Below are 144,179 nucleotides of genomic sequence, written 5' to 3' on the forward strand. Positions count from 1 at the left end.
ATATATCTGAATATACTTCGATGACTTTCCAAGTTTCCTTTTGTGATTTTTTTTCTGTTCATCCTCCACCCACTTTTCTAATGGGATTTACCTCTAATTTTCTATTTATGTTTAGAAAATAACCATCTATCAGCTATAGGTACAACTAACAACTTCTCAATCTCTTCATTGAAATGTTTAATTTTAGTATAGATTAATCCATAGAGCAGTGACCATGGGAATTTTACTTTGCAATCTTTCCAACCCAAAGTCATGAACGTAGCACCTTTATTTTCTTACTTGCTACGCCTTACATTTAGAATAATTTATATTTAAAGTCTGCATTTATATGTGCTGCCAAAAGTTGTCATCCTATATTTCATAGGAATCAATTCATTTCATCTTAATTGTCAAATAACAAACACTCATATATATTTCATAGATTTTTAAACTCTCTTTATGAAACTTTGAATGAGAATGCTCTATTGGTGAAATTATTAAGGCCACTCCATGTAGTTAAAAGGAGATTTATTTAATGGCGTAACTTACAAATAAGGGATAGGTAGGTCGCGGGGTCTGGGGAAGGTGTATCGCAGTCCAGCGGTGTTCTCTGGAGCTCTGCTTGGCCCACCTCCACCGTCCAGGGTCCCAGAACCGAGCAAGCGCTGGCCCATCCAGATCTCGGGTCTCCAGGTGCCTCCCTTGGCCCCGCCTTGTAGGCGTGACAGTTGCCGAAGTCTCAATGGGGGTTGGAACTTCCAGATCAAAGCTGGAATGGCTACCCACTACAATGCTCCCCCCACCTCATAGGTTCATATGCTTGAATGCATACTCCTGGTTAATGGAACTGTTTGGAAAGCACTATGAGGTGTTGCCTTGTTGGAGGAAGTGTGTCACTGGAATTTGACTTTGAGGTTTTAAAGGCCCTAGCCAGGCCCAGTCTCTTTCTCTCTCTCTCCCTGCATCTTGCCATTCTGGTGTAATTTTTCAGCTCCTGCTCCTGCCTGCCTGTCTGCCTGCCTTCCCACCTGCCTGCCCTCCTGCCTGCCTGCTTGCCCACCACACTCTCTCCCGGGAAGAGCGTGAATTAATCCTCAGAAACTGTGAGGAAGCCCCAATTAAATTAGTTCTTTTAAAAAGTGCCTTAGTCATGGTATTTTCACACAAATAGAACATTTGTATTTTTACACAAATAGAACAGTAACTAAAAATATGTTTAAGCTTTTCTTTTTATTCTTTAATTTTTATGATTTGATACATTTTCTAATTCATTTGATGAACAGTGACTTTTTAAATACCTTCTTAGTTTTTAGTGTGAGTGTGCTTAAAGAAGAAGTTGATTCTGTTCTATGACCTTGTAGGACCGGGTGGCAACCCTCTTTAGACCGGGTGGCAACCCTCTTTAGCTAATAGGATATCTCCCTGACCTCCATGTTTTTTAAACATTTGAGGAAATTGATAGATATATGGGTGGGTGGATAGATATAGTAACTGTTGACTTTTATAACTTAACTTCTGCATATACTCTTTCCTTAATGGATATAATTGTTATACCCATTTCAGAGTACCAAAAAATATCAAATAATATAATTTATAGAGTATATTGAATATAGCTTAAAACATAAAGAAAGCCTAATAAAAGTCACTTGTCTTATCATCACTGTAATTATTACTGATTATTTTATCACTAACATTATTCTTAGGTAATTTGTAAAGGTAACTAATGTTTTTTAATAAAAATTTCTTAATAAAAAACTGGTGTTTTATAACAACTAAACACACAATTTCAATCTGAAATTCCAGATGAATTTTAAAGCAATTTAAAGAACACCATAGCAAATGTTTTCTACTAAAATGAGTGCTTTTCGTTGGAAGATACAATATTAAAAAAAAAAAAGCGTACAGAGCTTATTAAGCTAGGACTCTGACTTGAACCTTTTAAATGAATAAAGGCCTGGAAGAAGATAAAGTTCTAGGCAGAACTCCACACAGGGAACATAGGGGCAGCTAGAATAACAAATTTTAATGTGCTATCTTTACATACCATCTGCTGATCCAATCAACCTCATCTATTTTCTATTGTTCAAATCAAGGATAACTTCAGAAGAATGAATTAAAACCTGGAGATATATTTAAAATGAATATGTCTAGGCTCTATCTCAGAGTTACTAAAACTGAATTTCTGAGACTAATGCTCAAGATATTATATTGTGTGGATCTTTTAAATCATATTGTTGTCATAAGAATTGATGACAAAAGAGAGAATTAAATAATGGAGTTTCTTTTTCAACGATTTTATCCAATTGTTTTTGCTCCATTCACTTTTTCACATACAAAATACTTAATACAAATACTTCTACAACAAATTTAACCCTGACCTCACTATGGAGTACTATTTGGTGAGTCATATAAAGACATCTCATACAAGAGAGTTTGACTACCTATGTAACAGTGCTGCCCTACAGAACATGGGCTAGCAGCTAGAAGACATTTTTTATAGAAGCCAAGAAGATTTTATAGCTCATATACAGCCCAGTATTGTCCTACTGGCAAAGTATGCTCCCGGTTGTGCAGTAACTCCTAGATAGCACAGACTACTTCTAAGAGTGACTGACTCCCAGCAACAGTGTCTTGTATATGTCTCATAGTGATTCACAGTTAACTACTGTGCGACAATCAGTTTGGCATCATAGCAAAAAGTTTAATGTATCATAGATCCTTACTAAAATGATAGGATTGTATTTGTTTATGACCATTTATAGACAGAAGCAAATATTTAACTTCTAATGTGAGACTTCCTCTGTTACCTAAATCATTTTAAATATGTGGTTATTGTGCTTTCATAAAATATATTTGCTTTAATTCAGCATATTTACATAGCATTTAGTAAGATAGCAATTTTAGCATTCCCCCTTGAGTCTAAACTTATAGACATATGAAGTCTGGTCTCTGTCCTTTTTCAAGTTATAACAAGTCACAGTACACCATTCTTTATGATATGTTAAAATTACATAATCCCAAATAACTCTTTCATATAGTACAGGAATATAATCATACAATTCAAACCTACTAGCATGTTTTAGCTCACTAGTTCAGCAAATAAACTGGGTGTTATAAAGATTTGGACTTATAGGCACACCTTAATGAAGTGTGACTACAAAGATTGCTATTTTCTGGCTAATTTCATGGCCAAAATGTAAAATTTTAAAAATGTTTTTAAAATTTGAAAAATACTGTATATAGTTCATGGACACATTTTTCTTAATGCTTTAGAACTCTTTTCAGAATGGAGGTTAAAATAGAGGAGGAAGATGATAGAATATTTTTGTATGTGTTTTAATAAAAGGACAGAAGAAAAGATCAGTTTATTATGAGACTTATGAAGACCAAAGAGTATAATAAAAATGATAATGTACTTTATTTTTGGTCAGATTATTATGTTTTTCTGTTTGAGCTAATTTTTCCAGAGTTCAAATTAATCACAATTTACTTATTTCTGTGAAACTGGAAATTTCTTGTAACTTACTAGGAAAAAATACTAATTGGATGGAAAATTGACAGGTAAATACATAGAAACTTTATATTTCTTGTACTTCATTACAAATATAAAGACCAATCACAGAACTATCTACTATTATATTTAAATTTCTATTCTTAGATACATTTCAAGGAATACTATAAGGAAAATAAAGACAAAAATAATATTTCCAACTTTGCTTCTTGGTTTATTTCAAACATTAGTGTCTTCTAAGTGCATTTATATTGCAAATGACAAGAATTCACTCTTTATTGTAGGCATGTAATATTCTTTTGTGCATCTGTAACCACATTTTCTAAATGCATTTATCCAACTCTAGACACTTTTATCAAACAGATATAGTGGCATATATTAATGAGCTACACTTTATTTTTACAATGTATATATTCAAAAGATCATTTATCATATGATAAATACATCTAATTTGTATTCTGGTTTTAAAATTGTTTGATTAATTAGTTAATTTAAGACACTGTCAACATTTTCTCTAAGTGAACAAATGTTAAAAATGAACCACTGAGATAATAATGAAAGTGGATGTTAATAATTGCTACACACAATGCTCACTAGCAAATGTATGAGTCATTACCTTGAGTATAGAAGTAGTATAGAAGTAGTATAGTATAGAAATAGTATAGAGGATTTTTTAAAGTATATATAATAAAAGTATAAAAAATATAAAAAATAAAAAAATAAAAATATAAAAAATTAAAAAAATTCAAATTTGGAATGGAAGGCTTCGGCTACCTAACTGTCAACAATTTAGACTTTATGAAAACATACATATTTATGCCTATTTCTTTTTAATTCAGAAAACCAGTTAGTAATACAATAACAGATCCTTACAAAATGGCAAAATGGTTCAAAGATTTAGTCCTCAGTTTTTGCTAATTTAATTATATAGTATTAATAAGTACAGGGAGCTAAGAATGAACAGGCAATATAGGGAAAAGAAACAAAGACTTCATTTGACAGAATCTCATTTCTCTCTGCATTCCACAAATGGAACTCTATGCATCTAAAAAAAGTCTGTGATCTTAGTATCTCTTTTTGAACTATACACTCAAAGGCAGAACAAAGTGTGTGTTTCATGTGCCAATAAAGTTCTCACTTGAAATGAGGTCCTCTGCTCTAAACGAGCCTCTGTTCTTCACCTCTTTCAAGAGAGAAGCAAATAAAGTTCATAGTTGAATTCCCTATTGCAGTGTTAGAATCCCAGGTCATTTTGTCCAAGAAAATAATTGGCAAAAATAAAAGCAAAAACATAAAAGAGAGAACAAAATTATAGAAGTATGATATAGTTCTAAAGAATCAACATGATCTGAAATCTTAATTTATCTGATTAATGCTGAAATCATTCTCAGTCACATGGGTGATTGTGCAATGTAAATGAAATTTAGATTTTTGTTTTTAAATCCTTTAGGCAATTCTTTTTACAGAGTGTGGAATAAAAATATAAAATTAATTTTTTCTTTTTACTTTTTGAGGGTATTTAGACAGTCTAAATTTCAAGACAACTTCCACAGATAAACTCTTACTCTGTGATTTCTGTCTAGAAAGGAAGCAGAAGAAGGGACAAGAAAATCACAGCCTTAAGACAGGAATTTGAAATCTTATAGAGTGGAATGCAGCAAAGTTTCTATATTCTTTTCTTGAACATATATTTAGTAATTTGTATAACAGGTTGTTGAGGGCAATTAAAACCAAAGAAATAAAATGCTAATTAATCTAGAAAATACTTTTAGAATTTTAAAATAAATTAGATAATCACAATTTGAAACTTTTTCTTCGCAATTGGCAATGAGGCAGTAACTTTTAACATACTACCAGTTATGTAGTTATTAAAATAACTATGGAAATTAAACAAACCTGAGTTTCAAGTACTATCTTGAAGAAAATGCTTCTTGAATGAAAACTAGACTTCCTTTGTGCACATCCCCAGTAATCTATTTAGCACATGTAATAAAATCCAGTGAATCAGAGTTGACGACCTAACATACCTTGGAAGAAGCAGAATTACAAATAGTATGCAAAGGCTAGAAGCTGTTGCTCCAAATTGCACTTCTGTAAAATGTGATAATGCAGACCCTTTTATTTTCTGACATCCATTAAATAAAAGAAAGTTCCCCCAAGTGAGAGGTGCCTGCCAACAAAATATGCCCCAAACAGTGCTACATTCTCCGGTGCCTTTTCTGCTGGGTCAGGGTCCATATGGGAATAACCTAAAAATGGCTTCCATGAATCTTTTCCTTTGTTCACATTTTGCAAATCTTGTTCTGTTTGATCTTTTTCTGTCTTGGTTCAATGAAGTTATTTGATAGGTCTGCAATTTGTTCTTACAGGAATATCTAAAGGTGTCGTCTATGTACTTTTGTCATAATGTCCCAGAATCTGTCACCTAAAATAGACGAACAGCAGTTGGCTTCCCTGACTGTGGAGCTCACTTCGCATTCTGTCTCAAGAAAAGTTGAAATGATAATACATAAGAGGATGTTTTGTAGTTCCCAGGGAAATTAAGATAAATTAGTGGTGATGTTGAGAAGAGGTTACAGCTACTACTATACTCCATAAACACAAAGGTTAATTCCAGATAAGATGTAGTTATATTTCTCATACGCTGGAAGAAAAAAATTGACTGTTTACTCATAATAAATAAGTCATATTAATGAGGCAAAATTTGGGAAATGGAAACAAATTCTTTGAAATTCCTTGAGTTAGAAGCCTTAAACAGTTGATTTTTTTGTAGTGGTAGGCTATTTAGTTTTCCATTTATTCATTGTTTGCGCACACACTCACAACCATACGCCATGGAACATATGTGGAGTCAGACAACAGCTTGCATGGAGTCAGCTTTCGCCTTCCACCACTGGGTACCAGGGATGGAATTCAGGTCTTCTGGGTTGGCAACAAGTGTTTGCTCTTATACACTAAGCCATCTTCCTGCTCTTGTTTATCTATTTGTATCTAAGCATGGACTCACTAAGTTGCCTATGTCTGATGGTTCACAACCATTCCAGATACACAGAAGCCTGCACCCTTTTCTTGCCTCTGTTGACACCTGTCCCCATGTGTTTATACACACACACACACACACATACACACACACACACACACACACACACACACACAGACATACACACAAACACAAAGTAAAATAAAATAAATCTTCATTTTCAAAGTTACAACTTGAAACTTTCCAGTAGTAGGTTTCCATATGGTTTTTCATAAACTTTTCTTTAGAGTTAGCACTTTCTTCCACCTCCTATGTTTCCCCATACTTCTGTGCCCCTCCCTTCTTAATCCATTTCATGCCCCACTATTCACTTATCTACTTTATTTTGACTGCATTCAACTACCCACTTCCTTTAACATATTGCTCCTCACAAGGCTGCTCTACATTTCCTGGCTTCCACTTGTTCCCTAAGTAAAATTTACAAAACAAAAGATGTGAAGTTAGGTTCTGCACATTCAAGAGAACATGAGACTTTTACCATTCTGAACCCAGGTTACCTCAGTCAGTGTAATTTTTCCCAGTTTTATCCATTTATCTGCAAACTTCAACAGTTTGATTTGTATTTCTCGGTAACATTCCTTTGTGTATATATACCACATTTTTCTTATACATTCCTCTATTAGTGGATGAATAGATTTCATTTCCTGGCTGTGGATAACAGAACAGCAATGACTATGGATGTGAAAGTATCTCTGTAATAAGATAACAAGTCTTTGGGGCATATGTGAAGGAGTGGTATAGCTAGATCACATGGCAGCTTTACTTTACATAAGTATGATTTTTTAGGGAAAGGCATTTAAAATCCACTATTGACCCTTTTCAAGAATACAGTTTACTTATAAAAGCACAGATAACGAAAACAAAAATAGACAGGTGGAACTACATCAAAGTAAAAAACTTTAGCACATAAAAAGAAATAATCAGCTAATAAGGAGATCAGTTATAAAATGAGTGAAACATTGATAAACTGTATCCAACTGGATTTTAAAAACAAAACATACTGGGAATACAAATAACTCAAGAAAAATTAAAAATTCTGAGTTAAGTATCTATTGAGTGGCAAGCATACCTAATCAGTATATTTAGTTTTCATATATTCACATTTTACACATGAGAAAACTAACTTTTTAATAATGGATTCCAAATTTATGTTGCCATAATTTATAAATAAGGAATATGAAATAGATATACTAGTATAACTCATAAATTTTTGATTAAATATAATTTTTTTAGGCTAAGGAGGTAGTCCAGTAGGTAAAGTGCTTGCTGTACAAGTAAGGAATTGCCTTAAAATCCCCAACACCCATGTCAAACCCGAGCATGGCAGTCTGTGCCTGTAATCCCAGTACTGGGGAGGCGGAAACACGAGGAGATATTGAACCTTCTGGATCCAGCCTAGCAAATTAGTGAGCCCCAGGTTCAGTGAGAGACTGCTCCAAAAAATATGGTGGAAGGTGTTAGAGGAAGACACATGTTGATCTCTGACTGCCATAGGAAGAAGCATGTATTTGTGCAAATACACATGAAAGAATAGTATGTACTCCAAATTATGAAAATAAAAATGTAAGGATGAAAACTTAGAATCCTTAAAAGTATGATGGAAGTAGATGGAGAATCTGGATTCTGTTCTCACCCCTCCAGAGTAAGAGTTTTTGTATCTTGCTCTTGTTTGCTGTCTTCTATGGCTTCCTTGCTTTTCACAGTTGGGATTATTTGACACACATCTGCAGAATGCACTGTTAGTTGAGATCCTCATAAGAAAGCATCATTAGGTTGTGGTGGTATTGTGTTCCTCAAAATATTGTGTACCCTAATAAACTTATCTGGGGTCAGAGAACAGAAAAGCCACTAGATACTTAGGATAGGCAGTGGTAGCACACACCTTTAATCCTAGCATTCCAGAGGCAGAAATCCATCTGTTCAAGGATACAGCCAAGCATGGTGACTCACGCCTTTAATCCCAGAAAGTGAGCCTTTAATCCCAGGGAGTGATGGTAGAAGGCAGAAAGGTATATGAGGCGTGAGGATCAGAAACTAGAAGCATTTGTCTGGTTAAGCTTTCAGGCTTTCTAGCAGCAGTTCAGCTGAGATCCATTTGGATGAGGACTCAGAAGCTTCCAGTCTGAGGAAACAGGATCAGCTGAGAAGTTGGCCAGGTGAGGTTAGCTGTGGCTTGTTCTGTTCCTCTGATTTTCCAGAGTTCACCCCAATAACTGGCCTCGGGTTTGATTTTTATTAATAAGACCTTCTAAGATTCCTGCTACATTAGGTAGAGTCAAACGTGTACTTATTTCTCCAGAAAATCTATTATCTTTACTGTGTCCTAAGTGTCCCTTTCTATATGATCCACTGTTGGTTAATAGGTCAACTGCTCTGTCCTTAAGAATGCCTGTTGAGTGCTCTCCTACTTAGTAATTAAGTTCTTTCTTCCTCCTCACACACCAATGTGTTGCTTTGAATATTTTCACTTTGGATCTCTAATTTTTTAGTCTAACTGCAGAGACAAGATTTATATAAATCATGTTATACAGCAATTCTACGGCCAATTGCTTCAGACTCTGAGTTACAAATGCCTAGAGATGTTGCCATGGAGTTCTTCTTTATGTCTGTGACATGTGTTAGGCAAAGAATTACTAGGTTTAGTGTGTGTGCCCTGTGGTGTTACTGGTAAAGCATTTTCTGTTATCTAATAAAACCTACTTCTTTTTCTGGACTGTGCTTTTGCCTAACAGACTTCAATCTCCCAATACCAACCTCTGTTTCTGATCTTCACCCATTCTACTGCATCTAATAGATTGTTTTTCTACCACATATCAAATATCCCATCTTCTCCCAAAAAGTCACTATACTCCCAATGCTTAGGCTATGCTTTTCAGCTTCAAAGTTTGGCTCAAGGCTTTCAGAGTTGTAACACATATCACACAAAGTGTATGAGAGAGGGTTGAGGCATAAGGGTTGCTATATACTTACTAACACTCTGATTTTTAGAACCACATCCAAAAATGTATAGTTACTTCTCTATTGCTGTGAAAGAAACAGTTTCTTGGGGCTTACTTACAGTTTCAGAGGGTTTGTCCACTGCAACCATCGTGATGGGGGGTATGGCAGCAGGCAGGCAGGCATGGCTCTAGAAAGCAGCTGATTGATTACATATTGAAACAACAACCATGATGCAGAATGAGAGACAGCTAACTGGGAATGGCATAGGCTTTTGAAACTGCCAAGACCACCTCCTCAAGCATGACCACACCATCTAACCCTTCCCAAACAGTCCTACCAAATGGGAAAGAAACGTGCTAATTTATTAAGGGATTTTTAAGTAACTGTAAAAGAATCTTAAAATAAAAATATTTATATTAAATTATATTTTTTCTTTTTCATAGTCCACACAAATGTAGTTACTGTAGTCCCAGAAAACTATGTCATCTTGCTAGATATATTACTTTTATCTTTCAGATAACATGAGAATGTGTATTTTTCATTACATCATCATGAGACCTTATGTATTAGAGAAATTGATATATTAGAGAGCATGATGGTACGATTTTGTCAACTTAACACAAACCAAGATACAGCTGGAAAGAAGGAATCTCAACTGAGGAATTGCCTCCATCAGATTGACTTGTAGGTAAGAGTGTAGGCCCCCTTTTTTTTATTTGATTAATGATTGATGTGTGAGGGTCCTGCCCGCTGTGAGTGGTATCCCTGAGCAGGTGGTTCTAGGTTGAATAAGAAAGCAAGGGGAGTAAGTGGTGGAGAGCAAGCCAATCAGCAATGTTCCTCCAGTTTCCCCATGTTTCCTGCCTCTTCTGCTTATGAACCTGCCCAGGCTTTCCTTAGTGAAGAACTGTGATTGGGACCAGTAAGCTAAAGAGACCTTTTCTTACACAAGTTTCTTTTGGTTGTGATGTTTCTAACAGCAATAGGAAGCCAAATAAGACATATAATGGAGGAATTAATTCACATATTTAATGTTTAATATTTATTTAATTGACCTTCCTTCTAGCGTCATTGATTCCAACCTATCAATATTTTAATCTGTATTCTCAATTTAACTTCATATTCACTAATATATCCCTTAAACGAATCTAATTCACAAATCAGATTCAAAACAACTGAGTTTTCACTGAGCCTGCCTTAAGCATTCCTTCTTCATTATCATACCTACTTTACATACTATCACTAAAAATTCCTCAAATTCGAACTCAGTCATTTAGTATTTCTTGATTTATGTGGGCCATAGTGAAAATGTGATGAGTAGAATATATATTTTTCTCTCTCTCTCTCCTCTCTCTCTTTCTCTCTCTCTCTCTCCATATATATATATACACATATACTATATATAACACATATAATATTCTACTCCATAATTTATATATACACATATATAGAGAGAAAATATTCCACTACAAAATATATATTTGCTAAAGTATAAACACATGTGTGTTTTCTTGAAACATATATGGAACATTTAACTTGTACTCCTTAAGCACTGTGTTCTACATATTAAGATATTGTCTTGTCACGTGCCACATAATTATGAGTGTATTGGGTAATGATCAAAAATTACCCAAATTTCAAGTACTGAAACTAATTTGGACTTATCACTTCTCCCTCCTGTGCAACAACTCTGAGTATAAAATTAGAGTGTCGGCACTTAAATGACTCACTGTATGAGAGAGGGTTGGAGCACAGGAGTTATGTCCAATTAACTATCTGATTTGATATCCACATCCACTTCTGGTTTGTTGTGTTTCTAGCCATTCAATTAACTCAGGTTTATTTAAATTTGACAATAAGGATGAAAATATATTTTAATATTAGCAAAGAAGCAAGGAACATATTTTAAAATCATCTGGGAGTTATTAGAAGATTCTAATATGCTAGATAGAAACTTTAGATAACCATGTGGTTTTTGGATTTTAGTCTGTTTATATGATGTGTTATATTTATCCATTCATATGTTTCAAATCACCCCTGCATCTCTCTGATGAAGTCTACTTGACTATGATGGATGACTTTTTTGATGTACTTTTGGATTTTTGTTTCCAAGTATTTTATTGAGAATTTTGCCTTCTATGTTCATAGGACAGTTTGTTTCTAATTCTTAGTGTTTGCCAGATCTTTATGTGGCTCAAGTGTCTAGGTAACTGTGGACTCATAAAACAAATTGGGCAATGTTCTTTCTGTTTCTATTTTATGTAACAATTTGAGGAGTATTGCCATTAACCCTTCTTTAACAGTCTGGTAGAATTCTATGCTAAAACCATGTGACCCTGGGCATTTTTTTTATAGAATTATAATTAGTGTTTCTCTTTCACTAGGGGTTATGGTTGTGTTTAAATTGCTTATTTGATCTTGATTTAATTTTAGTAAGTGTTATTTATTGAGAAAACTCTCCATATTTTCAGAGTTTCAAGTTTGGTGCCAAGTAGGTATTCAAAGAACATTTTATGATTCAGTGGATTTCACTGTTGTCAATGGTTATGTCCCTGTTTTAATCTCTAATTTTGTTAATTAGGATATTCTCTCTCTTCCCTTTAATTAATTTGTATAAGAGTTTGTCAGTCTTATCTATTTTCTCAAGGAACCGACTCTATTTTCCTGACTTTTTAAATTTTTTGTTTGTTTATTGATTTCAGCCCTGGGTTTGTTTCTTGCCATCTACTCCTTTGGGGTGTGATTTCTTCTGTTTAGAAGCTTTAAATTTCCAGTATGAAATCTCTCCAATTTTTTTGTAGATATTAAGTGCTATGAATTTGTTTATTAGAATTGCTTTCATTGTATCCCACAATGTTTGAGTATGTTGTGCATTCATTTTCAATCAATTCAAGATTGTCTCAATTTATTTCTTAATTTCTGTCTTGACTAATTTCATTTCAGTAGAGAGTTGTTGAGTTTCCATGAGATGGTAAGCTTTCTGCTGTTTCTGGTAATGTTGATATCTAGACTTATTCCTTTATTGATCAAATAGAATGGAGGATGCTATTTCAATTTCCTTATATCTGTTTACACTTTCTCCTATCATTTCTTCAATTTCTAAGATCCTCTCTTCCATCTCTTCCATTCTGCTAGTGAAGCTTACCTCTGAGGTTCCTGTTTAAGTTTTTAGTTTTTATTTTCATTTCCAGAACTCCCTCAGTTTGGGTTTTCTTTAGTGATTATATTTCCACTTTAAGATCTTCAACTGTTTTATTCCTTTCCTTCCACTCTTTGCTTGTGTTTTTATAAATTTCATTGTGGAATTTATTCATTCTCTTTATCGACATCTATAATATTCAAAAAAGTTGTTTCAAGGTCTGTTTTTTTGAGCTTCAGCTACATTGGAATACTTAGAACCTGCTGTGGTAGGGTTACTGGGCTCTGGTGGAGACATACAGCCTTTCTGTTATTGATTGTGTCTCACGGTGCTTTCTAGACATCTGGATTTGTGATCATTGTAATTCTAGGATCTGATACCTGTTCTTGTCTTTTTTGGGTGGATGTTTTGTTTCTTGGTTTCTGTTACCCTCTCTGCTTCTTGTGTGGGGCGGCGGGAGGGTGGTGGTGGTGGTGGTGGTGATGTGGCTGTGTTTTACCTAGCTGGGGGTTCCTCTAGAATTCTGTTAGGTTAGGCCACTGGAGTTTCCCTTAAAATGTGTTTCTAGATATTGTTGACTGACACTTAGAAATGGAGATGGGATCCAGCTTGGAGAAAAATAAGATGTTATACTTGATTGCACCTAGACCCTGGCAATGAACACAGAGAATGAGAAAGAGACAACAGGTAGTTCTATAGAGCTGAGGATGCGACTAGAGGATCGTATACGGACTAGAGGCTGGTGAAGGAAGATTTGTAGCTTGTCTACTTGCTTTTTTGGCCTACTTGCTTCTCTGAAAGTTGTGGCTGGTAGGTTTCCAGGGAATGCCTATTGGGTTTGAGGAATGGGATAACAGGATAAATGATAAGGAAATTTGGAGTTTTGATGGTTTGAAAGAAAATGCTCCCCTAAAGGTGTAGCCCAGAATGTTAGAAGATCTTATTAATAAAAACAAACCCAGAGCCAGGTATTGGGGTGAACAATGAAATATCAGAGAGACAGAACAGGCCACAGGTAACCTCATTTTGCCAACTTCTCAACTGATCCTGTTTCCTCAAACTGGAAGCCTCTGTGTCCTCATCAGGAATGAATCTCAGCTGAACTGCTGCTAAAAGCCTAAAAGCTTAACCAGGCTCTAGTTCCTGGTCCTCAAGCCTTAAATACCTTTCTGCTTCCTGCAATCAATACCTGGGTTTAAAGGCATGTGTCATCATCCCTGGCTGTTTCCAGTGTGGCTTTGAATTCACAGAGATCCAGATGGATCCCTGCCTTCAAAATGCTAGGATTAAAGGTGTGTGTGCCACCATTTTCTGGCCTCTATATCTAGTGGCTGTTCTGTTCTCTGACCCCAGATAAGTTTATTAGGGTGCACAATATATTGGCGAACACAATATCATCACCTAAAGGGAGTGGTATTATTAAGATGTGTGGCTTTGTTGGAGTATTGTGGCCTTTTTTGAGGAAGTATGTCACTATGGGGTGGGATTTGAGGTCCCCTTTACTCAAGCTGTGCTCAGTGTGGTAAACAGTTCACTTCCTGTTGTCTATGGATCAAGATGTAGAACTTTCAGCTCCTTCTCTTGCATCATGTCTGCCTGATGCTGCTGTGCTTCCCACCATGTTGATTATGGACTAAACATGTGAAACTGTAAGCCAACCACAACTAAATGTTTTCATTTATAAGAGTTGCCATGGGCCGGGCGGTGGTGGCGCACGCCTTTAATCCCAGCACTCAGGAGGCAGAGCCAGGCGGATCTCTGTGAGTTTGAGGCCAGCCAGGTCTACAGAGTAAGTTTCAGGAAAGGCGCAAAGCTACACAGAGAAACCCTGTCTCGAAAAAAACAAAAACAAAAACAAAAACAAAAACAAAAAACCTCATTAAGACAGGGGAAAAGACTGATCTGTATGATCCACTGGAAATAGGAAGATAGGATGGGGAGGTTGAAGCAGATAGTGAGAGTAGGGCCTTTATGTAGAAACAAGGAGGGAGAGGTTAAGATCACCAGTTAGGCTACCTGCTTCCCTGCCTGGAGCAGCCTTTGCTTTCCCATGGAATGTCTGCTGGAGTTGGACTTTGCTATAAAGTGATGCATTGGAAGAAGGAAGTTTGGAGGGGAAGATCTTTGTGATCCACTGGAGTTGAAGCCTGGAACAAGAGGATGAGTGTGGAGGAAGTTTGGAAAAGAATTTGATCTGTGTGATTCACTGAAGATGGGGCCAGGGAAGAGGGGAGGCTGCAGCTAACAGTCAGCTTCAAAGCTGGGGAGGAGATTGAGGCAGGGGGAATGAATTTGGAGGAGAGGAGGGTGAGGTGGATGTTTGCAGTTAATGTACCTATTCCTTAGCCTGAGTGGTAAATATTGTTTCTTAATTAAGGGTTCCAAAACCTTTGCATCTTTGTGTATTTTTTTTTCTCTACTAGGTTGTATACTTTATATGAATAAAGAAAATTTTAACCAATTTTGCATTCTATAAGCTACACATATAATTGTTGATCAACATGAACTTACGGGTTTTAATTTTCTTACTGATATAAAACATCCCTGTGAATTGAATTGTATTATCTACTACTTTACAAAGCAGGTTGTTTTTTGTTTTTTTAATTTCACAAAGACAGCTTTATCAGAATAACTTATATAGTGTTACTCTCCTGGGATTATAAAGAACAGTAGTTATTTAGATGATGTGTACCTTCTAATAATATTTTCCAATCATTCTTGACATTATAATTTTCTTACTAATTTCCTGGAATGGCCAGAGATTTTTTTTTCCACATCTTCAACAGATTCTAATACTGAAAATTTGAATGATACAACTTAAATGGCTTTGTTATTAAACAGGTTGATATTCTTCTTAGGTTGACGTTTTGGACACTTTTTAATAATATATAAGATAACTATTATACTATCTGTGCTTATTTATTAAGTTAGTTGTTATTTCAATAATTATCCATTGCTTACTTTATTTAAAAGATTTGTTTGGACTTAAGAGCAGGCAAGGTGAGAGACAGAATTAGCTTACAGTCTCAGTATACTGTCATTTTGGTGGGGAAGATAATACATATGTCTACAAATGAATATGATAATTTCAAATAGTGGCAGATGATTGCAGAACAGAAACTAGAGTTTTTACCATGTTGTTATTGGACAAGGAAGTACTCTGATAGGCCTATGAGCTAAGAAATGGTTGACAAGGCTGGTCATGTGAGGATAGGTCAAGGGAGGATAAATGTGATGGGAAAACAGAAGAAGGTTAACAGAAGAGTGCAGTAACTTCAGTGATTAAGAGTTTTCATACAACACAGTTAAACTTCCAGAAGTAGCCAGTAGTACTAATATTTCTGTTTCATAGAAAAGCAATTTAAAACCAGATAATTTGTGTAACTTGGCCAAAATGCTTTTTTGTTTGTTTGTTTGAAAATGTGGGACTTTTGTTTCCAAATTCCCTAGATATCCCATTACAGAAGCCTACCTCAGTAATCCTCCGTTGTTTCCTGCACACCTCATTTTAAGGCACTAGTTCTCAACCTCCCAAAATGCTGTGACCTTTTAATACAGTTTCTCATATCATGGAGACCTCCCACCATAAAATTATTTTGGTTTCTACTTCACAACTGTAATTTTACTACTGTTAGGAATTGTAATGTAAATATCTGTGTTTTCCCAATGGTCTGAGGTGACCCCTGTGAAAGGGTCATTCAACCCTCAAAATGGTCACAAGCCACAAGTTAAGACCATTGTTAAGGACTATTTTATTCTCCCTTTATGGCATAATTGTTTCTGAAAATACTTCATCTCCAGATAAATCTTTTACTTATATTTATAGATTTTCCCTTGGCAAGTGTTTTAGTGCTAATTATCACAACCAACACATCGAAACTAGTTGGAATTTTCTAAGCTTTATTAAACTATAATTGATACATTTTGAATGTCCATATTTAATATGCACATCTTAATCGGGTTGGACACATCCACATATTCACAATGTGTCACCAAAGTAGAGATACTAAGCATATACACCACCCCTCTCACATGTCCTTGTACCATTCTTGTGTGCTTTAACTAAGTCTGTTAACTCCTATGCTGTAGACACCCTAGGTTTCATTTCATTTGACACAGGTTTATACTGTGTCAAACTGGAACAAACTGTCTAGTATTTTGTATGTAAAGGAATAAAATTATTAATTTCTCAAAAGGAAAAAAATAATGTATTTAATCAAACTAAAATGAAACAAAAATATAAGCAACCCCAGTTTGAAGTACAACATCCTTAAATGAATAAGCCATCCAGAAAGCATAGATGAAGAAACAAATTTATTCTAAACCTAAAGGAGATTTGAAACAGATGGAATCTTTAATGAGTAGGATGATAAAATCTAATCAAGTTTTACTAAACAAGATTGAGTGGTTAAAAAACTAGACTTGATTGTATATTGCTAGACTCTAGGGTTAGGCAAATTCTGGAGATGATTTGATTGAATTTATGGAAATACGATTTCCTAAGTTACTGGGGACTGTGATGTAGGGGTGATTTAATCAGAGTAAAAGGGCATTTTAGATGCCATGGACAACTCCAGAAATCACAGAAAACAAGCTGTTCCAACATTTAAAACTGCTGATACAGAGAATGCATAGGCATTTCCATACAACAAAGATAAAGCACTTCTTAAAACAACCATTGTTCCTGCCAATCTTATGAGAGCAGGTACATGAGAGATAAATCTTCCACTTATTGGTGCTTTACAGAAAAGAACTGTGATAAACAAAGCCTGCAGGGAAATTCTTACCTGAGAGCACCAGCATTTGTTTTCCTTGCTCTTGCCAAGCTCTGTGTTAATAAGATTTAACAGCATCACATAATCCTGTGAAAGTCGAAACAGTCTACTTGACCTTCTGTGAAAATACTCACAGCTATCTCTTGTAGAACGGGTCTTTGGTTCCAGAACTTAATTTTTGGTTTGTTTGATTGATTTGTTTTAGATGACACATAAATAAATATGCATGAATATATGTACATAACGAAAACTTATATTACATCCTTTTATCATATATCAATTACATATTATATAAGCATATACTTAGTAATATATATTATATACTAAATATTTACTTTTGTATACGTGTGTGTACATTAATAACGAATATGTGTACATGTACATAATGTATATGTGTTTATACTTACAATAAACTTTGGGTCTCGGATTAAAATTCAGGACTTAGGACAGTCATTCTCTACTCCCCTCCATTGCAGCAATTATTATCTACATTTTCAACAGCAAAAGAAGGGTTTGTAACTGTCAAATTAAATATTAGAAATTTTGACTTTAAGACACAAAGTTCTTTTTTCCTTAGAACTTCTTTATTTCACTTTATTGAAAATAGATTTTTTTTTCTTACATAATGTTCCAGTTACTCTTTCTCCTCCCTCTACTTCTCCCATTTCCACCCAACATCCCATCTCATCCATATTGGCTCCCTTTCTATCGCTCATTAGAAAACAAACGGGCTTCTTAGGGATAATGAAAAAACAAAGCATAATAAAATAAAACAAAATATAACACATCAAAGTTGGACAAAACAAGCAAACACAAAGAGAAGGCACAAGAAAGGCCCTCTAATTCACACACTCAAGGAATCCCATAAAAGCACTAAACCAGAAGCCATAAAATATACAATGGTATACATAAAATACACATAACACGAACAGAGAACCTGGTACAGACACATGCAGGCCCTGCTCATGCTGCCTCTGTCTCTGGGAGTTCATATGAGCTCTGATCATGTTGACTTAGAGGGTCTTGTTTTCTTGGTATCCTCTATGCATTCTGGCTCTTAGACTCTTAGGCTTCCCTAAGCCCTGAGGGGAGGGATTTTATAGAGACATTCTGTTTACAGCTGAATATTCTAAGGTTTCTCACCTTATGCATAATGACTGGTTGTGGGTCTCTGTATTTGTTCCAATCTACTGCAAGCAGAAGTTTCTCTGATGATGCCTGAACAAGGCACTGATCTATAGCATAGTACAATTATCACTAGGAGTCATTTTACTGCTTTTTCTTTAGACCAGTAGTATTTGATTGTGCCCTAAATCCCTGGATTATCTAGTCTTAGGTTCTTGGTCACTCGTGCACTGTCAACATGTGTTTTCCATCTCCTGGAGTGGCCTTAAGTCAAATCAGACACTGGTTGGTTATTCCTACAAGCTTTGTGCCACCATTACACTAGCATAAACTTGCAGGCAATACACCATGGTAGATCAAAGGGTTTGTGGCTGAATGGCTGCTGACGTTTCTTTTAGTAGTGTGCAAATTACATTCCTGTAGCACTAGCATGTAGGAGTAAAGACTTATGTAGGCCTCAGCTTAATTTCTCCATGCTCAAGGAGTTGTGTAGGTGTTTTCTTTAGCAATAGGGCTCTGCTGTTATTTTGTGGAGGGTAATGTGTAGACTTGGCTAAAACCTCTGTTGTTTGAGGATTCCTCTAGGACTACTTTGGTCAATAACACTATTTTATGTAAACCAGTCCCAGTACTGGAAGCATTCTTTGGCAACAAGAGATAGCATGTTGGGACTCTCTCTCCTCTATTATTTGATGATTTTATTTAGATCACCTTCGTACAAGTGTATGTTTTTAGAAGCTTCTACTGTATTATGTTTCCATACTACTCATTTATTTACCCTTAGCTTTAGCTGTCTATCCCAGTATTCTCTCCCTTATCCACTTCTCCTCCATCCCTTGCCACCTGAACTTCCCATTCCAGAGCCCCTCAATCCAACCCATCCATACTTATTGACTCTATTTCCTTTGCATAGGAGACCTATCTCTCCTCCCTAGTACCTTAGTATATACCTAACCACTGTGGTTCTATGGATTGTAGCTTGGTTATCATTTATTTAATAGTTAATGTCCACATATAAGCAAATACATAACATATTTTTGTCTGAGTCTGGGTTACCTCACTGTGGATTTTTTTTTTTTACTAGTTCTATCCATTTGTACAAATTTCATTTTTTAATGGCTGATACTCCACTGTGATAATGTACCACATATTCTTTGTCCATTGTTCTGTTGAAGTACATCTAGATTGTTTCCAATTATGATTTTTATGAAGAAAGTAACAATTAACATTATTGAGCAAGTATCTCTGTGGTAGGAGGAAGTTTACTTTGGGTTTATGCCCAAGAGTGCTATAATTGGATCTTGAGATAAATCTATCCCCATTTTCCCAAGGAACCACCACACTGATTTCCACAGTGGCTGTAAGTTTGCACTCCTACCAGCAATGGACAAGTGTTCCCCTTTCTCTAAATCCTCATCAGCATGAGCTACCACTTATTATATTGAGCTTAGCCACTCGGATAGGTATAAGATGAAATCTCAGAGTAGTTTTGATTTCTATTTCCCTTATGATTATGGATGTTGAACATCCTGAAAATGTTTCTCAATTAATTAAGTAACAAATTCTCCCCAAATGCTTGCCTAAAGGAGATTTCTACCAGGATCCAGAACAGAAGCTACAAGCAGCTAAGGATTCTAATCTGAGGGATATCAAATGAATCTAAGTACACTGAGTTCTTTAGTCCGCCTTATTCTTCTAAGTAAATTCTATCTACATAGCTTGTTTTATGTTCTCATACTTAGCCCCTTTCAGTTCCTTCTGTTCTTCTCTCATCTCTATCTAGTTTTTTCCATCTTCTTCATCCTCATCTTGATCTTCTCAATCAATTCCACAAGTGCTGTGAAGGAACCAGTATATATACACGAACAGTAATTCTTTGGCTTAAAGGTTTGAAGTTTTTAGGGATGCAGAAAGAGGTGATAAGGATCCACACATAAAGCAATAAGTGTCAGCTTCTAATTACAACCCAAATGGGGAATGACTAAAGGGGAGTCCTCTGGTAGGGTCAACTAAAAGCTAAGATCAATTAGGTAATCCCGGAACAGCACCTGGCTGAGGAGAAATTAAACTTAATTTGCACAAGAAAGAAGTTTGGCACCTATCACCTTCCTGGCCTGGAAGCCAATCTCCTTGGGTCAGTGGGAAGTAACTATCTTAACTCAGTAACTTAGCAAGTGGCTAAAACATCATCTCAGGAATGTGAGCAATAAATCTCTTAAGTAAGGGTCTTGTGTAAATGACCCAGGATGAAGGTAAGAAGTTGAGGATTTAATTGCTAGTGGTTATTTTCTCTATCTGTGGGTGAGATGAGCTAACGTTTTATCTATGTGCATTTTTGTCCTTGTGTTTTTGCTGAAATACTTTTGTCCAGAGAATGGCCCTGGCCAGATTTATGTTAATGAAAAAATAAACACAGCTGAGGACAGTTATCCATTTACCCCAAATGTATAGGGCAAGTTGTGCCCAGAATTGAGATGCAATCATGAGATTACATGAACATATAACATGGAAGTGCACAGTAAATGGGAAGATATGGCTGTTATTGCACAAGAAGTTTACAACAAGAGACAGCCAATTCATTCAAAGGGTAGTAATTTCATAATACCTTGTGTGATGGTTTCCTCTAACAGAACCCTTAGTTCTGATAGATTGACCTTCTGAACTCTAGTTGTCACTGCTGTATACTCCCATGGACTTTTGCTACCAGTAGCTCTCAATAATTGTCTTCTCTTTTGAGAATTCTTGGTTTACATATCTGCACCCCATTTACTAATTGGTTTATTGTTTTCTTGGTATCTAATTTTTTGAGTTCTTTATGTATTCTGTATTTGATTTTTTTTCTGTCAGCTTAGCAGCTGCACATGAATCTATTGATATTTTAATTATCATTTCAGCCCCACAATCACATTCTTAGCACTCAGGCTGTGGCCTGATGGGGCTTACAGTCAACCAGACTGCTATATATGATTAAATTAAGTCTCTGTTGTTCTATTTATCAATAAGACTCAGGAGTCAAAGGTTGGGGTAAAAACCTGCTAGCTCAGAGAGCTTAAGTAGTAACTAGCTAACCTTGCTTTTGGGCTGGAGACCCTGCAAGAGACTCATCTCTCTTCTTATCCCAGAACCAAAAGGAAGCACCAAACTCAAGTCTCTGCTCTTTCCTTCCTATGGGTCTTCTCTACCTAAATTTCTGGCTTCTCTTTGGCCAGTTCTGGTCTGCTAGTCACTGGAACTTCCCCCTGATTCAAGGTTTACCTTTATTGGCAGTCTTAAGGATATCAGAGTATGATCAAAATATCCTACAACAGGATATTAGGCTCCCATCAGGTTTGTGGTTGGTAAAACAATTTTCCTGTTCTGTAGGCTGCCACTTTGTCTGAATGGTGATGTCTTTTGCCTTACAGAAACTTTTCAATTTCATGAGGTCCCATTTACTAATTGTTACTAATTTTAGTGCCTGCAATAATGGTGTTCTGTTTAGAAAGTATTTTCCTGTGCCATTGAATTCAAGGCTATTTCCCATTAATTCTTCTGTGGGGTTCAATATATCTGATGTTATGTTAAGATATTTGATCCATTTGCAGTTGACTTTTTGGTAGGGTAATAAGTATAGGTCTATGTTGATCCTTCTACATGCAGCCATACAGTTTGACTAGCACCATTTCATGAAAAATCTCTTTTTTCCCTGTGGGTTTCTTCTTTATCAGAAATCAGATGTCCATAGATGTATGGGTTTATTCTGGGTCTTCAATTTGATTCTATTGATCAGTTTGTCTGATTTTCTGCAAATACCATGCTGTTTTTATTACTATATCTCTATGGTATAACATGAGCTCATTGGGAAATGGTGATTTCTCCAGCAGTTCTTTTATTGTTCAAGAGGCTGTAGCAGGTGCTCTGCTACAGAGCTGGGGATGATAACAAAGGAATGGACATGGAGGGGAGGAGGAAGAAGGGAAGATGTGCAGATATGCTATCTACTTCACTGGCTGGTGTATCACTTAGAACTTTTAAAGATCCAGGTAGTGTTGATTGTATTTGTTCAAGCTTTTTGGAGCTATTCTTCCCTCTTTCACTATTTAATCCTCATTCCTTCCCCAAATAAAAATGAGCAATATTTCTGTTATTCTTTGTGGTATTCCAAGATGTCTTACTCATTCCAAGGCAAAATATCTTAAAGTCATATTGGAGTAACCAATCCAATTTGAGAAGAAATTTTCTCATAATTGTAAAACTCACTCTATTTAACATCTTCCAGGTGAATGTTTAAGAATAATTCCCTACTCAGTCCTAAAAGGGATGTCTTCATAAAATATCTCTTCTAAAAGCTCAGGGAGTTATGTGGATATGACACAGAAAAACTGTGAGAATGAGGATCACATACTACCAAAGAAAAAGTGTTATCCATACACAACAGTACTAATGTGCACTTGAACTTACCAAGACTGGCAGCATGCACAAGGCCTGCAATTCCTCCAGCCAGGTGGGTTCCCAGTTCTGAGTGGGTGAGTAGACATAGGCTATCCTCCCTAGTTGTTAGTTTGGTCTGATTTGGCTTTTTTCTTTTTTAGTTGTTTTTTTGTTCATTTGTTTATTGTGTGTATATGTGTTTCTTGTGCTTTTTCTTTTCTATTATTATTATTATTATATTATTTTTTCATGTTTGTTTTATAAAGAGGGAGAGAAAGAAAGAACATGTAACTGAGAAAATGGGGAGGATCTTCTAGGAGCTATGGCAGGGAAACCTATGATCAGAATATATTGTATGAAATTTTTTCTAATACATTCCTAATAATTCTTATGAGCTTTTCTATATAGCATATCAACCTCCACCACCTAACAATCACTCACTATTGCACCCAATATAAAGTTATTTCTCTAGTAATTTCTATGATTTGATTATCTAGAACTGAGGTCATACTGTGAAATTGCTATCCATCTGTTTTAATCTATCCAATTTGACAATTCTACTAAATTTTAGCAAAGTCAATTTGTTTCACAGACTGACCTTCCCTAGAGTGTTCTTTTCCTTTCTTTCACACAAACCTGCATTTCTTGGGATAGCATCTTTTACTTTGGTCATCTCTAATTCTCACTAGTCCATTTCCCATTTTCAAAAAGAAAACTAGGTTATGAAGCTATATATGTTAGCATACTACAAACTTTCTGTACCAGAAATATCCACAACCCTTCTCCCATCCCCACAAATGACCAAACTTAAGAGTGTACTATGTTATCACAAGTTTTCTACCTAAGTCTTTCTTGTTCTTTTTCTGCTGTTTGTCCTAACCTTCCCCCATCCCTGTCAATCCATTTCATGAGCCTGATTTACCTTGCTCAGTTTTATAAAACAAGTGCAGTCTCCCTATAGGTCTTGTAAATCATTCAGAACTTCTTCAATTCCATGTTTACAATCTTTAACACTTCCTTCTCCAAACATACTGAGACAACCATCCGCTTACCACAATCCCCTTCTTCTGGAGTCTACTACAAAGATTGTAATTCATCTTTACAAACAATCCAAAATCTGAAATGAGCTTATCCATTCTTTAATGATAGATGCCTAAACTCTTCCTCTAGATGAGCAAGCTTATGCTGCTTACCACATTCAGCAACAGAGAGGTCAGTACTTTGTGAAATACTATGGTAAGTAGTTAATTTGCAATTGCAGAGACTGAAGTCCTAATTCACTTTTAAATTCAGCTATTGGTTTTGGTTCAAAATAAGGCACATTTATTCATTCTCTAAAAAACAAAATTAAACAAGCAAACAAGCAGAAAAAATCCAAGTTCTTCAAACACTTTAGGCAGGATTCTCTTTTTTCACTGCTTTTATCTAATTTTCTTTACATCTACTCCTGTTAAATGCATGATAATGTCAGTGATCCCATTTAAATAGAGCACAGAGGTATGAAGCAAATGAAATGTGTTTCAAACAGGAATTCTGGAAATGTGTTCACTCTCATGTCCTCGGTACACAGAATAGTATGGTCTACTACATACTGATAATCAATACATAAATATTAATTACATGAATAACATAAATGGGCTTATTTCCTATATGCCATACTTAATTCAGAATATAATAAATGACCAGAAAGAGGGCTTTTGTTTTTTATAATTGATTTATTATTAATATATTACATAACTTAACATTTACTAACTTTGTCTAGGCTGAATTTGCTTCATTATGAATTTATTTTATTTATGCCTTCACCTGTATTGTATTCAATTTAATTATGTTACTTATACCTAAGTTAGTTTTCAAAGTTTTACTGTTGCATTTAATTTTCTTACATAAAAGTCTTTTTGTTTAAAACCTTTTTGAATCATAATGCTATAACACAATGTATTAAGGTCTTTCTTTTAGCTTTATGCCAACCACCTGCTTGATTTAAATAATTTTCTGGGCATATAGCAAAAAGCATTGTGATTTATTTTGTCTGTATTCTATCATTTTGTTTAGAAACTTGGATAGAGTTTTCCTAACACATCTATGCTGTGGGATGTTCTGTATGGCAAATGTGTTGCTGATTAGTCAATAAATAAAACACTGATTGGCCATTGGCTAGGCAGGAAGTGTAGGCGGGACAAGGAGGAGAATAAAGCTGGGAAGTGGAAGGCTGAGTCAGAGAGACACTGCCAGCTGCCATGATGACAAACAGCATGTGAAGATGCCGGTAAGCCATGAGTCATGTGGCAAGGTATAGATTAATGGAAATGGATTAATTTAAGCTGTAAGAACAGTTAACAAGAAGCATGCCATGGTCATACAGATTGTAACCAATATAAGTCTCTGTGTTTACTTGGTCGGGTCTGAGTGTCTGTGGGACTGGCAGGTGAGAGAGATTTGTCCTGACTGTGGGCCAGGCAGGAAAACTCTAGCTACAAATGGCGTCCAACGTGGTGGCAAGAGTTTCCACCTAAAAACTGAGATAAAAGATTCTAAAACGGAGCTAAAAACAGTTCCTAATTGTCTCTCTCAAATGAGCGGCAGCTGCTGGTTTGAGCTACTGGTGGGTTCCTATCATGCGCGCTCAGCCTGCCATATGGCGGGAATGAGGCCTCTGCAAGTGGCACATTAAGCTGCATAGTGGATTTAGACTTTGCTAGTACAAAACAAAACAAAAAAAAAAGAGGTTTCTGGGCTACACGCTGCTTGGCTAAAAGCATAGACCCACGATAGCTCCCAGAGCTGGTGGGAAACGTAACACTGCCATGTTGGGAAGCTGAGGTGGGTGGAGCCAGCAGCCACAGCTGCTGCAGTTTAAAGCAGTAGATTCACAATAAGACAGATTCAGATGTAATAGTCTACAATATGTGTAAAAGATACGTAGGCTTAAAAGAGACAAAAAAGGTGATATATATGGTTATATACACAAATACACAGTTTTAAAAAATAAAGTCTTTAAAGAGACAGTAAAATTAATATAAAAAATAAGCCACATGAAGATGAATATTACACAGGGAATCTGGATTGTGTTGTCTTTAGGACTTTTAACTGCAGAAAAACATTTGATCGTAAAAGATGTTGAGTTAAACCAATATGTATATTTTAAAGATACCTTGACTTCAAAATTTGGATGTAAGGATATGTTGCTTTGGAAAGGAGACTCTGCTTTTGTTCCCACAGAAAGCCAAAGGCTATGGATTTGTTCCAGATTAAGATACATCAGGTTTGACCAGCCAAGACCCCCTGAAAGGTCTCCGATGACACCATGGCCCAGATGATTCAACATCCAGAATGGTTTCAAGGCAACTGGCTCAGACGATACAGCCTCACGGACTACTCCATGATCCTAAAATTTTCTTTGTGTCCCCATAAGATACAGCGCCCCCCTCCAGCAGGAAGTAGTAAGAGAAGCTACGCCCAAATTCCCAAATTATATGTAATTTTACTTTGTTAAGGTTAAAACCTTCCTTTTTGAAAAAAAAGAAAAAGAAAAGGAGAAGTGCTGTGGGGTGTTCTGTATGGCAAATGTGTTGCTGATTAGTCAATAAATAAAACACTGATTGGCCATTGGCTAGGCAGGAAGTGTAGGTGGGACAAGGAGGAGAATAAAGCTGGGAAGTGGAAGGCTGAGTGAGAGACACTGCTAGCCGCCACGATGACAAACAGCATGTGAAGATGCCGGTAAGCCATGGGCCACGTGGCAAGGTATAGATTAATGGAAATGGATTAATTTAAGCTGTAAGAACAGTTAGCAAGAAGCCTGCCTCGGCCATACAGTTTGAAAGCAACATAAGTCTCTGTGTTTACTTGGTCGGGTCTGAGAGGCTGTGGGACTGGCAGGTGAGAGAGATTTGTCCTGACTGTGGGCCAGGCAGGAAAACTCTAGCTACACATCTATTTACTACTCTGTCATCTTCCAGGAAATCTAATATTTTTAATAAGCTGCCATCTATGTCCTTATCAAATGCTAATTAAAATGTACTCATGCTATGCAATTTCACAATAAATAGCTACCCAATCCTTGATCCAAGAATTTATTCATTTAGTAACAATCTAATGAACACATACTGTGTAACAATCACTTTTGAACACAAAGTTATGTTTATAGAAGTGATTAAACTCATAATATATTGGTAGATATTGTTTAGTACTTGCAAGAAAAAAGGAATAACAGTGATATGAATTGACCACAGCCATACATACCTCAATAAGTGGCAACAGGGAAGATTCCTAAGGTAACCTTTGATAGGAAACCAAAATTCAAGGGGAGAAATATGGAAAACAACTGGGTGAGAGGGACAGACACTCAGACTTTGGGATTTCATTATTCTTGGCCAATTTAAAGAACATCAAGAGCAATAGTTCAACTGATTCACAGAAACACCAGGGCTAGAGAAATTAATCGTCCAGTACTTGCTTGATTGATATGAGTGAATGAGTCATTATTTATTCAAACAGTCACATTATTGCCTTGCTTATTTCCTTTCCTTTAATAAGCAGAGCAGACAAAGAAATAATGCCAAATGTGAGGCTGATTCCAGACATGCATTATGTCACATATTGCCTTGAACAATAACTTGGAGACCCAACCCCATTTTCACTTCCAATAAAACATAGGGATTATCCATCCAGCTGTCATTTCTAGTGTGTGTTGTTCTACCAACCTTTACTTTCACTGTTCTGCTAAACTTATATGCTATGTAATTTCCCTTGAGTCTTCTACATTGTTTGAATACCCTAAATGATTCGCTGAAATATTATTGGTAGTGACAATGCATGTATCTTGTCTACTACTTAAGATTCCACAATTTCCTACATGAGTCAAACGAAGAAAGTGCTATTCTCACAGCACCAGCTGTCTCATTCGAAAGCTTTATCACTTATTGATTCAATATCATTTATCCTAGTATTATATTTGTAGTTGCCGCCTTCTGCATTAATAAAGTTAATTTTCTGTAGTTGAGTATGGCTTTCAAGAAGCATAATCCTATGAGATTTACATTTAGAAATTTTCTTGGTTGACTTAAATTAGTTCTAATAAATTGAGTTACAACTTGATATATGCTGATTTCATAACGTGTGAAATAGAGATAATACTAAAATTTCTTGGTTGCACACTGATATACCTTAAATACTTCTCTTTCAATATTGTATGTACTTTAGCCTAAGCAGCTCTTCTATCCCTATAGACATTTTCTATGATGGGGCAAAGTTAAGCTTTAAAACACATCTTCATGCTCCTGTAATTACTTTTCATTACATCTTCCCCAATCTTAGCAGTGCCTGTTTACCTTCCCAGATAAATCTCAAGTATTCACTCCTCTGACACCTCTTTTAATTCTCTAGAGAATTGACTTTATTCTATTATTTCTATATTTTACACATCCCTAATATTATACACTCCTTATTTCCATATGACTACAGTATTGTTGAAATTTATAGTGAACATTCAGGTTTGTTTTATCTCAAAATAATTCTAGAGCAATAGTGTATATAAAAATAGATGTCTTTGTACAAATATATATGTATATGATATTGTGTGATGTAATATATGCATATATATGAAACCATATGACAGAGGCCTTATATGTGGTCCCTAACAAGAGTGAAACAATTTGGCAATACATTTAAGATGTCACGCTCTATCACTTTCACTCTGCACTACCAAGGGAATATTACTCATCGGTGACCTTCAGCTCCTCAGGCATTTGCATGGGGTCTTGCTCATTCTTATATCACAGCTCTGTGCTGAAATTAACTAAGTCCCTACATAACATCTGGTTACTTAAAACTTTAGACATTGCTCTCCCTCCTCTACATATAGAGTGTCCTCTTTATGTACCAGTATGTCTTGCACATGATAGATGCACACAGGCATCTACTACAGTACAGAGCACAGAGTAGTCACAGCATAGCAGAAAATGCACAGCTTACAAATGACACAAGGGCACATAAAATGCCACTTTTTATGAGTTAATCGCACCAAATCTTAGTAAAAGACAATTTGAAAATCCTAGACACACTTTTTGATATATAAAACTAGCAAATAATGACAGAACTCAACTTAGTTTTGTTTTTTGTTTCTTTTACTTATTTTTACCATTTTCCCATTTTATTCACTGTATTTTCCCTTTCCTTTTTTCTTTTCCTGTTATATACTGTTCATTTTATTGTATCTATCTGCCTGTGTATTTATCTTTTTATTTGTTTACTCATGTCAGGCATCAAATATAGAAGGATCTGTCACATGCATTAGACAATGACCTACCACTACAACCTCAGGCACATACACCACATGTTTACAATTGATATGTATGTATTTTAATTAAGCAATTGTCAGATGAGTAGAGTTAGGGAACTAGAATATGGAAGGAAGAAAATATAGTCAATTTATTATAATTTACTTATCATGGCCTCTAAGTATTTGGAAGAGCATAAATTTGTCTGACTTTTAATGAAATTCATGTTTGTTGTTTGAAATTTACAGTGCCACTCCATTGCCTCTAAGTCTAAATCTGTTACATTTTTTTCTACTATATACAGTATACTCCATACTCCTTTCAAAGAAAGCTTACCTGTGTTTCCATTCATTTGGCTATTTGTCCCTGTGCTTTATCCAACTTTGGTCTCAACAATTCTTGCTCATATAAACCCTCCTCTTTCTCACTAATTGGACTCCCAGAGCTCCACCCGGGGCCTAGCCATGGATCTCTGCATCCAGATCCCTCAGTCGTTGGATGGGGTTTCTAGCACGACAATTAGGGTGTTTGGCCATCCCATCACCAGAGTAGGTCAGTTCGGGCTGTCTCTCAACCATTGCCAGCAGTCTGTTGTGGGGGTATCTTTGTGGATTTCTGTGGGCCTCTCTAGCACTTTGCTTCTTCCTATTCTCATGTGGTCTTCATTTACCATGGTCTCCTATTCCTTGTTCTTCCTCTCTGCTGTTGATCCAATGGCTGAGGGGTCCCCAACTGGATCAGGCCCTCTGAATGGGTGAGACAGTTGATTGGCTTGATCTGTTTGGGAGGCATCCAGGCAGTGGGACTGCGTCCTGTGCTCATTGCATGAGTCCGCTGTTTGAAACCTGGGGCCTCTGCAGGGTCGCTTGGCTCGGCCTGGGAGGAGGGGACTGGACCTGCCTGAACTGAGTCTACCAGGTTGATCTCAGTCTGTGGGGAAGGCTTTGCCCTGGAGGAGGTGGGAATGGGGGGTGGGCTTGGGGAAGGTGAGAGGGGCGGGAGGGGGGAGAACAAAGGAATCTGTGGCTGATATATAGAACTGAACTGTATTGCAAAATAAAAAAAAAAAAAAGAAAGCTAACCTGTGATTACTTCTCAATAGTTGATCTATCCAGGCATGGAATGCACTATTCAAAAGAATAAAAAAGTGCATGGAACATAATTTAATATTTATTGATATTCCATATGGTACATTCATTTGACAAATTTGGACTGATTTCTCTCACTTAATAGTAATATAATTAAATATGCAAGTGAAGTTGAAAGCTTCTAGAATGAGTAATGAATGAATTAGTAAAGGAATGAATCTATTAATGACCATGAGAGCCTTTGATGTTGGGAAAGGGAGATCTAGATGAAACATAATCAAGAATGTAACCAATGATGCGTTCATCTTACCTTTATAGTCTAAATTCAAACTTTATGGTTTGGATACAATTACAAATTAATGATAATTTCGCCGGAGAAATCTGTATGAGTATGCTGTCAACTCAGCACAATGAATTAATTAAAAAACAAGAATGTGGTTACAAAAAACGTTAACCGTCTGAGTGAAAAAATGCTTTGCATGTCAAAGATTTTCATCAGAGACAATGAAATAAATACTATGTTAACTTTTATTCTCTGAGCAGATTGGTAGAAATAAATACATGCATAAAAATCAGAATGTCTTTTAAATGGTGTACAAAGAATCATTCAACTAAGTTTTAAGTCTTTGTCAACAGATATGCTGTCCTCTATTTTTTACTTGTAGTACAGAAATACTGCAGGTGACATTTTCAGTGAGACAAGCTACCAACGATAGAAATTTGAGGAACAAAGCCAGCCATGAGGAGGTATGAGATACACAAAAGGCACCAATGCATCTACAGAGAATGCATTGTAACAAGCACAGTGGGTGCTGTAATGTTCCACACAGATCCCATCAACCTTGGTTGCTGAAGGAACTACCTCTGAGCAAAATAATAATGCAAGTAAATTCAGTATTCAGTAGCATTATGTTTTCTTTTCTTTCTTTTTCTTCCTTCCTTTTTTTCCTTCCTTCCTTCCTTCCTTTCTTCTTTCTTTCTTTCTTTCTTTCTTTCTTTCTTTCTTTCTTTCTTTCTTTCTTTGCTAGTTTGTTTGTTTTTTGTTACAGGTTGCACACTGTACCCTAGGATAGCCTAGAACCTCTGAAGTCCTTTTTCCCACATTCTTGAATTCTGTGTTTACAGGCATGAACCATCATGACTTCAATAGCTTTTAACCCATCTTTTAATAGTTAATATCTCTTTACATCTGGATGCCCTCTTTGCAGACGTTAAATAAAATCCCAGTTTTTTATATCCCCATATTGAATTGTTCTTGTCTGACTCTTCACTTCAATGGGAAGGTAATCTCATTTTCTACTTTTATTATAGCTCAGCAATACTGTCTTCAGTTCCCTCCAGATTCTAGTGACCTTCTCTGTAACAGGCATCCTATAAAAAAAAAATGGATCTTAAGTTCTTGCATCAACTGAATCCCCCTGAGCCCTTGTTAAAACACATACCTTGGAGCCTCCTGAAAAGGTCTGATTCATTGGGGGCATTTCTAGCAGGCTCCCAGACAATGTTGACACTGCTAGTCTAGGGATCATTTCTGAAAAACACAGCTTTAAAACATTTACATGCTCATTCATGTTTAGTCACTAAGGGGTAATAGAACCACCCTGTAGTCAATGTAAAAGTAGATAAATACAATTTATTTTAATGACAGCATCTCTCAGCACACAGAGCATGTCCATTGAGTAATAGGTACTTAGTAGCATTTTATTGAACAAATGTGAATGCAAAATGGCAAAAACATAATACTTTCATTACCGTATGAGTGACAAGTCCAAAGAGTAATTTGAGAGGAAGTGAATGTCACCTGTCCTGTGTCAATCTCACTCAAATTAAAGAAAATTATAAGAGATTATAAATGGTGACAGCAGCAATGGTAATATTAACACATTCCATTTCCATAAGGAATATCTTGGAGGTTTTCAAGCATTTCTACAGCCTGAACACATTGGGCTTATAGTAAACACCACCTCCTGAGCTCCCGCATACTAGAGTAATGTCTAAGAGTGTGTGCACACAATATGTGTCCTAAGCTCATTGACTTCTACCAGCAGGGAAGGCTTTCTCAGGTGGTGTCCAACCAGAATGCTTTGCACTTACAGCCAACATTCAAACAACCCTGATGACCCTTTCCTGCTAGGGAAGGCTGTCATTTCTGGCTTACAGAAAGGCATTCTGTAGTGTACATATTAAGGCAAAACATACATTCTTAAAGGTGCAGTCCGCCAAAAAAGTCTGTTCAAACCAAATTAAAAATAGTGTAAGCAATTGAAAACCATGGATGGAGAAGATCTCACTTAAGAAAAAACAGATACAAAAGAACTCCTTAAAAATAGTTTGAGCTTTGAGATAAGGTTGTATCCATTCTATTTAAGCAGACATGAAAGAGTAAGAGTAGGGGAAGTATAACTGTGAAGCAACAAAAGAAAATGATTATAAAAGATTAGGTCCATTTGTTCTAAATGGCTGCATCATTTTGATTGATAAATATTTTATTTAAAAGCTGTGCATATTGACATAGCACCATGCTCTGTCAATGCGTACTACACTTCGTAATGATCAAATATTTACCTATGAGATGATAATGTGCATGGAATGGGAAACAAAGTGATTACATTCACTGTATAAAGAAAAATCCAACATTTTGAGATTTTTAAAACTACCATACAACACTGGATAAGAAGTCAAAGAAGACATTATATATTATGTAAGGATTTGTTCTGTAACAAAATATGTAGTGGGTAGCCATTCCAGCTTTGATCTGGAAGTTCCAACCTCCATTGAGGCTTCGGTAATGGTCACGCCTACAAGGCGGGGTGGAGAGAGGACCCTGAAGACCCGAGATCCAGATGCTCTGGCTCTCTTGGTTCCTGGACCCTGGATGCTGGAGATAGATTGAGCAGAGTTCTCCAGAGAACACCACCGGACTGTGCTACACCTTTCCCAGACCCTGTAGCCTATCCCTTCGCTTGTAAGTTACCCTACAAAATAAACCTCCCTTTTAACTACGTGGAGTGGCCTTAATAATTTTACCAATAAAAATGCATTTCTTTCTGGGTAGTTTGAACTACCCAGATTTCAGTCCTCAACTCTGATGCCTGTGATCTCACCAATCATATGCCCATTTCATAGATAACAATGGAAGTTGAGTCTTAGACCCTGTATTTGCATGCCAAACCAATGAACGTTCTACATCTACATTTGTCTTCTTTGGTTTTTCACAATTAAATCCTTAATAATTACTTAACCAAAAGTCACAGCATGATCTAGGGAGGTGACAACCCTACCCTACTGCAGTCAATTTAAACAAGTCTATTCATCCAGTAGCTTTACACTCTCGATGAGTTTTCAGAAAGTAGGTCCTGAAATATTCCTCCCTCTAGTCACATGCAAATTCATGGAACAGTGCCAACCTTAGAAGAAGGACATTGAATTACAAATAAAATCAATGTATCCTTTCACTAAAATTCAGAGGAGAATCTTACAGTGTACTGCTTATGTATTACAAGCATATAGAGGACTAATTTTAGATTAATGATCTCACTTTTTAGTATAGCTGATGCTTTTAACTCCAGTATTTTATTATAGCTCTCAGTATTTTAACTCAATATTAGTTTGAAAAACATATTTCTATTGATTTTCAAATACAATTAAAGATTGTATTGAAGCACTTTTAGAACTGAGTCACTGTCAATTGCGAAAGCAGACTAAATCATCTGAATCTTTTCTTTTATATTATTCTTCTCTCATACATTACCAACCAACTGCAGTTTTTCCCTCCTTTCACTCTTCTCATTCTCCTCCCCAACCTCCTCTCTCCCCCAGAGAAGAGCAGGCCTCCCAGGGATATAAATCAAACATGGAATAACAAGTTATAATAAGACCAGGCACAGCTTCTCATAACAAGGCTAGACAAGGCAATCTGATTGGAGGAAAAGGGTCCAAAGAGTAGGCAAAAGATTCAGAGGCATCCCCCACTCCCGCTGTTAGGAGGACCACAAGAACACCAAGCTACACAACTATAACATATATGCAGAGGATCTAGATCAGATCCATGCAGGCTCTGTTATTTTAACTTCAGTCATTGTGAGCCCCTGTGAACCCCTACGAGCCCTGCTTAGTTGATTCTGTAGGTTATGTTCTCCTGGTGTCCTTGACCCCTCTGGCTCCTACAGTTCTTCCTTCCCTTCTTCAGCAGGGTTCACTGAGCTCTGACTAGTGTTTGACTATGGGTCTCTGCATCTACTCCCACTCCTTCCTGGATGAAACCTCTCCGATGATGATTAGGCTAGGAACTTGTGTGTGAGTATAGCAGAATATCGTTAGAAATAATTTCATTGACTTTTTTTTTTAATTTGCCAGTTTTGTTAAGTCCTAGGTCTGTGAGCTATCCAGCTTTCAGTTCCTGATCATCCAGGCAGTGTCAGGCATGGGCTCTCTCACATGGTGTGAGCTTCAAGCTGAACCAGTCATTGGTCGGCCACTTGCACAAGTCCAGTACTACCATTATCCCAGCACATCTTGCAGGCAGGAAAAATTGTAGGTCAAAGTTTTTTGTGGGTTTAATTGGCCCCAAGTTGTATCAGCTATTGATGGCAACATTCTTAAGGGTGGCATATTTTTCCATAATTAAATTTTTTGGTGAATTATTATGATACTTTTGCCTCCATTTTGAAGGAGATTAATTTTTCTCTCTAGTTTAGTTACTAATAACACAGAGTCAGGTTCTCTGTCTCTTCCTAGTTATTTGATCTGTTCCGTGTGGACATCTGCTTTATATAAGCAGTCTCTATAACATCCTGTATATGGAATTTTGGATACAACTATTCACCTGATCCCCCACTGACTCCACAGTTCTTGTTGACTGCTTCAGACCTGCAACAGGAACCACATCTCAGTCACCACGTGACTGCACAGAACTCATATGTGATTGGTCTAAAATTTAGATCACTTAGACTCTAAATTGAGCCATTGGAGTTGGGGGAGAGGGATGAATATCATCAAAATAGAATGGAATTATCAAAGAATTAATAAAAATATTTTTAAAAGCCAGCTAATGTCATGAACATCAATTAAGATTTCTTTCAGCTACAGACTCACACATTCTCTCCTTTGCTCCCTCCCTGCTCATGGGTATACATGTTTCCAACTGCTTGCCTTTCTTGTGTGCCCTGAGTGGTGTGCTATCTGCTCTCAGTGGCATTTGTAAGTACTGAACTGCTGAATAGATGAGTTTTGTTTCATCTTCTCTGTGAAAACATACGTTTTAAAACATTCATACACTAATGATCAATTTAATATATAATTCTAGTTAGTTCCTAAAAGGGTATTTTAATTTAACAACCACACTAAACTAAACAGACTTTAGACAGTTTTTGTCATGGGAAGGAAGACTACACTGGAAAATAATAGAGAGCTACGTGAGAAAATACAACTACATGACCCCGATTTTAGTTCTCCTTACATTTCTACACTTGTTAAAATTCTTAGTATTTCATGTGCAGAGCAATTTAAATGCCTGTTTCTTTTTCTAAAGATATGTTTTCAGCTGAAACAAAATTATACCTCTTCTTCCCTCTCCTTTCTCTCTCTAGTCCCTCCCAGTTACCCTCCCTCTAAGACCTTCCTTATCCTATCCACATTCTCAAGTTGGTAACCTTTTCTTTTCTTTGATTACCATTGCACATACATACATGTGCACATACACACACACACACAAGCATACACATATATTTAATTGTTAACAAAAATTCCTTTAAATTCACAAGAGTTTCAAATGCATCCTTATAGTCTCAGTATACTCTGTGGAAAGATGCAAATATTTGTACTTACTGTAAGTGGCCTGATAAAAATACTTGCTAGATACCAGAAGTCTAATCTAGAGTGGAATATAAATAATTCATCACAGTTAATTATTCTATTTCTATAATTTAATGTTCAGATAATGAAATGAAAAAGAGCATTTTCATATCTTTTATTATGCATGAATCTTTTTTAATTTTAAAATTTACTTTGATAGCATTTCATTAGAACTATTACAAATATTTATCAACATTAAGTTAAATTTCTAGATCAATAGTATTCTAAAACATAATGTACTTTTAATTACTAATATCCACTTGTCCTCTCAAATGCATCATGGTCTGGATAGCAAATGATGCCTCCTCCTGAACTCATCTCATGTTTTTCATTCCTTTGCTTCTCAGCATCAACAGTGTTCTAACTGTGAATTTCCTTTGTTCTTTGTTTATCTGACAATCCCTATTCATGCGTTTAGGTGCAAGTTAAACCCTAGCAATGCACAGTTAATTAATTTCTAAATTAACTCTGTTTCTGTAATTCCTCTGTATTTCTGTATGACTATTATTCTCTGAAACAATCATATGTTTAACTTCATAATGAGCTGCCCTGTTGCAGATCTGTGAAAGCAATATATTGTGATATTCTTTCCCAATATCTTTCTCCTTTTGTCACATAGTCACTGCATAACAAACATTATCTCTATATAGGCAACAGGATAAGAGTATTTAATTCGTTATAAGCTACAAAATATACAGTGTAATGTCAAATTTATTTTAGTTAACAAAGGAAATAATATTGGATTATCCAATTCACGCTGTATTTAAATTCTAAAAATCTATGCTATAATATATCCACTAAAGTGGTTTCAAAAAGCATCACTCTATTTTGAGGGTGATGGCACATCTTTCTTCAATTGGCACACATACAAAGACACAGATGATATATGAACTCTGTGATAAAAAAATGTGAAATCCTCATATAAAAGTAAGTGAATAATGCCTTGATATCTCACGAATGACCTTTGAAAAGCAATGAGCAAATACAAAGCATGGGCATTTATATTTACGTAATGCCCATTTTGGTAGACTGTGAATTACTAAGCATCCGGCTTTGCATAAATCTAAAAGTTCAGTGAAAAATAATTTTAGCGAGGCATTCTAATTCTATTCCTCTCTCAGCAAGTGTAAGAGCGTGTCAAGGATGAACTAAGGACATTCCTCACTTCAACAGGAATCGAGGAATTAGGTAATTCAATGCTATTTCCTTTATTAACTGAGGAAATTATATTTATTTAATTATTTATTCATTCATTTCTTTATATATTGCAACGATGAGGAAGGAATCCAAGTCCTTACATGTGCTAGGCAAACCCTTTACTTTTAAGCTTTATCTCAATATTTTATTTTGAATTTTTACTCTTGTCTCTATGATTAATTTTGGATGGTTTGTGACCAATCCCTTTCCATCGACAAAAACTCTGATTACAGTTTCCTTTTGATACAGATGTCTGACCTTAGGAAAACTGTCCTAGGACAGTTTCCATAATTACAATAGCATTCATTTACTAAGAATAGCTCTTTATGCCGGGCGGTGGTGGTACACGCCTTTAATCCCAGCACTGAGGAGGCAGAGCCAGGAGGATCTCTGTGAGTTCGAGGTCAGCCTGGTCTACGGAGCTAGAGCCAGGCCAGGCACCGAAACTACACAGAGAAACTATGTCTCGGAAAAAAAAAAAATAGCTCTTTATGCTGAGGGATGATACGATGAATAGATGTGAGGCCCAGGAGTAAATTTTATATGTAGATGTCATTATTAAATTGACAGAGCTGACAAAGAGAAAAGAGAAACAAACAAACAAACAACATCAGAATTCAGTGTCCTCTTCAATCCATCCTGAAGACTGAAATCTCTGTGGATGTTAGGCATCACGTATTTTTAACTTGAATTTTTAATCAACAAGAGAAATTATCTCAATTGATTAGAAATTATAATTTATTCCCAGGTTATTTATCAGCCCCCAACCCTCTTATGGTAATGACTCCACAACCCAGGCTTTGGATTATATAAGACTGACGTTGGAGAAGCCGTAGCACCCCGAGCTCAGAGAATTGTGAGGGTAATTTAAAGTGCATTAAGAAGAGTGAGCCACCTATGAATTATTTGTCAAGGACTACAATAATTTACATGGAAGAGAGTCATGTGTCTAATGAGTCAAGTGTTCCTCTTGGGCAACATCGGCACCTGCAATGAGAACCATGATAGCACACAAACAGAAGGAAAATAAGATCCGTGCACTCTCATATCCTCTCCCCACTCTTTCCCATCCTCAATGGAGCCCATAGAGTACAAATGAAAAGGTTAAAGTTAGGACGTGTAAGTGGTATAAAAAAAATGTATTCAAATTAATCATTTTTAATATAAGATCAAAATCTATGTATTCAGGGAAAAATCAGATTTGTATGAGGTTTGTTCATTTTAAACTAAGTGGTATTTTATTCTGCCATACTCTGTGTGAATATAAGTAACTCCATTTCCCATTTAGATAATAAATTCACATTCACCTGCTTCCCCTTGAACTCAATGTCTGACATCAACAACATCTTCTGGGGCTTCATAAGTGTCTCTCACTCCTGAAGATGAAAACTCTCTTCCGGGCTCCTGTTGTTTTCATTTGCTTTCGAGGTGAGCCCTATTTCAGAAAGGCGGTCCAGACTTTGCTTGAGTATCCTCTTCCAAGAGTTTTTCAATTCTTGAGTCTGGATGGGAAGATAAACATTATCACAGTTTTGATCCTTAAGGAGAATTCACCAAAAATCGGTCAAAAATAACCATTACGAGAACATTTAAAATAGGGCTTTAAAATTTCTGGGACATGGGTGCTCTTAAGGACTGTGCTTTCAGCCAAGGCAGAGGTTTTCCTTTTTCTTTTTCTTTCTTTTTCTTTTCTTTTCTTTTTTTTTTTTTTTAACTTATCAAAGGCTTTCTCAACTTCTGTCTCCAGGATAGAACCAAAGATTATCACCACCACCCCTAAAAAACAAGTCATTAAAAGATTCCTAATGATATTTTGCTATACTCTTCTATACTCTGCCATACTCAGAGATCAGTTCCTAGCCCAACTGTCATCAGAGAGGTTGCAACCAGCAAGTGATGGGAACAGATGCAGAGACCATCAGCCAAACATCAGCCTGATCTATCCTGTGGAAGGGTGGGAGGAAGTTTTGTAGGAGCCAGAGGGGTCAAAGTTACCACAAGAACATGACCCACAGAATCAACTAAGCAGAGTGCATAGGAGACCACAGAGATTGAAGCAACAATCACAGACCCTATTTGGGTGTAAGTTAGATTTTCTGCATAGACTTTATTCTTGTATACATAGGTGTTCTTGTGGGATTCTTCAGTGAAAGTAGGTCTGTCTCTGACTCTTTTTTTTTTCCAGCTTTTGAGACTCTTTTTCTCCTACTTGGTTGTCTCATCCAGCCTTAATATGAGGGGAATGTACCCAATCTTAGCACAACTTGTTATGCTATGTTTGGTTAATATCCTTGGGAGGCTTGCCCTTTTCAGAAGGGAAATAGAGGAGGAGTGGATCTCAGGGAGATGGAAGGTAGAGGGAGTGACTGGGACAAGAGGAGGGGAGGGAAACTTTGGTTGGAATATATGAGAGAAGAATAAATAAAAAAGAAAAAATGAGTCAGTTACACTTATTCACACTGTTAAAAGTCTCACAAGAACACCAAGCTAAGAGCTATAATGCATATGCAAATGACCTGGAACAGACCATAATACATATTCAACAGGCAACAGGCTTTTTGCTATAGTCTCTGTGAGCTCTTGTGAGACCTGCTTAGTTGATTTGGTGGGCCATGTTCTCCTGGTGTCCTCCATCACCTCTAATTCCTACAATCTTTCCTCCCCCTCATTCATAGGGCTCCCTGATCTCTGATAGAGGGACCTGGGAACCTGATAGAAACCTATAATTTAGACTCTCTCTCTGTACAATGCCTGGCTGTGGGTCTCTGTAACTGCTCTGATCTGCTGCCTGAGGAAGCCTGTCTGATGGTGAGTAGACAAGGCACTAATCTATGAACACAGCTGAATATCATTAAGAATTATTTATTTATTTGTTAGTTAGTCAGTCAGGCATGTTTGGTTCTACCCTAGATCTCTGAATTATCCAGTCTCTAGTTCCTGGCCATCCAGACAGTGTAGGGCATGGGATACCTCTTGTGGGTGGGCCTCAAGTCAAACCAAACATTGGTTGGCCACTCCCACATGTTCTGGGCTGCCATTGCCCCAGACATCAGGAATTAATGGAATGGCAAATTGAAGGTCTACTCGGTGTGTAACCATTGGAAAAACTTCCATGTAATCTATGATTTTAAACAAATAATTTCAATTAACTTCTCCAGAATTCATTTCTTATGATCTTCAAAATGAATCTTCTACGTATTTTCAACTACTTGATACAACTAGGACATGCGTTTTGTATGTGTATTTTATGGAGGTGTTTTAAAAAGAAGAGAGGTAAAATTTGCTATGTATTTGGTGCACTTGAAAATCTGTTCAAAGCAATATCAAATCTTAGCATTTCACAAAGTTTGCTGCAAACCCGTGAGGGCACAACAAAAAGAAGTTCACTATTTTTAGATCTTAGAAAATCACCCTTAAAAGTGACTTCATTTAATGAAATACAACATTATTTTCAACTCCCTTTCATTCTATGACACTTAGTTTATTTTTGATTGAAGTTGCTATAGAAATGCTGTTCAAGCTCGACAGTAAGGTTGTGTTTTTCTTCTGTGTAGAACTAGAGCATGAAGCACACAGGGGGAGCATCCATTGTTCACAGTCCTACTATTGCCTTTTGAAGTTGGCTCTCTGGAAGTCACTGAAGGTAGCTGAATTGATTTCATCTATTGGACTTCACCTGGGAATAGTGGGTTACACTCCATGAACCTCTTTATCTTCAAAGAACACCCCATAATGAGAATAATGAAAATAAAAAGGACTTACTTTTATTTTCAACAAGAACTCTTGTGCTCACATTATATATTTACCCCTCACAAGGCCTCTATGAATTGGGAGATTTTAGTATCCCCATTGGTCAGAAATTGAACTCATGATCAGAAAGCTCCTCTAGATTTTGATCCAAGGCCTGAGGAGAAGGGAAGACTGTAGTTCTAAAACTCAGTCTTGCCACCTACTCAGGTTCCCTGCACTTCACACACAGCAAGGCAGCTGTGACACAGAGGTTTTGTGAACTTCTGTCTTACCATATCTGAGGAAGGGACAGAGACGTCATCTGAAAGTGCAGTGCTAGCACCTCGGTTGAAAGGGGACTCTTTCTTCAAGTCTATGTCAAAGCAAGCTCCTTATCTATATGCTATTGATCACTCCTAAAATATCCTGCTTATTTACTGTCAAATGCACACATAAAACACCAAAGCAAATAAAAGAATAAGACCATGGACATTATATAGTTGTTTTATACTTGTAGAAGAGATAAAATGTTTGGAGAGTCTCTCTCTTTCTCTCTCTCTCTCTCTGTCTCTCTGTCTCTCTCTCTCTCTGTCTCTCTCTCTGTCTCTCTCTGTCTCTGTCTCTGTCTCTCTCTGTCTCTCTCTGTCTCTGTCTCTCTCTCTGTCTCTGTCTCTCTCTCTCTCTAGGTGTGGGTGTAGATGTGTCTGTCTGTCTGTCTTTCTGTCTGTTCTCTTTCTCTCTCTGTCTCTACGTGTGTGTGTGTGTGTGTGTGTGTGTGTGTGTGTGTGTGTGTGTGTCTGTTTCTGTCTCTCTCCTTTTCCCTCTCTAGATAATCATCAAGCCAGGTTAGAGAAAACTACATATAAAATATGATGTATTATGTATTAACTGTGGCTAGAACATACTGAACAAGTTCAGTCTTTTTGAAATTTCTTTGTCTTTTTGTTGTTGTTGTTGTTGTTGTTTCCATAAAGACCTTTAAAATCAGCTGCATTTGGAACAAAGCCTGAAAGCCAACTTGGATGGAAAATATACACAATGTTCTTGTGATTTTTAATTTATTTTCTAAGCCAATAGCCAAACATGTCACATAAAAAGTCATTAGAAGATACCCAGAGGCAAATTTCTTACATTACTGTTGAAATACTCAGTGATTGCTACGAAAATCAAACCCTTATACATTTTAAAGGATTACATTAATGACTCCAAGGTAACACTCTATTAAACCTTTATTTCTCCCTTTAGAATACTTAGGAACCTGTAGATTAGTCACATTCATGTCTGGAAAATGCCTAGCTATGCAGGGATCCAATCCCCTCAATTTAGTCCATTAATAGGATTTAAATTGTAATTCCTTTGAATATTTTTGCTTTCAAGCATTTGTCTTGTACTATGTCTCTATAAACATTAGTTTTATATAACATACAGCAATTTTCATAAATGTGAAAATTTACTCTATCACTTACAACCTTAGCTATGTCTACTTACCATATGTTTTATAGAGCATTTTCTTCGCAGATTTTATTTTATGGGGTTCTACTAACTATCATTACCTACTGTGTAGATTTTTTTAACTAACTTTTCTAGCATTAATTCATGCCTTCACCTAAAATGTAACATGAAACAATAATAATTATGATGAAAAATAACAATAATAAATCTAATTTATGTTTAACTTACTTATTCCCTATTTCTCCAACATATATGCAAACATGCAAATGAGCACACATTTCTTAACACATATTTCTTTTCTGAGACTAGAAGATGATAGGTGCAAGAAATCAAATGTATTTCAATTATAATTCCTTGATTCATTCAAAAAAATCACATGTGTTTTTTTAATTAAGCAGAATTCTGTCATCAACAGGGCTACATAAAAAAAGCTGTATGTAGAGCATTTTTCCTTAGTGTATCAACTTCATTCCTGCTATAGTCAATAATAGTATGCAATGTCACATTACATTAGTTTCAGATATGGAAGTAAAAATAGTTTTGAAATATTCAATGCTCAGGTTTTTTCTGCTTAGTTGTATTTTTGGTCTTCCTTCTAGGTAATAATGATTGTTCAAAATGTTCCTGAAAACAAGTGGAATTAAATCCAAAGTACAACAGAAATTTAATTTTATTGATTCCTTTCAATCTCCTGCTGTTGATGTAATAAAATGAGTTTGAGTGAGTTTGTATGTTAAATGGTGGTTGTATCTCAATGCTTAGTACTAGAATATCAAGATTTATAGCCACTTTCAAAAATTCATATGTGAAATCCTAATCTCCAAGTGATAACATTAGAAGGTAAAGATGCTGAGAGGAAACCAAGTCATGAAGGCACAAATTCATCATGGCAATTAGTACTCCTAAAAAGTAATTTCATTGTATCGGCTGTCCCCCTTTATCATGTGAGTACACAAGGAGAAGTCATTGTTTATGAACTAAGAATAGAGTCCTAATCATTCTCCAAATGTCATAGTGCCTTGAACTTGGACTCCTAGCATCTAGAACTGTCCAATAACTTCTGAGGTTGAAAACCTACCAGTTTATAATTGCCTATAAGACTCTCAAAAGAATAAAGTAGAAAAAGAATTTTTGTTCTAAACACTAATTAGGCTTCAATTAATTCATCTAAGCACATATGGTATTTGGATTTTGTTGACATAAAACAATTGAATGTTTTTATTTAAAAGGTATTACAGATGTTATAATTTTGTTATTTTGCCATCCTTTCCTTCCTTTGTATACTGTTTTCCCTTGAAATTCTACCTGGTGCTCATTCTAAGTCACGTAAACTGAAAAGAGCTGACTTTTGAACTATCTCAAAATATTCTGTTTCCCAGTAATAACATATTTATTCATGTGTCTGGCATTGAAATAGTTTTCTGTTATGAAAGTGTGACAAACAAAGTTCAAATTTAAACTCTGGCTCTCTGGATTTTAAACAGATGACCACAGAGCTACCCTACATGGTTACCCATTCTCTGTTACCTTCAGTTTCTAGGATGTTGGGAATGACAGTATAGAGGTCTGGGCCTACTTGTCTATTCAGGCTTATGTCCCACCATTTCTCTGACACAGATGGTCCCATTTGTGAGCCCAAAGAAGATTTTTGGTCCTGGTCAAGTCTCCAGTCATACATGTTCTGTACACATAGAACCCATTCAAAGCTGGATATATTTGAAACATCCACTGGGGACTAGGCTTAACTGGTTAGCATTGAAGTAACAGGAGTAGGAGAGGTTCCTCACTGGCTGGTTTTTTTTTTTTTTTTTTTTTTTGTCTGTTGGATTCTGAGCTTCATATAACAACCACTTTTGTGCAAAATCATTTCCACCTTTGTAGTTTCCTTAAATAAATTGAGGGAGACCTTGAAAAAAATAATTCAGCTCATCGATATGAAGCGTAGTGTTTTTGTACATATTTGGCCACATAATGAACCTGAACTTCAGGAAAAAGTGGACACGTGGGCAACATTGACAAAAAAATCACAGGGAAAGGAAGCCAGAACTCCAATCAGTTTGCACCCAAAGGCTGCCTGTTAGTGGACTTAACTGAATGAGTCAATTAGCTAATGAGTTCCCGCAAATGCTCTCAGTTTGATGTCTCCTGTGTATATGCCAAAATATTTAAATGGACATAATTTTGTGTTCTCTGGGTTTTCACATTACAAAAGCAAAGTTTTAATTGTTTAAGCAAACGTGGCCTGGCTTCTGTCTCTTAGAAGCAAAACAAAACAACAACAAAAGAAAAAAATAAAGTACAGAAGGCACTTACTTTGGACTTTGAATGAGGTAATCCTAAATCTTCTAAGGAGATCATTTGTGGGCAAATTTAAATGTTTTATACATAGACAAGTAAGTAAAAGAGATGATAGGTAGACAGATGAATGGATAAGTAGATGACAGATAGACAGACAGACAGATACAGAGAGATAACCAGGTAAACAGATGATAGCTACAGATAGATAACAGACAGGCATATAGAAATATATAGATGGAGAGGCCGGCCCCCAGCTCCCATCTTGCCCCGGACTTCCCTTCTGGAGCTCAGAGAGAGAGAGAGAGAGAGAGAGAGAGAGAGAGAGAGAGAGAGAAGAGAGCTCCCATCCTGCCCCGGACTTCCCTTCTGGACAAGAGCTCCCATCCTGCCCCAGACTTCCAATTTGGACAAGAGAGCTCCCATCTGGACAAGAGAGAAAGACTCCCTGAATCTGTCAGCTCTGTCTGAACCAAGTGTGCAGATAAGGCCAAGAACGAACCACAAGAGATGGGCAGACGTCAAGGCAAAAACGCATACAACAAAATGAATAGCAATACAGCATCACCAGGCCCTAGCCCTCCTCCAACACCTAGACCTGAACATCGGAAATTGGAAGAAGCAGAAGAAAATAGCCTTATGAATGACATCATGAAGAAGTTAGAGGCTTGTGTAGAGGAAAAGACAAAAAAATGTGAAGAATGCTGTAAACAACTAGAGGAAAGGACAAACAAGTTAGAAGAAATCAATAAAGTCCTGGAAGAAAACAATAAAGTACTGAAAGAAAATCAAGAAAAATCAATGAATCAAATGAAGGAAACAGTCCAAGACCTGAAAAGGGAAATAGAAAAAATGAAGAAGACACAAACAGAGGGAATGCTGGAAATAGAAAATCTGAGAAAACGATTGGGAACTTCAGATGCAAGAATAATCAACAGAATGTAAGAGATGGAAGAGAGGATCTCTAGCATTGAAGATACAGTAGAAGAAATAGATTCATCAGTCAAAGAAAACACTAAAGCCAACAAAGTCATGAACCAAAATGTCCAAGAAATTTGGGACACCATGAAAAGACCAAACCTACGAATAATAGGGGTAGAGGAAGGAGAAAAATACCAACTCAAGGGCACAGAAAATATATTCAACAAGATCATAGAAGAAAACTTTCCCAACTTAAAGAAGGAAATGCCTATGAAGATACAAGAAGCCTATAGAACACCAAACAGACTAGACCCCCCAAAAAAGTCCCCTCGCCACATAATAATTAAACAATTAAACGTACAGAATAAAGAAAGAATATTAAGAGCAGCAAAGGAAAAAGGCCAAGTGACATATAAAGGCAAACCTATCAGAATAACACCCGATTTCTCAATGGAGACTTTGAAAGCCAGAAGGACCTGGATAGATGTAATGCAGACACTAAGAGACCATGGATGTCAGCCTAGACTAATATAGCCAGCAAAACTTTCAATCATCATAGATGGAGTGAACAAGACATTCCATGACAAAGCCAGATTTAAACAATATTTATCCACAAACCCAGCCCTACCGAAAGCACTAGAAGGAAAATTCCAACCTAAGGAAGTCAGATACACCCTCGAAAACACAGGCAATAGATAAAGCCACAGCAGTAAACCCCAATGAAGAAAAGTACACACACATCACCACCAAAAAATAACAGGAATGAACAATCACTGGACATTAATATCCCTCAATATCAATGGACTTAATTCACCTATAAAAAGACATAGGCTTACAGAATGGATACGAAAGCAGGACCCATCTTTCTGCTGCATACAAGAAACACATCTCAAATTCAAAGATAGACACTACCTAAAAATAAAAGGCTGGGAAAAGACTTTCCAATCAAACGGTCTTAAGAAACAAGCGGGTGTAGCCATCCTGATATCCAGCAAAATAGACTTCAAACTAAAATCAATCAAAAGAGATCAAGAAGGGCATTACATACTCATCACAGGAAAGATCCACCAAGATAAAGTCTCAATTCTGATCATTTATGCCCCAAACACAAGGGCACCCACATATATAAAAGAAACATTACTAAAGCTTAAATCACATATAAAACCCCACACATTAATAGTGGGAGACCTCAACACCCCACTTTCACCACTGGACAGATCTCCCAAATTGAAACTTAACAGAGAAATAAAGGACTTAATTGATGTCATGACCCAAATGGACTTAATCGATATCTACAGAACATTCTATCCTAACAAAAAAAGAATATACCTTCTTCTCAGCACCCCATGGAACCTTTTCTAAAATCAACCACATACTTGGCCACAAAACAAATCTAAACAGATACAAAACAATTGGAATAACCTCCTGTGTTCGATCAGACCACCATGGTCTAAAGTTGGATTTCAACAACAACAAAAACTACAGAAAACCTACAATCTCATGGAAACTGAATAATACCAATTGAATCATCAATGGGTTAAGGAAGAAATAAAGAAAGAAATTAAAGACTTCCTAGAGATCAACGAAAATGAAGACAGCACATATCCAAACCTATGGGACACTATGAAAGCAGTACTAAGAGGGAAATTCATAGCACTAAATGCCAACATAAATAAGCTGGAGCAATCTCACACTAGTGACTTAACAGCACACCTGAAAGCTATAGAACAAGAAGAAGCAAAGTCTCCCAGGAAAAATAGATGCCAGGAAATTATCAAACTGAGAGCTGAAATCAATAAAATAGAAACAAAGAGAACAATACAAAAAAATTAATGAAACAAAGAGTTGGTTCTTTGAGAAAATCAACAAGATAGACAAGCCCTTATCCAAACTAACCAAAAGACAGAGAGAGAGCATCCAAATCAACAAAATCAGAAATGAAAAGGAGGACATAACAACAGACATTGAGGAAATCCAGAGAATCATCAGGTCATACTTCAAAAACCTCTATTCCACAAAACTGGAAAACCTAAAAGAAATGGATAATTTTCTGGATAGGTACCACATACCTAAACTAAATCAAGACCAGATAAACTATTTAAATAGTCCAATAACCCCTAACGAAATAGAAACAGTCATTAAAAGTCTCCCAACCAAAAAAAGCCCAGGACCAGATGGTTTCAGTGCAGAATTCTACCAGATCTTCAAAGAAGAGTTAATACCAATACTCTCTAAATTGTTCCACACAATAGAAACAGAAGGAACATTACCAAACTCCTTCTATGAGGCTACAATTACCCTGATTCCTAAACCAAACAAGGATACAACAAAGAAAGAGAACTACAGACCGATCTCCCTCATGAACATTGATGCAAAAATACTCAATAAAATACTGGCAAACAGACTCCAAGAACACATCAAAACAATTATCCACCATGATCAAGTAGGATTCATTCCAGGGATGCAAGGATGGTTCAACATACGAAAGTCTGTCAATGTAATACACCATATAAATAAACTCAAAGAAAAAAACCACATGATCATCTCACTAGATGCTGAAAAGGCATTTGACAAAATCCAACACCCCTTCATGATAAAGGTCTTGGAGCGATCAGGAATACAGGGAACATACCTAAACATAATAAAGATAATAAAGGCAATTTACAGCAAGCCAACAGCCAACATCAAATTAAATGGAGAGAAACTCAAAGCAATTCCACTAAAATCAGGAACGAGGCAAGGCTGTCCGCTCTCCCCACACTTATTCAATATAGTACTTGAAGTTCTAGCCAGAGCAATAAGACAACATAAGGAGATTAAGGGGATACAAATTGGAAAGGAAGAAGTCAAGCTTTCCCTATTTGCAGATGACATGATAGTATACTTGAGCAACCCCAAAGATTCCACCAAGGAACTGATACAGCTTATAAACACCTTCAGCAACATAGCAGGATACAAGATCAACTCAAAAAAATCAGTAGCCCTCCTGTATACAATAGACAAAGAAGCGGAGAAGGAAATCAGAGATACATCACCCTTTACTATAACCACAAATGACATAAAATACCTTGGGGTAACACTAACCAAGCAAGTGAAAGACCTATATGACAAGAACTTTAAGTCCCTGAAAAAAGAAATTGAAGAAGGTGTCAGAAAATGGAAAGCTCTCCCATGCTCATGGATAGGCAGAACTAACATAGTACAAATGGCAATCTTACCAAAAGCAATCTACAGATTTAATGCAATCCCCATCAAAATACCAACACAATTTTTCACAGACCTGGAAAGAATAATACTTAACTTCATATGGAAAAACAAAAAACCCAGGATAGCCAAAAGAATCCTGTACTATAACACAACCTCTGGAGGCATCACGATCCCTGACTTCAAGCTGTACTATAGAGCTACAGTAATAAAAACAGCTTGGTACTGGCATAAAAACCGACATGTGGACCAATGGAATCAAATTGAAGACCCTGACATTAATCCGCACACCTATGAACATACAATTTTTGACAAAGAAGCCAAAAGTGCACAATGGAAAAAAGAAAGCATCTTCAACAAATGGTGCTGGCAAAACTGGATATCAACATGTAGAAGGCTGCAAATAGATCCATATCTATCACCGTGCACAAAACTTAAGTCCAAGTAGATCAAGGACCTCAACATAAATCCACCTACTCTGAACCTGCTAGAAGAGAAGGTAGGAAGTAGTCTTGAACGCATTGGCATAGGAGGCCACTTCCTAAATAGAACACCAGTAGCACAGACACTGAGAGAAACTGCTGTGGGATGGTCTGTATGTCAAGTGTGTTGCTGATTGGTCAGTAAATAAATCACTGATTGGCCATTGGCTAGGCAGGAAGTATAGGCGGGACAAAGAGAAGAATTCTGGGAAGTGGAAGGCTGAGTGAGAGAGACACTGCCAGCCGCCATCAGGACAAGGAAGATGTAAAGTACCAGTAAGCCACAAGCCATGTGGCAAGGTGTAGATTAATGGAAATGGATTAATTTAAGATATAAGAACAGTTAGCAAGAAGCCTGCCACGGCCATACAGTTTGTAACCAATATAAGTCTATGTGTTTACTTGGTCGGGTCTGAGAAGCTGTGGGACTGGCGGGTGAGAGAGATTTGCCCTGACTGTGGGCCAGGCAGGAAAACTCTAGCTACAAGAAACAATCAATCAATGGGACCTCTTGAAACTGAGAAGCTTTTGTGGAGCAAAGGATACGGTCAACAAGGCAAAGCGACAGCTTACAGAATGGGAACCCCACATCTGACAGAGGACTGATATCCAGAATATATAAGGAACTCAAGAAATTAGACATCAAAATGCCCAACAGTCCAATTAAGAAATGGGCTATAGAACTAAACAGAGAATTCTCAACAGAGGAAACTCAAATGGCTGAAAGACATTTAAGGAATTGCTCAACATCCCTAATCATCAGTGAAATGCAAACCAAAACAACTCTGAGATACCACCTTAAGCCTGTCAGAATGGCTAAGATCAAAAACACTGAAGACACCTTATGCTGGAGAGGATGTGGAGCTAGGGGAACTCTCCTCCACTGCTGGTGAGAATGCAAGCTTGTACAACCACTTTGGAAATCAATATGGCACTTTCTTAGAAAATTGGGAATCCATCTCTCCCAAGATCCAGCTATACCACTCTTGGGCATATACCCAAGGAATGCTCAACCACACCACAAGAGCACTTGTTCAGCTATGTTCATATCAGCATTGTTTGTAATAGCCAGAACCTGGAAACAACCTAGATGCCCTTCAACTGAAGAATGGATAAACAAAATGTGGTACATATACACAATGGAATACTACTCAGCAGAGAAAAACAATGACATCATGAGGTTTGCAGACAAATGGATGGATCTAGAAAAAATCATCCTGAGTGAGGTAACCCAGACTCAGAAAAACAAACATGGTATGTACTCACTCATAGCAGGATACTAGATGTGGAACAAGTATGACTGGACTGCTACTCACATCACCAGGGAGGCTACCTGGAAAACAGGACACCAAGAAAGACAAGGGGATCACCCAATGACAGAGAAATGGAATGAGATCTACATGAACAGCCTGGATATGAGTGGGGTTAGTGAAGGGCGAGGGTCGAGGGAAAGAGAGCTTGGGGGAGCGGGAGATCCCAGCTGGATCAACAACAGAGAGGGAGAACAAGGAATAGGAGACCATGGTAAATGAAGACCACATGAGAATAGGAAGAAGCAAAGTGCTAGAGAGGCCCACAGAAATCCACAAAGATACCCCCACAACACACTGCTGGCAATGGTCGAGAGACAGCCCGAACTGACCTACTCTGGTGATGGGATGGCCAAACACCCTAATTGTTGTGCTAGAAACCTCATCCAACTACTGAGGGATCTGGATGTAGAGATCCATGACTAGGCCCCGGGTGGATCTCTGGGAGTCCAATTAGCAAGACTGAGGAGGGTTTATATGAGCGAGAATTGTTGAGACCAAGGTTGGATAAAGCACAGGGACAAATAGCCAAACGAATGGAAACACATGAAATATGAACCAATGGCTGAGGGGTCACCAACTGGATCAGGCCCTCTGAGTGGGTGAGACAGTTGATTGGCCTGATCTGTTTGGGAGGCATCCAGCTTTGCCTGTCCCTACTGGGAATATCAGGTGCAGTTTCTTGTTGACAGCTAGAGGTTCTGCTTCTAGCTTGGAACATCAACTTGGCATGGGTCCCAATCTGACAGCCATTCCTTCATCATTCTGAAGTCCTCAATTGCACTTCCACCCACTTCAACCATGATCCTCATGGGGGTAGGGGTAAGTATTCATTATGATTGTCCAAAGGTGGGATTAGAAGACTACCTCACTGAGTTCCTTTTGGGAACAAACATAGAGTCTAGTGTAGCAAGAATTGAAGAGAGACATTGCTGTGTGGAAGGACATGAGAAGAGTGTGAAGAGGCTGTATTCATGGCCATCATTGTCAGCAGCACCAGGATCTTCACAAAAGGAACAAAATGATACCAACTTTGGTTGATTCTTCATTCTCCACCCTTTGACTGAGCTCCTCTTTCTCTTTCATTCACAATTGAGAGTGTTCAGAGCAAAAGAGAGAAGAGGACTTTGAAAGTGAGTAACCCCAGAGTTTAAACATCTTTAGCTGCCTTATGAAAGTTCCTGTAGGGTCATTAAGATAGAAATAAGAAGTATCTATTTCTTTTACTGTGCATCAGAAGTGCAAGGACAAATCCTGCTTCAGAAGAGGTGAAGAGATTTTTTGAGAGACACCATGTCCACATGGACATAAACTAGAACATAATGGTGTTTCTCAGGCAGAATATAATCAACGTTACTGTTACAGGAAGGAAGGAAATATTTTAAGTCTGAATGACCCAGAGGGTATATGGGAAGATAGAACTTTAATAAAATTTATAGCAGCAAATATAATGTACATTAATGTATGTGGGGACAAAAGTTTCTAAATGTGGCAGATAATGTAAAACTAAACTTAATAAATATAAAAAACTAAGGGTCAGAAAAAAAAGAAATATATAGTTGATAGATAGATGATATGTTTTTAAGCACAAAAACATAATAACTATATTCTCTTTCCCTATTCTAAGATAAAGGGATTGTTTTCATGGAATATGAGAAGTCATTCTTTAAGGGAACTAGGATATCTTCAAAGATTTTCAAATATGTTATTTAAAGCACTGTAATTTTTTTCATTTTAATTTGAACAAGATTTTAACTTGAACCTCTGAGAACTCAATTAATTTACATTAAAAATATGATAAAACATGCTTGTATTATTAACCTGCAGAGATTAAAGTAAATTCTTTTACACGAGGAGATACTTCTGTCAAATACATAAGGTTCCTCTGGTCTCCAAAACAAAACAAAATAAAATACTTAAAGCTGAACTTTCAACTTTCCTGAGAATATTGATACCTTCCCAGACAGTCTTTGACACAACAACCAGAATTTCTAGAACATAAACCAGATCAAGAATTGCCTTATGAAAATTGCTCAAATGTCTTGTCATCACTTAAATAGTATGCTCATAAGGATGACACAAAGGAACTTTTTGAGTTGGGTCCAACCACTCAGACACAGCCACTATTCAACATTACGATGCAAAAATCATCAAAGACATAAAACTCCACATGTGTGACTTCTCTCTCAGGCACCCATCCCCATGCCCATACAGATATTGTTTCTCTTGTATTCCCACATCAACATCAATGAAACGCCCTACACATCCCTCTAGCCTTGTTCCAGGGATGAACGTTTTTATATTATTCTTTGTTTTCAAGCACCACAATTATATACACCTCAGTTCTGTCTAATGAATAAGACTGAAACAAATTATAGGTGTTGACAAAATATAAAAGACTTTTATTCAAAACTAGGGGATAGAATATTCCACACAGAAGTCACAGTATCTAAAGCATCACTCCTTTTCCTATTTTAGAGTCATGGTTCTCACAGAGAAAAGTAGTCAATATGATAGCCACAAAGATAGTGAGCCTAATTATGGGTACAGATTCTGAGTATAGGAAATTTGAATATTTCATAATGGAAAAAATATGTTTGCTCCTTTTTTCTGGACTACGTTGTCATTTATTTACATGACTGTGTAAATCAATATGCCTCTTTCTCTAGGAGTTCCCTGGCCAGCTGGGTGTCAACGGGGGGGGGGGTGTGTGTGTGTGTGTGTGACCCACCTGAGGGAGAGAATGAAAGGAATGGGAGACATGAAGGAAGACAGCAAGACAGGGTTCTGATCAAGCTGCAAATTTTATTCTCCTCAGTAAGGCTTATATAGCATGGGAGGGGGAAGGGGAGGAAGGAGGGAAGGGGTGCAGGACATGCAGGACATGCAGTTGAGGGGAGACCTGCAGGTGAAGGAGGACATGCAGGTCATGAGGCTACAGGATGTTTTGCTAGGTGATAAGGTCACTGGTCAGGGCCCATTGTTCTGTTGCTATGCTACCTGACCACAGAATGTTCTTTATCTTTGGGGGCATCTGGTTTAGGGCCTGTGGCTTGTTCTCTGGCCTAGCTAGTACTTTTCTATGGTTCATGTTTGGTCCCTGACATAGGAGATATGAATGCTATCTTCTAATATGTACAAATATTCTTAATAAGAGTAATAGTAATAAAGAGATAATAGGTAACAACATTTAGACAATAATATTATTATCTTAAAAAGTGAAAAACATATATTGAGATTTGTCACAGATTTTAAACATCTAGACATATTATTTTGTGAAAAATAATTAAACCAAAATGAGTCAAATAAAATTTAACTGCTTATGAAAGCCTATTGAAATAGTGTTATGAAGAACTGTGTGCCATTGTTTTTCTCCTATTGGGCAATTATTTCTCTTCTATTTATCTGATATTTTTTCTTTGAAATACAAAATTATCCATGACAGGATTTAGGAATTGTGAACATTCATACATTATAGGACAAGCCCTGAAAGTACTTAGGAATAGTTACAATTAGAAATTCAGAGCACTTGCATTTGAACAAATGTTTAAGTATGCATAGGTGAAGATGACTGATACAAAATTAATTATTTTTCCTTTATTACTCAGTAGTGCAAAACAGTCTGAAAGTGAACTCTGTATCTATTTGGAAAATTAGATTTTTACATATCATTATTTCTCAATTTAACTGCAATCAAATCTGAGAATATTTTTTCTTTTTCTGAGCTGATCTCAATATAATTAGAATCCTCTACAACAGCGGTTGTCAACATTTCCAATACTGTGAATCTTTAAAACAGTTCCTCATGTTGTGGTGACCACCAATGAAAAAAATGTTTTTATTGCTACTTCATAACTGTAATTTTGCTACTGTTATGAACCATAATGTAAATATCTGACATTCAGGATACCTGTGCAGGTCATGACTCACAGGTTGAGAACTGCTACTCTGCAAGGTGAAAGCAAAAATGTTATAAAGCAGTTGAAATTCAGTTACTACAGTATCTTCTAGTGACAGCACAAAACACAAGACCAAAAAAATTAGGAAAAATATCAACAAAGCTGACAAGATGTGACCTCTGCCACAACAGTGACAGAGCTATTGGTTGGGGTAACCAACAAATTTCTGATCAGGAGGACTGCTCCACAGGACAGATTTCATATCTAGCACCATAAACTTGTTCAAAAGCCAATGACTTGAGGGAGCATAGGAACTAGGGGAGAACCTACTTTCATTGTTTAGCTAAATGATTATACTGTCAAAATGCATTCTAGATATTTATCTTAATTGTTATCCATTGATATGTTCTGCTCTTAGTTATGGTCAGAAATGCTTCTTTTTATAATAAGTAGTGGTGAATAAAGGACTCATAATTGATTAGAAGGTTAAGGATAAATAACTCTGAGTTTTCAGCTCTGTATATATCATCTATTTTAGTCTCCCACCAGCCAAAGTTCATGGAACTTTGTGGAAGAAGAGACAAAAATATGTAAGAACCTTCAGATGGAGAAGCTATGTATGATATGCTAACTTACATATGTGATGTATCTGTGGTACACATGAAGTCACAATAGCTACAATTACTCTCACAATATCTGAGAAGTATCAAGATGTTCAAAATTCCAGGAAAAAAAATGGAGAAGGAGTCTCAAAACCTCAACTCTATTGAAGGACCTATTGACAATTGATGTCTTCTAAGATTCTCCTTTGGGGATGCGGCATCTAATAGGTTGCTCATACCTCAAAGGATGGGCACATGCCCATGTGCATTTGAGCAGCATTAATTTGTTTCAGGGGGTTATAAACAAGTTAATGAATAAATAAATAAAATATTTGACACAAAACAGAAAAGAGATGAGGTGAAGGCGACTAGAGGGACTTAAAGGGAGATGGTGGTAGATTGATTTGACAATATACAGTGTATAAAGGTATGAGATATTCAAATAATAAAATGCTTTAAAAATCTGAAAAAAAAGGATTTTACATACCTTTTAGATATATTAGGGTGTCATTATAACTACTTAAAAGTTATGTGTAATTTGGTAGAATATGACAATGGCCTTAAAATCTTTTGAGTTTATATCAAGTATGTTATCATGTCCAACTGAAACATTTTTAGACCAGTTAAAAACAAAAGCAACTTCAGCATCACTGAGTAATTAGCTAGATTTCCAGTACCAGGCATGGAACAGGGGAGGAAAGACTGAAAGAGCCAGAGGATCAGAGGGCTTATTATGAGATTATGTCTCCTAGAAGCATCAGAAGCTACACCCAGAGTCTCTTCATCATGACTACCAAAATATAAGACGAACAGGGATGAAAGCAACTAACATGCAAAACGTGATGGGAAAAAGCCCATGAGGGCTTAACCCTATGGGAAGAACTACTGACAACTGAGGCAAGCTGATTCTCCCCAGGGAAAAGCACACAAATTGATGTTCAGTGTGAAATGGCCAGCCCTGAGAACATACATACGAGTAATATTGTACAGACTGGACAGATAATATTTAGGAATGTATGTGCTATACACGCACGTATGCAATACCAATTAGTAAATAAAGAGAGTATGAATTTGAAGTAGACCAGGGAGCAATATGTATGACTTATAAGATAGAAATGTTGTAATCTAATTACAATTTCAAAACTAAAAAAGAAAACAAACAACTTAATGAAAATCAAAATGGACTTAAGTTAATCCCAAAAGGAGAGAGCAGCAAACACACACTTAAATGTTTAGGAAATATCTTACTATCTCATTTTTTATTCTGGAAATGTGTCTTATTGTTCATGTTAGGTACTTGAGACAAAAGAATTCAGGATCTCCAAATAAGAATTAAAGACTATAAAGGGTAGCAATATATTTTTTATAGTACTATTAAAGTTAAACGAGGACATCTTTTGAGTTAATGTAGCCAATGTGAAGATGATCAGAGGCTTTAATTCTCATGTAAATATCTGTAGTCAAGGAAAGTTTTTAAAATACAGTATTGTGTTGAATAATTTATAATCAAGAAGTGAAATATAATGTATTTGTATTATATTACAACTAACAATGTACTACTAGTTGGCACATTTTTATCTCTTTCTTGGAACTTATAGTTCTGACTTTAATGTTTCTATGTGTATATTTCCCTTGCCAGAACAAAAATTTTCTGAATACAGATATACCCTGCTTTAGTACAGTTGTACATTTAAAGAATAGTATAAATATAAGGTACTAAGTAAAGCTGATAACACTAGAAAACTTGGCTCTCCACATCCTAACTTCAGTTCCGGGAAGAATCAACAGGTAACGTAGCAGCCAACTCATTTAAGCTGTATGCAATGTGTGAGTGAAAGTTTATTGACTAGTTCACTTAGGTTATCAGGTATACTACGTACTGTAGAGGACAAAAGACCTTGTGCACACAGATAGGCACTGGAGAAGCCCAGAAAGTTAAATACACAGCTATTCTCTTTGACAGAATGAGGTGCATAGCTGCTCTTCATGAAATGCCAATGACGATGTAGTTTTACAACTTGGAGATTCTTTGTTTTCTGATGAGACAGGCTCTGCCTGTATCTCCCAGAATTTATGCTTTACTTATCCCAGACCCTTTCCCCTTAAAACTTTGAGTATTACTTCTAGGCCATAAAACCAATTCTTATGAAAGTTGTCACTTGGCCTTTACAATCGCCGAAGTTACTTCATGTTATCTTAGGGCCAGTGCAATCCTGACTCCCCTAGGCATTATGTTTACCTCAGTCATTTTCCCTGATCCTTATCTTGAGCACTATTTCTAAGTCAACAAGAAACTATCTTAATGATGAAGCCATGTGTACTTTGCAAAGAGCTTCGATGTAAACATGTCTTAAATTGTGCACTTGGGACTGAGTTAATCATTATCTAAATACTTTTTTTTTTTTCAAAATTGTGCTGTCCTTAAATATGGCTAAAGTAAAATGATCTGGGCCAGACTCTACAAGTCCTGATCCAATACCTGTTACAATAAAATAGGGCTGACCTGAGTTTCATTCTTATCCCACCTTGATCATTTCTCTGCTGACTGTAAAGCCTGTAGGGGAACTGTCACAACTTACTATTGTTTCATCCTGACCTCTAAAAAGAAGAGACTGAACTTTTGCCAGACCTCATAACCAAGTTAAATATATCTTGAGATCATTTAAACCACATACTCAGTATGCTATCCTACCATGGACTCAGCCTGTTTAAGTTTGGCTTGCTTTTAAGAAAGCCATGCAACCAATCTTAGTAGTGTGACTTGTACTTCCCACTTAATCAGCTTTTACATTATACATTAAGTGTATCATTTTGTTCTTAAGTAGATACTCTTCTATTCCCTTCACCTAAAATAGTGTGTGTGTGTGTGTGTGTGTGTGTGTGTGTGTGTGTGTGTGTGTAGGTAAACATTTTCTGAAAGATTGGAAAGCCATCATAAACAAAACAAATATTCCATAAATGCTGACAATAATGTGTGGATATAGGTTGATAACATCTAATTGTGGTTTTGAGTGCCAGTTTGGATCAGCTATGTCAGTAAAGTAAGTTCTCCCCTTGTAAAAGTTTCTTAAAGGTTTCTGTAAAAAGCATCCTTCATGCCTTTCCCATGTCCTGTTTTATATGTCATTCAATGTCATTCATTGAACATAGGGTAAAGCCCTTTGGTAGGGACAGACAGGACTCAGGGACATTAATATCAGACATACATAACAGAAAAGCAACACAGACATGGTACAGATGCAGATCATGAATGGACACAGGAAGGGAAGCGGATAAATCAAATTTGGGCTTTCATTTGGTTAAACTACTCCAAGAGGAAGTCTCTTATTCATTCCTTAATGCAATAGACACATAGCCAATGACCAAGAAATGAGTTTCTATGATTTATATGCTTTTAGAATTAATTGTACACATTTCCCCCCCAAGTCCATGTCATCCATATCATGTTAGTGTCTTAAAATTGACCATGATGAGAGATTTACAACATGGAAATAAACACAAGCTACAAGTTGTCCTCCTCTATTTTCTTTTGAGAGCAAGACTTTAAACATTTATGAGTGAAGCATGGGCTATAGGCCACAGAATCGTGTCCCCCACATTACCATATGATGGCTAAGATTACAGGAGGTCATTGACTATTAAAGTGCTATTAATATTGTCAACGTTCTTCATGTCTAAAACTATTTTTTTTTTACATTTTAGGTTTTAATTATAAGTTATACATACTCAAGTCAGCTCTAAACTCAAATTTCACTTGATGAGAAAATGTTCAGAATAATTTATTAAGTCCTCATTTTAAAATATTTCTAAATTACAAGAAAAGTGAAGCCTCCAGGGTATGCTTATAAAGATAAGGCAGTTTGGTTTTAGAATTCCAAGGAGACACACAGCAGTATCATCAATATTGCTTATCTCACTCTAATTAGCTTCCTCTTATGCACTTTCTCATAGGACTTTGCATTTCATTCTTTGAATTTCTCTGAATCTTCCACATTTCCCCCTCAATCATATTCACTCATTAAATCTCACTTAGAAATCTCTATTTTTTTCACTCTTTGTCCTTGTGATTCCATTAAAGCACTCTATTTTGACTTCTTTGCTCCAATTCTTTATTAGTCTATTCTGATAAATGGTTAGAAACAGTGGTTATTCTTGCCACCCGTAATAATAATCTAAAATGCTCAAAATTACCTACTTTTCGAGGCAAGGTCTTGAGCCCAGGCTGACCTCTAACAGCCCACATAGTCAAGGATGAGACTGAACTTTTGATTTTCTTGTCACCACCTCCTAAATGCTGAATTTAGAGGTACACGTCACCATGCCCAGTTTAAACGGAACTGTCATCAAACTCAGTGTTTTGTGTTCAGTCAAACTCTCTACCAACTCTACTATCTCCTAATTGACTTAAATGACTAACTATTTGTTTTGTGACACTTTTCAAACTCAAATTACAAATATTTTATGTCAATAAATGTGATTATTTTAGGGTTCATTAGCACACTAACTGATTTGTTTGAGCCACCAATTACTTATATGTCCATGTGATCTAAGCAGTTTCTGTCCATGTGACACAAACAAAAGTGACCTGAGATGAGCGAATCTCAACTAAGAAATGACCTTCATCATACTAGCCTGCAAGCATGTCTGTAGGACATTTTCTTAACTAAAAATTAATGTAGGATTGCCCACCCACTATGATCCTAAATGTATGTATAAGAAAGGCAGATGATTTCTGTTTGAGTACAGCATCCAAGTTCCTTCCTCAGGTTCTTGTCTTGTCTTCCTTCAAAGGTGTACAAATATAATTGAAGCCAGATAAACATTTTCCTCCTCAAGCTGATTTAGGCCATGGTGTTTATCACTCCATCAGAAAGCAAAAAGTGGAATTGGAGAATAAGACATTACTGTGATGGACTGGATCGTATGGATTTGGTAGAAATTTGTAGAGGGATTTAAAACTTTGGGCTGGAAGGCAGTTGAGTGCTCAGAACCTATTGACCTGTTATAGATGCTTGGGATATATGGATGTTGAGAGAGGTGTAAATGAATGAGGACTTTCTTTCGAAGTTAAGAGAAGTCATGATAATTTTTTTAAGAAACAGTGGTTTTCACTCATCTGGTACTGCAGAATAAGCTGTGATTAACAAGAGACCATCATCACTGACCACTGACATGAAGCATTGCTTTACTCAGGCTATCATTGCTGCTTTCTGGGAATGAAAAGTCAACTGTGGTTAACAAGAGACAAGAATTATTGAAGAAAATATTAGAAAGTATTTCCTTGCCAGGTGGCAGTGGTACATGCCTTTAATCTCAGCCCTTGAGAGGCAGAGCCAGGTGGATCTCTATGAATTCAAGGCCAGCCTGGTCCACAGAGGGAGATCCAGGACAGGCACCAGAACTACACAGGGAAATCCTGTCTCAAAAAAAAAAAAGAAAGAGAGAGAGAGAGAGAGAGAGAGAGAGAGAGAGAGAGAGAGAGAGAGAAAGAAAGAAAGAAAGAAAGAAAGAAAGAAAGAAAGAAAGAAAGAAAGAAAGAAAGAAAGAAAGAAAGAAAAGAAAAGAAAATATTTCCTCAGGATGAACACACAAGAGCTGTGGTCGGGAAGAGAGAGTGAGAAAGGCTGAATCTCAAACTGGTACCTGAACTTGTTAATGTGTAAGAGTTTTCAACATTATACTGGTTTTGAAGGAATAAAGTAGGTATGGAGGGCAGTCAAGGCTTGTCAATATATGACAAGGTTGAATTCCCAGAATAGTGGCCCAGATGATACTTTTGAAGGTACAGCCTTAGCTGTAGTGGAGGCACCAGGATTGAAGTCAACATGGAAAGATACTTAGCCTGAGCATCATAAAGCTGAACCAGAGTCCTTGCAGAGAGATTACAGAAGATGGTTTTGGTAAACATGCAGCCTTAGTTGCAGTGGATATCTAAGAGAGAAGCTGAGCCTTGACACTAGGAGTGTCCAAGAGATGATCACAACATGTTGAAGATGATCAGATTAATGGGTAAACACCAAGGAAAGTGACAGCTGTAGTGGAATTTGTCCTGAGCCTATGGAAAAGGTTGTGTGTACTGTAGCTAGCAGAGCCACAGGGGTGAGGCTACTCAAGGTTTTTGGAGTCTAGAATCCTAAGTGAGGTCCTGGCATCAGATATTTGGATGTTTAGAATCTTGGAGTCTTTTCTTTTTTAATTTGGTATGATTGTAACTGTGCCCTGGCTCTTTCCTCTTAGAAGACATAACATGGAAGTTGTTTTTATTTTATATAAACTCAGTTAAGAGATGTTGGATCTTATAAAGAAAACTTTGATTTTTATATACTGTGGGACATTTAAAGTTACACCATATTTTATCCCAACCATATGTAAGGAACTACAGTAAATTAAAAAATGGTAAGAGTGGGAGAAATGTCTTCCCCAGTGATGAGACTCCAGTTGGTTACCCAATACCAAAAAGAGGCCACTGATTCAAGATGGAACAAGGAAGGATAATAAAAAGAGGAAAAGGAAGAGGAAAGGAATGATATTTGAAGTTTAAAACCAAGAAATTGAAATGTGTACTATTTTTTATATTATGTTATTTTATATTATGATCTTGAGGATAAATAAAGAAAATTTATGGATTGATAATGAAGTGAATGTATATTAAGTTGAGAAAGGTTAACAGTGCTCTTAAGAGATATAACATTTCTCAGGAATTAAGAAGAGGAAAAAAATTTAAAAGCTAATGTTTCTTCCCAAGTTAAAATTGAATAGGGCTGTATATAAAAATTGTCCAGGTAGAGGTAGAGAAATGCTTATATGTGCATTAGCTACTTTTCTATTGCTGTGGTAGAATACTGTAACCCAAGACACTTACAGAAGGAAGGGTTTATTCTGGTTTTTGGTTCCAGAAGGATAAGCATCCATCGCCACCACAGTGGGGAAGTGTGGCAACAGATACATCTTTTGTTCAAAGGGGAAGGAGACTGAGACAGAATCTCTATATGTAGTCTTGGCTGTAATGAAACTTACTGTTTAATCCCGGCTGCCCTCAAATTCACAGAGATCTAACTATCTCTGACTACCAAATGCTAGGATTAAAGATGTACACTACCATAGCCAGCTGGAGCTCACGTCTTTAACTGCAAGTAGAAAGCAGAGAAACAACTGGGAATGAAGTGAAGCTTTTAAACCTAAAGCTTGCTCCAAGTGATGTACTTCCCACAACAGAGTTACAATTTCTAAGCCTTACCAAACACTGCAACCCTTTACAGACCAAGTATTAAAATGCCTGAGCCTATTGAGAGCAGTCTAATTCACATCACTACAACGTGCAAATATTTCCAAGTAAGATAATGGCTAGGGAGTATATTTAGGTAATTATTACTGGTATGAAGGCAATAGACATTTCTTATACATTGTTTAAATATGCAGAAATATGCAATCAATGTTTATACTAGGTGGAAGTCAAAATGAAGGCAAAGAGTTTGGATATCAAATTCTATGATCCATTTTCTTCTCGTATACTTACAATTTTCATTGAAAATAAACTTTTTTCATACAATATATACTGATCGTGGATTTCTCTCCCTCAACTTCTCCATCCCAAAAAACTCAGGCTATTGCCAAAGCTATTGGTTGTCCACCCAAAACTGATGGTAAGGTCCTATTATTAAAGAAAATACATAGCTCATTGAGCATGGAGATGTTGTGCTGGTGCCTAACTATGTTCTTCATCCCTCTTGTTCATGATACTGGAAAGTAAATTCCATACTGCCAGAGGAGACATGTAAACAGCAACCCAGAAACAAGCCCTTTCATCTGTAGTGGTGACCTGTCTGTAGGGTATGCTGGTTCAACATGGCACATATGTTGTAGGAGTAACCAACTACTCTCTGGTTGGATTTAAGTCTACTTCATGAGATCAAACTCATCCCTTACTCTCCTTGGGTAGCCAAGAACCAGAGACTAGATAGGCCATGGGCCTAGCAGCAATTCAAATACTATTTTTCTGCTAAAGGAGCATAGCAAGAAAATGACTTCTAATGATATTCTGCTATACCCATGGAACAGTGTCTCCCTCAGCCATCATCAAAGAAGCTTCCTCCTGCAGTAGATGGAACTAACACAGAAACCAATAACTGGACAATGTACAGAGAGCGAAAGACTTCTTGAAACACTCACTTCTAAGTCAGGTGTTTTCATCGAACCTCTTCCCTCAGGACTCAGGGAGCTGTGCAGGAGAGGAGGCAGAAAGGTTTAAAGAGCCAGAGGTACAGATAATACCAAGGAAATAGTCTTTCAGAGACAACGGGACTGATGCAACACATATGATCTCACAGAGGCTAGGCCATTGTGCAATGGGCCTGCCCAGGTTCAAGCTAGCCAGACAGAATCTCAGCATTGAGAAAGCGAAGGAGATGCATGTTCCCATCTCTAACCAAGAAGTATACTTTAAACTTTATAGCTGGTCCTTAAACTAACATTTTATTTCCATGAGTTGCTCACGGCTTTTGTTTCTTTTTCATCGACTTTGTTCTGACCTTTATGTGATAATCTGTTAAAATTATTTACTGCTCTTCAATCATGCAACGTTTATTAATGAAAACAATGAATAATTATTTATCAAGCACCAAGATAGAACTGAGTGTGTTAGCCAGAGGAACATGGACCAAAGGAAGCAAAAATGAGGATTTTCTTAAAGAGAAATCAGTCTGCAGGATGGAGTAACTGAAAGAAGTAGTTTGTGCCTAGGAAGGTAGTCGGGGAACAGAACCAGATTGTAGAGATGGTGGTTTACACTGCGAATGGTGTGGAAACACGCATTCATGATATTGGCATGACTGACACAGCACTCTAAAGAGTTTCATACAGAGCAGAACTAAGGAACAAAGTGGACAGATAGTTTCATCACAGTAAGAGGTATAACATAAGAATTTAATCTCAACTTAACTTCTGTATCAGACCTAGACATATGCCAATATGACTAAAGTTTCTGAGCTTTATATTTTTAGAATTTATTGTTTTCAAATTTTATAGATGTAAGGTGGTCATGACAATAGCTTACTCATCAATTACATTGAATGACCCTGGTCTACATGACTCAGATGACTTGTGAGAGGATGTAATTATTTGAACCTTTCAAATTTTCTTTGAAGATATTTTCCAGAAGTCAATTCCAGTTCTCATGATGTTTTTCTTAGAATTAAAGAAAAATGTTGAGTTAGGCACATATAAGGTGTTGAATAGACGGAATGTTGCTTTAAAGTATCTTATGTCCTTCAGTTTAGACCTGATTCTCACACTTGCAAAGACAAGCAGATAGGAAGAATGAAGCTCATCCAGCTCATTTGTATTCTTCATATTTACAGAACATTTTGTTTGGAAATATTTTTACAGATAAAACAAAAATGAATTTGAGGACAATTAAATAAGATACTTCACTGAGCAAAGTTTTACCTTCACTAAGGTTCTATTATGTATGTCCAAGTGACCTCATTTATTATTATAAAATTCTGTACTAGCAACTCAATAGGCAGCAACCACCATGAACCACTAAGTTATAGCGATTACTCAAGCCTACAGTTAGCCTTGGGGATGTTGACCAAAAAGAACTTATGGACTATTATCACACATGCACCCATGCATACACACACACACACACACACACACACACACACACACACACACACACACACATATTCAGATATCTGCAGAAATAGCAATGAAGAAATAAATTGGCTAATAAAATTAAACTGCAGAGTTCTATGAGGTAAATTCATTTTTCACTGTTTGATAGTTTGAAATATCCTTGGATTTAAAATCTATGTAAATATTTTCTAAGTTTTGGTATGGTACCCTTGGTGATTTATTTTAATTATCAGGAAGTTACAAAGAGATTTACAAATATTTACATTAGATAAATGCAATTTCACCCCCAAGACAATTACATCCTCTTTAACATTCTGATACTCATGGTAATTAGAATGTTAAGAAACAATTTAGAACATTTAACAAAATTTATATATGAAAAGAATATATTTTAAGGATGCTTAAGTTCCTCAGGGGACAGTTTATTAGGTTTTTAATTTATTATTTTATTGCTTTCTTTTCAAAAGACAATTTTGGGCACAAGCCACACAAGCAAAGTCTATTTCATAGTCACCTGAGGACTTGGACTACAATGCTACTAATCTTAATTGCATTAATTCTAGTAGGTATCATTTGACAGCCCAGAACACTGTATACATAGAAGCAAACACTTATTTTCTACCTGGCTATGAGAAAAATGGCACGCTTCTTTTTCTGAGGTACATATTCTTCAAAGACTGCAAATGTACACAGACTCAAAAATCTCCTAAGGATGACCAAGGATTATATCTACCCATTATGTGTAAAGACTCTGTGGTATATTGATAGAATTCAGATATTTGATTTTATGGATTACTTTATTTTGGTTTAGTTTTGCTCTTCTGTCTTAAGGAAACCATGTTATTAGTGAAAATCTTGAGGCAGGGGATGAAACCAACCTTACGAACTCATCTAGGAATACAGGGTGATGAAAAATTTGTGTTTTTAAAGTGTCTCATGTGTGGCTTTATGTACCATGCATAAAGAAAGTGAAATGAGTGATAATGAGAGAGTACTTGTCATCATCACTACCCAATATCTCGCCCCCTCAATAAATTAAAGGTAGAAGGGATATTGTTGTTTTTAAGGAACTTTCCTAGACTCTTGTCACTTGTTTTCCCTTTGTCCAGTGACAATGTTCTTTAAATTTTTGTACAGGCACTATATTTTGTTACTAATACTTTACATAAAATAAATATGCTCAACCCTATGGACTATTAGACAACATCTTACTGCTTCTAAAATATACCAAATTAATGAGTAAAATACTATGAAATAATCACAATAACAATACATATAACAATAGATACATGAGAGTTAATGTTGATTGTCAACTTGACAGTATTGAGAAACATGAATAAGGCAAGTCTCTACACAACTGTGAAGGATTATTTATATTAGGGTAGACACTGAGAATGTCTCTGAGGGATCATCTTGAGTATGTTAATTGAGATAAAGACTATCTTTGAGTGGTTCCATTTCGTGTGCTAGAGGTCTATACTGAAGAAAGGGGAAAGGAGAGAGGAAAGGGTGAGAGACAGGTAGATAGGTAGGTAGACAGACAGACAGACAGACAGATAGACAGATAGATAGATAAGTAGGTAGATAGATGATAGATAGATAGATAGATAGATAGATAGATAGATAGATAGATAGATGAGTAGATGATCCGCATTTACCCCTCTCTGATTCCTGACAGAATGCACAGTGTGACCAGCTACCAAGCTTCCTGCCACCATGACTTTCTTACCATGAGGGACTGTACCCTTGAACTGTGAACCAAAACAAAGCCTTCTTTTATTCCTTAAGTTGCTTTGTCTAGTGCTTTGATATAGCAACAAGGATAGCAAAACAACATGGAAACAATGAACCAAAGAGGATAGAGTATTCTTATTAGGCTTCAAAAATGTTTTTGTTAGAAAGAAAAAAAAAACCCTGCTATGTAAAAAAGATCTTGAATAAATGTGTTAATTATATTGCAATTTTAAATGTACCTCAGCTGCATGTGGACTGTGCACCTGTGATGACAGCACATGGGAAACAGAGGAGGCAGGAAAGATCAGGAATTCCAGGTTGTCTTAAGCTATGTAGCAAGTTCAAGGCCAGCTTAGGCTACAGAAGACTCTTTGGAAGGAATATTTTGAATTTTTTATAACAACAAGATCTAAAAAAGAATAAAATATGTTTTGTTTTTAAGTGCTCTCTACAGTATTATCTCCATTTTTAGAGGGTTCACATCCTTGACACATGCATACCTATAAAATCGCATAGACATTCTACAGTAAGCAGAAACCTTGTTAATGTAGTCATATTTACTTAACCTCTTCTGGACTGATCAAACATAATTTATAACAAAAGGCTTAACATTAAATGCTACCCTTATGACATAGTTAACAATATTTGAATGATGGAGAAACATTTTGTTTTTCTATTCATCAGCTAATAAACATGGATAGTTTAGCTATTGGTTCAGTAAATAATACTTGAAGCAAGTACATTTTCCTGAACCTTTTACTCTAAAGTATGAGAGATTTTACTGCCAAGGTTCCAGGGAGTCTGATTTTTCTTAAGTAATGACTAGATAATCTTGGAGATAGTGTTCTGGAAAGTGACTTTTTAGACACTATCTCTGGATTTCCATTGCTAAAGAAATCTATGCTAAAGAAAAACAAAATGATCAGAATACAATCTTGAAAATTAATGAGAGTGAACAATACATAATTAAAACTATAAATGGTGGGACTGGTTAAATACACTGGTTACATTTTCAGAGAATCTGGCCTTAATTCCCAACACTCAAAAGTCAGCTCTCAACTGTCTGTAACTCCCGGGAATCTGATGGCTCCTCTTGGCATCTGCCTGCACCATGCATGGATATATTGTGTACAGACCAATATGCAGGTAAAATATCCCACATACAAATAAATATTAGGAAAATATATATGGACATATAATGTACATATATAACACCAATTAATTTAAAAAGGGACTATGAATTTGAAAGAGAGCAAGGAGGGATAAATAGGAGGATTTGGAGGAAAGAAAGAGAAATGATACAATTATATGATAATCTTAAAAATAAAAACATTCAGCCTCAAATATTAAAATTATTTCTACTTCATGTGAATAACTGAATGTAGTGTTAAAGGATCACATGATTTGTAAACCAATGCACCACTTTACTTATTTGTATCTACTCTTCAATTGAGCAATTAATACCAAATAAATATCAAAATCTGTCTCATCTGGAACCTCCACAACAATAATGTACCTAATGTTCCCAAAGATTTCCAATTAACCAGACAGGCTACTTTCAATTCATGAATTGGTTAAACCTGAGCCGACTACTCAATAGTATCAGAATCTATATCAATCGGTATTAGTCAGGATTCTCCACAGAGGCAGAACAATGATAGATAGATACATATGAGAGAGCACTTATTAAGGAAATTGAGTCATGTGAGTATGAATGCTTAATGCCTCAGCAGGTTGCCCACAAAGTTGTGTCCTTGAAATGCCAGTAACATGGCAATATAAACTTATATGCTGCAGAATGGAGGCTGATGGTTTAATTCTGACAGAGGATGTGATCGATCGTGTTGTCAACTAGACAAAATCTAGACTCATTTGTAACTAAGGCATCCTGGTCCGACAGAGGGTGCTATTTTTATTGTGGTAAGGAAGGTGGGAAGCCTTGCTTATTCTGAGTGGTAACTTTCCAGACTGGAAACCTGTAATGAATAAGTAACAATACTGAGCTAAGTAGAAACATGCGTTCATCATTGCTCTATGTTACTGATTTTGATGTGATGAGACTATCCACCTGAAGTTACTGCCACTGCACTTCCCTGAAAAATGGACTGTAAACTGAAACTGAGATCTGAAATAAACCTTTTCTCCTGTAAGTGTTGCCAGAATTCTTTTACTGTAGCACTGTGGAAAGAAAGGCCAGGACCAGATAAAATGAAGTTCTCCAGGGAGGTTATGGCATAAGCACTGGAACACAAGGCCATAAAGCTTGGGATTCTAAGGTGCTAGTGGAGAAACAGACGGTCTATGGCAGGAGCAAGAGAGAAGGTATCACCATTCCCCCAACATTGTTATTTCTTCATCTGAGTCTTCAACAATTAGCAAGTACCCATCCACCGAAGGTGGATTTTCCCTACTCAGTCCACCAGCTCACATGCCAATGCTGCTATATCTCTTTAATATAGACAAGTTAAGCCCTAAAATTAACCATCGTAACAGTTTCCCTGTAATTAATTGATATTTATTTATAATTGCACTTCACATCCCCATGAAATCACTAAACAAACTCAAACCCCCACTGCCTCAGCCTCTTGAAAGCTAGGATTACAGTCATGTATCACCATGATGAGTTTCCTTTTCTTTTCAGTAGTGACTTACTTTCATTTTCCACGGTCATTATTTTGACCATTATTTTTGAGAGATACAATATTTGTGAACATTTATGAATTACAATAGGATGTTTTGATTCATATATGCATTAAATAATGGTAAGTTAGATTAATTAAAAAATCCATAAAGAAATGATGAAAATTTAAAGTGATGTATATGCTAATTATCTTTGCTCATTATTTTAACACTGAAAATCTAGAAAGGGAAAAGAAGCCTCATTAATCTCACTATGCTGTTTTCCATGCATGGCCCACATTCTTAATCTCACTACATCATTTTCTTTTTTTCCAGTTTAATTTTACCATTAAATAAATAATCTGCAGTTTTACTTAGCAACTTACTTACTGTATTTTCTTCATAATTAAGCTAATGCACAAACATTTTAATGCTTTCATAGTATTGTTTTAGGTACCTACACTGTATCATTTCTTTTGAAACTTATGGTATTTCTACTATTTAGATTGCAGTGGTTTTGTACAGGATTTGCCTGAGCTTCTGTGTTTTATGAGCTTTTGTGTTTTCTTACTATAAATCTTGTGCGATGGTATTGCCAAGACATATACAATATATAGCATTTACTAATTTTATACATTTGTAAATTACTATCATGTGTAGCAGTAGCTATTCTCAGAAGCTACTTACCTTTTACTTAACACAAAAAATACAGAGCAATAAAAGTTGATTTGTCAGTTTCCTTTTCAAGCTATTCAACATAGGCTGACCCATATTCATGATCAATCACTAACTCGATAAGGCAGATTGTACACAAACGTTCAATAGCTTCCTGTTCTTTTTATCAAAAGTTCCAGTTCTTTATTTTAGAATTTAAAATTTTCATCTTCTGTTCAAAAATATTTTCTGTGACATATCTACACATATATAAACCTCAAGTTTTAAGTCTGCATTCCTGGGACATTTACTCAAGAACAAAGATATCTGTTATGAGGAATCTCTTCCACAGAAACGCTTTAATACTTATAAGACATGTTCTTATACTTAACTGATCCCTGGTCACTACCACTTGAGTGTCTTAAGGCACAAAAACCTTAAAACTTCAAAATAGAATGGACTGGAATATGGTGTTTGCACAAGCTTTTGCCTTTCTGAACATGGCAAACCACTTACCAACTCCTTACATCAAATTCACAATCCTCACCTATAAAGCCTAGACCTGTGTCTAGACCTAAGACTAGACCTGTGTCTTCCTGCTCCCAGTGACCATCTAGTCTTACCATGATATATTTAACTTATACTTTGTTGTAAATAGACTATTTTTGTTGTTGTTTCAAAAACCATCGCTGATAGGCTATTGTAACATCATTACACTACATCATTTCATTAAGTCCTTTGTCACACACACAACCTCTTTATCATGCTATTTTAAGATATTGTCTACCCTTTACACTCTAGTCACATCTAAAGTCACAAGTTCCTCTAATTTTGATATAAGTACAGTGTCACCTCTCAATGCTACAAAATTCCTACCACTTTTTGATGCAGAATTTCAAGCCATGTTGTGTCTATATGAAAAATCTAGATAAGTACTGGAGAGACAGCAGAAAAATTAAAGTGTTTTCTGTACAATGTGATGACCTGAAGTCCATCATCAGAACTCATGTAGAAAAGCTTGAAATGATTTCCTGTGCCTATAACTTCAATGCTAGAGAAATGTGGACAGATCTCTTAGTTTCACTGGCCACCACCATAGCATACTTGTCCAGCTCCAGGTCTGTGAAGGACATCTTTTTTCAGAAAACAAGGTGAATGGTGGCTGAGGAATGACAAGTGTCTGATCTCTGATGTATAAATGCATGTGCACATATGTACACATGCACCCCAAGCATGAACTCCTTATTGTGAATTGTATACCTGTTTTTTTTTGTTTTTTTTTTTTTGTAAAGTAAAAATGGCTACATGAAGTCCTTATGTAATAGAAAAGGAAGTAGGGCATTTCAGAATATGGTTGGTCAACAAACAGATATATATATGGAGAGGCAGTTACACATGTCATTTTTATTTTGGTGTCACTTTGATAGATGTGTATACAGGTAATGGCCTCTTTTCAGTGAGAGCCAAGTCACTGATCATGGTTTGTAAGAGGAGGGGAAGAAAGGAGGAAAGGCAATGACTAGCGGAGGGGGGTTCCTAGAAAGAACTTTGACATCTCTGTGTCGTGTTGCTCTAGAGACAATTTCTGATCTGCAATGATTTGAAGAGCTGTAGTGACTTGAATGTGTATGACTGTGATGTTTATCAGATCCATGATAGGCATAGTTTCACTGGGCACACAAATTCAACATTGATAATTTATTTTCTCTAATCACTAATTTATTTTCTCATTTGCACTATGTCTAAAAAATGTTTGTATAAGAATTTAAAGTTGGCAGTAGCCAGCATGTCAGGTAAGATATTTCAACCTGCTGTGAAGAAGCCAATGACCTGGGGAGGTGGCATGTAAAAACCATAGTCCATTGATCCATTTATTCTCTCATGAAACAGACACTTCCTCAAGGAAGCTTACTTCAGAAGAGAGTGTTATTAGGACCTCTTCCCCGTAAGATTATCTAACATATTATACTCACTTAAATTCGCAAATCCAAAATGATGTACGAAAGTCCACGTTTCCTTATTCAACTTTAAGATTCTTACTGGGAAATACACTATATTAAACTTACTAGCTAGCCTTCCCTAACTCATTTCCACTTTGCTGTTAGTAATAGGTTTATGAGAATGAGGAATGGGAGTTATTAATCATTTGCTTGTTGTTAATCATTCTTCTTTACTTGTTTAAATGTTTCTCATGTATTCTGACTATTTTACACAATATCAGTAAGAACCCTCTGCACAGAGCTTTACAACCATCCATTACAAAGTCAGTCATATGGTAGATTTTTTATTTTTCATCATTCCTGTCAGTCAAATAAAATATTTTTTCATCAATGGCAAAACAGGCTTATATTCAGTATGAAGGGAAAACCATGCTTACCAAAGTAGCTTTGCTCTCATGTACATTGTCTTTATTTGATTTTCATCATACACTGTAATTTCTTATCTGTTAAAGTGTTATAAATGTTTCCCTAGACATTTTTGTGAATCCTTTGGGATATACACAGTAAAACTTTTTAAAAGCATTGTAGGTGGTGAATCAGCTGAATGTCAGACTGGGCAGCACAAACACAAACTCTCACAGAAACATCAAGAAACAGGCACAAACTGAACCAACTTTGTCAAAAATCTGGAAAGCAATCAAAGGTACCCAGCAACTGAGCAAACTTCAACACCCCACTCTCAATAATGGATAGAACAGCGAGACAGAAGATCAATAGGGAAGAAAGGAAATGAGCAAGACAGTAAACTAACCAAGCTTGCCAAGCCCTGTCTGCCAAGCACACAGAGTTACTTACTTTTGCGTACCTACAACCTAAAGCCAGACAGAAACAAAGGCACCAAAGATTTATTTTAGCCAAAATAACTTTTCAGAGAGTTGAATCTGTGATAATTTGATTCATGTATTTATATAGGTTACAATGGTGACTGGAGTGTGTGGCACAAGTGTGTGATCCTGACAAAAGACAGAGAGAGAGAGAGAGAGAGAGAGAGAGAGAGAGAGAGAGAGAGAGAGAGAGAGAGAGAGAGAGAGACAGAGACAGAGACAGTGAGACAGAGTCAAGAAAAGGCAAAATATACCCCAAGTACTCATCCATAACTACTTCCTCCAGCTAAACATCAAACCAGCACTAAAACTATGACCCTGTAAGAAACACTTCTCATCATATTCAAAACTTAATATTTCCCCCGACTCTCAAAATCACACAAACATCTCAAGTCTACCTACAAACTTTTAACATAAATCTGATGCTGCTAAAAGGACAAAGTCCTGAGTCTCTATTCAGATTCAAGACATTACTATCATCCCCTGAAATTTTTTTTAAAAGCTTTATTTCCAAGATCCAATGACACAGAATGCACACCCCATTCCAAAAGGAAGTGACAAAAACATGGAAAAATACATAACCAAACCAAGACTGTATGCCAGCAAATCAAGTATTTAAGTCCTTTAGCCCACATCTGTCATTCCATGAATGATGTTGTGGTAGGAGTATCAAAAGCTTGGGATGCCTTCTTAAATGGGTCTCTGTTGGCACTGTGTTTGAAAGACTTTTGATGTCTTGTTCAAAAAAATTCAAAGAAGCTGACACAGATTTAAAAGTGGCAAGAAACATTACTCAAAGGCAAAGTGATAATATGTATCTACTATTATCTTGTATCTCATATGCTGCAAGAGAACAGTGGGTTCCTTGAGTTAGATTATTGGAAGACATCATTTATTGTTTGGGGATTCCTTTTATGACATTCAAAAGGAGGCTGTTACTACATCTGTAGGGTAGATGGTTCTGCTTTGATTAAGAGTGAGGGTTGTGGAAGCTTTTCTTTACTGACCATGTCCTTTCCTCTGATGCATCTGATTTTGACCAGAGGAGCATCCAATTATGTAGCATAAAATAGTTAATAAGAGATTTTTCATGAGAGTTAATTCTGAGGACATGTTGCAGGCCATTTACCTATAGTTTACACATCTCAAACCAGTTCGGCCTGGATCAGGCTTCTTTCTCCCATTATCAGATACGTTTCAGAGAATGCTGGGAAGGAAAATGACCACAAAAGGTCACTTGCTAAAGAATTGTGTGAAAGAGGTAACTTGTCCCATTATTTGGGTAAGGGGGGTATGTGCAGTGTGATGCAGTTGAGAGTCCTAGTTTTCCAGGTACACTAATAGGTCACTGTTTGTATAGCCTATGCCAATTTAGTCCCAGGTTGCCAAACTTTAACTATGTTTGCATACCTCAGCCCAGCTCCTATTGCCTGGCAACTTATATGGCCTGTTTCCTAGGCTAATTCTGTTTAATATGATTTTCTTCATCAGATGTATCAGGTTGCTAGCAAATCCAACTTCCCAAGGTCTATACTGTATCTTGGATTTAGCTGGGGTAGTTTCATGCACCCCTGACTCAAAGCCTCTAGCTGTTACCCTGTGCTTGCTACACATTCCCTGGCCTTTTATACCTTCCTTCCAATTCTTGGAATAAGCCTTCATGGCTTCATAATACTTGAAACTCATAAGCCTGAAAAACCATCATCATGTGGAGAATGCCAAGTTCTTCGTTCAGCTTGAGCAGTAGCTGAGCATCCACAGACTTGGTGGTAGCTGTTAAGAATTCTGAGAACCTGGATGAATGAAGGTGCAAAGACAGTTCCCAATATAACTTAGTGTGAGCAAAGCACCCAGAAAGGTCTCTGTTATCAAAAGAATGTCTTGCAAATAATTGTATGATTTTATATCCTGGAGTATTTTATAAGTAAAGTCTAGCAAACGCCCAAGGTGCCCACGAGGTGTCTTTCCTAGTATTCTAGGGCAAAGTGTTTGGCTTGTCTTTAATGGTGCTTGTCCCTACTATATTTGTTTATAACTTTCAATTTGCCCTTTTCTAGACATTTTTATGTGTTTTTCACATCTTTCTAGGTGAATTTGTTGCCAGTTCTCACTCTAAATGTGGATAAGAGCGGCTAAAAATTACCTCACCATAATCTATATGCTCTTCTGTCTTAAAATTTATGCTATAAAATTAATTACTACATTGAACTAAGACTCATTCAAAATCTCCGTGTACAGACAAAATATAGAAAAAAAATTTGCCAGTGTATAAAATGGCCTGTCTGTAGTTCAATTTCTAATGCAATTCTCATTTCCCCTTATATGTCATGACCCTGGTTTTCCTTGCAGTTGGAGTTCTGATCTACAGAAATTGCCCATTGATCTCTGCTTATATTGTTTTAAGCTTTTTCTAACCTGCTTTTCCAAACTCTTACAAGTTCATTCCCCCAAACAAGTCCCAAAGGTTTGAGCACCACACAGTTGGGTTTAATCAATATAGGAATCAACATACTTCCACAGGACTAAATAATTGTATTAGTTACTTTTAGTAATATGACCACATATGTGACAGAAACAGCATACAGGAAGAAAGATTTATTTAGGTTCATGGTCTCATATGGTTCCATCCATCATTGCTTGGCACTATGTGCTTGAGTATAATTTTATTGCATATCATATTCAAACCATAGCACAGTCATACATAACAGCCAGTAACAGACAAATACAGAATTGTTTCTGCAATGCATCTTACATCATAAATTACATTATTAAACAAACTCAATGAAACTAGAAATAGTGAAATCATGAAAAATACCTTTCACTGCAGTTGAGTGGGGGGGGACAGAAATTAGCAAGAATAAACTGAAAATTCACAAGAATATTTTCTTTAAACAAGACATTCTTAAATACTGTCTGTGTCAAAGAAGACCACTGAAAATGATACACAGCCAAGTGCTGCACAACAATAGCAATGCCCAGAGAGACATATGTATTCATAAACTCTGTATTAGAAAAGAAGAAAATCTTGAATTATCTACACTTATTCCTTGGAGAACAAGTAAAAGAAAGAAGAAAGGGAATAATAAAGATTATGATGTAGATAGCATAGCACTTCTACAGTTAATGGAATAAAGGTTTGTATTTTTTTTAACCCAAAAAAGCAAACTTTATTCTTATAAAGAAAATAGATATAGATAACTAAGATTAGGAATAAAAAGTGACATAACTACTAACCTTACAGAAATATAGACAGGTATGAGAGAACATGATAGACAAATACGTACCCCAAGTTTAGACAATATAGATGAAATAGAAAACACCCACATTAGGGGGCTCAAAACTGCCTATAACTCCAGCTCCAGGGGGACCTGACTCCTCTAGACTACCCTGGCCTCTGTACTCATAACACATATTCATACACAGGTACAAATATGTACATTATTAAAAATAAAAATAAATCTTAAAAAAACTCACCAATATATATATATATATATATATATATATGTATATATATATATATATATACTGCTCAAACAATACATTTAAAGAAAAAATAAAATACACATGTGAAAAATTGGACAGTTTATTGTCAGTGATTGCTACCAACAATCATGTGTCCAGACCCAAGCTGAAGTATTAAAATATTCTTCTGAGTCTGCCACATCTAGCCATCAGCACCTTCTACATGATTGTAAAAGGTAATGCCCTCTCATTGCCTGGCTTGCTTTCCATGAACTTCAACACCTATTGTCAGGACTTGTTGTTTGGGATCAGCATGTAATTTAGCTTGCTTTTACTGTTATTTTTCTGAACCATAGGACTTTATCACACTAAACCTATAGTACTTTTGTTTACGTTAATCCTTCAAGCTTAAGTTCTATGCATCAGACAACAGCTTCAAATTGGTTGAGAAATATATGACTGAGGTCATAAAGAATAGAACGGTGAAAGTCTATGTCTTTGAAGTTTGGTATTATCAAAATAAGAAGCAATAGATTCACAGTAAAAAGAACAGCTGATGCCACACTGTGCTTTCAGGGTGCTTTGCATTGTTGGCAAGAATCTTATGTTAGACATAGAAAGTTACTAGGTAAATAGGACCTGACACATACACCGTGTTCACAACAGAAGAGAGAAGCATGTGAATTTTCTGTGTAAGTGGATTATATTTAATAATGATTAATAGATTCATTAACATGAAATGAATTGCATTTTAAGGATTAGTGCATCAAGAACACAGATTGGAGGAGGACCATGAGCGCTGAGTTGCTTGTCCTTGGCTTTTATTTGCACATGTAGCAGTCTGGCCTCTTAAGGCAAAAATAGAAGTGAAATGAGCATGTAACCATAGAAACCGCATGAGGCAGTTAAAGGAAAAGGCACTTAAGGTGTAAAAACACCAAGTGAATATACAATGCATAACAAAACATGTTCGTAGATGTCAAACCGAAGTGTAGGTATGACCATTGTTCACAAGAGTCTTTGACAGTAATTCTAGCTCATAAGGCGATACCTACTAAGACATAAATTTTAGTGTGTTGCTCCAAAGATAAAAAGAGGGGAAAAAAACTACCAGTAATTGTAGTCTTTTAGCATGATACTAAGAATATCATAGAAAGCACTTAGAATTTAATCAAGTTAAATTTAATTTAAAGGGATATTAAAGTCTTTACTCAATAATCAAAGAGCTTTGTTGAATATATGAGTAAGTAGAATAGCACTTTTGCAAAAAGTTATTTTGCTTTTTAGACTATGTGAATGTGTGGAGGGATGGTATGCGCATGTGAGTGTATGTGAGTGCAGATCCCACAGGTAGCCCAAAGAGTGCCAGATGCCTAGGAGCTAAAATTTCTGGTGTGGCTATGAACTATCTAGGTGGGTGCTCAGGACCAAACTCCAGTACCCTGAAAGAGCAGTAATAACTCTTGACCATGGATATTCCTCTCTAGCCCTTGAAATTTTAGTCTCTATTAATGAGAATTTGAAGTCTCTAACTAGACAGACACCTGAACATTATGAATAGACTTCAGAGATCAAGGAGTTTTATAAAACTAAAGGCAGATAACTTATTCTTTAACTCAGTGAAAAATATGTCCTAGTTAAATAGCACTGCAAGTTATCAGTCCTATGACCAAAAGCCAAAATAGTCCATTATCAGAAACTTTGTGTTTATACATATGTGGTGTTAGAAGTGCATCCAGCAGTGCTAATAAACTGTGCCAAGTTTAACCTTTTTCACTGGACCTCATATGAAGATTTGCCATCAAGTTGAAGATACAGTAAAAATGTCCCATAAAATTACCTTCTACCTATGTGTGTAAGATGCTCATATTAATTTGGTATTTAGACTCATGTTCCATCTCTAAGACATTTCAATATATTTATAGACTATTTTAAAAGCTAAATTATTCCAAATTATTAAGTTCTTCTGTGTTCAAGCATTTCCTAAAAGGGATACTCAAGCCATGTATTAAAGTCACTGACAAATGGTTACACTACATTTCCCATGTACATTTTATTCAAATATTATTTAACAAAAGTCAGGATAACCCTTGCCTTAACATCTTTTCAAACAAATATGGGAGTCAAGAAAGGAGGAATAAACACTGTAATCATAACACCTCCCATCCCTTATACTGTACCGAGTGATAAGTAGACACCTCATGTGTCTAAGGAAGACAAATACCTTAAGAAATCAAAGTGGCTATAAATAGGTGAAGAGAAAGTATATGTAGGGAAAAGTGAGGAAGCAAAAACAAGATATTAGAAGGTTTCTGAAGTTTAACAGTTAAGGCAGAACCACATCCATATCTAAAGGGTGGGATCAAGTTTTTATATCTCTTTTTAAAACACAACCAGGAAATTGTTTTTATTCACACTACAGTTTTTACTTAATTTTAAGATGTAATATGATGCATTCATGCATCTGAACACTGTCCAGTATTCAAATCAGGGTGTGGAGAAAAATTAAAAACAGATCTGAGAAGTATGTCTGCAAAAGGAAACTTTTGTACATCTGAAACCATCTAACAATGTATGCATGAAAATTATCTCAATTTTACAAAAGTAATCATGCTGTAAAAGGTACCAGAAGCATTTGAAGCCACTGTCCCTCAAGCTCCAAGTCACAAAATTGAGCCAATAAGAAGCAAATGAAAAGCTCTGCACTCTCTTGAAGAATAATAGTAAAGTCCAATGAGCATGTTCAGAGTCAAATAAAAATCTCTTTATTTAAATATATCTGCACATAATTATATATAGTATATTTATGGGAGAGTTTGTGCACATGCATGAAGTGCCATGGGGAACAGAAGATGTCATCAGAAATCCTGGAGCTAGGATTCAGGAGCCAAATTTAGTTCTTCTGCAAGACCAGCAACTCTTAACTGATGAGGGATCTTCCCAGTACCTTTAATAAAAATATCTTGAAGCCTAAAACACAGTGAAAGGGAACATATTCAATATATATGGGAACTGTGGCTTAGGGATACAGATCCAGGGGCCCTAGGAGCTGATAAGAAATTCTCTTACCAAATTCTGTGGCAGAATAGGAAGAAAGTCTTAAGGACTTTTGAACTGCTGATTATGGTGGAGGAGTGATTAATGTCTATGTTTATAGTTGATATTTCTCAATAGCAGCTTCCTTTATTAAAACACTTAGTCCATAATGAGCACGTGCTGGTGGCTGTAGCAAAGGCCATTACATGACATATTTTATTGTGGGTAAGATAATGAGGTTTGGCATAACAGAAAGAATAACACTTTCTCAATCATATTTGATCCTGGATACATTAACCAAAGATTAGGGGCTGTATGTTGAAAGACGGGTGACTGGATTCTGTGTTTTGGAAGAAGGATGTGTAAACATTCGACTATCACAGTAACCTGCTTTAGAAGGTATAGGTTGACATCTTTAGTGTGTAATTCCTCTCTTCCCTAGTAATAGTTTTAAATGAAAGGATAACTACCCATTAAAGAACATGTTTGCAGGTCCCCTGCAATTAGGTGAGGCCTTGTATTTATGTTATGAACAATGGAGTATGGTGGAATCTAATGTCTGGTTAGGTCCTTAGGAGGAAAGGAATGTGTTCTGCATTTCTTTCCTCTACTATTCCCATAGTAGAACTCAGACACATGGCAAGTGTTGAAGCTGTAATCTTGTACTGCAAGACAGCTGTAAGGAAACTAGGAAATGGACATAGGCACCTTGCAGATAGTTCATCATCAGTTTCATGGTTCTACTATTCTATTTCTTACTATAAAATCTCAATCAGCATTTGTCGGCGACAAGCCCCCACATTTATTGACCCCAGGGACTCTTGAGGAATGAGGGATAAGAGACTTAGTTAGAAATAAAAGGGGGAGAGAAAAGGATTAAAAAAATATAGGATAAACTCAGGAGGGCCTGGATCCTAATTCACCAGGCTCTGACTGTTTCTTCTCTAGGGTTTTTAAAGGAATGCCAAGGGGTGGAGCAAAAGACCCTCAGCACAGCCAAGTGCAGACCATCTCAGACACCTGCACTCAGGCCTGTGGTTCAATCATCCTCTCTATGCACACCTGCTGGGTAAAGCCACTAGGAACCTGAAAATGGGCTACAACAAGCATTTTCACAATGAAAGTTATCGTATAACAGTTAAAGAATTTCTCTTCCATTTCATCAGATCTAAAATAGAGATATTAGTAGCTAATATGTTAGAGCTAATCATTGAGGTAAATAAGGATATGTGTGAAAGTACTCAGCATAATCCTTCTTCATCTTAGCGACAAACAAAAGATGAGGGGGACATTTCACATAAAGTCCATTGCATTCTGTCCCTGGATCCTGTGGGTTTATGGTCATCTAATGTAAAATGCATTCAGGTCAACTGCAAAAGTCTTGACAGTCTTAGAGTTCCAGCAGTGTTAAAAAGTCCAAAATCTCTTCTGGGATTAATGACACACTCTTAGCTGTGATCTCATGTATAATGCATAAGCAACTTATACAATTACTATATAAAATGATACCAAGTACACAGTCCCACTACCCAAAGGAATGAACAGGAATATGACAAGAAAAAAAAGCTGACCAAAGGCTGACTAAACCCTTGTGAAACAAATATCAAATCTTACAGCTGCACATCCAAAATGCAGAACTCATGATGACACCATCTAGATTATAGCCCTCTTGGTTAATCATACCTTTCTATCTCTATTGCCTGCAACTTTCCTCAGTGGATGCCTTAGGTTTCTTCCATCTTTAACACTCTGAATTCTCCATTCCAGATAGATAATTGGAATTCAGATTTCACCTCCCCATTCTGTTCTTAGCACACACAAAAGCTCCAAGCACAGAATTAAATCCTATGTCTATGGCCGTGTCTCACAGTTTTCTGGACTCTTGGCAAAAAATTCCATAACCCACTCAATTTACATATTGTGAGACTGCAAAACCAGTACTGTATGAATGATGCCAGGTTTGCTGCTAGCTCTAAGTGCAGCCTGGTTCTCTTGGACCATAACTACAGCAACCTCAGAGCATTTAGGAAACAATGCCCCTAGAAGACTCCACTTGAGGATGGGCTGGAAGACTTTGGATGTTCTTAGCCTCCTTGAAAAAGAATTTAAGGATGGAGTCAAAAGGAAGCTTAAGGAAATTATTATTGGAGCTTGGAAGAAAGACAAGGCCGACTACAAATCTCAATAGCTGCATAGAGAGGGAAGACGGAAAGAAGAAAAAAGCCATATGATTTGAGGTAAGCCAGTGTGGAGGCTAGCTACATGCTGGGATTGGGAACCTTGAGAAAAGGACTAAAGTAGAAAAGGAATCATACTAAGGTAAGGACTCTGGATGCATCTAAAAGCTATCAGAAGAGAAGGCAAAGAAGCTCCCAGACACGAACTCCTGCTGCCATGCTTTGGCCACCATAGTGGAGTGCATCTATTTAAGTTGTGAGTCACATGAATCGTTCCTCCCTTAATTACCTTTCTCTAGGATTTAATGTCTGTGATGAGAAAAGTTACTAATACAAATGAGGACTAAGGGAGCTTTCAGGTACATCCTCATTCCAGGTAACCTTACTATTATGGTAAAGTTTACACTCTTAGCCATTTGAAGATAAGCAAATTCAGTTGCATTTATCATATTCACAATGAGGTCCAACTGCTACATCAGTCTGGTCCCAGAATATTTTTATCAACCCCCCCCACACACACACACAAAAAAAAAAACCCAAAACCTTTATCCACTAAGCCTCTCTCCTATATTTTCCTTTCTACAGTCCTACCAGCTACTGTCTAACTTCTTGCCAGCTCTTTTCAATGTTTCACGAAAAGTGATCCTGTAAGACAAGAACCTATATGTTTGACTCTGTATGTTCTGCTCAAATCCTGAAAACTTGAGACTCAATTCAAAAGACATTGTCTCAGTGGTTCAGTGACAGAAATTTAAAAATAGCGTAGCAGTCACTCCATGTTCAGAAGATGTTCTGATGGTGGGAAGATACAATATTTTTCTTTGGAATATGGATAGAGCAACGAAGTTTTGTAAAAGTCAGCAAATGACTTTATCTATTAGTTTGAGACAAAGTTACAGAATCTGAAGGTTCTGTTTTTTGGTTTTTTTGGTTTTTTAAATCTACAACAACCTCTGGCTACTTGTAAATTTCTCCATATGAATGGATATTTTCTAAAAAACATTTTTTCTTATTTCTATCAATTAAAAAGAGAGTTAATAGAAACTCCATTTCAGATTACAGAAAATAGAACAATAACTGCCATTTGCAACTCTCATAAATGCCATAAGAAAGTAGGCTATATAAAGTATTCAATTGATAAGCTTCAAAGGATTTCAGAGAATCAATTTATCTCTAATCACCAAGCAGGGTTTTTGTTGTTGCTGCTGTTTTTTTTTTTTTAAACTGTGCAATAGAGATGAAATTACATCTCCAAACACTTAGAATAGTAAGTTTTGAGCTTGAATATGCCTGGAGTAGTGTGAGTAGAATCTTGAAATAGCCTTGTCCTTTACATTTGAAAGTACAAATGAGTTGTATGTTTCAGAGGTAGCTGCAATTCAACTCAGTCAGACTCTAAAGACCTTTCTCTCGCCTTAAGAACCAAGATTAGACTCATTCATTTCCTGATGCAATATAAAGTTTATATTATTTCTGATAATACCAGATTAGTAGCCATCTTAAAATGTTTATAAATGAAGAAAAACTGTTTGATTAATCCTTTCATATATAACATGTCTGTGAGGTAGAAGGGTGCCCTGAGTCTGAGAATTCAGTACCATATTGGAAAGCATGATGAAATCCCTTTGCAGAAAACACAACTTACTCACTGACAATCTTATACACTTTATGATTGATATGTATCCAATAATTTTAATGATTTCACTTACTACATCTTGGTTTTACTTCTAGAAAATCAATGTCACACAGACTAACATGTCTTATAACAATAGTGAGCAATGAGAGAGGTAGTCAAGAGCCACATGATCATGATGCAAGGTGAAGCCTAACTTCTCCCTTTAATGCGACCTTGGGCCAATCAGTCTAATACTCTGAAATGTTTTCATCAATAAATTGAGATTAATACTCACACCCACTCTACAAGGTCTCCCAGGTTAAAGGACACAAAAACCAAAAAGACTTAAAATATTTCTTGGTGCTCAGTTATATGAGCAAACTAGAATAGAAATTGTGATATTATAATACTAATGCATAAGAGATACTCTATTAATACACAAAGACTTAAAAGTAAGGTAAATAGAATCCTTACATAAATAAGTTCATTGCTTGGTGTGCATTATTTTTTTAAATACAAGTTTACAAAAGGTATCCTAGCAACAGAGCAAAGAATTACCAATTATAATAGGGAGTTAGCTAAATTTCTTAGACATTACTTAATCTGAAGTTGAAACAATAATTAGGATATTAACAAGACAACATGAGTTAATATGTTGCAGGAAACACAACAAGATATGCAAAGACAAGGATTTAAGGGAAAAATTTTAAAGATATATATATATATATATACATATATGGATGTATATCATATATAAATATCAAACATACACACACACAAGTGTTTTGCCTGAATGTATGCATGTATAGGTCTTTCATGCCTGGTGTTTCATAAATTCAGAAGTGTACGTTGAATCCTGTAGATCCTGAGTAACAGAGGGCTGTGAGCTACCATGTCAGAACTCTAAAACAAACTCAGGTTCTCTATGAAAGCAGCAAGTATTTTCAACAGCTGAACCATTTCTCTATCACTGAGCATTTTTATGGAATGCATGTTATAATACAATTCAAGAATAAAATATGAGAGAAAATAGTGGGTGCTGAGGCTAGATGAGAACTCAGGCTGCAGATGGTGCAAACTGTCTTAAAGAATATAGACACTCTGACAATAAAATCAGAGGAAACAGATCTTTACATTTTATATGACAAAGAGACATGATCCCTTGGGGGCCAGTGAATAATTAATTACAGAGAAGGCTAACGAGAATTAAGGAGCATTAAGCCACAAAAAGAAATAATCACAATAATTGAGCTGGAACTAATACTTCTGAAGTATTACATCTTATTCTTGATTTAAAAAATTACTTATCTACAGATCATGGCTTCTAGGAAAGTAATTCAAACGGAATCCAAATATAATCAGCAAGTTGAATTAGCAAACCAGGTGGTGTGGAGGAGTGATTTAGACATGCTTCCAACACCAAACAAAAAGATTAATCTATTTGTGTTGTATCATTAGCATTGCCATTATTAGACAGGGAAAAAGGAGAGATGTTAAGTGTACATTTTAAGATATAAAATATGTGTGTAAGCATGCCAAAAGTTGCAAAACCAAGATAACTATAGGCTATGTTTGCCCAAGGACTTTCTAGAACTGAAATAGAAAAGAAACTAAAAATGAAAACTTCAAATAGAAATTAGTCTTAAATTAAAAAAAACCAATGAAGTTTTTTGAAAGGCAAGAAGTATTGTTGTTGATCTGTATAAAATGAAAATATAATTTTACTTGATAGATTAATAAATGTCATAGTATTTCCCTTGGTTATATTTACTAGCTATCCACTAGCTAACTAAAATATTGTATTCATTAAAACATCTTGATTTTCTATTTGATATGTCATCAAAATATGTAAATCTTTCATATTCTTGCAGTCATTTAATCACTGGAATACAGAAACTTCCCAATTATTTAAGGTGCTTCCAAATTGAAATATTAAGCTAGTAGTGTATCCCCATAATCTACATTAAAAACTTTTCCTACACATTCTTATCAATCTTTTCAAAAATGAGATTTTTGAAGTACCAACATGTTAATAAATTTTTTAATTCTCCAATGATTAAGTCCAAAGTCATTATTGAATTTTACACATTAAAAATATATAGTATTTATGTATGTTATATCTAACAGAGCTGATAAAATGCATATTTGCAAGCAAACAAATAAAATAAAAAGCATTCCAAGATGAAAGAATAACTTACGTGAGTACATCCTATAACTCCTGTAGAAATTTTAAAAAATAAGGAAAATTTAAAAAATAATACTTAAAAATTGGTCTCAATAAATAAGTTCCATGAAAATATTTATGGAAGGCTTGTTTGCTCTTTAATTTTCACTTTGTATGCATAGTTAGTTAATTTTGTTTTTCCTCCAGAAATAAAAACTAAAGTATTTTTTCCAATGTTGAAATTGAAAATATTGAATATTTTCAATTTTGAAATGGCAAAATATGACAAAGAATGAGATTACAGCTAGAAGGATAGAATGTGCTTTATCATGTGGAATGAAGAAGGTTCAACTAGCCTGGTTGCTTCTTCCTGTTATGGGGTTAAGATAACACAGACCTTCTGTCAGAATCTGATGCTGCTGTATTTGCTAACTCACGTACTGCCACCACATAGTGCATTAACTTGAGCAATATTATTGCTTGCTTTGCCCACATGTTTTTTTAAACCTAAAATGGAAATAAACATAGCAGCTAAACCATAAGTTTGATATGAGAATCAAATTTTATCATAATGTGATGAGGACTATATTAAGAAATGAGTCAGCACTCTACAATTGTTAAATATGTTTTATTATATAATAAGTTCTTTTTCTTTAAAATTTCCAACATTCAAATAGGTATACACACACATGCACATGCACACACACATATCAAGGGATTCCAGGGTGCAGGAACATTCTGAGCAAAGGCACAAGGACAGAATTGTTTTTCCTGAACAATGTGATTTGCTTCTTAGAATCGGTTTAAGAGGGAAGCTAGTAGAAGCTAGGCAAGACAGGAAATTGGGATGAAAAGTATGAGATGTGACAAGAGACATAGTTCTCAACATGTATTGATCTTTCCTCATTTCTTCCAGAAGACAACACTGACTTATACTTTTATTACACAAATAAGGAAGAGAAGTTGTCAGACAGCCACTACCAGTGTGAGAGAAATCTATGTGTTACAAAGCAAAGAAACAGAAAAAATTTATAGCTTTCAAGAGTCTTGAGCTGTGAACACACACACACACACACACACACACACACACACACACACACACACACACACACTGAAACATCACTCTCTCCAATAAGAAAATCAGTCTGACTAATGCCATGACATAATAATTCTCTCAGTATGAGTGAGTCACAGGGATAAGGAAATATCACAACCTGCTGCAGAGCTAAGGAAGAATCTAAAGGAGCAATGTCTCTTAGGGATATAGAGAAGGGTTAGATTACAGTACATGAAAATACAACTTACAGCATCTTTCCATGTTTTCAATGGCATATCACACCTCCTCTGTTCTTTTTAGCTATATAAGGTGATCTCCTGCTTACCTAATTCACAATAAGGGAGAGATGAGGACTTTGGATATGGTTGGACTTGTTCTCCTATTTAAGTGCAACTTCCAATTAAACTATGATTTGATTGAAACATCTAACTCCCTGACATTAATAACGTAGTGATATGTGGCCTACACTGGGAGACAGCTCTGATCTTTCTTCAGCAGGGATGATAAAGATGAACATCCTATTAAATACATTAAAATATTGGGTACCATGCCAGGAAATTGCAATAATGTGTCAGCTACCGGTATCTGATAATATTTTCATAAATGTTATTACAATTGCACATTATCATGCATGAATTTAAAATGCCTTTGGTAAACAAAAATGAAAAGCAATTGTTTATCAAAAACTTATTCAACTTGACTCAGGTGCTCTAAACTTTTCAGTATGAAAGATGTTAACCTACAAATATACATTATTCAAGACTAAAGCTCTGGCAGATTGTAGTGACCTCAGAAAAACTAGAAAATGCAGTCTTGCATACTGTCTCCCAAGAAAAGCACTAAGTATGTGACTCTGATTCTGACCTCTACAGAAATGTGTTTTATTTAACCTTGTTGCTCTGTTCAATATTAAGGATTCCATTCTTTATCCATCTTATTTCTTCAAACTGATATTGCTCAGTTTCTCCAAATAATGTGATAGAAAAGGCAGTAGAAGATAATTGTCAAAATTAATTTCAGCAAAAAATTGGTGAATGGAGCATGATATAACAGAAAAGGCATATTTGTAAAGGAGAGGATCAGATTCTCCCCAGCTATGTAGATGGATGGCAGTGGTGTCACTGCAGACCACTTGAGCTCTCTGAGCATCACCCCTCAAGTGACTGATAATGCCATCTGTCAGTTGGGAGGAAGACTAACTGTGGTAAGGGGTGAGGCACAGTTAACTTACTATTACACATACTTCAAAGTCTAACACAGATTCTCTAATTGTACATGGATATAAATCTGGTGACATATTTTAAATCCAAACTAATCCAAATATTCTTCTTCTTATTATTATTGATTTGCTTTTTCTTGAGAAAGATCTTATTGTGGCCCAGGCTAACCTTGAACTCTCTATGTGACCTAGGGTCATCTTGAACTTCTTTCTGCTTCCAGGCTTCCCAAGTGCCAGGATTAAAGGTATGTGCTACTATGTTCAATCTATTGTGTGCTTGGGATCAAACCTAAGGTCTTGGGCTAGCTAAGGTGATACTCTATCAACTAAGCTTCCATTTTTTATTTAATCTTAATTCTCATCCTATTTAGCTGAACCTTCCCTAAAGTCTTTACATTGTATAAGAATACTACCATTTACTGCTCATTTTAGCTATATAGATGCTCATTAGTTACCCACTCTGGTTCTTGTCTGTCATTTGAATGAATTCATGTGTTGACACAGATTTACTTTCAATTAAAAGACAATAGTTATAATCTTAGCTTATCATTCATAAACTTTATTTGTAAATATGTAAATTATCTTCATTCAAGAATGCCATCTACAGACTTACTATTTGTATTGTCAAACATAATATTCAGTGGCAGTTAACAAAAATAAAATCTTTAAAACATGATTGCATACTTACCCACAATGTTCTCTTAATTACCATGGACTGCTGGTTTTATATTTTGGATGTCTCTTGAATTGATTCAGTTTCTCCATTCTTACCACTACTTTATTATACTGCTTTACTTTTAGCCTTCACCAACCATTGGTTATATTAAAATATAGTATCTTCACTCATCTCCAGGCTAGAAACTCCTATTCCCACATTATAAAGTATGCAAACCACAAACCTCACATGGTTGTTAAATGCCTCATATTTTATTGCTAGTCCAAAGCAAAACATGCCATATATTAGGAACATTTACCAAGGATGAAAGCAACAATCTGAAATAGAGAAATTAAAATATCACATTGAGAATTTTTGAAATTAAAATATAATTACTCATTTTTTACAAAAATCTGATATTTTATTTCCTGAATTAAAATAAAGTTTACAATATCAATGCATTTTTGCAAAGTTAGTATTCATTATTTATTTATTCTTTAAGTTTTTTATTCATTTTACATATCAACCAAAGTTCCCCTTCTCTCCTCCCACCACCCCCTAAAGTCTTTCTCTCCCAACCCACACTGCATTCCCTCCTCCGAAAAGGTAAGGCCTCCCGTGGGGAGTCAGCAGAGCCTGGTACATTCAGTTGAGGCATGTCCAAGCCCCTTCCCCTGCATCAAGGCCTTGCAAGGTGTCCCACCATAGGAAATGGGCTCCAAAAAGCCAGCTCATGGGCTAGGGTCGGATCCTGATACTACTGCCAGGGGGCCCCTTAAGCAGATCAAGCTATATAAATGTCTTGCTTATGCAGAGGTCCTAGTCCAGTCCAATGGAGGCTCCACAGCTGTTCTTGAGTTCTCATAAGCTTGTTTCAGTTGTCTCTGTAGATTTCCCAATCATGATCTTGATGTCCCTTGCTCATAGAATCCCTCTTCCCTCTCTTTAGCTGGAGTCTTGGAGCTCTGTCTGGGGCTTGGCTGTGGATCTCTGCATTTGCTTCCATCAGTTACTAGATGAAGGCTGTATGATGACAGAGTATTCACCAATCTGATTGCCAGGATAAGCCAGCTCAGGTACCCTATACACTATTGCTAGTAGTCTAACCTGGGGTCATCCTTGTGGATTCCCGGGAACTTTCCTAGCACCAGGTTTCTCCCTAACCCTATAATGTCTCCCTCTATCAAGATATCTCTTTCAATGTTCTAAGACTCTTCCCCCTCTCAAACTTAACCATCATGTTCCCTTATGTTCTAGTTCCCCATCCCCTACCCTCTATTCCCCCCACCCCCATCACTCCCTGTTTACTCAGGAGATCTCATCTATTTCCACTTCCCAGGGCAATGCATGCATCCCTCTTAGGGTACTTCTTGTTAGCTAGATTCTCTGGAGCTTTAGGTTGTAGTTTGGCTATCCTTTGCTTTACATCTAGTATCCACTTATGAGTGAGTACATAACATGTTTGTCTTTCTGAGTCTGGATTACCTCACTCAGGATGACATTTTCTAGTTCCATCCATTTGCCTGCAAGTTTCTTGATGTCATTGGATTTTACTGCTGAGTAGTACTTCATTGTGTATATGTACCACATTTCCTTTATCCATTCTTCAGTAGAGGGGCTTCTAGGTTGTTTCCAGGTTCTGGCTATTATGGATAATGCTCCTATGAACATAGTTGAACAAATGTCCTTGTGGTATGATTGAGCAATCCTTCAGTATCTGCCCAAGAGTGATATCATTGGGATTCCCAATATTCTGAGAAACCATCATATTGATTTCCAAAGTGGCTGTACAAGTTTGCACTCCCACCAACACTGGAGGAGTGTTTCCCTTGCTCCACATCCTCTCTAACATAAGCTGTCATCAGTGTTTTTGATCATAGCCATTCTGACAGGTGTAAGATGGTATCTCAGAGTCATTTTGATTTGCATTTCCAGGATGGCTAAGGGTATTGAGCAATTTCTTAAATATCTTTCGGCCATTTGAGATTCTTCTGTTGAGAATTCTCTTTTTAGCTCTATAGTCTATTTTTTAAATTGGATTGTTTGGGCTTTAGCTGTCTAATTTCTTGAGTTCTTTATATATTTTGGAGATCAGCCTTCTATCAAATGTGGGGTTGGTGAAGATCTTTTTCCATTCTGTAGGCTGTCCTTTTTTCTTATTTACTGTGTCCTTTGCCTTACTGAAGCTTCTCATTTGCAGCAGATCCCATTTACTAATTGTTACTCTCGGTGTCTATACTAATGGTGTTATATTTAGGAAGTGGTCTCCTGTGTCAATACATTCAAGGCTGCTTTCTACTTTCTCTTCTATCAGGTTCAGTGTAACTGGATTTATGTTGAGGTCTTTGATCTACTTGGACTTGAGTTTTGTGCATGGCAATAGATGTAGATCTATTTGCAGCCTTCTTCATGTTGAAATCCAGTTATGTCAGCACCATTTGTTGAAGATGCTTTCTTTTTTCCATTGTACCAGTTCGGCTTCTTTGTCAAAAACCAGGTGTTTTTAGGTGAGCAAATGAATGTTAGCAACTTCAATTTGATTGCATTGGTCCATGTGTTGGTTTTTATGCCAATACACAGCTGGTTTTTGTTGCTGTTGTTTTTGTTTTTGTTTTACAATAGCTCTATAATAGAGCTTGAGGTCAGAAACGGTGATGCCTCCAGAAGTTGTATTATTGTATAAAATTGCTTTAGCTATCCTGAGTTTTTTGTTTGTTTGTTTATTTTACCATATGAATTTGAGTATTGTTCTTTCCAGGTCTGTGAAGAACTGTGTTGGGATTTTGATAGGGATTGCATTGAATCTGTAGATTGCTTTTGGTAAGATTGCCATGTTTACTATGTTAATCCAACCAATCCATGAGTATGGGAGATCTTTCCATTTTCTGATATTTTCTTCAGTTTCTTTCTTCAAAGACTTGAAGTTCTTGTCATACAGGTCTTTCAGTTGTTTAGTTAGAGTTACCCCAAGGTATTTTGTATTATTTGTGACTATTGTAAAAGATGTTTCTCTGATTTCTTTCTCAGCCTGTTTATCATTTGTATATAGGAAAGTTACTAATTTGGGGGGTCAATCGTGTATCCTGCTACATTACTGAAGGTGCTTATCAGCTGTAAGAGTTCCCTGGTAGAATTTTTCAGGTCACTTATATATACTATAATATCCTCTGCAAATAGCAAAACTTGGATTTCTTTCTTTCCAATTTGTGTCTCCTTGATCTCTTTTTGTTGTCTTATTGTTCTAGCTAGAACTTCGAGTACTATATTGAATAGTTATGGGGAAAGTGAACACCTTTGTTTTGTTGCTGATTTTAGTGGAATCATTTTGAGTTTCTTACCATTTAATTTGATGTTGGCTGTTGGCTTGCTGTCAATTGCCTTTATTATGTTTAGGTATGTCCCTTGTATTCCTGATTTCTCCAAGACCTTTATCATGAAGGGATGTTGGATTTTTGTCTAAGATCTTTTCAGCAACTAATGAGATGATCATGTGTTGGGTTTTTTTGGTCCAATCAGAGCTGGTGGATTCTGTCAATCACATTATTTTTACATCACTTTCTCCTCTACCTTTTCTACCTCTACTTCCTTTCTCCTTCTCAAATTCATGTTCTCCAATCTCTTGTTGTTTCATATATATATATATATATATATATATATATATATATATATATATACATAATGTATATATACAATATACAATATATGTATATATAATATAATGTATAATATACATACAATATAATTTGTGCATATATATATACACACATTCCTAAATATGTAAATATAGTCTGCTCAGTCTGTTAATGTTACTTGTACGTATTTGATTTCATGGCTGACTATGAAGTGGTAGATAACCAATTACTATGCTCCTCCCCAAGAAAAACTATTTTGTTCCCACCCTCAGAATTCCTTATTTGCCTGTACTTCTTTATTTAGAGTTGGAGACTTGAGAGCCCCTTCAGTGTTACCAATACAACTCCTGCACCTAAGGATCAAGAAGCATTCTGGAAGAGGGGACAGGAAGATTGTAATAGCCAGAGGAGGCTGTGAGATTGCATCTCCTAGAAATGTCAGGAAAACTACGCCCTTGAAGTCTCAACAATAAGACTTTTTTGTATTGATTAAACACTAACCCTGAACCATTTAGGTATACTTGCTACAATAAAACAGCACTCAAAGAGTTTTAACATTTCCTTCTGACTTGTCATAAATCTTGAATGTGGAGTTGGAGCTGTAGCCTAGATGGGAAGTGCTTGTCTATTGTGTATGAGGCATTATGTTTGATTCCAAAACCAGTATAAGCAGGGCAGGATGGTGCATGCATAGAAACCTAGTATTCAGGCTATGGAGGCCTGAATATCAGGAGATACTCTCTATTTCTGTTAGGTACAGTCTAGCTCACCCTCCTTTTTTTCTGATTCATCATTTTATAATACTGATTTAATTTTATCATCCACGTGCTAATCTTTTCAAACATGCTTTTCATATCTCAGTGAAGGGCTGCCTCTCTGTGTAGTTACAGAACAAAATGAAAATTTTGTAGCCTTTCTTTGAGCAATTCCACCTTCAAGGCACTCATAAATTCCCTACCATACCTTAACAAAATTATTTTATTGTTATTCCACATCACACCCTAACATAACATTAAACATTGACCTTAGTCATAGTTGACTAAATTTGTAAGTGAGATATCTAGTTGTATAACTTTAACCTATTAAATAAGCTTTTTTTTTAAGGTTTACAAAAACCCTGGTTTAAGAAATCATCTACTCATGTCCCACAGGGAATCACTTTTTTATTCTTCATTTTAATATGTTTGACTTTTTTTTTATCTACCTGTGAGATCATGAAATATTTTTTCTTTCAGGATTTTTTTTATTTAGTACAGTGTCCTCTAGACATGCAAATATTTTATTGTGAAATATAAGATTTTCTTTATTTAAAGATTAAATAATATATACACAATGTCATATTAATATGATTTCAGGATTTATTACCTGGTATGGGATAACCAATTTCTGAGCCTCTCTCTGAGAAAGATTTTTCTCCCACTCTCAGAAATTCCTTAGTTGAACGGAGTACTTTGTCTATGAGATTTCCCAATTCAGTGTTACTATTTGTTTTTGTCTGATTCAAGTGTTGTTTATGCAACCATTTGATAATAGCTATATTTAATGAACCAAAATTGAAATATCATAATGGTTTAATTATTTCCATGATAACTAAAGATGATTATTTTTCATAGATATGGTGTACTCATCAGGTATTTTATAAAGAATGATCTATTTGGATCCTTAGCCTATTTTTAATTGTATTATTTTTTCTACTATAGAGCTTTATGCATTTTTAAAAATTTTGGTTATTGGTACTTTATATGACATATGGTCTGCAAATATTTTCTCCAATTTGTCATATTCTTATTTCTATCTTAGTTGCTACCCTTTCTGTGTAAAAGTTTTTTATTTTAATGTAGTCTCATTTATTAAATTTTTTTTGCTTTGATCTCACTATAGAGAACAAGGTTTGCACATTCTTGCACCAACATACAAAATGTAATTTCCTCAAGTTATGGTTTATATTAGTCAGAGAATTTGAAATCATCCAAATGTACCTGGGAGAGTCTTTTTCCCTGTGATTATGCCATGTAACTCTTTTATTTCTCAAAGACTGGGGAGATGCATCAGTGTTAAATCAGTTGCTGTACAAACATTAGAATGTGAATTCAGATCCTCAGCATCAACAAAAATAATCACCACCAACAACAAAAACAAAACCCAATTGACAGCTTGTATCAGTAAACCCAGTGCTGGGGAGACAGGAAGAGATGGAATGCTAGGACTTGTCTCTCAGCTGGTTCACTTTCATCATAGAGTTCCAGGGACAGCATGTCCTTATTGAAAAATCAAGTGAAGAGTGGTAGAAGACATCCACTTTCAACTTCTCATCTCTATTGTTCCAGACATAAAAGTCTATGTACTGCTGTACAGAGTCTTGTACTTGTGAACAAGTATGTATATATACAAGACACACACAAAGTAACATAAGAGGCAATTGAATATATTTGAAAGATCACTAAAAATCCGTAAAACAATGGATATTAAAATATTTGATTTGAGAATTCGTAAGAACTAAAATGACTCTTTACTGTGAACTCTACCGTTCTCTCATTACCATGCACTTACATCAGCTCTGACATATCTTTATATGTCATATATGACATATCTTCAGGATCTTTAGATTCTCAGTAGACAGTCTGAACCAATTACTTCTCTTGTGGCTATGAAGTCTGCCTCCTCACTTCATCACTATTGATATCTTTTTTTTTTTTTTTATTTAAACTGTTTGGCTTAATGGCTCAGGCTTCTTGCTGTCCAGTTGTTATATCTTAAATTAACCCATTTCTATAAATCTATACCTTGCCACATGGCTCGTGGCTTACCAGTATCTTAAATCATGCTTCTCCTTATGGCAGCTGCAGCATCTCTCTGACTCTGCCTTCCTGTTCCCAGAATTCTCCTCTCTGCTAGTCCCACCTATACTTCCTGCCTGGCTACTGGCCAAAAAAAAAAAAAAAAAAAAAAAACGATATCTGTTTTTAATATTTCTGCTTCTTAGTCTCCTGAGAATCAAATCTGTAAAAGCAGGTAAGAAGTTGCACTTGAACAGGAAGTGGCACAGAGAAATATAGGACCTATTTCTCTCCTATCTGGGTTATTGCTAGTTATAATCCTAGCTGGACTGTCCAGTTAAACTGTGGCAATTCATGACTACTCCTTTCAGCCTCGTTTGTACACATGAAAAAATAAAATATCATAGCAGAATGGAAGAGTTTTTGAGGCTAACCTCAAAGTTGTGCCCTCTGATCTGGCTACCTGGGCCGTCCTCTGATCTTTCAATGAGTTGACTTTATATTTTATATAGATTTCAAAAAAATGTTATCAGGAAAGCTGTCTATTAAAACTTATTCAATTATGGAGAGCAATGAAGACCTTTCAGTAGCTGGGTCTTGCTGAAAGTTCTTTGAGATAAAATCAATAACTTGTTCTAGTGGGACCTCAAGTAGGTGCTAATATCATTCATCCAGATAGTGAAACAGGTAGAAAAGCTTGGAATAAATGCATAGAGGAATGACAAATAATCCATATAGATCAATATGTTATAAATTAGTTAATACTGAAGGGATAAACACAATGGATGTTAATGCTTGATAAATTCCCAGAATGCTATAACTTCTGCTGGAGATACCATACAGAGCCATTTTATTATAAACAAATTTGTCACATTCGCATAGCCATGGCCTGTGTTCACAGCAATCTTTTCTATGCTGCAAGTGAAGCTATATATGTGACATACATACATAACTTTCAGGAAACATAACAACATACTTCACATGAACACTTCCAGTGCTTCTGTAGGCTTTCCATCAGAAATCACTTTATCTAAAGCACCAAGGCACTGGGCAGTGGTGGCACACACCTTTAATCCCAGCACTGGGGAGGCAAAGATAGGTGGATCTCTGTGAGTTCGAGGCCAGCCTGGGCTACAGAGTGAGATCCAGGACAGACACCAAAACTACACAAAGAAACCCTGTCTCGAAAAACAAATAAATAAATACATCAAGGCAATGTGTCAAATGTTCTAAATTGGTTCTCCAAAACATTGTAATCAACCAAAATTAGAAAGCTAAATGATTTTTTGTGTGGTTTTACCTAAAATATAATTGTGCCTTGGTTGTATTGGAAGGACGAATGGTAGCTATGTTTATATCTAGATCTAAGCAGCATGTAATGTGTTAGCTACCATAACGACATTTTAAACAAAGTGTGTCCTTGAGATGTTCCTTTTCCCATATCCCCCATCCTAAGATACTCCTGTTTCCTCTTGTAGGGTCCCCCAAGAGGACTTATGGGATATGAAAGTGAAAAAATCCTAAGGGTAAATCTAGCTGTGCATTATATCAATGTATTGGATTGTATTAGATTCAGGGGTGGGGGAAGAGAGCATTTTTAGCATTTCTGATGTGTTAATTGATTTTGTTTTTCATTTTGTTAGTACTTTGATGTTTAAGTTGGGCAAAAATTTATTGAGCAACTCAGAAATCCCAAAGCTCCTGGAACTAAAGACTTTTGAGCCTCTTTGCAATTGCCTAATCCATGATCTTGTCTTATTTTCCCTGAAGATAATGAATTTTAAAATATATTGATAGTATCCAAACATAGGGAGTATTCTTAGGTTAACTCTACTCTTCCCAAATGAAGTGCTATCATTTTAGACAGAAATTTAATAAAAACAACACACATCTTGAGTGAATTTATATATTAAATCTGTCAGATGCTTAAGAGAGTTCACAGAGGTCTAAGGGGCAAAAAATATTTTAAATGGATAACTGTTCTAAAGGTCATAAAGTAGACCTAGAGCCTTTAAACTAATTAGATTGAAAAGCTTGATTCAGCAAATGCAGTTTTCTTTCTGCAAACTGCGTTTGACCTCCCCCAGGTTTAGAAATGATTTCCATTACTTGTGACATTAGAATGACGTCTTTGTAACTTCTCTTCAATGTAAGAGTATATAAAAAAAGCCAGCCCTCAAGATATTCATTTGTCCACCTTCTAGCCATCATTAGCAAATGCATAAAATTTCTGAATGCTTTAAAATGAAAATGACTTAATAAATGTGAATATGTACTTTCCTTCAATATCTAGTAAGAGTACAGTCAAGTTTTGGTGATAGGTGGGATTCCTGTGAAAATAGCTAGCAAAGAGAAATTATTTATTATTATAAATTAATTTACTACACAATTTTGATTTTAAAAAAGTCATACAGTATATATCTTTAATATAGCACAGTGGTTTAATCTGATTGTTAGCCCTTTATATTTGTCAACATGTTAACTCATTCATCTTAAATAAGTGGCCAAAAGCATATTTTAAAAAAGAAGCTCTTAAACCAAGGAAAACTCAGGAAATGAAGAACCAATCTGTCTTAATTTGAGTACACATTAGCTAAGGTATTTTATTTTATTTTGAATTTGAATATACTATATAAAGCCAGAAGGCATATTATATATTATAGCAGCCTAACTCAGTGATTACAGTTTCTTTAAAATTATACACCGAAGCCGGGCGGTGGTGGCGCACGCCTTTAATCCCAGCACTTGGGAGGCAGAGGCAGGCGGATCTCTGTGAGTTCGAGGCCAGCCTGGTCTCCAAAGCGAGTTCCAGGAAAGGCGCAAAGCTACACAGAGAAACCCTGTCTCGAAAAACCAAAATAAATAAATAAATAAATAAATAAATAAATAAATAAATAAATAAATAAAATAAAATTATACACCGAAGTAGCACTAAATTGAGCAAGTTGCATTTTGTATCTATACAGCACATGCGCACATACGCACATGTGCGCGCGTGTGCACACACACACACACACACAGAGTTAAATGCATAGAGGCCATGCATCTGAGAAGGAACAAGATGAGAAGAGCATGGAAGGGATTGAGAGAGGAAAGGGAAGGAAAGAAAGATGTAATTACATTTAAATTAAAAGAAACACTAGCCAGGCAATTAGAATCACACCCCTATGCTGGTATCCATAAACACTTGCCTTACTCAACCAAGTTCATTCACTTCTATATAAATTTACAAAATCAAATGATTCCAACATTACTAGAAGCAAGTCAACAACACTCAAAGAAGAAGCCAATAAAATATTAATTTAGTAATCAGAGAATGCTAACCCTTAGGGTTTCAGCTGTTACCTCAATTCTACCAACTGTTTTATTACATTTCTAATAAATGACTTTTTAAAGCATTACAGATAAATCGATAAGTACTCAAACAGGAAGTTGGTAGAAAAGCAGAACCTCCTCATAGTCTCTTACATATATGTCTCATGGAGGCAATATTGTACAGCGGTGAAGGCAGAGCTTCCATAGCTAAGTCCTGGCTGCTAAATTTACTTAGCTACATTCCCTTGAACACGACTATTTTCCTGTATGAATCCAATCATCATTCCATATATGTTGCAAAGTACTTGGAATTAAATAAGCTACCATAGCAAAATTTTGGGTTTACAATCAATACATGGAAAGCAAACATTTAAAACTTCTCCTAAAGTAATGTGTTTGTATCACACACAACATGATGCTTGGAAGTATAAATATACATTATGGGATGACTAATTCTGGGTAATTAGACAGTAAATTACCTGGAACAATTGCCATTGCTCTGTGAAATCACTTAGCTACTTTCGATAATTTTCAAGAAATGATAAAATGTAACTGGTTTTGAATTTCTTGAAATTATTCTTTCTTTCTCACTAAAGTTATATATCCTCTGGACAACACATACTCATCTCATGCTTTTCCCTAACTCCTCAGTGTTAGATAGATAGAATTCTCATCTTTCCTACCATAAGATTAGTTTACATATCTACATATGAGTTAGATCGTGTCTGCAGAAGTATTTGAGTGTGTCTGTTCCTACCCCACTATCACTGATTCCTAATGAACAGCAGCCAAAGTGAAAAAGAAGACACATAGCTGGAGGAAATCCAATAACAGGGGGCAACAGAACCAAACTATGCAAAGGGTTCTGGGACAGGTAAAACTGGGATTTTCATAACGAGTTTCATGTTGTTGCAAAGCTTGTTTTGTTCTTGTTTTCAAAGGCAGTCTATATTTGTAAATAATAGTCCTCCTTATATAGTGTATAAAAGACTTATACTATTTTTGCATGGAGATATTGGCAGAAGAAAATGCTTTTTTTTTTTGCACAAAATGAGGATTGAGCTGTGAATTGCTGGAGATGCTAATTAGACAGTACAATGATGCAGCATGTAATAATACACTGGCTACTTCATTTTCTTTGAAGAAATTAAAGTGAGGATATCAGTTTGAAAGAGCATCCATTTTAGAATTGTAGCAAGATAAAAGTATGCCAAGCAATAGAAAGACTTCCTAAGAAAAAAACAATGGGTGACCCAAGAAACAAACGGATGTAGTTTGATGCCTATCCACAGGAAAAGGAGAAGTTTATAACTTTTGAAAAACTCTTGTTTAACTAAAGACTCAAGAGTGAAATATTTCATGTTCCATTTTATGTTACATAGGTAAATTTAAGACCACAAGATTTTAGCAGGAAGGACATGGAGGCAGATGGGAGGTTGGGGGTCATAAGAAGGTCATATAAAATGAAAGGCATATAAAAAGCCACATGGAAACCTTTTATCTTACACCCAAATTAAAAAATAAGCATGTTTTTTAAAAAAAGAATCTAAAAGGTCAAAACCTGTATAACAAAACAAGGCTGTTCATAGAAACCACGAATTATTAAAGAAAAACCATAATATCAGGTTGGGGTACTTCTTTGTAAACTTTTAGGCCAAAGTCTCAATACAATATAGATTTTATTGTTCCTCTTGTTGTTCACAAAAATCTAGAAGACAAAACCCAGGTACTGAAGACATTACACCCTTTGCATCATACAGAGAAATGAAGGTGGAATTGATCTGGGAACATCTTCTCTGCCAGTTAGCATTCATAGTGCTGGAAAGGGGGTGTAGAGAAAAGCAACCAACAGTCTTAACTTACTGTGAACACTATGAAGTATGATCTAAGGCAAGATGTTCACCTTGATATAACAGAGGCATGAGAGGTATCATGGTAACTAACCAACAGCTCTGTAATTGGACTTGAGGCCTGCTACACATTACAGAACCCATACCTGGTAATGCAAACCTGGTCAAAAGCCCTATAGAGCAAGTTATAGGCCTGAGAAGGGAACTTAATATTGTTAGTTAGGGGGCTTAAAGAGGTGTCTCAGTGGTTAAGATCACTTGATGCTCTTGCAGAGGATCTGAGTTTGGTTCCTAGCACCCATATCTGGCAACTTAAAATCTGCTGTAACTCTGGGAGACCATATCTTTTCTGGTCTATAGGTGTATGTGCACAAATATGATGCACATAAACTCATACATAGTATCAAACTGCCTTCCAAATAGTAATGTTCATAATACCCATAGACAGGTACCACTCTCTATGTCTTAACTGGAAAAGTCTCCTTTTCCAGTAAATAGCAGCAAGTGCAAAGACTGGTGGCTGCATAAGGTATAAAAATAAGTGTAAGTGGAGAGCTCAGTTCTAAACAATACATTTACACCATTCCCTCTAAGTATTTCCAGCAGAGGACAGAAAGAATGTAAGATCTAGAAAGCTGAGAGAGGACCTTTGAAGTGCCACCTTCTGGACAAGGCACAATATTGCAGTCAGGAACTCAACTAGATTCCTGCTTTGGGTCTGTACAAGAATAGGCCAGTAAACCATCATAAAGAACTACCCCTTCCTACTGAACTATTTGCTGCAGATAGATTCAGAGAGAGAGGAATCATTACCTTCAGTGTTGTACCTGCTGGTGACCCACCAAGCACCAGTGGACAGTCCTAATCCATTGGTCACACAATGGACCTGGTTAAATAATAGATTCTTAAATAAAATAAAAATGCATGAGAAAGAGAATGGTGGGAAGAAGTGAAGATGGTAGGGAATGGGGAGAAAATTTTAAGAAAAAGGTGGGGATATAGTAATTATAATCCATTATATACATGTGTGAAGTTTTCAAATAGTTATTATTTTAAAAATCTTAAAACATTTCCTGGATATAATCAACAAGACTTAATTCTTTTCTGTGTGTCAAAACCAGTCATTCATTGTTCAGAAAGAGGCAGGCCTCCCGTGGGAGTCAACAAAGCATGGAATATCATGTTGAGGCAGGGAGTGGAAGGGGGGAGGGGGGTTTATGGCAGGTGGAGGAAGGGAACAGAAAGAGAGGAGGGAGAGGAAACTGTGGTTGGTATGTAAAATAAATGAAAGAAAATTAATAAGAAAAAGTAGTAAAAATGGAAGGAAAATTGTATTAGTCTCTTTGTGGTGGTGTTGTTGCTATAAAATGAAAAACACTCTGGCCAGAGAAGCAGGTAGACTACCTGCAGATCTTTATCTCTCCTCCAAATCCAATCCCCATTCTCACCCTCCAGCTCTACAGCAGACAGTTTGCGCTAATATACCCTCCCTATCTACCACTATTTCCAGCAGATCCCACAGATCCTGCCCTCCAATTCCTCCAGCCCCCACTCATCTCATTATGATAGCCCTAATCAGCAGGGGTTCCCTAAGAACCCTCAGGCCACTACAGCCAGGGAAGCAGGTGGCCTTACTGTGGATCTTCACTTCTTTCTCCTCTCCTCCAAATCCAATCCCCCACTCTCATCCCCAATTCTATAGCAGACCATATTCTGTGACTTCTTCCTCCTCTCCTGTGTGGGTCTCTGCAAACAGCAGTGTAGGCAGAATCAAGATTCACTTGAGACCAGAAGGAAATCTAACTCAATAGGACTTAGCCAATGTGGGTTCAAACTTCTAGAGCATGACACTGGGCAGTTTATTTTGGCCATTTTTAAGCACAACACAATTTTGGAAAAAGTCTCCTGATAATTAACTCAATCTTATATGTACAACAAAGCTTAAGACATGGTTACATTGAAATTCTTTACAAAGTATATATATGGCCTCTTCCATAAATATGAGTTCTATTGACCCGGAAACAATGTTCAAGATAAAGGTCTAGGGAGAATGACTGAGGTAAAACATAATAGCCTGTGTGAGTCAGGATTGGCCCAGACCTACAAATAACACGTTACCTAGGCTATTGTAGAGCATAAGTGACATTTCCCATAAGGATGGATTCTATTGACTGAGAAGCAATGTTGAAGATCAAAGGAAGAAGAGTCTGGGATAAGCAAACATAATAGTCTAGGGGATTCATGTGAGGTCTAACCCTACAGACAGCAAAGACCACCAAGTTATGAGCTACATTTGTTCCCAGATTTCTGGGTGGGAAAAAAGGTAAATATCTGCTGTAGATATCACTTTGTATAAATAAAATGCTGATTGTCCAGTAGCCAGGCAGGAAGTATAGGTAGGACAAGCAGAGAAGATAATTCTGGGAACAGGAAGGCTGAGGGGAGACACCAGCCTGCCAACCAGGGAGCAGCATGTAACAGCAACAGGTAAAGCCATGAAACATGTGGCAACACAGAGATTAACAGAAATGTGCTGAGTTTAAGTGTAAGAGCTAGTCAGTGGTAGGCTTGAGCTAATGGCCAAGCAATTTAATTAATGTAAGCTTCTGAGTGATTATTTTATAAGCAGTTGCAGGGTCCGTGGGGCTGGTCAGGACTGGAGAAAGCTTCAGCTACAAATATCTCTCCCATGAAGAGACAAGCCTGCATCCTGACATTCTTTGCTTCCCTAATGCTTCTCTGTGGTAACAAGGACCATGTGCCCTCTACATTTTCTGCTGCCATTTTCAGGTGATCACTCAGATCTTCTCCTCCAAACTTCCTCCCCACTCATCCTGTTATCTCAGCCCCCAAATCTATCAAGCATTAACTAGGAACCCTTCACCCAAGCATGCCAGAGAAGCAAATAGGCCAGAAAAGCAGGTAGGCAAGATTCAGATATTCACACTCCTACTGTGGAACAATCTTTGTATACTGTAAATATACATTAGTCTCATTGGTTAATAAACAAGCTGTAAGACTAATAGCTGAACAAGATAAGGTTAGGCTGGAGAGCTAAATTGAGAATGCTGGGAGAAAGAAATTTGGAGTCAGAAGTAACAAGTAGACACAGAGAGAAGCAAGATGGGCATGTTGTAATGAGGAAAGGTACAAAGCCTTGTGGCAGAACATAGATGAGAAATATAGGTTAATTTAAATGTAACAGTTAGCTAGTAACAGGCCTGAGCTATTAGCTGAGCATTTATAATTAATATTAAGCCTCTGGTGGCTATTTGGGAATGGCTTGCAGGACAGAAATTTCTATCTACACTCTCCCTCCTTTCCTCAAAATCCAATCCCCCAGATTCATCCAGAGGTCTGGAGCAAACTGCCACTTGAGACCTCTCCTAACTCTACCTTCATTCCTAGAAGACTAAAAAGAACCTAGTAGAACATCATCCTTGCCTCTGTCCTGTGGAATTCCTCAGTCCCTCTCCTTTTACACTATCACCATTTCTAGATGTTAGATCCCAATACCTAGAAAGACATTTTACCTGGAACCCCCAGTGGTTACACCTATGAGGACTGCAGAAAAATTCCTTACCAACCAACACACCATTCTAAGAACAAGAGAGGAAACAGAAACCAAGGAACAAAATACTCATCCAACAAAGACAAGACCAGATATGGGTTCCTAGAATTACAATCACCTGTAACTTGGAAGCCTAGATACCAGCATAAAAACACAGTCAACAATATCCAGAACAATGTGTCTCCACAAGAGCCCAGCAAACCTATTACAGTAGACACTGAGAATTGCAGCATAGCTGAAGTATAAGACAAGGACTTTAAAATGGCCTTTAAGAATAGAGAAATGATAGAGACCTTTAAACAGAAAGTGAATAAATCTATAAAAATGCAAAAAAGCAGTGGAATGAAATGAATAAAACAATCAAGACTTGAAAATAGAAGTACAATCAATGAAGAACTCAAACTAAGGGAAATATGGAGATAAAAAAATTTAGAAACTTGAATAGGAATCTCACAGGTGAGCCTCACCAACAGAATGCAAGAGATAGAAGAGAGAATCTCAGGCATTGAAGACACAATAGTAGAAATGGATACCTCAGTCAAAAAAAATGTTAAACCTGAAATAATCCTGACACAAAACTTATAGGAAATTTTGGACACAATGAAAAGCCCAAAGGGAAAAATAAAAGATGTAGAGGAAGAAGAAAAAACCCAGGCCAAAGGCAAAGAAAGTATTTCTCACAAAACCATAGAAGAAAATTTGCCTAACCTAAGGAAGGAGATGCCTATCAAGATACAAGAAGCATACAGAACTCTAAGACTGTACTAGAAAAGAAATCATAGTAGGCATATAATAAACAAAACATTAAGTGTACAAAACAAAGAAAGAATATTAAGAACTGCAAGGAGAAAAGACCGGGTAACTTATGAAGGCTAACCTATTGGAGTAACACTTGACTTCTCAATGGAGACTTTAAAAGCAAGAAGGGTCTGTAAATATATTCAACAAATTCTAGGAGACCACAAACGGCAGGACAGAATACTATATCCAGGAAAACTTTCAACCGCAATAGCTAGAGAAAATAAGACATTCTATGATAAAACAAAATTTAAACTATCTATCTAAAAATCCAAACACACAGGTAATATCAAGAGGAAAACTTAGACCCACAGAGGTTAACCATAACCAAGAAAACATAAAGAAAATAACCCCAGACCAGAAAATCAAAAGGGAGAAACACACACACCACCACCACAACAACAACAACAACAACAAGAACAACAACAACAAATTAATTAAAATAAACAAACTGTTCATTGCTGACTCTCAACATCAATGGTATCAACACCACAACCAGCCACCCTTCACCTCCTCACAAATAAAATCACTGACTTACAGAATGTATGCAAAAATATATTTATCCTCTGCTGGATCCAAGAAATAGACCTTAACATCAAGGATAGACATTACCTCAGGGAAAAAGTATCAAAAAAGATATTCCAAGCAAATGGATTTTAGAAACAGGCTGGTGTAACCCTTTTAATATATATGACAGTGTAGACTTCAAACCAAAACTAATCAGAAGAGATAGGGAAGGCCCCTATATGTTCATCAAAGAAAAAATACATCAAGAGGACATTTCATTCTTAACATCTGTACACCAAACACAAAGGCAACCAAATTCATAAAAGAATCACTGATACAGCTTAAATCACAAACTGAATCTCCCGCACTGATAGTGGGAGATTAGATAACCTACCCTCACCAACGAACAGCTCATCCAGACAAAAACTAAACAGAGACATGCTGGAGCTAACAGAGATTATAAACCAACTGGACTTAACAGATGCTAACAGAACATTTTCCCAAACCTCATGGAACTTTCTCCATAACTGATCATGTACTCAGAAAGTGAATCTCAGCAGATACAAGAAAATGGAAATAATGCCCTGCATCCTTTGTCACCACCACAGATTAAAGCTGAATATCAACGACAGAAACAACAGGATGCTTACAAACTCATGGAAACTGAATAGTTCATTACTGAATGAAAAATGGGTCTTGACAAAACTAACTAAATAAATTAAAGACTTTCTAGAATTGAATGAAAATGAATATATGGCATGCCCAATCTTATGGGACACAATAAAAGCAGCTCTAAGAGGCAAGTTCATAACACTAATTGCCTATAAAAAAAAATGGTGAGATCTCATACTAGTATCTTAACAGAACACTGGAAAACTAATAAAACAAAAAGTAGAAATCATACCCCAAAGAAGTACACGGCAAGAAATAATCAAACTCAGAGATAAAATCAACATAATAGTGGTGGCACATAACTTTAATCCCAGCACTTGTAAGACAAAGACAGACAGATCTCTGACTTCAAGACCATTCTGGTCTACAGAGAGAGTTCTAAGACAACCAAGGCTATGAAGAGAAACCCTGTCTTGAAAAAAAAAAGGAAGAAGGAAAAAGAAAACAAACAAAAACAATACAAAGAATCAAGGAAACAAAATCATTTAAAACCTGTACTCCACTGTATTCAAAAATTGAAAAGATACATAATTTCCTAAATACATACTATTTAAACTTTAAATGATGGTCAAATAAAAAGGACAAGCAGACATGTGACTTCTAGTAAAATACAGGCAGTAGCAGGGCGGTGGTGGCGCACGCCTTTAATCCTAGCACTCGGGAGGCAGAGCCAGGCGGATCTCTGTGAGTTCGAGGCCAGCCTGGGCTACCAAGTGAGTCCCAGGAAAGGCGCAAAGCTACACAGAAAAACCCTGTCTCGAAAAACCAAAAAAAATAAATAAAATAAAATAAAAATAAAAAAAATTTAAAAAAATACAGGCAGTAACTAAAAATCTACCAATTAAAAAAACCAATGATCAGTTTAGAATACTACCAGATGTTCAAAGAGAGGTTAATGCCAATACTGCTCAAATTATTTCACAAAATAGATATAGAAGGAACATTGCTCTATTTGTCTTATGACATCACAGTTACTGTGATACCAAAATCACATAAAGACACAACAGCAAAAACAAGTAACAGACCAGTGTCCCTGATGAACATAGATGCAACAGTTCCCAATAAACTGCTCATAAACTGAATCCAAGAACACATCTAAAAGATCATCCACCATGATCAAGCAAGCTTCATCCCAGATAGGCAGAGATGGTTCAATAAACATAATTCATCATATAATCAAACTGAAAGACAAAAATTACACGATCATTTCTATATCTGCAGATAAAATCGAACATGATAAATTCCTTCATAATAAAAGTCCTAGACAGAATAAGGAGGCAACCACTCAGTATAATAAAGGCAGTTTACAGCAAGTCCATACCTAACATAAAGTTAAATGGAGAGAAACTCTAAGCAATTCTACTGAAATTATGAACAAGGCAAAATTGTTTGCCCTCTCCATACCTATTCGATATATTATGTGAAGTCTTAGCTAGAGCAACAGAACAACTGAAGGAGATCAAGGTGATACAAATTAGAAAGAAAGAAGAAAAAGTATATTTATTTGCAGATGATATGATAGTACATATAAGTGATCCTAAAAGTTCCATTGGGAAACTCCAGCAGCCGATAAATGTTTTCAACAAGATAGCTGGATAAAAAGTTAACTCAATGAAAAACAGACTGAGGAGGAAATCAGGGAAACAACATCTTGCACAATAACCTCAGATATGATAAAGTATCTTGGGGTAACTCTAATGATGATGGTGAAAAGAACTTTAAGATATTAAAAAAAATTAAAGAAGATATCAGAAGATGGAAAGATCTCCCATGCTCATGGATCAGGAAGATTAACATAGTAAAAATGGCCACTCTACCAAAAGCAAGCTACAGATTCAACACAATGTCTATCAAATTTCCAAAACAATTCTTAACAAATCTTAAAGTCCATTTTTATCTTCATATGGAAACACAAAAACTCAGGGTAGCTAAAACAATCCTATATAGTAAAATAACTGCTAGAGGTATCACCTTCTCTGACTTCAAATTGTACAACAGAGCCAGGGTAATAAAGACCACATTCTATGGCATAAAAATAGAAATGTTGATCTATGGCACTGAAATAAAGACACTGCCCCAGACATAAATCCATGTACCTATGGATAATTGCTTGCTGATAAAGAAGCCAGAAAAACACACTGGAAGAAAGATTGCATGTACAACACATGATTCTGGTAAACTTGATGATTGCATGTAGAAGGATCAACATAGATCTACACTAATCACCCTACACAAAACTCAACTCCAAATACATCAGTATAAAACCTGTTACACTAAACATGATAGAAGAGAAAATGCTGAAAACCTTGACCTCAGTGGCACACAATAGACTTCCTGAACAGAATGCCATTAGCACAGGCATAAAGACCAACAGTCAATAAACAGGATCTCACAAAACTGAAAAGTTTCTTCATGACAAAGGTCACCAGCATTCAGACAAAGGAACAGCCTATAGAATGGGAAAAGTTTCTTTTTACCAAATACATATCTGATAGAGGGCTAATATCCAGTATATATAAAGAATTAAACAAACTGGAGCTCAAGAAAATAAATAACACAATTAAAAAAAATAGACAAGGATCTAAACAAAATTCTCAAAAGAGGAAACTCAAATGACTGAGAAGTACTCAAAGAAATATTCAACACCCTTAGTTGTTGCTGTTGTTTTTATTCTTTTGGGGGAGCTCCCAAATAAATCACACATGGAGGCTTATTCTTAATTGTAAATGCTCGGCCTTACCTTGGCTTGTTTTTAGTAACTTTTCCTGACTTTAAATTATTCTTTCTACTTTTTGCCTCTGGGCTTTTCCCTTTTCTTACTTCTGTAATCTTACTTTCACTCTTACTCCATGACTTGCTGTGTAGCTGGATGGCTGGCTCCTGATGTCCTCCTGCTTCTCTGGCTACTTCTTTTTACCTCCTTCTCCCAGGAGAAGGCCCTGCCTGCCAGCCCCACCTATCCTTTCTTCTGCTTTGCTATTGATCATTCAGTTCTCAGTTAGACCATCAGGTGTTTCAGGCAGGCACAGTAAAATAGCTTAACAGAGTTAAACAAATGCAACATAAACAAAAGTAACACACCTTCAAATAATATTCCCCAACACTAAGTAATCAGGAAAGTGGAAACAGCTTTGCCATTTTATCTTAAAACTATCAGAATGATGAAAATAATTTTAAAACCGCAGCTCATGTTGTTCAGGACATGGATTAAGGGGAACACTCACCCATTGCTGATGGGAGTGCAAACTTGTTCAGTCACTATGTAAATAAGTCTAGCTGTTCTTCAGGATTATAGGAAATTAAGTAACTTAAGATCAAGTTCTACCACTCCTGGACATAAACCCAAAGGATGTTTTGTTTTTCCAGGGAGACATTTGCTCAACCATGTTCATTGCTGCTCTATTCATAATAGCCTGAAACTGGAAACAATCTAAAAGTCCCTCAACAAAAGAACAGACAAAAAAATGTGGTACACAATGGCATATTGTATACACAGCTATTTTAAAACATGAAATTTGCAGGTAAATGGATGGAAAAAGAAAAAAAATCACCCTGAGTGAGGAATCCTAGACCCAAAAGAATAAATATGGTTTGTATTTGCTTATATGTGAGTATTACCTGTTAAGTCAATGGTAACCAAACTACAACCTATAGAACCACAGAGGTTAGGTACAAAATAATAGATTCAGGAGCAGGATCCTTAGGAAAGGGAAATATACTAGATAGTTGTGGATGGATGGGGGAACAGGAACTGGAGGATCAAGTAGAGAGGGACAGGGAAGAGGGGGACAAGGGAGGGAATCCAGAGAGAGGGACAGCAAAAACTAAGGGCCATTTGAGGGGTAGTATGGAAACCCTATATAGTAGAAGCTTACTAAAATACATAAATGTATGAAGGTTATCCTAATGAAGCTCCAAATAATAAGACCTTTGGAGTCCCAACTGTCCATTTCTTGTTATGAAAAGAAGCTTCCAGTTCAGGAATTGAGTATAACTAATAGGTTTGTTGGCCAAAGGGTCCCTTGGAAAATCCATTACAATCAGGCTGTGGCCAAGATTACAGGTTGCTGTCCAGTAACTGACTCAAGGGCCCCTATGCTGAAGACCACACCTACACAACCCATGGAAAATGGAGAAGTCTAGTTGATACCTACATAGAGTCTTTGCCTCTTTGTACTAGCATGTTTAGTACAGGAAGGTACTCGGCATACTACCAAAGGACAAAGGTGAAAAATAACCCAGCCACAAATCCTTTGATCTACGGTACTTTCCTGCCTGAAAGATATGCTAATACAATGGTGGCACAAATCTTGTGAGAGTAACCACTCCATATCTGATTTATTTAAAGCCCACTCTATGAAATGGATCCCAAACCAGACACTGCTTAGGTGACCAAGTACAAGACCCTGAGACTAGACAGACCAGGGACCTAAGGTAAAACCAAATACTACTGTTCAACTCTAAGAATGCAGTAATAAAATGACTCCTAACAACATTCTGTTATACTCATAGGTCAGTGTCTTGCTCAGCCATCTTCAGAGAAGCTTCTTCCTGCAGCAGACAAGAACAAATGCAGAGATTCACGGCCATATATTACTCAGAGAGTGAGAAATCTTGGAACACTCAGCCTTAAACAGACTTTTTCCATCAAATCCCTCCCCTCAGGAATCTGGGAACCCAAAAATAGAGGATGCAGAAAGAGTATACTAGCCATGGAGGATGGAAGACACCAAGAAAATAAGGCCCTCTTAATCGACATGATTGATGTGCAGATGAATTCACAGAGACTGAGGCAGCATGCACAGGGCCTTCTGCACTAGATGGAGATCTAGGGCTGAAAGAAGAAGCAGATGGATGCCTTCATCCCTAAGAAGAAGCAATTTCCAGTTGTAAACCTTTTGCAAGTGAAAATTTAGTTATTTGCAAGGCAGTCTCACTGGGAAACAAACTACTCTTAATGGTCTACCCATCAATTGCATGCCTAAAAATTGATGGCCAACAGAAAAAATAAACTCAAAGGTGAATTTGAAGGTTCCTTATCTCCTAATGTTGTCAGCACTTTTTTAAAAAATAAAATATGTTTTTAATTTTTTATTGCTTATTTATTTATTTATATTCTTTTTTACTACAGTTTTTTGTGTATTTATTTTGGTCTCTAGTGTTGGTTTTTTATGAGATACCTGAGTGTGCAAATGAATGGGTCTCTGCATCTATATCTTTTTCTTATGCCTTTACTTGTTTTGTTTTTCTTCTATTTGTCTTATTCTACTTTGATGTATTAGTTTTTGTTCCATCTTATTATATTGTATTATTGTTATTATTATTCCTTAGAAGCCTGTTTATTTTCTAATGAGACAAATAGATCAGGATGGATCAGCATGAGAAGGGAGGTATAGGGGTACTTGGAGGAGTAGAGGGAAATGTTACTCGAGAAAATAAAATCTATTTCCAACAACAGGGAAAAAATGAACAAAATTTAATTTAAAAAATATGGTCTTGAAATCAGAAGCACTATATTCATTGTACTTTGCTAACCTAATATCTTGAGAAAATAATCTATACTTGTATTTTTATTTCTAATAATAAATAAAGAAAAATACTCATATATTTTACATGCAGAAAAAAACTGACAAATAAGAAGAGGGGTTTTGTTTTTTTGTTTTGTTTTGTTTATTTGCTTATGGTTTCGGGAAGAGAGACGTCCATAATAGTGGGAAAGGCTTGGTGGCAGGAACAGAAAGCTGAGATATTACATCTCAAAAACACATAATAAACAGAGTGAACAGTCTGATCCCTAGTAAGTACTTCCTCCAGCAAAGATACACCTCCGACTACTTCAGTAACTTCCCCAAAGAGCACCAGCAACTGGAGATTCAGTGTTCAAAGACATAAGCTTACAGAGACAGTTTCATTCAAACCAATATAGTCTTGTAGGCTATGATGGACAATTTGAAAATAGGTGAAAATTACTGTTTTCAATAGAATATTAAAAATGAAACACATGTTAGAGTTGACTGTATGTCATGCAATTATATTTATTGCAGGAGAATTGTATGCAAATGTATTTACTACATAAAATCCTGTGAGTTATGATACAGGTACATTTGGGTCAACGAGAAGTCAGCAGGAAAGCGCTTCTGTGTGTTCCTATGAAAATGTAAATTATATAGAAAATGATACAGTGTCAGTGTTAAATGAGGGACAACTGAGCATGTGCAGCTATATGAAAATGTGAGAAAAGACAGCATCTTTTAGAAACTAATGTAGGTATATTTCTGAAACTTAAGCCATCAAAGAAAACACCTGAAGAAAAATGGACAAGAAAGTCAAAGATAATAATGTGAAAGAACTGTGGAAAGCCCTGGAGTCGAGATTGCTCTCCTAGAAGTGAAGATAGTTTTATTGCAAGATTTTTAATTAAATTGCTGAATAATATTTTAAATAAATATGCATATATACATACATATATGTATAATATATATAGGTATATTTTAAGTTACCTGTAGCAAGAAATGAAAATGTCTATTAATTGATTTCCAAACTATCCAATTTAACATGTAAGAAGTAATTTTAGAATAACTATTAAGCACTTATATTCATCATGTTTTAGAGAAGAAATACATAAATTATTCCCTAAAAACAAATTACTTTCTCTAATTCTGGTGGGTTAGTTACTTTTCTTTCATTTTTTTTTTTTGTGATAAAACACTAATGTCAGAACTAAGAACATAGTCAAGAGAAGGACACATGGTGAACAACTCCTTGGGGAACTGTGAGAGAAATTCCAGGAAAAAAGGCAGAGAGCCTTTTACCTCAGGTACATTTTGGTCCCTAGATTGTTCTTGGATGTGATTTCATGCCTCCTGTGACAAACATTGACGTTCCATTTATAAGACATGTTTATCCTTGCCGGATGTCAGACCATAGCTCTAGAACTCCATCTGGTCGGTGTACCCTGGATACCTGTACCCAGTGAATCTGGATATGGCCTTCTGTCTTGCTTTCGTGCTTTCTAAGATACAACCAATAGCAGCTGCCAGGCAATTACATTTAAATTGGTCTGTCCTGAGAATGTTCTGGGAAAATATGTGCTTACTGATGTTTATTTACATATTTTTCTGATCGTGTATTTCCGATCATATTTTTCTGAACTCAAACAGCCTTCCTTGGATCACTGCTTTCTTTGTTACATTTGTGTATAAATGTACACTGAAGCTGAGGTAAGGTTGTCTACAGCAGTAGACTGTAGTCCGCCCCATCCTTTCAGGTCCTCAGATCCCAGGTCCAGGAGGCAAGATCTGCACAGGTTGGCAAAAGTTGACACACTATGACCAAATCCAACTTAGGGAAGAAAGAATTTTCTTGAGCTTATGGTTCCAGGGGGAAGAGTCAAAAACACTGCGGAGGCATGGCACACAAACAGGGAGTTGGAGCAGGGAAAAAACCGGCGACCACTTCAACTGTAGACACAAAGCAGCAAGAATAACTTGGAAATGGGGGAAGACTATAAACTCTCCTACTCTCTCCAGCAAGGTCGCACTTCCCTGTAACATCCCTTCCCCCAAAACAATGCCACCACCTGGGGAGCAAGTGTCCAAATAGGTGAGCATATTGGGGATATTTACCATTCAAACCACCACATGTAGCCCAGTAAAAATACACTGGGTGAGAAAAAGAGATCCTATCTTTAAAGTCCTACCTGTAAGTGTTCTCTAAGTGCGTTCTAGCCATCATGACTCAAACACTAGTAAAGCAATGTGCTGATTAATGAACATTTTATTCTCGTAATGAAATATTTGGTGAGCACTTGGGAGCACATCATTTCTGGACATCAGCAATACATTTTAGGATGTCATACCTTTATTTGTGTTATTAATAATAACAATTTTTAAGACTACAAAGTATCTGGACTTGAAGTCTATAATTTGTATTTTAGTATCCCAACCACCTGTTTTAATGTACTTATCAATTAATCTGAATTGTTCACTGGATAATTGGATTCTGTTTTATTAATGTCCTGTCTAATGACAGGTTAAAATTTTTCCATAAAAAATACAGACATAAAATCATCTCTTAATAAGAAAAAAAATGTTTCTTCAATTACCTTTAGACAGGAAGTAGTACGTGGTGAATGAGATAGGGACTGCTGCTGATTAACAACCACAGTCTCTTTAGTTAAATTGGATGTCCATTACATAACATATGATATGATTTGGACTACTATGACAGAGAACAAAAATATAAATGGCTTAAGGCAGACTTATATGTCTTTGAATGTGAGCTGTCTATCGGTAAAACCAGGACTCCATGGCAACAATACTCTGTATCTTTTCTTTTTGTTCCATTATGGAGCTTCTTCATGTTTTTTACATAGCTCAGAATTACTATGTAAATATTTTAGCCACTGAGAAAGGAAAGGAAAAGGAGCGGATATCTGTCATTTCTTACCTGTAACAGAATCTTCTGAATCTAGTTTTCACTATGGATACCCATGAGTCTAATAAAATGTGGGTATTCTATTGCTAATGAAACTTCGTTCATGTATTTGCAGTAAACATCTAAAAATACTGTAACAATTTCTTTACTTACAAAGAAGTCCTTCATATAGGCAGGCTCTGTAAATTGTATGTGAAATACTTAAACCTCCGTGGACAATACCTGTAGGTGAGTTTTAAATAGTTATCATGTTTATTTATTTACTTTTTTTAAATAAGCCTGCAGATTAACAGAAAAATCTTTTGCTGAGACTGCAAAAGTTTTATGGATAAGTAATTAAAAAACATAAATGAGTTCTATGTGAAATTAATGAAAGCATATATTCCCCTGGTAGATAATGCATCCCCAAATATTCTTCTTCAAGATGTATCATTATACAAGATTTTAATAGATTCCCATATTTACTTATACATCTTCTACAATATTTAAACATATTTTCTCTTGCCTTCATGTTTTCTGCCTCTTGTGAGTATTCCATGTTCACCAAATGTCCATGTTAATCATTCCACTTCCTCTCGGAACTATCATTGTCTCAGCCATCCATCATTCCATAGTGTTGGTAAGCTGGGATGCTACTCTTTCAATGCCTCACAGATCTATCATCATTCCATAGTGTTGGTGGGTTGTGATGCTACTCCTTGCTAAAAGCAGTTTTCACATAAGGATAGAACAAGAACTAAACAAAAACATTGGGAGCAAAGACTTTTGGGGGAACTAAAACATTGAATAGAGAGAGAATTTTAGGATATTTTAACTTTATAAACCACAATTAGTTAGTAGAATTATTCCTAAGCCTGGTAGATTATTCCATTTTATTAAACAAAGTGTATATTGCTAGCTATATAAATCTCTTGAGTTGAATTAAATGTAGAGTTTTATAAAAAGCCGAACTCAGGGCAAGAAAGACAGTTCAGTTGGTTAAGTGCTTGCCTTGCAATTACAGTACTTGAGTTTGATTCACAGGATCTGTGTTAAAAATCCTGGTTTGGGCCAATGAGATGGTTCATCTGACCTGAGTTTAAGCATGAGAATCCACGTGGTGGAGGAAAAGAACCAACTCCTGCAAGTTCTCTTTTGATCTCCACTTATGCGGTACAGCATGTGCGTGCGCACGCGCATGCACACACACAGACATTTACACACACGCAGGAGCTAAAAGTATTTAATATTTTAAAAACAAATTATACTCACTGAATTTAATCAAAATATTTAATCATCTTTATGTTGTTAAGTTTGTAGATTTTTTCCTCAGACATGTGTTTGTCAAATTTACTAACCTCTTTATAAAAGAAATATAAATTATACATAAATATTCTTTGAATTTTTACATAAAGCTTACAGCTTACTTGCAAAATAAAGAAATTAGCACTAAGAATTTCTTAGGTGTTGTCTGCATAGTTTTTAATTAATTGTGGCTGATAACTTAGCCTGTGAATGTTTCCTTGAATCTTTCCAGTGTATGGCACATATATATGCTGTGGGATGGTCTGTATGTCAAGTGTGTTGCTGATTGGTCAATAAATAAATCACTGATTGGCCAGTGGCTAGGCAGGAAGTATAGGCGGGACAAGGAGAAGAATAAAGCTGGGAAGTGGAAGGCTGAGTCAGAGACACTGGAGCCGCCACAATGAGAAACAGCATGTGAAGATGCTGGTAAGCCACAAGCTATGTGGCAAGGTATAGATTAATAGAAATGGATTAATTTAAGCTGTAAGAACAGTTAGCAAGAAGCCTGCCACGGCCATACAGTTTGTAACCAATATAAATCTCTGTGTTTACTTGGTCAGGTCTGAGCGGCTGTGGGACTGGCAGGTGAGAGAAATTTGTCCTGATTGTGGGCCAGGCAGGAAAACTCTAGCTGCATATATACATGGAGATAAGCTCACAATTCTCTACATGGCATGCCTATATAAATAAAACAGGAAAAGCAATAAATTGTGTCTTGCACAAGAGTGGTTATTATCATTTACTAATATTAATACATGTTATAATTAAACATATTTATTTTAAAAAATAATTTAAGGTATTTTGCAATCTACTCCAACAAGCTGTGTTATAAATTGAACAATTTACCATTTAAAAACTTTAATTAAGTCAATTTAGGCAATAAAGAACATATACATCTAATATAATATAGCAAACTGAAACTCAACCAAATCTAAATTGTTTAGTATAATTATATCGATCTTCATTGAGGAAATCATTTCTTGACTGAATTATCTGAAACTATCTTAAAGCTTCCTGTTCATGACATACTAAAAATAGCTCAAAAATTGGCAGGGATATATATCAGTAATATGGCACAAATCTAGCATGAATAAGACTCCAGATTCAATCTCCAGCATCCATTCCCTTCTTCCAAATACTCCAAACAGTATGTTTTGACAATTATCAGTTCTGCCTGAATAATTACACGGGGGAAAATAATCAAAGAGTTTCATATTTTGAAATAATTGAATTAATCTCATATTGTCAGATGGGTGCAAAAATTCTCAATAAAAGTAAGAAACTTTAATCTTGACAATGATAAAGTGTAGAACTTGAGAGCCACACTGACGGGCTTTGAATCCTGCTTCTCTTGCTGGCTACAGCACCACGGTTGGCTTGCCCTTTTGGAAGCTTGTTTCATCATTCCTAAGTTGGTTAAATAAAATACTTGGGGATTTTTCCAGAATAAAATTGTTGAAAGAAATATAGATTTTATTATCATTTTAATTATTATAAATATATTTCTCAACACCTGGAGCACACCAAGAAGAGGCAAAAAAAAAAATCTATGCCAACTTTAAATATAACCCTTTCTCATACTTACTTTTTTCTGAAAAATCTTCAAGAGATATTGCTATATTTAAATTTAGGTTAAAATTAACCACATTAAAATGTATGTTCCACGGAGGTTATTTAAATGTATGCTCCAATAAGTGGTTTAATGGAATCATATCGGTACTTAAATTACAAAAAAAATGAGCAATAAATCTGTAGCCCTTTGTGTCTGTTCTAAAGAAATGTACACATGCGTTAAAATGTGAATTTATAAACTGTATTTTTTCCAATAATTAGTCCCCTTATGAAATTTTTTACTCAATATAATTTACAATGCTCACTGAAGAGAGTCAACTGAATACTGCACAGAAAATAGCATCAGTCTCAAATAAAAGTCAGTGAAAGTCTCAGTGCAGTATTTCTTGAGTTCTATTTAGCCAACAGGTTTCTTTGCAATAAGTAAAAATTCTAAATGCTGTAAGAATTTTTGATAATTTACCGTCAAAGCAAGTGAGGAAATGTCATTTAATTCCTTACCTAGGATAGATGGGCAGTAGGTCTGTTCTTCACATGTTCACATATTAACACTGAGCAATTGTTCCTGTATAGATAACAATGGAAACAACTCACAAGATATAGCTTGCTTCTAATTTACTATCTCTACTATCAAATCACCAAACTGAGTTCATTAAATCATGCAACAAGATAGTACAGATGATGCTTTACCCAGGAATGACCAGACAATAAGTCATTCATTTTAATATTCAGATCATATTCTATTGGTTTCGTATTAATCATTTTATTTTATGCTAGTGTCTAACTATAAAAGCAATATGACCAAATTATTCTAACAATTACAAAGAATAGAACATACCATCTCAATGCTCTAATATAATTACTTTAGTTGTTTTTCCTCCCCTTTTATTAGTTTTGTATATTTCTATTTATAATACCATCCACATAAAATTCAATATACTGTCCTTTTCATGAATTTTGTAATATCAGTCTCTTCTTACTAATGAATAGCATATACAGCCATCAGTAAGTACATCATGTACTTAGTAATTATTAAATTATAATTAAGAAATTATTTTCTATATGTATAACCACTACTATCCTTTTAACAGACACATAGCCTCTCTTACAGAACGTTCACAGCAAGATTCACAAGTAATTTACCATGTATTTTCTGTCACTTAACCACGTCCCCTTAATGCCTTAGCCAAAGAATTCAGAGCCCAGAGATCTTACCGATCTCCTTTCCTTCCTTCAACATTTCCAAATCTATCAACTCTTCAGCCGTGCAGCAGCTACCTCAGTTCAGTTGACTCTCTCCTAATGCAAATTTTAACAGTTTTCTAAGTAATCTTACCTGCTATCCTGTCTGCTTCAAATCCTGCAGCCAGAGTGATGATTTCAAATAACAAAGCCAAAGAAGATGGTTCATGCTTGAAATACATTCCCCACCATCCTCAGTGTAGTAGGTCAGAAGGCCTTTCCTGATCTACACTCAGATTATTGCTTGTGCCTCATTCTGAGATGGATAAGCAGGGGCTTCACGGTAAGATAACCAAGGACGCTAGGGATGTAACTTGATAACTGTGTGTGATGATGGTCAAAATGCCCCTTAGTGGATAAATGTCCTTAAAGATACAGCTAAATTCTTCCTGTTATATCACAGATTAATGTGTCAGGTACTTCCCCACTGTTTAGCAAGGACTCTACCAAAAGGTACATCATGAAAAGACTGTATCATTTGAGTTGTGGTTTTGACTCCAGCCCTTGCTGTATTTTCAGAAGGATTGAGATATAACCTAAAAGGGAGATCCAGTCTATCATGTTTGGGGTGAGGGAGATATATCACCTTACTTCGTGAATATGCTATTCATCATATAAATATTCATGAGAACCTTCAACGTAAAATAGTCATTCTAAGATCTTTTGCTGGTATCTGTTTTTGAGTCAGACCAATCCAGGCTTGCTAGTGTGTACTTCTTTTTGCTAAATAAACTTCTGCTTAAAATGAATATGCTCCTTGACTGAATTCTTTCCTTCAAATGGACAAGAATTTCAGACAACCTTCTGCCTTTTAACAACTCTGTTCTCTACTCTTTTTATTCTGAACTCTGGGCATATTGAAATTTTGCATTTGACCAATTATCCCTTATTAACAAAAACACACACTTAAATTATTTCTTTTAATTGAATCACTGCTTTGGGATGTTGTCAGCCCATTACTTTCAACAACTGTAATCATTTTGGGTTAATTTGATACATAACCAGTTCAAGCAGGACTATGGTGATATTTTATTTGTGTTGAAATGTGATTTAATTTGTATGTTAATAAATAAAATTGCCTGGAGATCAGAGGTCAAAGCAAGCCAAAAGCAGAGTTAGGCGGTGGTAGCACATGACCTTAATCCAATCACATGGCAGGCAGAGTCTCTGTGTGGTCAAGGACACAGTCAAGTGTGGTGACACGAACCTTTAATCCCTGTACCAACCATAGAGAGCTGGAGATCTGTATAGACAGGCAGTGACAAGGAAGTCATGTGGTTGGGTTTAGAGCCAATGAGAAGGCAGAACAGAAAGGCAATAAAAAGACAAGTCAGACAGGAAGAAACTCTCCTCTGGGGAAGCAACAGTGGGGAGGTGGTAAGATAAGGTAGTCATGACTCTCTGATCTTTTTGGTTATTACCTCTGTATTTGGCTCTGTGTTTCTTATTTACTAAGACTGTTTAGAATTTCATCTACACAGGACCTTTGATGAATTATAAGTTCTCCTAGGTACCTCCATAAAACCTGCACTTAACTCTGAGCTGCATTTTATCACATTGCATTGAGCTTGCTATCCTCTACAGTATGGGTTAAAACAATCATGGTTATGAATAGATTTTGTCCATCTTTTGATTTTTATAACCTAGCATTTCTTGTGTTTGAAAAACAGATGGAAATTGATTAAACAAGTTTCTGGATTTTATTCCCTTTACAAAACACTTTTATTACTATCTTTATTATGATCCTCATTTCTCCTCCCATTCCTTTCTTCTTCTTCTTCTTCTTCTTCCCATTCCCTCCACCTACTTCACATCTAAATGTTCTAAAATGCTCTTTTCACAAATCAAGTAAATGCTTGAAAATATTTAAAAATTTATACTGTTTTGAAGACCTACATGTACATTTTTATGTTGGTTTCTCAAGCTAAAACTTTTAGTTTTTAGATTAAGTGTAGTCAAACACACGCACACAATTCACCCTTCAAATATAATTCACCCTTCAACCTTCCTTTTAGGTTGGCACTAATAATAAAATGTCTATATACTATAATCAAGGATAATCTTCTCTTGCATTAACTCCCTGTTTGTCTTCCTGTGTTCTGTTCCATGTCGGTGAATAAAAAAAAAATTCAATGTTTGTTAATTATCACCACAGGGAACCAAAATTCTGTCAGCAGTTCTCTTTTTCATAAGACTCCACATTAACATTTATATTACATCTATAAGGACGTGAAATAGAAGAAATTTTCATGGTGGTGTTGGTAAAACAGGTGAAAACTTCTGAAGGGCTTTTTTTCTGATAAGTAAAGAAAAACATATTCATATTTTTATTGTACATTAGCTCTTTAAAAAAAATCAATCCCAATCCTATGGCTTTAAATGGCAGTAATGTATCCTATTCTCCCATAATTCTGGTGGTTATAAACTAGATATTTTAATTTGTTCCCATTTCTTTTATGTTTGAGATGACAATACAAGTACATTACTTCCCTCTTCCTTTCTTCCTGCCAAGCACTCCCATATAGCTCTTTTTCAAATCCATGGCCTCTTTTTTTCATTAATTGCTATTATATGTGTATATTATGTGCATATGTATAGACATATAAACACCAAAATATAATCTGTTCGGTCTGTTTTATGTTACTAGTACGTATGTTTTCAGAGCTGAGCATTTGGTTTTAGGAAATCAATTAGTGTTTTCTTACTTGGGTAAGACTTTATTTCTCCAGCCTTCAATTTTTTAGTTGCTTGCAGTCTTTTGTGTAGAACTGAGGCCTGCTGGTATAAAACTTCTGTGTTGTTTTTTTTTTTTTTATCTTAACCACTCTGACAGGTGTAAGCTGAATTCTTAGAGTCATTTTTGATTTGCATTTCCATGATGGCTAAGGATGTTGAACATTTCTTTAGGTGTATCTCAACCATTTAGATTCCTTTGTTGAGAATTCTCTGTTTAGATCTGTACCCTATTTTTAAATTGGATTATTTGGTTTTTTTGGTGGCTGGTTTCCTGAGTTCTTTATATATTTTGGAATCAGCACTCTGTAAGATGTGGGAATGTTGAAGATCTTTTACTATTCTATAGGCTGCCGTTTTGTCCTATTGACAATGTCCTTTGTCTTTCAGAAGCTTTTCTGTTTCATGAGGTCCCATTTATTAATTGTGGATCTTAGTGTCTGCACTATTGGTGTTCTGTTCAGGAAGTTGTCTCCTGTGCCAACACATTCAAGATTATTTCCCACTAACTTATGAGTTTCAGTGTATCTAGTTTTATGTTGTGGTCTTTGATTCACTTGGGCTTGAGTTTTATGAAGGATAAGTATGCATCTATTTGGATTCTTCTGCATGCAGGCATACAGTTTAACCAGAAACATTTATTGAAGCAACTGTCTTTTTTCCCCAGTGTGTATTTCTGGTTACTTTTTAAAAGATTCAGGTGGCCATCAGTGTGTGGATTTGTGTCTGGTCTTCACTTTGATTCTGTTCACACATGTGTCTCTTTTTATGCCAATACCATTCAGTTTTTATTGCTCTAGCTCTGTAGTACAACTTAAAATCAGGAATGGTGATACCTCCATTAGTTCTTTTATTGTTTAGGATTGTTTTAGCTATCATGGATTTTTTTTCTTTTCTTTTGTTTTACTGGATGAAGTTGAAAATTGCCCTTTCAAGATTGGTTTTCATGTACTTATCAATTAATCTGAATGTATATTATCATATCATCTGGAGAAAATGATATTTTGACTTCTTCCTTTCTAATTTGTGTCCCCTTGATCTCCTTTAGTTGTCTTACTGCTCTAGCTAGAACTTCGAGTACAAGATTGAACAGACATTGAGAGAGTGGACAGCCTTGTCTTGTTCCTGATTTTAGTGGAATTTCTTTGAATTTCTCTCTATTTAATTTGATGTTGGCTGCTGGCTTATTGTATATTGCTTTTATTATGTTTAAGTATGTCCCTTGTATTCCTGATCTCCCCAAAACTTTTTTCATGAAGGGGTGTTGGATTTGTCAAGGGCTGCTTCAGCATTTACTAAGATGATAATCTTTTTTTTTTCAGTCAGATTGTATATATGGTAGATTAAATGACAGATTTTCATATGTTGAACCATCCCTGTGTCTCTGGGATGAAGCCCACTTGATTGTGGTTGCTGATCTTTTTGATGTGTTCTTAGATTTAGCTTGTCAACTTTTTATTGAGTATTTTCTCATGTATATTCATGAGGGAGAATTGTCTGTATTCTCTTTCTTTGTTGAGTCTTTGTGTTTGGGTATCAGGGTAACTGTAGCTTCATAAAATGAATTTGGCAATGTTCCTTTCTGTTTTTTTGTGAAATAGTCTGAAGAGTATTAGTATTAACTCTTCTTTGAATATCTGGTAGAATTCTGTGATAAAAACCATCTGGCCCTGGGCTTTTTTTGGTTGGGAGACTTCTAATGACTGCTTCAGTTTCCTATATTCCTCCAACTTTTCAACAGAGACTTTAAAAGCCATAAAATCCCAGACACATGTCTTGCAGACTCTAAAAGACCATAGATATTATTGGTGGAAGTATTAAGCTATCACTACAAGATATGGTCTATTTAAATTGTTTATCTGATCTTGATTTAACTTTGGTAAGTAGTATCTATCAAGAAATTTGTCAGTTTCTTTTAGATTTTCCAGTTTTGTCAAGTACAGGTATTTTTTGAAGTATGAACTAAAAAGTCTCTGAATTTCTTTGGAGTCTGTTGTTATGTAGCATTTTTCATTTCTGATTTTGTTAATTTGGATAGTCTCTCTATGCTTTTTAATTAGGTTGGATAAGGATTTATTTATTTTGTTGATTTCCTTAAAGAATCAACTCTGTGCCATTGATTCTTTGTATTGTTCTATTGATTTCAACCCTCAGCTGATCATTTCTGACATCTACTCTCTTATGTGTGTGTTTGCTCATTTTTGTTCTAGAGCTTTCAGTTGCACTGTTAAGTTGCTAGCATGAGATCTCTGCAATTTCTTTATGAAGGCACTTCAGAAAGTTCATAGGACTATGAACTTTCCTCTTAGCACAGCTTTCATTGTGTCCCATAAGTTTGCGTATGTTGTGCGTTCATTTTCTTTGAATTCTAGGAAGTCTTTAATTTCTTTATTTCCGCCTTAATCCCATGGTCACTCAATAGAGAGTTATTCAGTTTTCATGAGTTTGTAGGCTTATTGATGTTTCTGTTGTTGCTGAAATCGAACATTAATCCATGGTTGTCTGGTAGGATAGAGGAGGTTATTTCAATTTTCTTGTATCTGATGAAACTTGCTTGTGACTGAGCATGTCATCAACTTTTAAGAAGATTCCATGTGCACCTGAAAAGGAGGTATATCCTTTTGTGTTTGGGTGAAAAGTTCTGTAGATATCTGTTAGGTCCATTTGATTTATAATATCTGTTAGTTCCATTATTTTTCTCTTTAGTTTCTTTCTGGAAGACCTGTCCATTGGTAAGAGCTGGGTGTTGAAGTCTGCCACTATTAGTGTGTGGGGTTCTATGTGTGATATAAGCTTTAGTAAGTCTCTTTTCAAAAGTGGTGTCCTTACATTTGGTGCATAGATGTTCAGAACTGATACATCATCCTTGCGCATTTTTTCCATTAATGAGTATGAAATGTTATTCTCCATCTCTTTAGATTAATTTTGGTTTGAACTCTATTTTGTTAGATATATCATATAACAATACCTGCTTTCTTGTTAGGTTGGTTTGAAATTCTGTTTCCAATCCTTTCCTCCAAGTGAGTGTGTGTGTGTGTGTGTGTGTGTGTGTGTGTGTGTGTGTGTGTGTGTGTGTATTTCTCTTCTTTGGATTTCGCTGGTGTGATATCTATTACCTGTGTTTATGTGGGTATATTTAACTTCCTTGGGTTGGAGTTTTCCTTTTAGTCCTTTCTGTAGAGCTTTATTTACGGGTAGATATTCTTTAAATTTGATTTTGTCATAAAATATCTTGTTTTTTCCATCTATGGTGATTGAAAATTCTGCTGTGTATATTAGTCTGGGCTGGTATCCATAGTTTCTTAGAGTCTGCAAGATATCTGTCCAGGCCCTTTTGGATTTTCGAGTCTCCATTGAGAGTTGGGTGTAATTCTTATATGTCTGCCTTTGTGTTAATTGGCCTTTTTCCCTTGCATATTTTAAATTTCTTTCTTTGTTCTGTTTAGTGTTTTGTGTTTTATGTGTTTTGATTTAGTGTTTTTATTATTATGTGATTTAGGGACTTTCCTTTCTGATCCAATCTGTTTGGTGTTCCCTAAGCTTCTTGTACCTTTATAGGCATATCTTACTTTAAGTTAGAGAAATTTTCTTCTATGATTTTGCGGTTGGAGTGAAGATAGGTGCAGCCACTGTGAAAACCAGTGTGGAAATTCCTTACAAAGCTAGAAATGGTTCTAACACAATATTTGACTATACCACTTTTGGACACATTCCTATAGATCTCTATATGTTATTATAAAATTACCTCCTTACCATATTCATTGCACCTCTATCCCAGTATCCAGGAAATGGAAGCAGCCTATATGTCCACTAACTGATTAATGGATAATAAAAATGTGATGGATTTAGACAACATAGTATTATGCACCTATTAAGAATAAGAAAATTATGAAGAAACTCACCAATAAATAGATGGAGCAGGAAATAACCATCCTGAGCCATATAACCCAGACCCAGAAGGACAAATGTAATGTATTTTCTCTTATTTGTGGATATTAGCTGTGAATTTTCAGGTATGTATACTCCATTTAAAATAACCTTGGAATCAGGAAATTAATAAACAGCCACGAGGTGGATGGGTATTTCAAGGGAGGGGAGACAGCACAGCAATACAAAGTAAATAATGGGAAAATATGAGTTTAATAAGAGTGGGAGGGAAGGGTAGAAGAAAGGATGCTAGAAGGAATGATTAACACAAACATTTTGAAAAACTCATGGAAATCTACTACTATAAAAGGATATTGTGTATTCCCACACACATATGTAGGAAATGTAAATATATTAATCTGGATGAATAGACATATATAAAATACTTTAAAGGCTATCCTATAATGTAGTAATAATGTCCCTATTAGACACATTAGACTAACAGTTTAATATCCTTGTGTAAGGAATAGTTTACCTTTTTGGAGTTGGTGGTCAGTGAGGTCCCAGAACACCCAAGTATTGTAGGATATTGCTGCAGTTCTTGGTTATCCTCTGAACATAAATGTAAGATTTTTTTTCTGAAACACCACATACTTGTGTCATGACACTGAGAAAACAGTCACTATTCACCTGGGAATTTTATCCCTACTCACTAGCTTTCATGATGCTAATAGGTAATTTGAACACACTGTAAAAGCAAAATAATCATCAGACCTACTCAGCTGTGAACCTTACATTAGATCGAGCAGAGGGAACACTGTGGAAGAGGGGGCAGAAGGATTGTAGCAGCCAGAGAGCTGGAGGTTACAAGGAGAACAAGGCCCACAGAATCAACTAAGCAGGTCGCTCACAGAGATTGAGTCAGCAATCAAGCCACTACATGGGTCAGTACTAGGTTCTCTGCATAGATGCTGTAGTGGCTTAGCTTGAGGTGGGGTGGGATTTCTAACAGTAAGTGCGGGTGTCTGGGTAAGAGGAGAGGTGGGGTGGAGAGAAGGAGGTGAGGTTGAGGTGGGAATGTATTGTACGAGAAAAGAATAAAGAAAAATATTAAAAATTAGAAAAATAAAAAAAAAATAAGTTACTTAATACTAATTTTAAAAAGGAAAATCCAAAGCACAGTTGCAATCAAATAAAGTAAAACCAAACTTCAGCACTGTGAAAAGTCCAGTATTTGACAACTGGAACACAAATTATCTGGGACTCCAAAGGGCCTAGGAAACTACTTCTCTAGCTATTCCAGCTAGGCCCAGGAAGCTTCACTTTTCCAGGTATTCCAACCATAGCACATATACATCTTCTGGCTCAGGCAAGTTCTACTCTACACCTGATGTTGTCCTGGTTGGCTATCCCGTGTTGGTATCTCCAATATGCTGGGGTCTCCACTATAGCTGGATTGTACCTTTACCAATATGCTCTACTGGGTTTTCCTCAGAGACTCTTAGCATGCCACATGATACCAAGCCTCAGCTTCTCTCAGTAGCCTTTTCAATCCTGGGGCTTCTAAATGTAAGGAAGACTGCACCTTTATCAATGATCTCCCCTGGCTTCTCACAGTCCCAAACCTCAGCTGCTTTCCAAGAATCCTTCATGCCTTCAAAATCAATAAGACCTAGGATACTCTTACACATAACCAAGTTCAGTGGCCAGCGTGAGTTACAGTCTTAGACCCCTCTAGACTACAGCTTCTGTAGGCTGATCCTGAAGAAATACTTCCCAGAAGACCTGGTTTCACTGATGCTGCTGTCTTCATAATCACAGCTGATCCTTCAGCCCAAGCTGACCCCTATTGATTGTCATATCCAAGCAAAGATTTTACTTTAGTGCTTCTGGTCCCTTATTAACCCATAACCAATTATTATGCTGCAGCTGAGCAGACACCATAGATCCTTAACACAAATAGCATAATAAAATCCCTTGATAGAGTAGTTACTTCTCTCTGAAATTTCACAAGTCAGGTTTCCCTCATCAGCACAGCTCTCAGAGTTATATTCTAATTTCCCACAATAATGGTTCATTAAGCTCTGAGAACTTGATGGCTTTTCCAGCCCAAATTTCCGAAATTTTTTGACAGTTCTCTCCCAAACAATGTGGTCACGTTTGTCAGGGCAATTCCCCACTTCTGCTACTGATTTTTGTCATAAGGTTTCTATTGCTGTGATTAAAAAAAATACCATGGGAAAAAAGTGAGCTGGGAGAGGAAAAGTTTGATTTAAGTTTACAACTTTGAGGTCACACACCGTCACTGAGGGAATCAAGGTTAGTACTCCAAGCACAAAGCTAGAGGCAGAAATGGAAGCAGAAAGCCTGGAGGATCTGCATGCTGACTTATTCCCCGTGGCTTACTCAGTCTTTTTTCTTTCATCACTAAGGGCCACCTTTCCAGAGGTGGCATTGCCCACGATGAGCTGGGCTCTCATACCTCAGTCACTAATCAAGAAAATGCACTATAGAATTGCCTGTAGTTAGTCTTACAGAGGCATTTTCTCAATTGAGAGTCCTGCTTATGAAATAACTCTAGCCTGTGTCAAGTTTATTTAAAACTAACCAACACATCAAGGTACTCCAGTGTGAAGGCAGATGATATCCGAAGACGCAGAGACATTAGACATCTTCCTTCCTAATTGAAAGACAGGAATATATTCCTTTCAAATCTGGCTGGAGAGATGGCTCAGAGGTTAAAAGCACTGGCTGTTCTCCCAGAGGTTCTGAGTTCAATTCCCAGCAATGACATGGTGGCTCAAATCTGACAAACCAGAGGACAGTTAGATGATATGTTTATATTACGTATATTTGATTGCTCATCTTTGAGTGATAGTGCCCTGAATTAAAACAACAATTAGTACACAATCTGAGAAAAATTTTTAAAAGAGATTCATTTCCTAATTGACTGATTTTATACATAAAACCTATTATACACCATTAGAATGCACTGAAAATATAGGACTTCAAAATACATGTATATGTGTAAAACACATTTGTTTTGTTTGAATTAGAAAGCCTCATAATTTGATTCTCCATTTGACTATTTTATGAGAATAGTATTGAAAAGTGGAATTAGGCAGTTTTGAGTAAATTCAAGTGGGAAAGGTAAAAAATAATCAAAATGGAAAATTTATTGCCATGGTAAACTCTTAGGGCATATAAAATAGCATCAATGTCATTTCAGATCTCATTCTCTAACAGTCTAAAGATGAAATCATCATTTTTTATTTTCTCAGAAAAATTTGTCTTTCATAAGAGCCTGTGATTTCAAAGTTAAGCTATTCTGACTTCATAATGTAGCCAAACACCTTGAGAATAAGAATGAAACACAATTCTCATAACCTGTAAATTATGTTGCTCTCATAAAGAAAAAGGTTACAGTTAGTAGGTTTCCTCTAGTATCATGCTCAAATGTTACTATAGCAACTGTTTTATGCAAATCACCATGACTAGCCTTTCACAACCCTCAAATTGTTGAAGAGAAGAAAATAAAGTAAATGGGAGATCCGTGGGGACTCCTCGTGCCATATTCCTCCTCTACCAGGTAGTCAGTAATTTACTCAGTGTACATTTATTAACACACAAGGACAGGAAATGGGTATTGGAATTACTTTTCTCTTAACAATATGTATCATACAGCAGTATTATTCTATTATCCTCAGATCTTGCTAGTTGTTTCCTCTGTTCATTCAGGTCTCATTAAGAAAATAGATCTGACCAACCAATAACAAGCAACACCATTGACATGTCAGCCACAAATGACATAACCTGGAGAAGAAAGACAGAATACAGAACCCACTCCAGAGTGATCTGGAGTTCATTCATGGTTCTACTAATAACTACAAAAATGGTACTATACGGGTCAGTGCATGAATATACATTTTTGTTTTCAGCCCTTTAGAATCAAAGTGATAGAATCAACCTAACAGAACAATTTTCAAGGTCTACAAAGGTTTGTGATATACAGCATGGTAGTATGACAGAAAAGTTTTAGTCAACGCTGTCATAATCAAGATGTATTTTTAGTAGGTACTTATCTTTCAGGCATGCTGCTCCAATAAAGAATGGTAAAAAATACTTTATCCAAGGAGAGAATTTAGTGACAAGTAATATCTTATAAGTCACATTGAAATCATGACACACTGATAATTCTACCCTCTGCCCCTTGTTAATATTGAATTTACCTGAAAGTTGAGTGATAATCTGTCAAAATATAAATGTGTTATTTAAAGAATGTATTTGTACACATGTGTTTATGTTAAACAAATAAGAACGCATCCTACACTCCATTTTAGACTTAGAAACATTTTTTACACATGCTATATATATATATATATATATATATATATATATATGCATGCATATTTGAGCTTACATATGCATATATATGCATGTATGCTTATACACGTACAGTGTATGTGATGATAAATGCTCATTGCCAACTTGACTAAATATAGAATCACTATGGAAACGTTTCTGTAAATGTGTATATGAGGACGTTTTTTCTAGAAACATTTTGCTGAAGGAGGGGAGGGTACTTCCTGAATCTGGGCAGAATCATTAATAGCAGTTGATGTCCCAAGATAGACTCAGAAGGAATGTGGGGACTGACCATAAGCACCCATCTATCTGCTCCTCACTGTTGGTGGAATGTGACTCGCTGTCTCACACCCCTGTTGCCATGACTGTATCCTCAAACTGTAGGGGAAATAAACCCTTCCTTCCTTAATTTGTTTTCCCAGGTATTTTGTCATATTACTGATAAAAATAACTAGTGCAGCCTATTTATATAGAGAGGAATTTTGAACCATACATACAAAGGTATGTATGGTGCTGAGTGTGGTGGTAGTGCCTTTAATCCTAGCACTCAGGAAGAAGAAGCAGTCAGATTTCTATGAGCTCAAACCTAGCCTATTCTACACAGTGAGGTCCAGCTCAGCAAGAGCTCTGCGATGAGACCCTGTTACAAAAGAACAAAAAGCAAAAAAAAAACAAAAAAACAAAAAAACAGCTTACAGTTAATTATTTGTGATCATCCATTGAAAATAGTAGGGATTCACGAGTTTGTTAAGGTGAAAGAAAAATCTCCATTTCTACATGACCCTGAAAAAACTTAAGAGTTATCTATCTCTAGTTACATTTTGATGACTGACTCAGGAGTTTAGTTCTCCACAAAATAATCTATTATAGGAGTAATGTTACTTAAGAAACCACATGACCCAATTAAAGGAAAACAGAAATTTTCCTTTATTGTATTTATTTCATCAGTTGAAATTGTATTACATCATAAGAGCTTTCCCTGAGCATATCATCAAATGGAAAAAAGTTTTACAAATATTATGAAAATAAGATCCAGAATAAAATGCAGAAATGAATTTGATATTACTCTAGTCTAGGCAGTAAGGAATTCAGGCACATTTATGACCCATCATGGAAAGCACAGTTTCTACTGAAAATACAAAATTCTAATACATAAGTGAGGTATACCTTATCCTTGAATCTAGAACATGAGGATATCCAGGATGGAGTTTCCTACACATAACAAACCTTTGGCACATACTTGTGACTCACAAGCACCTGTATTAAGTCATGTTACCTGCTGTTTTCATCTACTTAATATGCCTTTCTACCTGACTCAATCACATCAGCTTGATGATTCAGAGAAATTACTACTACCCCTTGATTAGAATCTATCTTAATTTCATTGTCTCTGATATTTCATTCTTTATTTATAAATATTTTCCAAGGTTGGAAGTCAATTTAAATGGGATAAAGATCAAAAGAAATCAGATCATTTCTGATAGACGGCCAAGCTGTAACCATTCGCTTTAAGCTGCCATTGTAGAATTGATCTCTATCTTCTGAAATAGAATTCTGAGTGAAAGAAACCCTTGGAGGAACTTTTAAAGCATAAATAGGCAGGTGGTGGACATTAAACATTCACTATAGTCAAGGAATGCAGTTCTCCAGAAGTAGCTGAACAGCACTGATCTCCCAAGCGGATGTAAGAGGTCAGATTCATTATTTTAAACTAGAATTTAAAATAAGTTTGTCATCAGAAGTCACTGTTCTAGTTATCCATGGCATGGATCACACTGATGCCAGTCATCACCAATGGAGCAGATTGGATAGTCACGACTATAACATCATCAGAGAAATATATTCCATGATATTTCAGAATTATCAAAACAGGGGAAAAAAAGGTCTATAGCAGTACCAAAGTGCACAGTCTGCAAAGATTTACAGCTGCATCTTTCATTGACTTGTGGGAACTATTTGACAATGTGAGAATGGTAGCGTCCTGGAAACTAGGATAAATTTGACTCAAACATAGTTTAAAGAGAAAAAAAAAAAAAAAAGAACGAACTCTGAATAGCAAAACTACTCAGTTTCACCTTCTACAGTCCTCTGCTCTTGAACTTTTGGAGGCCCAAGCCCAGATTTTAATATGCTGCATCCTGAGCAGACCTTACCAACACAGGATATGACACTGTTTTTCAGGGTCATGTATAAGCCAGTACATTAAAACCTTGTAGTAAAGAGAAAATATGCATGAGTAGTGTACTGTGAAGCTTCCTATCACTGTAATAAATATTTGTGATGATTGTCTTCTATAGCAAGAAATATTTACTCAAAATTTTGATGCATTAGATCATAAGTTGTACGACACCATTGTTTGAGGTCTGTTACAATGCAGCCAGCAAGCAAAAGAAAGTGAGGAAAGGGTGAGAGCTTCCTTTCCACTTTTAAGTAACCCCCATAAGACCTAGAGAATGCCCAATAAGGAAGCTCCCCCACCCCCAACCCCCACCCCCACCACCCCCACCACCCCCACCCCACCCCTATCCCCACTTAAAGTTTACACTGGCCAACAGTGCCATGTTGAAGGCTAAAATTTTAATGCATGGGCCTTTGAGGAACATTCCAGATCCAAGCTGTAGAAGGTAATGCATTACCACAGTTCTAAAATTATTCCTACCTTGGTGTTCAATATGATCATATGATAACTTTGGAACACTCGGAAATAAGCCAAGCATTCTAAATATTGGCCATTGGCCTGACAACCTAGAACTCTACTTTGAATTTGGACAGGATTTAAGGAAGCCAGCAAACTCTCCTCTTCTTTTCCTCAAAACTTTCCTCCTACTATTTTCTTGGACATCTTAGGAAGAGAAACTGAGACTGGAGTTGAAAGTGCTTTAAAAGTAGTTTTAGAACCTACATCTGGCTATTAGTGAACAACTTCAAAGGGAAACAGGTCATATTTCAAGAGCAGCATCTTGCTTGTCAGAGTTAACTCATTGACTGCAGGAAGAGGCTGTCTTCTTCCCCTTAACAAGACTTGCATGCTGGCTTTTTAATGCATATGTTTTATACCCCAAAAGCACAAGCTTTGCCATACTCTGTAAAATTTGCTTATAGTCTGGCAATGTTTCTATTTTTTTATTCCTTGAGATTTATTTTTGCTTTTATATTTGGGGATTTTGCCTTTTTTATTTTTTTCTATTGTCTTATAATTATATGATCATTCATTTATTAAAGGTTACATGTGGTAATTAATAATCTTTAAAAATAAGTACGATAGTATTCATTAGTACTACTAAGATTGTTATTTGACATTAATATTTGGGAGTTCACAAGAGGAGAGACTGAATATAGTACTGTTTTATACAAGTAGCTCAGTCTTCTTTATCTCATCCTAACAGCCAAGCACCCATCCCCAATAACTGTTAGGAAAGTAGATAAGTGTTTGAGATGGCATAGATCTTCAGCTCATCACCTGTCTATATCTTTTCAATGGTAACAGATATACCTACATTATAAACATCCTTATACACAATAGCGTCTGAATGTCCTAAGCTGTTGCTGCAAGCTCATGGGCACAGGCTCAAAAGTACCTGAGCTGGATTTACTGGTCAAATATGCTCATCCAAACTTCAAAAGAGGAAATAGTGAAAGAAAAGTAATGGAGTACCTGGAGGTGGTGACATTATCCAGAGCCTAAACTAACCATAGTGATAGTGCAGGATTCTGTGACTAACTGGTTATCAGCAGGGCTGCTGCCTCTGTATAGTCAATGACATATAATTTGGGACATTTTCTGAAGCTGAAAAGTTCTGAGTTTAAATCTCCAAGCTTCTTATTTTCCCTTGAGCACCAAAATCATTTTAATAAAGTAGGAGCATGGCCTGTTGTTATTGTTTTAGGGATGGGGCAGTTGGGGAAGAAGTCTGGGTCCTGAAACATATAATGCAAGTGCTCCACCACTGAGGAACATCTGAGCCGATTATTAAATTCAGTTTATGAATTACTGGTGCCTAAGGATCCAAGGCACTACAACTCAAACAATAAATATTGTTGTCTGTTATCAAGTATGCCACTGTAAACACATCAACATTGAACACTTAAAAACAAACAAATGAAACAAAAACATCATAAACAACAGGTGTTATGTGTAAGAGGTGAAAAAGGGAAGCCACTTTCACATAAATGAATCACGAAAGCTCTGGATCAAGAGTTAACACAATGTACTCCCATCTTACTCTGTTTCTTAAATGAAACGTTTCAAAGAACAACGAGAAACCTTCACCTAGAGGGATTTCATCTGGTGGTTCAATCCATTTCTGATGGAATATTTTTAGAAGATCTCACTCTTTATTGTTTCTGAAAATCACAATGAAGTCAAAGAAGAACACTAAATTAAGAAGTATTATTTGTTGTGAGCCAATAATTTGAAGATTTCCAGAAGTAAAATAAATTCAATTGTTGCAGTGTTTTCCAGGGGAGAGTCATGCCTGGAAAGTCATTATTATCCATGTTAGGCCTTCTTTCTGAAAATGAGAATTCCAGGCTATTTAAGAAATTTCTGCCCTTGTTCTAGATAATTTTACATAAGATTGCAAACTGGCTTATCTATTAGGTAAGACGTTTTCCTCTGTTGCTTTCCGGTTATATCCACCCACGATGAGACAGCTGCAATAAAACTTGAAAATTAACACTCTAGCTATTCACAAATATGTGATTTGTGAATCTAAATTCATAAATATGTGGGATGCTGCTAATAGAGTATTTGAAGAAAATTCAAGTAGAAGAAAAACTTTCCTGAAGCTCACTGCCTGCTATTTCCAGGATGGACACTACCCTGAAATAGTCACGAAGACTGGGAAAGTGGAGACTTCAGCAGTGGTTGCTGTAAATTAGCAAGAAGCTTCATATTTTCTGGTAGCATAAGATAATATTGTCTTATTTGCACACACATGCTTGAAAGTATCGAAGAAATGCCTTCCTCTTGTATGCTTCCAGACAAATAGGTCATTGAGGTAAAGTGTGGATTTTTATATAATTAGCTGATGTTGCAATTAATATCAATGCATATTTTTATAAAAAACAAATTTAAAAACATAAAAGCAGGAGCAGGAGCAGGAGAAATGATTCAGTGGCTAAAAGCACATACTGCTCTTGCAGAGGGCCTGAGCTTGATGCATAAAATCTGCATCAGGAAGCTTAATAACTGCATCTGACTCCAACTCCCGGGGTTATCAGGCCTCTGACCACTGTGGCCACCAGCACTCATCTGAAGATACCACACAGAGATACACCCATACTTAGAGATAAAATAAATCTTTATAAATTCCACAAAGTCTTGAAATGCCGGGTAAAGAAAAAGAAGAAAGAGGGACACACCTTAAAAGGGGAAAAGGGATAACAGTACTGAAAACTACTGGCCCACTCCAACAATACAAAATACAGGTTTGGATTTAACTTTAGAAAGAACTTAAGGAAAATGAATTGGGCTATCTAATTTCTACCAACAATGTTTGATGGGATAAGTTTAAGGCAATAAGCTAAACTTCTGCATGGACTGCACCTGCTGATTTATTGATATAGTAGTAATGCAGCATCCTTACATAATTGTAAAAATAAACCTAGGGATAATATTGCTTGTTCATAACTGGCTAGAATGGTAATCAAATCTCTTGTTAATTATACTCTGGAAAAATAATTCCATCTTTTCAAAAGTCACCTGGGTCTTGAAAAGCAAAACATAGTTTGAATCCTATTATTAAAACATAACCTGACTAAGTAACACACACAAGCCAGCTCCCAGATTATCTGGAGATTTAATGACATTTACATTTGCTTAATATTTAAGTTAACTTTTATAGGCTTGAGATTAATTGAGATCTGTTTCTAAACAAAACACCTAAAAAATAAATCTTGATGTAGTTAGTTGTTTTTATGAAAGAAAATGCATTTTGCCTATTATTGGGAGCATTTGGAGTCTACATTTCTATACCAGAAATATTCAGAAACAGGTACCCTTGCCAGCTGATGTCAAGATATATACACTGACAACTTACAGCATCTTCTATATATCTATTCATTTTTCGATGAGAAGAATGTGTAACTTTTTTATGGTTATGACTCAGTAATAAGGTCTGTGTAATTTGCCACATCAAATCTCCTCTGGACCACAAAAGCTCCATGTATTCCCTTTAAACAAAACGTTTCATAGATGAACAGTGCTCTCCTGTGATCAAACAAAGGAACTACTTGCATCATAAAATAAATGATTACTGTCTTTTATTGTCCACATTTCTCTGAGTTTCTTACGGTTTTTAGCAGGATTATCTTCCCATTTCTGTTATACCAACTCTGGCTCAAAAGAAGGTTTGATTTTCCTTGCCAAGGTAAACCTGTTATTATATTGATTTTATTCACAGAGCTGTGATTGCAACTCTAACACGTTACCTTTCTTAGAGTCAAGGAACAGTTAATAAAGATATCAGCTCTTCCTAGAACCAATCACATAAAAACTGATATATCAAAAAACACTAAATTGTGCTTTAAGGCAATATGTTTGTTCAAAATCACAGCCTTGAATTCCATAACTTCATTAGTTCTTCTGCCTTTTGTAAAAGGAAAGGAAGCGTAATGTCATGACTACACAAAAAGAACTTCCATAGATGTTTTCTACTTTAAATGTCTGTAACTTAAAAAGCATCAAATAGTATTTGTGCCTTGAGAGAAAGAAGCCCCATTTTATTAAGAAATAGAGGTTTGGATTTCCACCGCGCCATGTTCTATTATTAATGAAAATGTTCCGAGTTTCTATAATCCACCATAATTTCCACTAACACATTTCTCTAACAGTTTATGTCATTTTGGTACAGAAGGAGGGCAGCAAGGAAACTTGTTCCCTGGGAGCACTGATCCAGAACACTCTGCAAGTGGCTCTGTCACAGAAGCCTTCTTCGGGGAGAGTAAGCTCAGTTGCTACACAACGGGCCTGACAACTAGATTAATGTCTTACAGAAAAGACTAGGTGTGTGCCTTTCTACAAATGGTAGGCGTAAATTGATCACATAAATCAAGGACCACGATTGCTGAAAAACTCTTCTATTATAGTTAAGCCTTTTTTATTATATAGTTGGATTATACATGTACTAACATATGCACACAGCATATACTAATAAATATCCACTATGGTGTTTAAATATCCGCTATGGAAGGGCTAGCATATATGTAAACTGTGGCAGCATTTGGGCTCTTCTTACTGCAGATGGCCACCATTCTTTCTTGGTGACTTTTATTAAGATTACTTATAGGATCAGTCACCTACATCACTGAAATGTCCTCTCCAAAACATGACTACTTTATGACCAGCTGAACCATCGCGAGTCTGTCTCAGTTGCAGAAGTCCAAAGTCCCAGTAAATGTTCCTGTGTACTCTAGTTTCCTTCATCATGACTAGGTGCAGCCTAGACAGGGTTACATGCAACAGATTCAGGAAGAAAGAGTGACTGGAATCTTATCAGCTGGCAGGCATAACTACCAGACTTGATAAAGTCAGTTGATAGCCCTTATGAGCAATGAAACAAGGGATTGATTTTCTGAGAAAATGCATCAGACCTGGTAGAAAACACCAATCTCAGAGACACATACAAGAGAGTAGGTCATGTTTTTTGAGCAAAAAGAACTACCATATCTAAGGAAACACAGACACACAAGTGTTCAACAGTAAATCAATGCTTTACTGAAACTTGTTGCTACTTAAGGTTTACAGGGAGTTCAAGATAATGCTTTGTCTATAGTTGTCTGGAGATGAAAATATAATGCAGTGAGACCTCAAATATTAGCAATTATGCTGGACATAATGGTGAGAATAACAGAGGAGAAAAAGCGTGCTTTTTTAACATGAAACATATGACTCCAAGGACCAGTAATTGATCTAAGGGATGCAAACATAGCCAAAACTTAGCTCAAAAAGTTATTACCCCCAATTCAGAAGTAAAACTAAGACAGACTCATATGGAAATCAAAAAGTCTTGAGTGTTATTCCACAGAATAAGGTGCAAAGAAGACAGCTAGCTGATTTAGAGAGAGCATAGGGCCAAAGCCAGAGGAAATAGAAAGAAGAAACTGCTCTAAAATACATTCAGGTGAAAGGACAAAGAAAATCTGGGTGCTATTCAAATCATTATTTCAGCAGCCCTTGGTGCCAGCCGATATTTCTGAATTCTAGCCCATATCATGGCTTCCTGTCACTACCCTATGTTATGATTGTCAAATGGAAATCCTTGTCTAGAAACTACAGCACTTTGCAGAAACATAGTGAGTTAAAGTTTGACTTAACTACGCTGAGTTGTTCCTGCTTATTAAAAACTCCTTCCTCTTATCTTAGACAAGCCTTAGCAAGAAATTGCCTTGGGGAATGATTATCACAGCCCTATGGCCAAACTGCGGGTCCTGTTTGCTAAGAAATGAATTTTCAATTGTTACATGCAAATATCTACCTATAAATATGTATTTGTTTCTGAAATTTATGTTGCTGTGAACATGCTCAACTTTAATGGAAATTACTCTTGGTGTGGGACTCAGATACCACCCTTGGGTGGCCGAATTGACTGACAAAAGGTGTAAGAAACTGTGGGGGACTGCTGGACCTTCTTGAGGCATTAGCCTGGGTCCTTCCCATGTCTGAATAAACAGGAGTTTTCCTGTTTCTCAGATTGCAAGTTTTCCTGTTTCTCAGATTTCTCAGATTGATTCTTCATTAGTCGGAATTTCTATAACGTGACATTCTCATGTTTACTTCAGCTAAAGAAATGAGACTCCTGTGCTGGCCGGCAGTGAACGTGATGGCTGGAAAATCCAACCTGATGCTGCATAACTGAGCCGTAAGCTTGTTCAATGTGTCTTATCCATATTTAAGGGGATGAATGACGAATGATGTGGTATAGAAACTGGGAGCAAGGAACAGAATTTCAAGAGAATAAGAGCTCAATCAGTTTATTTGTTTTTAATGTTTATTTGTTATTTATGTGTACATGTGCAAGTCTGCAATGTGTTGGGGGATGGCAACACAGGACAGAAGAGGGCATTGAATCCCCTGGAGCTAGATTTACAGGAAGTTCTGTATCATCTGACGTGGATGCTCAGAACCAAAGTGTAGTCCTCTAGAAGAACAAGAAGTTTCCTTAATTGCTGAGCATTTTCTCCAGTCATAAATGCCTAAATGTATTTGTGTTGGTTTCTACACCTATGAAGTGAAAATGGCAATTCCTATCACTTAAGATATTTTTAAGTATTAAAGTAATTTCTTCATTACTCACTACTCAGAAAATTCATTTTCCTGTAATATATAAACTAGTTAATGAACAAACGATAGAAAAAGGAAGGAAAGAATCAATGAATGAACAAAGTAATGGAGGTAGGAACAAAGGAATGAAGGAAGCAATGAATGAACAAAGGCACAAAGGAAGGGGAAAGAAAGAAGGGAAAGAAGGAGAGGGCAAACAATTGCTTCTTTGTTGTGAATCTTCTATGCTAATTTTTTTCCTATATTAATTTATGTGAAAACATTACCTGCTTGAAACATCAACATACTTTACAAATTAAGAGGACTGCACCCAGCAGCAGTTCTGCTCTGCCACAGATTTAAATCGTCCCTTCACATTAAAGTCAACAGTGGTATGAAAGCACGGTGCATTTTGCTTCAATTGAGGTTCCAGCAGGATCCAGCAGGATCCTGGAGTTGCTAAACTAAGAACTTCAGACAAAGAAATAAAAAATAATGGGCTGTAATTAACATGAATTTGCAAAATAATTGCCTCTCTGTGTCACATTTCCTCCCTTGAAGATCTCTTGTCAACAAATTAATGTGTGAGTCTATTACAAAAAAAATCATTCTGATTGTTATCCTTCTTCCAGAAGGGAATAGGACAGAGATAGGACTTATATTAGAATATGATTTTCTAAAAATGAAACTCTTTTTTGACACATCTGTGCAGATTAACAAATACGTCTAGACTGCCATAGCACTATGGAAAGAGCTGAGAACAGAGACATAATGAAGCCTCCATAAGAAATAAGAATCTATTCTCATTGTTCTGCGTGTGGTTGCCCAGTTGTCCCCGAAATGTTTATCTAAAAAACTGATTTTTTTTTTCCGTGCATGCCCTGCTCAAGTATCAGCAGGCTGTACATATCCACATGCAAGGGAATGAAAATAGACCTACCGAGCAGAATATCAAAATGGATTTACGTTTTCAATGTAAGAACTAAAACTATTAGTGAAAAAGGAAAGGAAATATAACAGAAACATTTTAGGATATGGGAATGGATAGTTTTGGGAGTAAATACATCCGAAGTGCAAGGAACAAAAGAAAATACAGAAAAATGAGAATTTATCAAATTAGCTAATCAAATATAGTCATCTGAAGCTTATCAAATACAGTCATCCGAAGAAAGATATAGCCTATAGAATAGGTGAACACATTTTCTGACCATATTCATAATGTATAAATGTATAATGTATGCTTAACAATAATTGAGTATTAAAAAACAAATGATCCTATTTAAAATGAGCAGATAAACATTACTCAAAGAATAATATACATATAAACGACAGGCAAATGAAAACTTCCTGGAATAACTAGTCACTAGGAAATATGGTAGATAGGCATACGTCAATCTTATTCTACCATGAAAATAAAATGGTACCATTTGTCCAACATAGACGGAGCAGAAGTCATGCACTAAGTGAAAAAAGTCAAGCACAGAAAGACAAAGACTGTATTATTTCAGATGTGGAATCCAAAAGTCAATCAATGGATACTAAGTTATAGTTAGAAAAATGACAAACTGATGAGCTCTTGCACAGAAAGCTGACTAGAGATAACAATACTAAATGTTGGTGAAAAGCCAAAAGAGTATTTCACTCTAAGGAAATGCTATCTATTTGAGGAAATACGTTTCTATTGAATTGAATATTACATAAGGTACACATGCATCAAGATATTACATGCTATCCCATACACACACACACACACACACACACACACACACACACACACACATCAGATCAGAATAAAAGCAAAGCTATCATCCCTGGACAGGAAGGGAAAACAATCCGTTGTAAAATGAGATCAGAAATTACCCATCTTATAACCTTTATTCTTCCATTAGAATGAACTAAATTCATAAGAAAGACCACAGAAATCGATGACCATAAGGCTTCATGCATTTGCTGGTGCTTGAAGTGTGGAGCACTGTTATGGAATATTACTTTAAGGTGTGTTATATTTGTTTATGCTGTGGAACATTGGTTTTAATGATGCAAAGATGTGTTGCAGTCTTTTATGTTGCATTCATTTAACTCTGTGAAGCTGTGTTACTGTGCCTGTCTAAAACACTTGATGGTCTAATAAAGAACTGAATGGCCAATAGTGAAGCAGAAGAAAGGCTAGGTGGTACTGGCAGGCAGAGAGAATAAATAGAAGAAAGATCAAGGAAGGAGCAAGAGAAAGAGAAGGACGCAAGGGGCTACACAACCATCAGTGGAGTAAGAAAGATATATAGAAGTAGAAAAAGGTAAAATCCCAGAGACAAAAGGTAGATGGACTAATTTAGTTAAGAAAAACTAAGGCAGAGCCAGGTGGATCTCTGTGAGTTCGAGGCCAGCCTGGACTACCAAGTGAGTTCCAGGAAAGGCGCAAAGCTACACAGAGAAACCCTGTCTCGAAAAAAAAAAAAAAGAAAAAAGAAAAACTGACAAGAAAGAAGCCAAGCTAAAGCCAGGCATTTATAGTTAAAATAAGTCTCTCTCTGTGTGATTTATTTGGGAGCTGGTTGGCAGCCCCCCCAAATAGCCAAAAGAACAAAAGCAACCAACAACAGAGCATATTATTAACTGACTTTAAAACTTACCATTCTGGTTAAGAAAAAAAGTGCAACATATTTAATTACTTTGAAAAATATTAGGAAATAATTGGAGATGTAACTCAATGATAAAGCACTTTTCTAATATGATTGAGGACCAGGATTATATTTCTAGCAAGAAGAAAGGAAAAGGGAGGAAGGGAGGAAGGGAGGGAGAAAAGAAGGAAGGGAGGGAAGGAGAGAGGGAGGGAGGAAGTGGGGAATTAGAGTTAGAGAAAGAAAAGGAAAGAGAAGAGAGGACAGAGGTTTTAAGCAAAGGGAAAGGGAAGGTGGAAAGAGGCAGGCCACGAGAAAGATATTATGAAGCCCATCAAAAGTACATGAATCATTGTCTAATGGCCATTGTAACTAAAGCAGCATCTCTTTACCTATCATATTTGTTTCGTCTTCAACTTGCAAAAGGATATTTGAAATGTGGAGCATGGAATAGGGAGTCAAACTGTTTAACAGTTTCTCATATCAACATCTACCACAGAGAGATCTCTAATCTGTCTTGGATACAAGGAAATAATTTTCTGGATATGCCTGATGTATCAGACTTCATATATTCTTTCTCAATTTATTCTATATTCAACAGTTGCCAAAAGAGCCACTATGGCCCAGTGTTACATTGTTTCTTCTTCTGTTTATCCTCAGTAAAGAAGGAATGCACTGTCACACTATCTGATAGTTCATGTTTCACAAGATGCGTCTTATGGAATTTTTTTTCAAAAATTATCTCTTATTCTCTATTTTCTCCAAAACAACCAATAAAAGATCATAAATACTGAATTAAGAGGGTGGAGTTAGTTTAGTAAAATATGTTCATACTAGACCAGCATCTACCCAATGAATGCATGCTTGTTCACTGTTTTGAACATTGATTAACATAGCATTATGCATAAATATAACAACTTTCATATGTTCTTTCTCTTTAAAACAAGTTTCTCAACTTTTCACAAAAATTAACACACTGCCATCAATAGCACTAGCAAATTAAGGTTATCTTGACTTTCTCACATTAAAAATTAAAACACAAAAAAGTTTAGTGGACTCAAAACATCACATAAATCTGCTTTGTTCTTATTGGCAATACTATCATTTACTTTTTTTATGCTCTACACTTTTCTGCTGGTTTAATTTTCCTTTCAATTATTTTGTACTATGGCTCACTTGCCTACAGGGTTTCCTGACATAGTGCTATAAAGAAACAATACAATTCTCTTTCACACTTTTCTTGTGCTACAGTCAAAGAGACAAACAGGATATTTCCTTTCAGACAGTTGCTAAATTTATATTTATGTCTTCCAGTATTTTGTCTCTTGGCTACTGAGATACACTACTCGTGTGTTCCTGCACTCTCTGGGTAGAATCTGATGTAATTCCTGGCAGGTGCTTTGAGAGGGTTCCAGGCTGTTGGATTCTGGCACCAGGGGCTTTGGAGGAAGTCAAGCAGATCTTTCATAAGACGAGGTTGTTGAAAGGTGCTTTATACGCTTCACAATAGCCATGAAGCTATTCTGCTGCACATCCTTCTTAGTGCCACTGTCTCCATAGTTCTTTTATCTGCAAGACAGTATCTTGCTGGACCTTTCTAATCCCAAGAGCATGTTAAAGCCCCCAAATACAGTAATTACTGGCAGCTTGACAGCAATCCAAGCAAGTCAGCCACCAAATCACATAGCCATGCATCCTAAACACAAAACACTTTTGGAGAGGAGAGATGAGGATCTTTCTACTCAGATCATATGTCCATTGTATTTTCACTCCTTTATGTTACCAAATACATTGTACTTGTATAATTTTATTTAATATAAATAATGTTATTTTCCTTCCTTCCTTTTTGTTTTCAAGCCAGTGAAATGCAGTGTTTTATGTCAATTCTTTCAAGAAAAAAATATTGAATGTATGAGCTATTATTGTAGTTTTTATGAACTTATTAATCATTCAGACAATCAAATAACACTTATTCAGGAATAAGGACCAAACTGATGCCTATTATAAATAACCAAGTTGCAAAGGAGCATTTTGCAGTACAAGATACAACTTTCTCCCTTATTATACTAAAAGGGAGACAGTAGTTACATTGTTCTTTAACACTCTTAGAGTATTTTTCAAACAACTTTTCTTAAGCACTGTTTACAGTAAGTTTTTTTTTTTTTTTTTTTTTTTTAGTTTGTTGTTGTTTGGTTGGTTTAGGTGATATCAATTGCTCCTTTTCAGAAGAATCAGAAGAATGACCTTACTTAGTATCCTGAATCTTAAGTGGTAGGGGAACGAGAATAGTGTATTCTGCTGTATTCTGCTCCTTGTATTTCCTCTCATGGATGGATTTAGACATTATTATATCTAATTGCTACTCATTTTAGAAATATCCAAAATTCATTTTAAAATTTCAAGTACTTTCATCAAAATAGAGAGGGTATTAATGCAAGTTAACTGAAAAAAAAATAGACAAGTTTATGCTAAGGGTCTATAAATTAGAGCCCCTAATTTCCTCAATTCATGACTCATCACTAGACTGGAATCATTTGGCCAGGATCCCAAAGCATTGATTGTTCATGTCATGGGATACCAAATAACTCCTTGAATAGTTTGAACAATTATACATAAATTTTGCCAGAACCCATAGCATTCTAACAAGAATGTGGAACACCAAGCCCTAGAAAGAAATCAGATTAACACAAAGTAGCAGCGTTCGTTTTATAAACAACATTGCAAAGATACATTGTATATATAACATTCCTGTACCCCAAGTTTATGAATCAATTGGGAGTTTCATTGAGTCATCACCATAGATCACATTTACAGTGTTTTCATCTCCTTAAACTGAGTCTCTCTTGCCTGTCTACAGTTCACAGTACCCATTATAGATTGAACCCCAAGAAACTACTAATCTACTTCTGATCTATAATTTTCCCTTCGAGAAATAAACAGAATCATACAGTATGTAGTCTCTTCTTTGAATGAACTCACTTAGTATAACATTACATAGGTTCAACCATGATGCTGATTCTAAAAGTATTCCTTTCTCCTCGCCAATTTTTTTTCTATCTTCATTGCAGTTGGAAGACTTTAAAGTCAGTTCCACTTTTTAACTATTAGATATAATGTTATGAACATTTATGTTAAATCTTTATGTACATGTGTTTTCAGTTCCATTGAATAGATACTGCCTAAAGCATTTTTACTATCTTCCAGTCAGAGCAGCAGTTTATGACATTTCCCATTTTCTGTATCCTTTTTCTATCCCTCTCTAATTGTTTTCCCCATAGAATAAGATAGAACTGATTGAATATTGATGTGAAAATATACTAGGCAAACACCTTTTACTATCGTCCCCCCACACACACACTGGAAATCCACCTTTCTTAGAAAACAGTGGATAATCTCCCCCTCCTCCAACACAAGAGTCCAAGAAGGAGGTGGCTCTGTCTTTCACCGCCACTGAGAGGCTCTTGTGTTCTTCTATGGTAGTTGAAAGCCATTTGACCACATACTTCACTAGTAGTCTCTATTCTCAACCTTGTGAAATAATAGATGCCTTACATTTTATCTTACAGGACCATTATATTGATAAAAACACAT

General features: G+C 36.1%; 1 long non-coding RNA gene across 1 annotated transcript; it reads right to left on the reverse strand.

The window, feature by feature from the left end:
• Window positions 1-31,367: 31,367 nt before the first annotated feature.
• On the reverse strand, window positions 31,368-80,947 carry LOC131896726 (uncharacterized). The gene is made up of 3 exons (XR_009375500.1): window positions 80,881-80,947; window positions 38,646-38,840; window positions 31,368-31,659 (listed from the first exon to the last, which is right to left on the reverse strand). It is a non-coding gene; the product is annotated as an uncharacterized LOC131896726 (long non-coding RNA).
• Between the last annotated feature and the right edge of the window lie 63,232 nt (window positions 80,948-144,179).

Source organism: Peromyscus eremicus, chromosome 20 (genome assembly GCF_949786415.1).
Source record: "Peromyscus eremicus chromosome 20, PerEre_H2_v1, whole genome shotgun sequence".
Lineage (NCBI taxonomy): Eukaryota > Metazoa > Chordata > Mammalia > Rodentia > Cricetidae > Peromyscus > Peromyscus eremicus.